We start from the raw sequence: 115,846 nt of genomic DNA on the forward strand, positions 1-115,846 counted from the left end.
AACGAAGCAAATATGTTGATACCGATTTAGGAGCATTCCAATCACTGAAAGCAAAGTTATCCGCGAAAGAGTGTGACTTCCCGACTAATGAGATGAATAAGGGCTCGTCTACCCTAGTATGATCATATAGTAAAATCTCACAACCGAGAAGAAAACCTTATGATTTGTTCTTTCATATATAACAAAACGAATGAAGCTGGATTAAAATCTGATGATTAAAATATTTATGGATTTTTGTTATCTCGACGCTTCTGTCGATTTGACAATAAGTTGACTAATGAGAAAGTTTGTAACGTTCTCGGTCCGTGGAAATTTTATATTTGAAGGTCTAAAATTACATGCATTCCTTTTAACGTTGTAAAACCATTGTTGAAAAACTTTGCAATAAGTTCACTCACAGAAACAAACATTCTTTCATCCACAGGAATCCTACTTCACCTATCTCTTCGGCGTTACTGAACCGGGCTGCTACGGTACCGTGGACGTAGCCTCAGGTAGTGCCACACTGTACGTGCCTCGTCTACCAACGGAATATGCCGTCTGGATGGGCCCACTCCTGACGCCTGAAGATTTTCTGAAAAAGTACGAGGTCAACGCGGTGTACTACACGGATGAGGTAAGTGCCGTTAATTACGCAATCGTAATAGTTTCATTTAATCGTTAAATTTACTGCTCTACCCAAACGCATCGATTATTTTGAAGGAAAATAACTTTAACAGAAACCACAGGGGGCCTTCGGAGAGCGAATGTAAACATGGCAGTAGCCAAAAATTCAGGGTGCCGTTTCATATCAATCAGTGAAAGCGCCGAATGCCTTGCGTATTTTGATCGCAAGTGTGCGAAAATAGAAATGCTCTTCGAGCGCCGCCGCCTCCGTGGGTGAGTAATTTGTAGTGGTTTCAACTAGCGCACAGTGTGTGCATGGGATTTTTTCTTTAGATGAAAATAAAAAGGGAAAAACTATGCATTTGGGGTGGTAGGCAGACAATCGTAAAACAAAAAGGAACGAATAAAAAAATACAAAAACAACAACAGTCGGTGAAAAGTGAGAAAACGCGGCAGCAGGTGAAAATAGCGAACGAACGGAACTTAACGCTTCGCCGAAGTTGAGAAGAGGAGACAAGAATAGTCGAAAAAACTTAAGATGTAAACAAAAACAAATCTTCATTTCTCCTCGCCAGTCACGCACTGGTGGGTCGAGCTGGGTGTTGCAATGTGTGTTTTTTCCCTCGGCCAGCTCGAACTCTATTTTCGTACTATTTTGATGTAATCATTGATTTTTCTTTAACCGCAATGTAGCGGCACTACATATATAGGTATCGCGCAGGGGTGTGCTGTACCGACCGATGCCATGCGTTGGCATGGCGTGTTTCGGTCACGGAGTGTGATTGGACTCAGTTGACCTCCACCGTAGTGCTAAATTGAGTGTGCGGCGAAAAACGAACAACTTGTTGAAATTACTTTCCGTTAGACATTTTCGTGCGCGAAATGTACATACTGTACAGTGGGTAGTGCTAATTATTAGCTGTTCTGGCATAGTTCGCTACAAGTATTTACTTGTGCTTAGAAGTTCTTTATTTCAGAGGGGGTTTGACCTTTGCATCAGCATAATTTCATTTAAGCGACCACCACAGCGGTTAGTGGCATGTGATAACGATGGTAACCGTGAGGAAAAAAAATGTAATTCAGCACTGAACAAGATTCTTTTAGGTTCGTGTAGTTCTCTTGTAGCATACTGAGCTGGCATAAAACTAGCTTAATACACGACACTTATGCTTTTTTTTATTTATTTCATCCCTATAAGCGGCTCCTCTACTATCGAGGCCCGAAATTGAACTGGGCAATAAATTGCAAAGCACCTACTGAAAAGATTTTTAATTATTTTTCATTTTGAAGTTACATATTTTGATTTTTAAAGACCAAACGAATACATTTGCGACCTTGAAACGCTATTGATTACATTGATTTGTGGAATTTATGCAACTATTTATCATTTTATTCAAATTTTTACGTCATTTATTGACATATTAGAAATAAAAAAAACCAAATCCATTTTCTGAAATCACTTATTTTTTCGCCCTTCTTCCTCGCGGAACTAAATCGAGGTATTACTTCGTCAGGGGTTCATTGTGCTTTCATCGCACCTCTTTTTTGCCTTATCTCGAAGCCTCGCTTGGCTCATGAAATGGCTCGGCCTTTGAGTTTCGATTCAACTCTTGATTCTCTTTTTGCTTCTTGTCTCCATCTATTACGTCGTTATTTAGCTCTCGTTTCAGTGGGTCATTTATATGCTGCTTCCATGAGCCAATTAGCTTCCTGTTTCCATTGGCCATCCAGTTCCCAGCCTTATTAGGATCTACTCAGATAGTCCCCGGCGGTAAACTCATCCTACTCCGACTGAGAGTTCCCCGACGGAAGAATTTCTCCCGACACCGATACCCGCTTTCTTAAGCCATTTAGCTCCCAGCTTTATTGAGATCAATCCCGATATTATCAGGCAGTGAACTACTCTACTCCGATTAAGAGTTCCCCGGCAGCGAAATTTCTCTCGATACGGTGTTCGTTTCCTAAGCTAATTAGCTCCCATTTTTGTCACGATATAGTCGGATAGTCCACGGTGATTAATGTACTATACTGTGAATTCCTCGGCGACAGATTTTTCCCAATACCGATGCCCAGCTACAATTTGGCATCAGCCATCCTGGGTCTCGCCGGTTGCCGTCAGGACAACCGCATCTGCAAAGCCGACGATCTAGACTCCCACGGGCAGTTGCAATCTTAACACTCCATTGTACATTATATTTTAGAGCGGTGGGCTGAGTATAGTGCCCTGAGATACTCCTTATGTGACCATAATCGACCTCAGGTTCGTCTCGTAGACCAGTATGCGGTTCTGAAAGTAATTTCTCAGAACTTTGCAAAAATAGTCCGGGAGCCGCAAACTGTGCAGCGTTGGCACACTACCGATCACCCTTATCTTTTGGTTCGATACTTTTTCCGCATTCGCGATGACTGTGCGACTGGCGTCCACCGACAAGATTCCTTTCCGGAACTGTCTCTGCGATAGTTCTTTCTCACTTTCAGCGTAGTTCTTCAGCTTGTTGCGAATGACGTTTCCAGAAGTTTACCAAGTGTATCCAACAGGCATATAGGCCGATACGATGCTAATCTCCTGATGGCTATCCTGGTTTTGGCAGCAACATCAGCTTCTGGATCTTCCATCTGTGTGGGAAGTATCCATCGTCTGTATAACTATCCTGAACATGTCCGGAAACGCAGAATCGCGGTCTTAAGTGCAACGTTGATTTTCACCAGTATTTCCACCGTCTGCATCAACGTAAGTTGTAGGCGGTCATATGGTTGGATCGTGCTTTGGGAAACGACCCTCCACGATAATTTTCAATTTGTTCGCGCACATTCAGCTGGCGTCGTTGGACCGTTGACCACGACACGGTAAGCATTATCCCAGGCATTAGCGTCTACTTCTCTTCACAGCTCCTTGTAGCAGGTGCACTTACTAAGCACTATCTCGCATTTAAAAGCGGCCCTCGCCGCCCGGAATGTCACCTTACCCTCTTCTCTGACTACCTAAGATCTTGCTCTCTGAACGCGTCTTCTGGCTTTCAGGCAAGCAGCACGGAGAATTCAGTTCCTCGGCTCCATTTTCCTCGGCATTGATACGTCAACCACCGTCGCTATTGTTTCCAACACCTCATCGGCATTCGAAGTAGAAGTGCTTCCACAAGAAAGTCCTTGTCGAAGTCCTTCATTTTCCACTTCCGCTCGCCAGTCCTCACTCTACGCGTTACAACGCAATTCCGCCGACCAAGTGAATGTAGTGGATCGCCTGGTGGTCACTATGTGTGTACTGCTCACTAGCTCACCATTTCATGTTATCCAGCATCCGATTGTACTGCTCTGGTGTCGAGGAGCTACATACGAATACGTCGTTGATCCTACCAACCTATTGGACAAGGAAACCGCCCATAACTTGGATTGCCGCTATCCACCACCCAGTTACCGTTATCGAGAGGAACACAAGACGACTGTTGACTGTCGCAGTTGCTGTGTAATATCGTAATGATTGAGATTAAGCTGAGTTCACCATCATCATTGGTCTGGGTTCGCCTTTTTGTACTCTGGACATAGGAAGCCTCCCGTCGTGTTAGAACATCATGCAATATCGATGTCAAGTTTCCAGCAAACGCGCTAGTACACAGAGTGCGCGCCACTCAGAAAAACAAGCGAAAGCGTCTTTGAACACCAGCGCCTGCTCGTTCAGTGAGCCATACGCACGACTTCAAGAGGTTCAGACATACAGCTTTCAACAGGGTATAACTTCTGAACGGGTAATTATGGACAAACGGTTTTGCCTTCGTTTTGTAGGTGAAACCTAGTCCTATTAGAATGATTGATAGTATAAATACAATTTTTGCCGATAGGAAAGTTACACGGGTTCGAAAACAGGTTAAAATAAAATCAAAATCGACCATAAGTTTTTACATAGCATTCACAGCTATTTTGTTTCTTAGAAAAAGTTGTGTGTTTTGTAATGATAAAAAATACCTTCGAACATTGTTAACACGAAAAATCAGAAACAAAAAAATTATAAGTAAAAATAAGAATTGTAGGACTTCACCATAGAAAATATCTTATAACTCAATAACTGTGAGTGACAGAGACAACATGTCTTCTGCAAAATTTATAAAAATACTCTCCTCTACAACTTTGTCGAAGACGGCCAAGCGCTATCTCTTTCGGTTCAAAAGTTAAATTTTTTATAGCCTACTGTGATCATTTTTTTTAAAACAACAATGTTATCAAATGATGGCGCGTTTTACACACACAAACATTTTAGAATATGTAAAATCGCTAATATGAACAGTTTTGACTCCAATGAATTAAGTACCTCAAAACGCTGTTTTGAGCCACTGTGCGTCGCGTGTTCTGCGGCTTCCATCATAGCTTTTTCGACTGATGCAGTTATCATCAAGAGCGCCTTCTGCTCGCTTTCAGCAGCTGTTACGGCCGATTGTATACTCGTCACTAGCTGCTTCACCTTGTTGAGCACATTGTCCTTCATGAACTCATAGAGCTCGTCCACCTTTTCAGTCACCTCCGTCAAGTACGACTTCCCAAGATGTGGGTCATTCTAAGTGGTGTTGCTACCTGATTCGGTAACCCCATCTCATGTTCGTTTCCTCGTGGTTCACTCTGTACCAAGCCGCTGTTGGTACTTGCTGTGGCTACCAGTGACGTAACCGGTGATCTCTGCAGCTTACCGCTCGTTGCAAACGCAATCGCGTCCTCCTCATTTGTTTTATTGAATGTTGTTAGGACCCATCTCCGGGCCGCTATCTCCACTCGTTGCACATAGTCGCCTCTCGTGATCCCATGATTACCTATACATGCTAAAAACCTAAGTATTCATGAGCCAGTCGTCGTATCGTTTGCTCCTACTAGTGTCCATAATATTGACTTTTGCAGTTTTAGCCCGTTTATTTTTCAAAGTTTTGCAGTGACATAAAGTATATTTAACAGGAATTCGAAGTTAGTCGCTCAGTAGGTCGTTTCTCCTATTGTGTTATGTGTTAGTGGGCAAAAATATCCTGAGAATAGTGTTATTTGACGCAGTGATTTTATCGTTACATCCTCATTATTTTGGCATGTATGTGCGTGAGTCAACCCACCAAAAAAAATTATTCTGGAAATGCGAATATATTGCCCATATCCAATTAAAATGTGGATGTATTCGCGCGGGGCTCATTGTATATGAAGGTGGCCTCAGAATGATCATGTATGAACAGGCATTCTTGAAATGGGTCGTTAAAGGTGCAGTAGAGCTTGCACCTTTCATCTACAGGGCTAAAGATGTGGACATCTATGGATAATTCAAAAATGTTTCAATAAATAGATGCAGACAATTTTTTTCTATACAAGCACTGCCGATCAGTGAGAGATGGATTGTATAAACACACACACACACACATCCGCTGGATAGCTGATAACGCAAAATCAGCGAGGATTTGGACGACGGGGAGATATTCATTTCAGGAAATGGGTTATCGTGCGGATGCAGGCTTCGTTATCGCCAAAATCAATGGAGTCTTCTTCTGCAGCTGATACCCACCTCCGCGGTGGACGAACGATCGATTCACAGAATTGCTCGATAAGCTGACAAAAGAGTTTATCGATCAGAGACCTGTCGTTATAGCCGGCAATTTCAACGCTTGGGCAGTAGAATAAGGCAGCCGCTTTACCAACTGAAGGGGGAGTAGTCTACTCGAGGCCTTTACAAAGCTGAACGTAGAAGTTGCAAAGGATGGTACAACCAGCACCTACCGCCGCGAAGGACGACATACAGTTATTGACGTCACCTTCGGCAGGCCCGGGCTCGCTGGAAGTTTAAATTGAAGAGTGTGCGAGAGGTACACAGCGACCACCAAGCGATCCGGTACACTATCGGAAGCAATAGACAGTCGGAAGCGCTTGTGATCCAATCAAACGAGCGAAGGTGGAAAACAACGAAGTTCGACAAGGGAGCCTCGAGGCGTGAGTACAATCACATTGACTTCAGTGCAGACGAAGTGACAACGGCATTAGCGTACGATGCAACCATGCCAAGAGAAAGTAAACCAAGGTACAATCGCCGCCCAGATTTCTGGTGGAATTCGGCGATTGCCGATTGCTACCACCGAGCCCGCAGGAAGATGCAGAGAGCCCGAAATGTCGCGGAAAGAGATGCTCTAAGACCAGCGTACAAGGCGGCAAGAGCCGCATTTAACAAAGAAATCAAGCTCAGTAAGAAAGCCTGCCTAGAAGAGCTTTACCGAAACGCCAATTCAAATCCGTGGGGCGGCGCCTATAGAGTTGCCATAGCGAAGATAAGAGGATCGGCAGTACCACCGTATAGGTGCCCGGAGAGGATGAGACTCATCGTAGAAGCGCTATTTCCACAGCAAAAGCCTTGAGAACCAAGAAGGCCCCGCAACCAGACGGTATCCCCAACGTGGTTCTAAAAACAGCAATCCTATCGAACTTCGATATGCGTTGCAAAAATACATCGAAATGGTGACTTCCCCGACATCTGGAAGCGACAAAAGCTAGTGCTGTTGCCGAAGCCAGGCAAGCCCCTGGAGATCCTTCAGCATACAGGCCGATATGCATGAGAATGGACTATCCAATATGCAGTTCGGTTTCCGGAAAGGTAGATCCACCGTGGATGCCATACGAACGGTCGTGGAAACTATGGAGGCTGCGCAGAAGCGAAAGAGAAGAGGTAACCGCTACGGCGGAGTGGTTGTACTGGACGTAAAAAAACGCCTTCAACAGCGCTAGTTGGGCCGCAATCGCTGATTCTCTGCATAGACTGAGAGTTCCCGACTACTTCTGTAGGATTTTGAGGAGCTACTTCCAGAACCGGCAACTGAGCTACGAAACTGACGCCAGAAAAAGAAGTGTAACCGTAACAGCGGGCGTTCCACAGTGTTCCATACTCGCCCAACTCTTTGGAATCCCTAATAAACATCTTATGATCTCATTCGTTATCGAGCACTCAGTCGAGATAGAAGTCTTTTGTCATCGGTCCGTACACTCTATAGCGACAAATAGTGTTAATCCGCGTTCAAGGTTATTTGCACACTCTACGCCTAGTTGAGGTTTCAGTATTTTTTCCCTTCTTTTGTGTTTCTGTTTCTGTACCGTTAGCCGGTCAGTGAAGTGAAGCAGTGTTATTCTAGTAAGCCGTCTGGATACCGTTACCTACACAAGCTAAGTATTAGTTTTCGTTTCCCCCTTCTTGGTTGTCTTAATAACGTGCACTGGGCAATTGGCCCGTGCAAAAATGACTTCCCCTGACGGCGGTTCGTCTCAAGGTGAGATGGACGTCGAAACAAAATCGGCTCCCCGGCTCAAAGTATATCCGAGCTCGGCCACCGGGCCATTTGTGATCTTCTTTCGGACCAAAGAAAAAAAGTGTTTGAATCTGTTGCAGATTTCTCGCGTTCTGACAGACCGGTATTCGGCCGTGACAGAAATATCGAAAATTCGCCCTGATAAGCTTCGGGTGGTTGTTAACAGTTCAACTCAGGCAAATGATATTGCTGGCTACGAGCCATTTACGAGGGAGTACAGGGTGTATATTCCAGCTAGCAGGGTTGAAGTCAGTGGGGTCGTTTCCGATTCGAGTCTGAATTGCGAGGACCTGCTAAAATATGGGACTGGCTGTTTCAAAGACCCCATGCTTAAGCCAGTGAAGATACTGGAATGCAAACGTTTGCATTCAGCATCAGTCGCAGCTGACGGGAAGAAAACATACGTCAACTCAGACTCTTATCGGGTGACCTTCGCCGGCTCTGCCCTGCCCAATTACCTCCTCTTTGACAAGGTTCGTCTACCTGTTCGCCTCTTTGTGCCGCGGGTCATGAACTGTACTAATTGCAAACAATTGGGACACACAGCCTCCCATTGTAGCAATAAAGCCCGCTGTGGGAAATGCGGTGGGAATCATGCGGATGATTCCTGTGGTAGAGATGTCGAAAAGTGTCTCTACTGTGGGGGAAACCCACATGATCTCCCTTCATGTCCCGCGTACAAACAGCGCGAGGAAAATCTTAAGCGTTCCCTTCAGGGACGCTCTAAGCGATCTTTTGCAGAAATGCTTAAGATAGCTACGCCACCTGTCTCTACGAACATCTTTACCAGCTTGTCTACTGACGAAGGCGACTGTGATGAACCCCAGGAGGGAACATCTTCTGCTGTGCCTAGAAGTAGTAGAAAAAGGAAGAACATTTCCTCTTCCAAGCTTCGTCGTAAAGGCCAGAAGGTGTCTCTTCATGGTCCCCCTAAAATAACTACTCAAGGAAGTACTGTTGTAAAACCGAAGCAAGTCGCTCCCGGTCTCATTAACCTGAGCTCAGAAAAGGAGTTCCCAGCACTTCCAGGAACATCAAAAACCCCAAGTGTTCCCATATTTCAGCCAGAGAAAGAAAACAGTGCTGGCTTAATAAATTTCTCTGACATTGTGGACCGTATTCTTACAGCGTTGAACATTTCTGACCCCCTTAAAAGTATCTTGATAAGCTTTCTCCCCGCAGTAAAAACATTCTTGATGCAGTTCACTGCGAAATGGCCCCTCCTTTCAGCGATTGTATCCTTCGATGGCTAATTCATCGAACGAGGTCAAGGATTTAATCACTGTTCTACAGTGGAATTGCAGAAGTATTATCCCGAAAATCGATTCGTTTAAAATCTTACTAAATAATTTGAAATGCGATGCATTTGCCCTATGCGAGACATGGCTCACTTCAGAAATAACCCTACACTTTCACGATTTTAATATTATTCGCTTGGATCGAGAAGACTCTTACGGAGGAGTACTTTTGGGGATCAAAAAGTGCTATTCTTTCAATCGGATCGACCTCCCCTCGACACCAGGCTTTGAAGTTGTCGCTTGCCAAACCAGAATTAAAGGCAAAGACCTTTGCATTGCTTCCACCTACACCCCCACTAGAGCCTCAGTTAGCCACCGACGGCTTTGCGATATTGCGGAACTCCTCCCCGCACCGAGGCTAGTTTTAGGTGACTTCAACTCCCACGGCACGGCATGGGGTTGCCTTCATGACGATAATCGATCTACCCTACTCCATGAGCTTTGCGACAACTTCAATATGACCATTTTGAATACGGGTGAAATGACACGGATTCCTGCCCCTCCAGCGCGTCCGAGCGCCTTAGACCTGTCCCTCTGCTCGACATCGCTGCGGTTAGATTGCATGTGGAAGGTAGTCTCTGATCCCCACGGCAGCGACCATCTGCCAATCGTAATTAATATTGCTAACGGTTCAGGGCCACCGAATACAATCAATGTTTCGTATGACCTCACACGAAATATTGATTGGAAGAGCTACGCGTCCGCGATATCCGAAAAAGTAGAATCGACACAAGAGCTTCCTCCGGAGGAAGAGTACGGGTTCCTGGCTGGCTTGATTCTCGATACCGCGATTCAAGCTCAGACTAAACGCGTACCAGACGCGAATTCACGCGGGCGTCCTCCTAATCCATGGTGGGACAAAGAGTGCTCAGACGTGTACGCGGAGAAGGCCGCTGCGTATAAGACCTTTCGGGACGACGGGCTGCCAGCTAGCTACCGACAGTACGCGATGGCGGAAACGCACATGAAGAGTTTGATAAAAGCCAAAAAACGTAGCTACTGGCGCCGGTTCGTCGACGGACTAACGAGAGAAACATCGATGAGCACTCTTTGGAGTACGGCCCGGCGCTTACGAAACCGAAACAGTACCAATGAGAGCGTGGAATATTCAAACCGTTGGATATTCGATTTTGCCAAGAAGGTTTGTCCGGATTCCGCCCCGGCACAGAAGATCTACCGCGCCGCGTCCCCTCACAATAACGCGAACGAAACACCGTTTTCGATGGTGGAGTTCTCACTTGCTCTCTTATCATGTAACAATAAAGCCCCAGGGCCAGACAGAATCAAATTTAACTTGTTAAAGAATCTGCCAGACTCTGCCAAGAGACGCTTGTTGAATTTATTTAATAAGTTTCTTGAGGGTAATATTGTCCCTCATGACTGGAGGCAAGTGAAGGTCATCGCCATTCAAAAACCAGGAAAACCAGCCTCCGACCACAACTCGTATCGACCGATTGCAATGCTGTCCTGTATCCGAAAGTTGTTCGAGAAAATGATCTTGTTTCGCCTCGATAATTGGGTTGAAGCAAATGGCTTACTGTCAGATACACAATTTGGTTTCCGCAAAGGCAAAGGGACGAACGATTGTCTTGCGTTGCTCTCAACAGAAATTCAAATGGCTTATGCTAGCAAAGAGCAGATGGCATCAGTTTTCCTAGATATAAAGGGGGCTTTTGATTCAGTTTCTATCAAAATTCTTTCTGAGAAGCTGCACCAGCATGGTCTTTCACCGACTCTAAACAACTTTTTGCTAAACTTGCTGTCTGAAAAACATATGCATTTTTCGCATGGTGATTTATCGACATCACGAATTAGCTACATGGGTCTTCCCCAGGGCTCATGCCTAAGCCCCCTTCTCTATAACTTTTACGTGAATGACATTGACGAATGTCTTGTCAATTCCTGCACGCTAAGGCAGCTTGCAGATGACGGTGTGGTCTCTATTACAGGTCCCAAAGCCGTCGATCTGCAAGGACCATTGCAAGATACCTTGGACAATTTGTGTGCTTGGGCCCTCCAGCTAGGTATCGAGTTCTCCACGGAGAAAACTGAGCTAGTCGTATTTTCAAGGAAGCGTGAACCAGCGCAACTACAGCTTCAATTAATGGGTCAAACTATTGCTCAGGTTTCAACTTTCAAATATCTCGGGGTCTGGTTCGACTCTAAAGGAACCTGGGGATGTCACATTAGGTATCTGAAACAGAATTACCAGCAAAGGATCAACTTTCTCCGTACAATAACCGGAACATGGTGGGGTGCCCACCCAGGAGACCTGATCAGGCTGTACCAAACAACAATATTGTCGGTGATGGAGTACGGGAGTTTCTGTTTCCGCTCCGCTGCGAACATACATTTCATCAAACTAGAGCGAATCCAATATTGTTGTTTGCGTATTGCTTTGGGTTGCATGCACTCGACACATACGATGAGTTTAGAAGTGCTGGCGGGCGTCCTTCCGCTGAAAAATCGATTTTGGGAACTCTCATATCGATTGCTCATCCGATGCGATATCTTGAACCCGTTAGTAATTGCAAATTTCGAAAGGCTTGTCGAGCTCAATTCTCAAACCCGATTTATGTCCTTGTACTTCGATTACATGGCACAAAATATCAATCCTTCTTCATACTATCCTAACCGTGTCAATCTCTTTCATGCTTCTGATTCAACTGTATTCTTCGACACATCCATGAAAGACGAGATTCGTGGAATCCCGGATCACATACATCCGCAAGTGATCCCAAGCATCTTTCATAGTAAATTTCGAGAAGTCGACTGCAACAAGATGTTTTACACCGACGGGTCAAGCCTCGACGGCTCCACTGGCTTCGGTATATTCAATCAAAACCTCACCGCCTCATTCAAACTCAATGATCCTGCTTCAGTTTACGTCGCAGAACTTGCAGCTATTCAGTATACCCTTGGGATCATTGATACTTTGCCCACCGATCATTACTTTATTGTCTCGGATAGCCTCAGCTCAATCGAGGCTCTCCGTTCAATGAAACCTAGAAAGCACATTCCATATTTTCTGGGGAAAATCTGGGAGCGCCTGCGTGCTTTGTCTGTAAGATCGTACAAGATTACCTTAGTTTGGGTTCCCTCGCATTGCTCCATTCCAGGTAATGAAGAAGCGGACTCTTTAGCTAAGGCGGGCGCTTTACAAGGTGACATATATGAAAGACCAATTAGCTTCAGCGAATTTTTCAGTATCACTCATCAGAGAACCCTCGAAAGTTGGCAAACTTCATGGAGCAATGGTGAACTGGGAAGGTGGCTACATTCGATAATCCCTAAGGTATCGACGAAACCTTGGTTCAGAGGGATGGATGTGGGTCGGGATTTCATTCGCGTGATGTCTCGGCTCATGTCTAATCACTACACGCTGGACGCACATCTCCGGCGTATTGGGCTCGTGGATAGCGGTATCTGCGCTTGTGGCAACGGTTATCACGAAATCGAACATGTTGTCTGGGCATGCGCCGAGTACTGTTCTGCCAGATCTCAACTATTCGATTCCCTTCGGGCCCGAGGAAGATCACCCAATGTCCCGGTCCGAGATGTACTAGCAAGCCGCGATATTCTCTACATGTCCCTTATATACACGTTCCTCAAAACCATCAATATCCAAATTTAAATGCCCCTATCTTTTCTCTTATTATTCCCAGAAGTGCCCTCTTCCGCCTACAGTACCCCAACGATGGTTTGATACGACTCCAAAACGAGACAAAACATCTGTCGAATGAACCAACAACACGAGATCTACAGTACAACATCACACACGCAGCGCGGTGTGTTCCCGATCCGTATCTGAGCCGTACTACGAAATCGTCTGGAGGAACCCCTGCCGGCTCGAGGAAAACCGCCCGGCGTCCCAATACTTGATACATCCGTTCGAATTTGTAATCCTGGTCGTTGATTCCTGATGCCGGAAACTGAAAGTTTATATCCCCCCCCCCCCGTTCAGCCTTGTCCACCCTCTCTCCCATGTCTCTGATACACAGATGTATGACTTCACCGCTTCTCCCCTTGAATATCTTCCCAAAACTTATGTGCCCCCCTATCTTCTAGTGTTAGTTGATCAATCCGTTCGAATCTGTAATCCTGGCCGTTAATTCCTGATGCCGGAAACTGAAAGTTTATATCTCACCCCTCCCCCCCCCCCCCCTTCAGCCTTGTCCGCTCTCCCTCCCATGTCTCTGATACACAGATGTATGACTTCACCCCCTTCTCCCCTTGAATATATTCCCAAAACTTAAGTGCTTAGTTTTAGTTGATCAATATTTAATCTCGTTAAGAAATGCCCAACAGTACCACTACTTTAAAATAGCCCTAATTAATTCCCCTTAATCTTGAACCACTCTTTCTAGTTATTTCTAGTTAATAAGCTTGTAAAATGTTCCGCTTAGTTAATAATTAATTTCTCCTACAATCTCCCTTCTAAAAATCATAAAGTGAATTACTATACAAAGAACACACAAAATGACCAGTCCCCCTAATCTTACGAATATTATATTATACCCTCTTTTATATGTATAAGTTAGCTGTAAAGGTTTTTTTTAGTTTCATTATATAAAACAAAATAATATTGAAATGTGTAACCCCCTAGTTTTAAGAAATTCAAAATGTAAAACAATGAAAAAATGGCACCTTTAAGCTAACGCATACGTGCCTTATCAAATAAACAAATTGAAAAAAAAAACATCTTATGATCCAAAAGCCTAACGACCTGTTCAGGATATCATCCAAACAATATGTGGAATTGTTGGACTGTATGGATTAAAGTTCGTGTATAATTTTTTTTATTAAGGATGCTATGTACGACGGAGTGCTGAAGCTGAGCGTCCGCAGGGGCGAGGAGATTGTCGGTTTTGCGGACGACGTGGTGCTCCTAGTGATCGGCGAATCACTAGAGGAAGTAAAAGAACTTGCAAAGGAGGCGATAGATGTTGTTGAAGACTGGATGCGCGTGAAGAAGCTGACGTTAGCTCACCACCAAACCGAGATGGTTTAGATAAGCAACCGAAAATCAGTGCAGCAGGCAAGAATGTCGGTCGGATAGTGTATCATCAACTCAAAACGGGAAGTTAGACAACTGGGAGTGATAATAGACGACCGGCTAAGCTTCAATAGCCACACCGACCACGCATGCGGGAGGGCCGTAAACGTGATCTTAGCACTATCTAGGATCATGCCCAACAATTCGGTGATCAGCAGCAGTAAAAAGCGACTACTGCTGTATCGATTTTGTTGGCTATTTTCGGCAAATTTGAGACTAAGAGAAACGAAAGCAATGAAATTGAAAGACGGATAGGTATTCTAGAGCGAATCAGTTATAAACTTAGAACGGAAAACTAGAACTAGGCAGGCTCATATGGGCATGATCGAAAGGAAATGTGAAGAATTCTTTGCCTTATGCAGAGTAGGAGTTGGGCGTTGCACCCAAGTCTACCGCATGGTCTATGGTAGAACATAACTCATCATCATGTTTTACCGCCGACGCCGGATCCTTTCGATCATGCCCATATGAGCCTGCCTAGTTCTAGTTTTCCGTTCTAAGTTTATAACTGATTCGCTCTAGAATACCTATCCGTCTTTCAATTTCATTGCTTTCGTTTCTCTTAGTCTCAAATTTGCCGAAAATAGCCAACAAAATCGATACAGTAGAACCTTGCGGCAATTAAAACATAGTAACACAAAGCGACTACTGGGCGAGTGTCTCCACATCGGTGCTCAGATACGCAGCACCTGCTTGGGTGACAGCATGGGGCAGATGAAGAGGAACACATCTCGGATGAACCGCAGGCTGATGGCCACGCGGGTGTCTAACGCGTACTGCACTATCTCGTCAGAGGCAGCCTACGTGATAGCTGGAACGATTTCCATAAACCTTCTACTCCAAGAAGATAGCGAGTGTGGTAGGAATTGAGGCACGAGAGGAGTCCGTAAACGAGCCCGAGCTGACACCTTAATTAAGTGGCGCAGCATCAGTGGGATAACGCTGTAAATGGTAGATGGACCCATCGACTAATTCCATGCCTGTCGGTGTGGGTGAACAGAGCGCACGGTGAGGTGAACTTCCACAGTTCCTGTATAGTCATGGCTATTTCAAAAAGTATCTGAACAGGTTCGGCTACACGAGTTCGCCGTTCTGTATCATGTGCGAAGATGCAGAGGACTACGCCGAGTAGAACCGGATGCCACCCTCCAACCGAAATCGCTGGATCGACCACGGCATCCAACTGGTCAACGTAGAGAGGAGGGCATGTAGAATATCATTCCGTGCAGGACTGATATGGCGGTTATGAGACCAGCGAAATCTAGCACGACCACCTAGACCTGGAATCAAGTGAAGTGCATTAGCACGACTCTCCCCCGAAGTAGCAATTTCAAATGGAATCCGGGGGATCAGGCAAATGTCAGACTCCTTGGTGGAGTTTAGAGGAGTAGGCTTCAGAGTTATCTTCTCTGTTCAGAGTCCCTCACTATGGCACACGATGGACGAAATCGATAGTATGGTCTAACTACCGAACGTGTGCTGGGTCGGCGTAAAAGCTACCAAGTAAAAAAACACGCACACACACTAATAAAATACCGCCGAAAAAAATGGCCCGCCATTTGCAACTAAGTTATTCTACAACAAACGTCGCCAGGCACGGATTTCGAATAACGGATTTAAGGCGTAAACAGAAAGTTTTTTGAAATTTATTGGAAAAATATCGTAGCGTTTAATACCAAAATATTGCCGGAATAAGTAAAAATTCTTAATATCTTCATATTTTTATGATTTTTTTGAATATTTTCAATTAATTTCAAAAAAAAAAATCATAAAAAAAATTCATAAATTGTAGCCTGCATTAATTGTAATCAATTCATATATAATTATGTATATGTCATCGATTTGAATTTAAAGTTATAGGCTGAATAAATGTTTACCACACTTGCTTTCCGCGCTTCTATTGCTTATTGCTTGTCAATGCGACAAAAAACTGCAACAGCCATATTCGTCCATGCGGGGTCGCGTCAACGCAAGCTGTTTACGCCTTGAATCCGTTGTTCGAAATCCGTGCGCGGCGTCGTTAGGTGCGGAATTAATTAATTTCAAATGGCGCGTTATTTTTTCTCGGTAGCATGTTGTCCAAAAAGAGGTTCAGAAAAACATTTTATTTCATTTTGTTATAAACAATTGTTTGAAAAATGTACAGAAAATATTTCGGATTGGGTAAATTATGAACAATCTGTATCTTATGATAATTTCATTACTGGTTAGTACAAACCAATCAAATAGATCTCTCGCACTATTTTTAAAAATAAACGGGCTAAAAAAATTTTTCGCAAGGCTGATTTGGATTTTATTCTGCAATGACAAATATTACACAAAATATACGACAAATATTACACATCGAGATTGTAATTTCACCAAATTTTGGTGAATTTTCAGATTCTTTGTCCGCGGTGTTGGAGCATTTTCACGTATGATTCAGTCCGCTTCCACGATTGTCACTTTCGTTCACTTTCTTACAGTCGGTTTGTTTTGACTACATCGTAACCAGTTGTGGAATAGGTCTGAGAACTATTAGTAGACGAAAATAGTCAGAAGATACAAGCTTGCTGTACGTTATAACACTTCAGCAAAGCACCACACAACGACGCCGTAATTATACTGCGGGCAAACGATCTCGCCTTATTCGGAACATGCCGCCGGACATGTTCTTAGAACATGCCGGAATGTAAACGCGAGCGTTGCTCCGTGTCGCCGCAAACACAATCGGTAACGCGTGCACAACAGTTGATGTGTGTGAAGGGAAAGGGGACAGTGTATACAGCGGGCGCCGACTTCCTTAAACTTTGTGAATACACCAAATTGCACCGGCAAGGGACGTGTCTGGTCTATGTTAAGTAGAGAATGGCAATGACATAACACAACATCGCGCCACTGTGAAACTGTCGTCGTAGTTTATGTGAAATTCAGGAAGAGAGAAAATTGTCCGATTATATTTAGAGCTCGAGAATACGCCGACAAACGCGCGGAGGTAACCAACTCCGGACACGGGACAGACGGATATAGTTGGGTGGAAATTTGTCGACGAGAAATTGGCAGCTTGGCGGGGCTAATAAAGTTTCGTAATATTTCAAGGATTAGCATTTGTCATCACCGTACCAGACATCGCTAACATATAAAGGGTGAACACGAAATTATTGCAACATAGTAAATTTTCTATCAAATATCATGTGTTTTGTAGATAAGAACATCACCTATAATAAATTGTACCTTTCGGATCTTATTATCAATAACTTGTCTTTGGGATCTTTCAAAGCCGGCGTTACACTTTTAACACGAGTGGGTAATAAGCATAGGGTGGGGGTAATAGAATAGGGATTTGTCTCATTTTCGCAATATACCCGCTTGCATTACATTTACATTAACCCATTCATGCCCATGTTGTTTGTAAACAACAACGTTTTTAAACAGCTATAACTTTTGATTGTGGCAAGATTTGCTCACAAAAACAAGTAAGGCTAATGAATGTGACTATTGCCTTTCATTTGAGTATTAACAGCTACAATGATCAGCTCTAGAACTGAAGTTATTGCAATTAGTCTGATTGTATTCCGATGGAGCAGTGCTGCCAAAGACAGTTTACGTAGACTACGGAAAATATAACTTTGTTATGTTGCAATATTATTGAAAACTAGTAAAACTTATCAATTTAGACACGTTTTCCACGCAATTGGACTATTGACTATTGTATTCTACGAGAATTGTATTGAGTATTGCAAAGTAAAAATTGAACAGCTTCTAGCACTGCGAGGGAAGCACCTATCTGTATGAAAAAGGTTTTTCGTGTTACTTGATCCCAGTTTTTTCAAGGAAAAATAATTTTGAGACCCTACATGTACTAGAAAAAAGTTGGGCATGAAAGGGTTAAATCACTTGCAGTGTGTTTGTGTAAATGAAGTTGTTATGCATCATACGTGGCAGATTTCAAATTTATGAAAATGTCCAAAATTCCTAGTGGGTAATTACCCACTCAGTTATTTTCGAGTGGGTAGTACTACCCATACTACCCACGCTATCTGCCGGCCCTGGGATCTTTTACTTGTTCTTTAGTCTTTCTGAGTTTTCGCTTTACAATAAAATATCAACAAAGTTGAAAATTCTTGGACGCTCTCGTTTTTTTTTGATTATTCAAATGATTTTACCATCTCACCCAAGGATGGGTGAGAATATATATGCTGCCCTGCAGGGCACGCCGACGTTACCATGATGTGTGGCAACCAATGCCGGCGGGTGGCGCCCTCAGCATCCGCTTAGACCAGTGCTATATGCCACGGTGCATTGCCATTTCATCGGCCTGCAACGGCGGCGTTAAACTATTTTCAAACAACAATGGTCGACCGCGTTGTGTATTGTCAGGAATTTCGGTTTAGCATTTGCCAACTCAACAAAACGAACCATGTTTGCGTTTGTTTATGTGTGGACTGTCTGTAGCGGTCGATGGCAGTGATGAGTCGCTGTTCTCGTTTAGTCTATTTCGGGAAGTGAACTTTGTTCTTGGAATGCCAATTTTCACTCGCCGGGAAGCTAGATTGTATAAACATTTGAGATAGAATTGCTTGAACAAATCGAAGTGTATACGTTTACGATTACGAAATATCCTATTTATATGCATCAAGACTTTCTCGAAGGACTTTCATTGATTGACATTGGCTCAAAGCTAATTCCACCTGTTAGGGATTAAAACTCTCTTTGAAGCTGTTCTATAATCCAGCACGACTTACGATAGCTTCTTGTGTAATCAATGAATATAATTAGAAAAGAAAGGTACGGCACATTTAACCTAGCCTAGTTCCGAACGACATGCACGTCCACAGCCGGTAATAATGTTACGAAACAGGGAATAAATATTATAGAAGCAACAACACTACACCAGACCCATCGTTGTTGTTTTGCTCCGTACCGTAAACATTGGTATCGATTTATGCGGAATGTTTATGTTTTTAGTGAGGCCACCTCACGGCCTGGCGCTTTGCCATACACACAGTGTTTTAGTTGGCCGGTAAGCGTATATAAGTGTAAATATTAGATTTCAACGTGTTTCCTTGCCTTTTCCTACACGGTAGCGGTAATGACGACGTATTGGTGGAAAAATCTGATACCGTAGCGACCGATTATGCGTATTTAGGGTGTGACCTCGCACTGTTTAGAATTTATACCAGTGCGGTGTGAGGTGATGCGTACAAAAAAGCACTCTGAACAAAGCGGTAGTAATTAGAAGAGGCGTAGAAGATTACAATGTAAACACATCATGATAAGCATTTAGATATGTGAATGTATTGACGAAAAATGCTCGAGAAATGAAAAAATGCGAGTTCAAGGTAGTTTTATTCTGCATGGTTGTAAACATTTACCGGGTGTTCGGAAACAAAGTTCTTTTTGATAAGATAAATACACGGTAGCATTGTTTGATTTCTAGACTGATTCATTTGGTCAGTTTTAAAAGATTGATAAATTTTTTACAAAACGTTTATTTGACACGGCATTTGCAAAAGCTTTTTTACATATCATGTTACAAAAGTTCTTAAGACTATCACATTATAATAAAAATTAACTTCCTAATACTAAGAATCATCATTTTAAGCATTTTTATTGATATTAATTATTTAATTCGTACACTGTCAAACCGTGTAAATCTCACATGTACACGAACCATTGTCGGACGAATTGGCATTCAAGGAACGAATGATCGAAACAGACACGCGGCATCCCTATTGTCAACTACCCGCATTTGATTGAGTTACTTAGGTGCATGTGTGTGCAAATTCCAACGTTGCCGAAAATCCTTAGCGTGTACCGCTTATTGTACTGTCTGAACAATACAGCCAACATGTTGCTCGTTTGACATGTTAGCATCGACTGGTATAAAACGAAAACGTGGGAGCAATATAAAAACCTTCCCGTATGTGATGAAACGCTTAGATGCCATCTTTTGTATTTGTATTTGTATTTGTCATATACACCAACAGGTATTTCAAAGCCCCAATGATGTCTTAATGCTAAACTTATTGCCAACAGTCAAATCGTTAAAAATTTTGCTAAAATAATGCTAAAATAAAGTGAAAAAAAACAATGAAGGATTCAACCGAAATTAGCGGGTCCGTTGAAGGTTCTGGAAAAACGTAGACGTAGAGTTGGGCGAGACAAATTAAAGTCGAAAGCTGATGCGACTCGGTTGAAAATCCTTTGTAGCCCAGTAATGGCCCCGTGCATGCTATAATTAGTGCGTCGAAATGGCAATCGGAGCATGAGGTTGTTACGCGTTGTTCGAGGTGCGACATTTATGTTGATTTACTCCAAGATGGCTGGGCAATCCAGATGACCTCGCAAAGTATCAGCAACGAACAAAGCCCTTGCTGTATTCCTACGAACAAGCAGGGGTTCCAAACTAATCAGCTGGCATCGGCTTTCGTAACTTGGCAGACGGACGGGATCTCTCCACGGCAACCTACGAAGCGCAAAACGTAAAAAGCGTCATTGAACGGACTCGATTCTCTCAACACCGTTGTTATAGTTTGGGCTCCAAACTTCGCAGCCGTACTCCAGGATTGACCGCGACAAAGAGTAGAACAGCACTTTGAGACAATAAATGTCCGTGAAATTTTTCGCTATCCTGAAGATGCATCCCAGCATTCGAGATGCTTTGCTAGCTGTCTAGGAGACGTGCTGTTTAAACGCAAGTTGCGAGTCTAGTATCACTCCTAGATCCTTCACCTGACAAACGCGTTCAATTTCAGTATCCAGTAGACGGTAGTTAAAACAAACCGGTTCTTTTTTCGTGAGAACGATATCACCGAGCACTTCTTTGGATTTACACACATACGGTTCGTGTTACACCAGTCAGCGAAGTTTTCAAACTGTCGTTGGAGTAATCTACAATCTTCAGTAGATCAACGTCGTTGAAGTAAAGCAGAAACATCAGCGGTCCGAAGTGACTTCCTTGGGGTACTCCTGACGTAGAAGTAAATGAGGGTGCCTGACAATCTCTTATGACAACCACTATTTCTCGACCTGAAAGGTAGGATCGAAACAACTGCAACAGATTTACCGTTTCCATTTTAGCGATTGTTATGTCATGGTTCCCTTTGTCAAAAGCGGCAGATAGGTCTGTATAGATAACATCGGTTTGAGCGCGACGTTCCATACTCTCTGTTATGTAGGATGTTAGGCAAAGCAGGTTAGTCGTTGTCGAACGCCCAGACGTGAAACCATGTTGATCGTCACTTAGGTACTGCTTGCAGTGAGCCTGAAGAGGTTCCATAATCGCCAGCTCGAACAACTTCGAGACAGCACTCAATGAAGTAATTCCCCGGTAATTATTGACGTCTCGCTTATGAGCTTTTTTATGGACTGGGGACATATTCGCGGACTTCCAGCAGGACGGAAAGATGCCACTGGCAATAGATGCTCTAAAGATGCGAAGAAGTGGAGTCGCTAAAACGTCGATGTGCCTTTTCAAAAGTACTGAAGGGAAGCCATCGGGTCCCGGATTGAAAGACAATTTTAACCGAGAACAAGCTCTGGTAATCATCGTTTCATTGACATCGATAGCGCTTAGAGTGTGGCTCACAACCGGAACTTGACTAACAGCGACTTTAATTTGATCTACTGTTAAGGCCTTATCTGTGAACACACTGCGAATTTCTCCGCAAAAAGTCTGCACATATCTTGGGTTGTGGTAGCTGTGCGGCCGTTGAAAGTCATAGACGACGGCAGTCCGGATTCCTTGCGCTGCTCATTCACATATTTCCAGAAAAGTTTTGGGTGCAACTTGAAATTACGCTGAATGTTTTGCTGATATCGAAAGAAACAATCCTGACTAGCTCGTTTATAAGCATGGTTGAGACTGACGTAATAGTTTCTAAGTGGAATTGTGCGATACTTGGTAAACCTCCGCAGAGTAGTTTCAATGGACTTCAGCCATTGCATCGTGCTCGTTTGTCAAGGAGGGCCGATTTGTTGATGATGAACTATCTTCGGGACGTGCCTGTCAATAACATAACCCAAAACGTTGGAAAATGTTTGAACTGCCGTATCAACATCTTCGGGGTCCAGAATATTTAGCCAATCGAGAGTGGAGAAGAGGTCTGCGATACTGCGATGATCAGCTTTGTGGAAGTCGTATGATACGAGGACTGGAGGAACATTGTAATCGTGCGCCAGGGTGCGATCGATCGTGGCGATCAATGGTGGATGATGTGCTACTGATTTCACTAGAGGAGAGGGAGCCATCACTACTGATATAGCAGAAACCTGATCGCTGACAAAACAAAGATCAAGGTGGCGGTTATTCTCGTTGGCAATAGGATTAATATGTAGTAACGTGGCTGAGCTGTAGCTGTCAAGAAGCCTCACCGCCCCTGAGTGAAGAACGGAGTGATCGGAATCCGGGTAAAGAAATCCATTGCAGGAAGATCTCCACGAAATGCCGGGGAGATTGAAATCTCCTAGTGCGATGAGCTTATCTACCGATTTAGCGTCTTCGAGGATGGTAAATACTGAGCTGCAGTGCGCGTCAACATATTCAATGTCACGGACTCGGTCGGGTGGGACGTACAACGCACACAAGTACGACTTACGGTCGCCAAGCTCGATTATCGTCCAGACCTGTTCGAGGCAATCCTAGCAAGTCTTCTCAACAACTCGTGCCTTCGAGCTGCGATTAACTGCTACTAATACACCACCTCCAGTAGATTTACAGCTTTTTCTAGGGTTCCGGTCGCAACGAAAAACCTCATATCCAGTACCGAACACCTGACTGGAAAGCGTGTCATCGTTTAACTACGTTTCGACGAAGACGATGATGTCAAAACTGTTTTCGGAGACTGCTAAGCGATATTTCTCAATGGTTGAATTGATACCACCAACGTTTTGGTAGTATAGTAGCAGCTTGTCTCGTCGTTGTCCAAGGCTGGAAATCGAAGAGTTTTGAGGCAAAAAAGAGCTCACAGATGCTTCATACTTGCCTGCTGTAGGTTTGCGAAAGACCCCTCGTCCCAACTCCACCACAGGACCGGGACGGCTGCTGGTCGCTGGCTGGGGGGCTCGACTGTGATCGGGGGACTAAGGGCTTCCTCAGGACTGGTGGCAAGTGTGCGTCCCGGTAACCGGGAAAACGGGAAACCGAGGGTTGTACTCGATTCAGTTGGGCTAGGTACCACTCCTGGACGGCTGCGGGTCGTTGGCATGAAAGGTGGCGTCTGATACCGATAGAAACTTTGCGCAATTGGTGGTGAGCTGGAATCGAAGAACATTTCGGTGCTAGAAGGTTTCGAAATAGATGGATACTTGCCGCAGTATGAAGCTTAGGAGACCCTTTTTCCACTCCCGCACACAGAACCGGAATGACTGGTGAACGCTGGCTGCAGTAGCTGGACTGTGGTGAGCGGATCGAGGCCTTGCATAGAACAAGCGGCGGTGCATCCTGGAGTCCGATGTAACTTATTGATGAAATCTATCCTGTCTCTGATGTTCGAAGTTAAATTCGCGAACCATCACTCCAGTTGGCCAAGTAGACGCTCTGAGTACCACGTCCTTCAGTTCACTGGGAAGATCGACTCGGAAGGAAACAAATTTGAGCTTTGTCAGATCAGCATCCTTCTTAACCAACAAGATTGCTTTGGGTGTATTGCTGATTCCCAGGCATTCTTGGATCATGGTCTGGTCTGATTTCCCGCTGAATTTCTCGAGTACCACAGACAGCGGCTACAGTGGCGCGAATTGTAGCGTAATTCTCGCGACTTCTTTTTGTAGTAGATAGATCCCCCGGAAGTCACTTGATAGACAGCCCCCTTTGAGCTACAGAACCAGAGTTAGCCGGAAAATGTATCTCAGCGCGGTTGGAGAGAGTAGACACGACTGCGTTCAGGTTATCTACTGCCTCGCACAATTTTTTAGTGTCCACGATGGAAGCAGCGGAATCGGTTTGCTCCATCCACTTGTTGAAACTGCAAGCACAATTCGTCGCTGTTGTGCTATCTTATGACAAGCGCCATTTAGTACATTTCGAGAAAAAATGATTTTTAAAGTTTGAATATCTTGTAACTTATAAATGGTAGAACTAATTCAGAGAAGACAATTGATGCTTCTATCTATTCTGTATTAATCTCTCAATTATTACGAAGATCGGTGAACTACATTGCAAGTTTTTACTAAAAAATTAAACAAAAATCACATTCGCACGTGTTATAAGTGTGTATTGATGACAAAATTTGTATGGCGTGTCATAATCGTGTATGGAAAATTTTCCATGGAAAAAAGCATCAATAATAAACTTCTATTCATATCTATGGTTTAATTTGGTCTACAAACAATTGGTTAGATGCATTTTGAAGGAAATGAATCAGAGAATCTATAAAAAATAGTAACTTTTGGTTATAGTGTTGCCAAATATGCTATATTTCCAGTTTAAAACTTAAACTGTATCTTTCTCGCAACTCGTGTATTTTTCTTTCGAAAAATTTTATGCTATTGTGTTCCTCAGACATTTTTACATATAAAAACATCTAAAACTTCAATATAACTTGAGCAAATCCCAAGATACAGTGATTTGAAGCAAAAAGCTCATAATTTCTCATCATGTTTCTCGCTATATCTTAGTAACCAAGTAGAATTTCAAAATTCTGAAAACGCCACTTTGTACAGATTTTTTAGACAAGTAATGTGGCATATCTAACTCAGTTTGTTCCCAAAATGGCATTTGTCATAAGATAGCACAACAGCGACGAATTGTCGCACAGCCAGTACAAGTTCTTATTATATCCAGACAACAAGTACAGAGCAGATCGCTGCATACCATGAATGCAAATGCGGTGAAACACCGATCCATAATTGGGTCACTAAATGAGAAAAAAAAATCTTTTTTTATTACATACATCGATAAAGCTGATTTTCGTGATTACAACAATGTCTTTTTCCAACTCAGGAAACGTGAAAATAATATTAAAATTTAAAATAAAGAAATATGTTGACAGTTTGGATTTGACACTATCAGAAGCATTTGACATAACGAATTTCACGACAAATGATGCCCTGTCAAAAAGAATTAATACATGTTTTCCCGGTTTTCCCGCAGGACACATTCCAATGCATATAGTTTTTTTTGCATTTTGGGTGTTGTCTTGATAGGCCAGATGTAAACAACCGCAGTTTTCCTATGTATGGTTGCCAAGTTTAGACAAGATTTATTTTAGAAAACAAAAAAATCGTTTTTGCGTATCACAACAAATTTTTGTTTTTAAATAATATTATATCCATATCAACTTTTGAATAGGGCTAATAAGATTTCTAAACAAACTTTTGTTTTACTGATTTCTCTCATTTTGTTATAATTTCAACACAGAAAACATTTGAAATTGATTCTACCAAGGGTAAATATGTTGATTCAAGTGTATTTTTCATGAAATTCAATTCGGCAGCGGAGTAATGAGCGAAGTTTGTTTACAAAAATCTCATTACCCCTTTTGAAGAATTAATATTGATATTATGTATATTGGACCTAAAATTTATCGAATGGAACGGAAAACTATATAAGGCTTAATGACCCAATTGCCAAGACATGTAATTCTCTCGATTCCATCAACAGGAGAGTCACATGTTTTCACGCAGAATTCATTGCTACTTTCTATCCGCCTTTTGACGTGTGGGAAGCACTTTTCGCTAGTCGCCTGCGTTGGATGTAAAATTTAGTGGGTGAATCCACAGTGATGTAAACAAAATAACGAGATAAACGAAGAATCACTACAGAAAATCTTTTGTTTTTCGCTTCAAATACACGAACCAACACAAAACTATGCAGGGGATTGGCACGGTAAACAAATATTTTCGACCACAACGGTAATTTGATGAGTTATTCACACAAATAAAACACAACGAGAAATCAAAACAGTACAGCACGTCTGCTTCGTACAATGTTAAAAAAGACTCTTTTGACGGCTCTGTCTGAAATAGACTTGCAAATTTCGCAAAAACCACGTCGTTATTTATAGTAGTCGTATACTTTGCGAAAATGAATACAAAACATATGCACGTATTTCCGTTCAGATAATACAAAAATATTTTTGAAACGGGACCCCAGTATTGAAACGTTAGAAGTGTTCCACTTTAAAATCGCGAGTATATTCCATTTTTTACGACCTAAGTAGATATAAGCCACTTCCGAAGCAAAACTTCTGGTACGGGTCAACTCAAATATAAATAAAATAGCACATAATTTATCTGTTGTACTGACAATTGCCCCAACATACAACAGTCTTTTCTACATTCTTACGGGTTGGTTTCATTTAATCTCTATAAGATGTGAAAACAGTTGTTGACTTTAACTATCATTCTTTATATTATTGCAGATCGATGCGAAGATATCTGAACTGAATCCATCCGTGCTGCTAACTTTGGTGAGTAATATTCTTTACAATAGCAATAAACAGTGGTAACCATCATTATCGGTAAACGATTATAATTAACATACACATTTCTGTTAGCAATTTACGTTAAGAATAATCAATTATTTTCGTCGAAAAGGAACGATAAGGCAGCGGTGTTGGTGTTGGTATTGTGTTTTTTAAAGTCGGCAAACATTTTCGAACTTTTTGTTTGGCATGGATCAATTTGAATGTTTCGTGTTCCACTCGTCAGTAACTGACACCAACATGCTGTCAGTTAGACAATATCTAGAGAAAATTTTCAATAGGACGTAAGTAACATTGAGAGCCTCTTTTTGTTTACTTTCTCTTTCGTTTATTACGACGTCATTACAACACTTTGTACTAATTTTCCAGTACATATCGAAAGCCGACGGTTTTTACTACAATATTTTGCAAAGAGTAGAGTAGTAAATGTTGAAATAGCCGAGTAATGAACAGAAGAGAAAGACCTCAAAGAGAATCTCTCATTGTTACTTACGGCCTATTGAAAATTTTCTCTAGATATATCCGAACTGACACCAAAATTGGTGGATAAGCCAGGTGGAGTGTCTTGAACGATACTTGGTACATCTGACCTAGCAATTTGCGATGGTTTTCGTGATGGATTTCGTAGCATGTAGTGGCTTGCAAAATAACGAAGATATAATTAGATCAACATGAGAAAAGGGCGGTAGTCCAAATGAGAGTCTCTCTTTGTTTACTCTCTCTTCGGTCAATAACTCGGCCTTTTCTGCGTTTGCTCCCTAATTCTTAGCATAATATGCTAGACGACACCAGAGTCTTTCAATATTTATTGAAACAATGTTGGAAAGTTTTATGTTGACGCCATAATAATCGAAAGAGAAAGTAAACACAAAGAGATTCTCATTTGGACTTCCGCCCTTTTCACATGTTGGTCTAGATATGAAAATTTCATTTTTCGTCGTCAACTTAAACTGTCCCTGGCAGCAATGCCTTTTAGTATACGACTAAAATTAAAATATGTACATAAATCAATCCGTAGTAATCGCATCATAAAGTGGTATATACATCTCACTTCCTTATCTGATCATTCGCGTTATTTTTATTTTTTTAGTTTTAATAAGTTTGAATTTCGACAACCACCTGAGAAGAGTACACGCGAGTGAGTCGATTAATATTTTCAAAAGAGGGCTGTCCGAACCAGCGACTTCCAAAAATATCAAACACAAACGAAAACTGCAGCTCATTTCCTACATATTCATCAATGTTCTAGTCTTTTTCTTGATTTACTTGGTTTCAACATCACCAAATAGTGTATTTATTTTCCTTTAAATATAATTCTAGTCCTAAACTGATCATACATCTTGTTTATTTACACAATTAAGTGAGTTAATTGCCCTCTCCACTGCACCGTCCTCAGACCAAATGACCAGCCAAGTCCCTAACAACCTTCTATCACTCTGTCAACCGGCTCGAATGACGTCTCGACCTCTCACTAAATATAGCATTATGAATGAAAATTCGAGCTAACCTGCCAGGCGCGGTCAGTTGGGCACGTTTTCTGACCGCTCAAACCACTTGTCCTGTTGTAACGCAAAGCGCAGGCAGATACGGCGCCAGTATAAACGGGGTGGAAAAACAACCACCCGCATTGCGTTGGCTGGTCGGTCCTACCGGCTGAAGCTGAAATCGTTGAGGAATTCGATGCGAACCGACCGTCCGGAATGCCCGTTGCGTCTAAAATTAGTCCACCGACATACATTGTAAATGTTTATACAATTCCTGTTCTATGGCGCGTGTGGATCCATATTTGCAAATTTCAGGTTGGGAAATGTGTTTTCGCCTGGTGAAATTCTCAGAACAAGCTCAGGGTGATCAAATATTTCCTAGAAATGGTATCTTCATGTTTTGATGACCAAATTTTATTAGTTATTAGAAAAGAAGATTTTATGGGTGTTGGTAAAGCGATTCCCTGTTCGTGCGTTCAAAAGCCGCTTTCGGTTAGGAAATGAAGTCAACGAATCGCGACGCTGCTGCTTATCGAATTAATCCGCAAGGTGTGCTTCTGTTTATTTATGCTACATATTTCTACCGGTCCGGCTCGTCGAACCATAGGTTCCACGTAATTCACGATTCACCATACTCGAACAAATGTTTATCATTCATCGGCTGATGTAGCTAGGTAACTACACAACGAACGACGACGGCGACAACGACGAGGAAGAGAGTGTCAACAAAATAGCAACACCGGCAACACCAGCGAACCGATTCTGTTTCGTTTGCTGCCTTGCGCAGTCTTCCACATTAGGACGTAAGTAAATATGAATGCAACGTGCCTTCGCGTGCTGGATATTTATGATGCCGTTGGCCCTTGTTGGCTCGGCCGGAAAGTGTGTCTCGACCCGGGCTCAGAAAAAAACGATATGACCGGGGGGTAAACAGAATGATATTCAATTCTACGTAACAATTTCAGTAACAGTTTTCGTAGAACCTGGGATCCGCGGACGCCTGGGAGGCCGCGAGGTAGTTGCTTTGGTAAGTTCGAGTAATTTCTGTGTTTCGTTATGAAACAATGAAAGTATTTAACATGTGTACTTTCGAATGATGAAAATGCTGATTCTTGTTATGCAGTATTCTAATTTATTTTCCGTCGGTCTCTTTCCGCTTTGAGTGACCATCTGATCCATTGATATCGCATGGATCAGCTTTACATAGACTATTCGCGCACTAAGATTCAACGTAATATCGATTGATTTGAAAAACTGCACGATTCGGCCGTCTGTCAGTGAAGTAGAATATTGGTTGAAAGAAAAATGTTGCCTTTTCCAAAGTTGCAAGTTTCATAATATCAGGAAAATCAAGAGGAAGAGAACCACACCGAACGAAACAATGGGATATTGTAAGTTCCGTGGTCTAAATTCTGAAATATAACAGTTTCTTGGCGTTACCATGTTTAAACCGTAAACCAAACATATATTAAACATATATGTAAATTTCACAAGTGGAATTTTAATGGTAAATTGCTAATTGTCTTTCGTAGATTGTCATAGTATAATGTCAGAACAGTTAAGTCAAATGAATCTTAAACATTGTTGTGGTTGGTATAATGTATATTTCTAGAAAAGTGTGCACCGGTCAAAATTATTGCCTGCATATTTTGGCAGCTACGGTCGATTAAAAAGTGTATACTCAAACCGAATCATCGGGAGAGTAAATGTATCTGTTTTTTCACTCTCGAACTATAAGCAAAAAGCTCCCAAAAGATTCGTTAGTGTTCAAACAACCTCATACTTGCTCAATATAATGTCGATCCTCAAAGCTACACGTTGTTGGTTACACAGTGCAGAGATACTACGTACAACGGAGTACCGAAGCTGGGCCTCTCTAGGGGCATGCAGATTGTCGGTTTTGCGGACGACTGGTGTTAGCTCACGACAAAACCGCGACAGTGATGAAAGACGATCGGCTAAGCACATTGACCACACATGCGGAAAGGTCGTAAAAGTTATCTCGGCACCATTTCGGATCATGCCCAACAGTTCGGCGACCAGCAGGAATAAAAAGCGCGACTACTGACGAGCGTTTCCAAATAAGATACGCACAACCTACATAGGTGACGGCACTGTAGATGATGAGGAACAGGCTAATGACCATGCAGGTGTCTAGCGCGTATCGAACTATCCGTCACAGGAAGCCTGCGTGATAGTTGAAACGATTCCCATAAACTTTCTACTCGAAGAAGACAGCGATACCTAGAGGCAAGAGAGGAGGCAGTAAATGAGCCCGAGGTATCAGTTAAGTAAGTGGTAACATCAGTGAGATAACGCTGTAAACGGTAGATGGACCCATCGATTAGTTCCATGTCTGTAGGTGTTGGTGAACAGAGTGCACAGCGCAATGAACGTCCACATAGCGCAGTTCTTGTCCGGTCACGTATCTGAATGGGTTCAGCCACGCAAGTCTGTCGTTCTGCATCCCGTGTGGTGACTGGTGATGCAGAGGAAACGCCTAAGAACATGTGGTCTTCGAATGCTCTCAATTCGAGCACGAACGAAACTATCGCCGATGTGGACGCCAACATGAACAATATTGTCCAAAGAATGTGTACGGACGTGGTAAACAGAACAGTCGCTAAAATCAAGCCAGCATTGCAACGAAGATGGCGAGAGGAGCAACGAGAAGCAACGTAGCAGTACAGAGCTTCGGGACGTCGAGCACCGATGAACCGGAAGACACACTTCAACCAGAATCGTCGGATCGACATTGGCACTTGACAATTCAGTCTGTTGAAGAGAGATAAAGGAGACCAGCGGGCGCGACCGGAGTAGGATAGATCCACCGTCGGGAACTAAACTGAGCGCACGTATCGTTAACGATAGGTCGTCGGGGCACCTTAGAATTGGACGTCATCCTCCAACCGGTATCCCAGGACTGACCTCGGCACCTAACCGACCGGCATCGAGATTATGGTTTCGAGAAAACTTTCAACGTCGGGAAATTTCTCCGTCGGAGTAGGCTGGGCCCACCGCCGCGGCGGGGACTAGTTCGAGTAGAACGTCAAGTACCACCATCAAATGGTCGTTGGAGTGCTTGTGAACAGGAAGTCACCCTCCAGCCAGAATCGCAGGGCCGACCTCGGTATCTGAAGGTGTAGCATCGGTTTCGGAAGATCTTCCACTGCTGGGGAACTCTTCGTCGGAGTAGCGAAGATCCACTACAAGATATTCCGTGTAGTACGTAGCGAATCGCCGGCTTGAATCGTCGGAGCACCAATGCACCGGACGCAATCCCCCATGTGGAATCGTTGGACAACCTCGACACTCTCCGGACAGCATAGAGGCAAGAATAACGCGTCCGTCAACGGTTTTGGGTGACATTCTTTCACTTTTTTTGCGGTGAACTCTCGACCGAGGTAGACTAGCTCAACCGTCGGGGACTACACCGAGTAACGTGACGTGACCAACCTCCAGTAGAAAGGTCGTTGAGTCATCAGTGAACCGGAATCGCTGGATCGACCACAGCATCCAACTAATCAACAATATCATACCGTGCAGGACTGATATGGCGGTGATGAGACCAGCTATACCTAGAATCAAGCGAAATGCATGAGCACAGACACTCCCCTCCCTCGAAGTAGTTATTTCAAATAGAATCCTGTGGGATCAGGCAAATGTCGGACTCCTTGGTGGAGGTTAGAGGAGTAGGGTTCAGAGTTATCTTCTCTGTTCAGAGTCCCTTACTCTACCGCACAATGGACGAAATCGGCTGTATGGCCTAACTACGGAACGTGTGATGGGTCAGGGTAAAAGCTTTGAAACCAAGTAAAGAATCAGTGCATAGATAACTTGAATAACACATACCAACGTCTTCATGCTATCTCACTTGCTGTCTCCATGCTGTCCCGCTAGCAAAAGCAAGTATCGGACTAATGTCCCTTCCCTTTCCATCCGCGATCTACGTTCGGGCCTGGTCGGCGCCGGTATTGATCAATAAATATTCTAGGATTACCAGGAGTTGCACATTGAAAAACGCTTCGCTAGTCCCAAGTATAATTGAATAGCTGGCGTTAAAAAAGGGCTAACCCACATTTTGCCTTTTTCACAGGAAATAGAAAAATTTCCGCATTACCAAATTAACATTGTTTTTATTGTAAAAATACTCGATTTTATTAGTAGTTCACCAACTCATGCTGTCTAGAAAAAAATAAGATCATTACATGAACTACCTTTCAATTCATGAGCATTTCGTAGTTCGAGAGGGAAACCCCGGAGGTACCTAGCGTCCAACAGGGGCTAACCCACAATTCACACGTCCTTTCCTTATCTTTCGTTTTAGAGTTATGGCGATTTTGGCAAAGTTGTTGCATGGCGCCTAGCGCTTTATTTGATCATATCATACTAGTTCGAAATTCAGTCGTTGGGACGGCGCTGTTATCAACTTTTTAATGGAACATGAAAGAAAGATGCTGTCTACGACAAAATTGTATGTCAGGTAACTATAAGTATATTTTCTGAAGATACTAACTTTGTAGATTCTAATAGTTTTGAAATATGGCACATTTTTGAAAACATAATCTGTGAGTAAAATTTTTAACCAAAGCATGGTCTATCTCGAAACATACAGGACCTGCAAAGTTTGCATCTTCAGAAGATATATTTAAGACCCACAATTTTCTCGAAGACATCATATTTCTATCTATCTTTATTAAAAAGTTGATAACAGTGCCGCCCTAGCGACTGAATTCCAAGCTGGTATGCTTCAACCAAATAAAGCGCTATGTGCCATATTGTTATGAAGACACCATAACTCGATAACGAAAGATGATAATTGATTACGCGTTTTTTACTTTTCCCATCACAATGTACCATTTGTCTTGATCCTTTCGTGCTCGGCCAACTTTCAATGTAGAAACATACACTTTCACTGGAATTTTCGAAAAATTTCTCTCAACAATATACATTCGTGCAAGAAATATACTACATAGATAGAAAATAGCCATACATAGCATGTATGTGAGCGGCACTCACCTTCAGGAACGACAGTTTGGGCCGAAACGTCAACGTACAATGCAATCCAACTAAAACAGTATTACATCGAGTTCACCGATATGTGGACTACAGCATAACATGACATTTATTTATAGTGAATCGATTTGCTACTTTTTCTTAAAATCTCGGAAAACTAACAGGAAACGCGAATAACGTGGTCAACGCATTGCAGCTGAGTTCCAGCAATGTTGTAGTTGAAATTAAGCATGTCCCTTGTACGATGAAAACTGATAACAAAACATTTCGTAACACTAATGATCAACAAGTTTCTTTGACACCAGTTGTAAAATGTATCAATGAGACAACAGTAACTCACGGCAATCGGCTTTATACTTTATGACAAGAAATATTTTCAAGTCATCAGCGATAAACAGTTTCCCTCCACGCATTAGAACGAAGACCGCATTATTCACGAACAATGTAAATAGAAACGGACCTAGTGTACTACCTTGAGGAACTCCGGAATTATAAGAAAATGATTCAAACACGTTGTCACCAATTTGCACGACGACCTCGCGGTGTACAAGGTAGGATAGAAGGCAATGGCAGAATCGCGTGGTACATCCTACTTCAACAAGCTTTGCTAGCAGTAACTGTGTCTAAAGCAGCCTTAAGATTTGTGTAGACCGTGTCCACCTAGAGTTTCTTGGATATTTTTTCTATGCAAAACGATGCTAAGCTAACTAAAGCTAATAAAATTCATCTCAACCGATCGACCAGGGAAGAATCCATGCTGACAAGTGCTTATGTAGTGTTAACTAGCAGAAAACAGCACTTAGTTGATAAACGATTCGAAGATCTTTGACTCGAGTCTCAGCGATGTGATTCCCCGGTAATTGTCGATGTTGCTTTTGTCACTTTTTTGTGTACCGGAAACATGACTGAACACTTCCAATCACTGGGAATTTTTTGCTGCTGAAGCGACACATTGAAAGGGTGCGTCAATGGGATCGCTAAAATATCGAAATATTTTTTCAGAACAACTGAAGGCATAGCATTAGACGATTTCGTTTTCCATATGGCAAAGAGAACCGATTGTCCTGAAATGGTGAATACATCCATATCCACCGAACCAACGGGAACATCACGGACCGCGCTTTCGATCTCGATAGCAGATGGCGCATCAGTCGTGAAGACACTCGAGAACTAGCTAGCAAATAGGAAGTGTTTTGCCGCCTTCGTAGTCGCTACTTCGCCATTGTATCTGGTAATCTGGTGATTTCTAGAGCTATTGTGTGGTCAAAATGAAGTTCGGAACGTTGGTATTCAGCCATACCTTGTTCACTCGTGCTTTGTGGGACGGTGCCGAATCTTGTTGAAATGTTCATATGGTTTTCGACCGAAACGTCCGTCTGCCCACGGCTTCAAAGCGGTCTCCAGAACACTTTTCCGATAATCATTTAATTTTACACCAGGCTCGATGAAACGGTTGGGAGGCACCCATCCGCGGTTACAGCGGCCCAAACCATTATTTCTGGCGGGTGCTGCTCATATAATCTCATATGACTGGTGGGTTCAGTAAACTCTATCGTTTTTCGCTGGACCCTATACCACAGACTAACAGACATAACACTATGAGGGAATTCCTCAAAAAATCTCGTCCGACAATTTCCCTAGAACACTAGCTCCACCTTTTATTCACGGTCCCAAACACTCATTTACTGGTGGGCTACCCCCCAATTTTTATGAACAATTTTTCACTAGTGGTATACTGCCCATAAGTGCATAAGAGTCCCATATGGATTTTTGACGAAAATGAGTTATCTGTTGGATTGTATTCTGTATCACCACTGAATCACAATGAACAAATAAGATTACATGGTTTGTTATGAAAATACCGAAAAAAATACCAAAACATGGTTGTCCCATCCATAAGGCTCAATGAGAATGTAAATCTTCAATAGTGTTTTTCTCGACTTGCTGTTTTTCAATAATGGACTCTTATGCTTTTATGGGCAGTATATCCCCCATATGCTTGTTCATATGCCAGTAGCGCCATAATTTCAAATGTAGTCACAGTCCCAACTACAAATATATTTAAAATGACCGTTAAAGCGGGCGAACCTTTGTTTTTGAGTGTTATGTCTGTTAGTCTGTGCCTATACTTCGTTAGAAGAAGAACAGAAGAAATTTATTTTCGCTGCCTGAAATTTTTTATGAGATCAATATTCGCAGATAAATAAATACATTAGAGTATTATATTCGTTTTAAATTAATCTTAACATTCCAATATTTCCACATTCATCGGAGAACCCCTCGAATCGCAATCTTTGCGTGTAGGGTAGGCTCCGCGACACGGTTGCGATGGAATTTTTCCACTCTTGTGCTTTTTCTGTTATTGTTTATCTTTAAAGCTGAACGAAACCTCGGGACCGGTCGTCTTTTTGTTTCGAAGAAAAGGTATCATGTTGCTTGAGTTATGATAGTCTTCGAAGCTCGCCCGTGAGCGGAGACATACTTGTTTTATTTTATTTTAAATTGTGCAACTGAACTACTGCCAACCGCGCCCCTCGACCGGTTCAATTGTGCGAATGGGCGCTGATTCCGTCCGCTTATTGGCCAATGTGTTGTTGTCGTATGACATGTGAGCCATCAGGTGTTGTTTGATAAGTCGAAATATGACACACTGTGGAATGAGGTGTGTTTTGTGGGACGGTTTGTTTTGTTTTTGCATTGTGTTTTGTATCGAAATACAATGAGTCATTGTACGCTTTACTGCTGACATTTTGCGATTTTTGCCAACAGATGAGTTGTTTATGGGGTTGAAACTCTTCTACTGCTGAAGACGGTAAGCAACTTTCAAAAGAAACAAAATAATCTCTATAGCCGCGCGAAGTAAAAACTCATAAAACGTTGTGGTTCGAATGAATAAGTTGAACGAGTTTTGGATGTCCAATGATGAGAACTGCAAACTTATCTGAACATGCGAATAAATCAACAAATTTGAGATATTTCAACATACAGTTCAGTTTCTCATTCCTAGCTACGCACCGTTCGAGCTTCCTTAATTTTAATGTACACGATTTTCTGAATTTCCGTTGAATGCTAAAGTATTCTAGAATATCAATAACAAATATTTAAATAACAATTACCACGATATCCACATCCGTTGACGTGAGTTGCTTCTGGGAAACACACAGTTTGAGTGACGTTCATCAGATGCCCGTGGCTATTGATGCGACAGGTCCCGCCGAGCGAAAGAATGTTTTAATATACATGCGTCTGATGACTTTGCCGCCTCCACATGCCGTTAGCAGATTGTGTGACATATTTATGATTAATGAATGTATTTTTTTAAGTCCGCTTATTTGCGTTAGTCTAAAGCTGCCAAATTCTTTATTCGGGTCTCTCCTACTACGAGGAATTCCGACTGCGCGGTATCCCTTCACATAGCTTATGAGATTCCGATTAATTGGGGCTGCAGCCGAATATTTCATCCGCGTTAACTTTCTTTGGCAAAGTTGTAATGAAGGGAGAGTAAATAAATCGAACCTCTCGTCGTAAATGCGAACATCATTGGCATGAAATTCATCGAGACTCTGATTATTTTGAAAGGAAATCAAGAGATCCTGGATGATTGAAATAATAACTCTGAATTTTCCCATCAGGTGTCGCTAGTGCGAATGCAAATAATCAGCAAATGTTAAAATTATTCTGAATCTTAATACTAATATTATTTAGAGGGGCCTATATGGCGCAATTGAGCGTGCCAGCTTTCAGCACATTATAGAATACCATATATCTTAACAGTCTAATAACTTAGAAAGATAGTGTTTTCGACAAAGTTCTTAAGGATGTCAAGCGCTACTCAATTAGGAAAAGATCAAATTGGAATAGACCTGCTAGGCTGCGCTAGTGAGCATGTAACATTTTTCAAATTGTGTACCTCAAGATTAGGATAATTTAGAAGGGTGGTGTCGTCGGCAATATTCATCAACCAGTCGAATTCTGACCGAGGGCGAATAGATAATTTCAGAATTTACACACTTGGCGGCGCTAGGGAGAATAAAACTTCCAGTACATGTTAGGAATAAGTTGTTTCTCAAAAATGTAACAATTTGTAAAACTTATGTTTTCTGTAAAGCTGCTTAGAATGACAAGGGCTGTTTGATGATTTAACCGTTGTGTGTCCGACGCGGTACCCGGGTACCTTTTTAAGTTTCAATTAATTAAATTCCTATGTTTTATCCATAGCTGAAAATTGAAACTTTGTGACATCTTCGAACTTCACTAAGTCAAGCTTTTGGGTTAATAATATTGTTGTTATAGTAAGGGTGGGAGTGAGGAGGGGCTCCTGAATTTTTTTACTACGTAACAGGCCGACGTGGGTACCCGGGTACCCACAAAACTAAAATGACCGTAACTAAGGTAATATCCAACCGATTTCGATACTTTTGGCCGTTTTGGATTCAGTAACTCATCCAATTTTGGACTTGGTAAAAGTGCATCGGGTTACTTCATTCGGTTCCCGGGAATCCGGGTTTCCGGAAGCAGGTTCCAGTGCTGGGGTACTATTTGCGAACTTCAATGGAATACTAGCAATATGGGTATCAAAATTCTTGGAATTGCATCAGTAGGCTGTATCTCGTGGTTTTGGAACCATTTGGTGATTTGACCCCGGAACGGACATTCCGGAGCAGATTCCCGTGGGGCCGTGAGTGGCCATTCCATTCCAATTCCATTTTTCAAATTGCCATAGGGTCCCGAAACAATAAAAAACAGACTTCCGAGACAATTTGAAGAGTTTTGATACTCATATTGCTAGTACATTATTAAAATTTACAAGTCATACCCTAGTACTGGAACATTACTCCGGAAAATCCGGATCACCAAAAAACAGATCCAATATTCCGGTTCTATTGTACAGAATCAAAAAGTGGACGAGTTCCTAAATCCAAAATATCTAAAAGTGTCCAAATCGGTTAAAGGAAGCCATAGTTATGAGCATTTCAATTTGTGGGTACCCGGGTACCCTCGTTGGCCTGTTAAAGGTGTTTTTTTTGTTGGACACATAACTGTTAAAAATGAAAGTGGATGTCACCTGCTAGGCGGCGCTAGTGAGCAATCAGTTTTTACCTTCAGTATCTCAAAATTAGGACAAATTAGAAGATTGATGTCTTCAGCAAAGTTGTTCGAGGGGTCAAGGACTGTCCGATGGTGACATATTTGTTTGTAATTCTTCCACTATACGGCGCTTGTGAACCTACCAGCTTTCAGCACACGGTAGGCAATGTTGTTAATGAGATCACCTCCATCGGATTCTAGAAAGAGTGAATCGGAATAGATCCACCAGGTGGCACTAGTGAGCATGTAATATTTTTCAAATTATATATTTCGCGATCCTGATAATTTGGCTTCAGCAATGTTCATCTGCGGGCCGAGTACTGCCCAACGGCGAATAGATTATTGCAGAATTCACTTACTAAGCGGCGCTAGGGAGAACACAAGTTTTAGATAAAGTTCTATCTCAAAATCAGAAAATCTCGGAAACCATGTTTCCCATAAATAAAGTTAAGAACGAGAAGTGGAGTATTGTAGGCTAGGCGCGTATTTACTATTCGACTTGCGTCGTCTAGGCCAGCAAGGAATTCTTTTAGTTACTTTTATTTCTGCGCACCCCTGGTGGTGCAAAGGGCCATTGTGAAAGATCGCCATCCTGGGCGATTGCCCGCCATCGCCTTGACCTGCTGCCAGGTCAAACTTTCGTCGACTTCTTTTATTTCCTTGTTGAGGCTGCGCCGCCATGAGCCTCTGGGTCTGCCTCTACTGCGATGTCCTGCTGGGTTCCAGTCTAACGCTTGCTTGCAGATTTCGTTTTCGCCCCTGCGCAGAGTGTGGCCGACCCACCTCCACTTTTGTTCCCGAATTTCTGTCGCTATCGGATTCTGATGACATGGACGATGGATCTAGTTGTGAGGCCACCATGCACGAATTATGTACCGCAGGCATCTATTGATGAAAACCTGCAACCGTTGCGTGTTCTCCACTGATACGCAACAGGTTTCACTGGTATATAGTAGTACAGATTTCACGTTCGAGTTGAATATTCGGGTTTTGGTGCGTCGACTAATCTGATTGTTTTTCCGGATGTTTCTTAAACTCGCAAAATCAGCCCTCGCCTTCTTGATCCGTGCTCCTATGTCGATATTTGTGCCTCCATCAGACGCCATTTGGCAACCAAGATATTGGAAGCTTTCGACATTCTCCACTGCTTGCCCAGCTACCGTATAGCTGGAAGGGTTGACCGTGTTTATATCCAACAATTTAGTCTTGTTGACGTTGATGTTCAGACCTGCCGCTGAGGAGCGATCGGCAAGATCATCAAGCTTACTCTGCATGTCAGAGCGCCGTTATGCTAGGAGAGCAACGTCATCAGCCCATTCGAAGTCATTCAGATGCTCCATAGTAATAGGTTGCCACAGCAACCCTCGGTTTGGTTTACGGTCAATCGCTCCTACCAGGATCTCGTCGATAACGATGAGGAACAGTAGCGGTGATAGAATACATCCTTGCCTAACTCCTGCCACGACCCGGATGGGGTCAGACAAGACACCATCGTGCAATATTCTGCATGGAAATGCCTCGTACTGTGCTTCAATTAGACCGATTTTCTCAGGGACTCCCTTGCGTCTCAGGGCTCCCCACATATTTTCGTGATTGAGACGGTCGAAAGCTTTTTCGTAGTCGATGAACACTAAGTAGAGAGACTCTTGGAATTCATTGACTTGCTCCAGGATGATACGGAGCGTGACAATATGGTCCGCACAGGATCGGCCGGCACGGAATCCTGCCTGCTGCCGTCAGAGAGTTGCGTCCTGTATCCGGTTCAGGATCACTTTGCAGAGAACTTTGAAAACGATACACACGATGCCCCGCCAATTATCGCATACAGTCAGGTCACCCTTTTTGGGTACCTTCACTAAGACGCCTTTCATCCAGTCGGCCGGAAAAGTCGCGGTGTCCCAGATATTGTAGAATAATTGATGCAACAGTTGCATATGCGATCAACCCCTGGGGCTCTGTTCGATTTCATGCTCCGAATGGCTCCTTCTATCTCTTGCAATGATGGAGCTTCTGTGTTGACGCGGGAAATACGTCGAACCCTTGGCGGATCATGCCGCCAGCGGTCAGCGCGGTCGGTTAACAACTGTCCAGACGTGTCTTTCACGGGTATCGTAGCATTAATCTTTGTCCCACTAAGGCGGCGTGAGATATCGTAGAGGAGACGGATGTCGCCAGTGTTTGCGGCTTTCTCACCTTCGTTGGCTAGGGAGTCTGCCCACGCTCTTTTGTCGCGTCTACATGAGTGTTTCACTTTCTTCTCTAGAGCCGAATAGCGCTGACGGGCTGCGGCTTTGGCTCCTCGTGTTTTAGTTCGCTCAATCGCGGCTTTGGCGTCCCTTCGTTCCTCTATCTTCTTCCAGGTGTCATCTGCGATCCACTGTTTTCTCTGGGTACGTAGCTCACCCAGATCATTCTCGCCGGTGGCGATGAAGATGTTCTTAAAGGCGGTTCATTGATCTTCTACACTTCCACCTTCCGGAATATCTGCAGCATGGTTCTTCAGCTCCTCGACGAAGGACCTTCTTACCGCAGCATCTTCCAGACGACGTGTGTTAAACCGACGCCCGATCTTCTCCTCCTGTCGCTGAAATACGCAGCCGGATTTCGCCGATTAGGAGATGGTGGTCGGACGCTGTATCGGCGCTACGCTTGTTACGCACATCAAGGAGGGTCCTTCTCCATTTTCGGCTGAAGCAGATGTGGTCGATTTAATTCTCCGTGAAGCCTTCGCGGGAAACCCATGTCACTTTGTGTACTGGTCGATGGGGGAAGAGCGATCCCCCGATCACCATGTCATTGTTGCCACAAAACCCTGCAAGCAGCTCTCCGTTTTCGCTCATTTCTCCGAGGCCATGACGTCCCATGGCGTGCTCATAGTCCGAGTTATCGGAACCCACCTTCGCGTTGCAGTCGCCCATGTAGATCTTGATATCACCTTTACGAATCTTATCCACGACAGCATTCCGTTTGACTGTAAAAGTTCTCCTTTTCTTGCATTTCGGCAGCATCAGTTGGCGCGTAACGTTGGATCAGAATTCTTTTACCAATATGTATTTATAAGTAGACATACCATGCAGCTTAGAGAAAATAAAGAGGAGAATATGCTCTTCACTCTTTTCATGCAACGCACTACTCTTCTCTTTTGTTTTATTCCTCTTCACTTCGTTGTGTGTGGCTCCCATATGTGCAGCTTCCACACACAAAATAAAAAAGATGAGGCTCTTTTTGTGCATCATGGTCCTGTTCTTAGAGAAACAAAGGAAGTATAATTAAAAAAAAACTTGTCGAAACGGTTCTTCTGATCCCAATTTATTTGAATTGTACTTTTCTTCGCCATTCTCCTTGCTTGCAACGAGTTGTAGCACGAAATAGTGGCTCTTCAAAGTGACTCTTTGTGTGAAATTGAGCATCTCTTCCAATTTTTTGTTTATCAAGTTTATCTTTGTACAATGATCTGCACATCTGTGGTGTTTTCCCGCTACACAACTTTGCGTCAGTGTGCTTTGCTCTTTGCGCACATTTATGTGAGGAAATAACAAGCATATTAATAAGTTCGTGATTACTTCAAATTGTGCGGTTTTCATAGGTCAAATCGGAGTCTTTAACATCAAAGATATTCTATGTTAGTGATGTCAAACATCAGATTGATAGACAAACAAACTTCCTTCGAACTCTATCAGAGAAGTATCAGTATTTTGGAAACATTAAAATTACTCGAATCTATAAATATAAACGGTACAATTCATTTCACCGCACATCGAATCAGTAAATATTTTCAACTACACACCGAGAAAAAATCGTGAAAATGTACGTCTCCTGACCATGGCATATACGAGCATCAAAAATTACTTAGTTTTAAGTTTTATTTTATTTTACATGTCGTTGAATTTTGCGAGTCACGTAATTTTACTCCACATATGGCGTTTGTTTAAAATGTTGAAGGGTGTAATTTTATGGCACTGCGTATGGAAAGTACCTACACCTTCCATGTAAAATTAAACAGAACACGGTTGTATTTCGTCATTTCGTCAATTACGGTTTGTTAGATTGTGGCTAGTTTGGAATTACGTCAACTATAAAATTCAGATTTTTTGGTGTATACTTTAATACATTTGTAAGCTCTTGTGGAACCGAAATTACAAATGTATTGAAGCAGTATGAAGTTTCATCGGAATCGAAGATGGTCGGTCTCGATTTCAATTAATTTCGGACGTGTCTTCCTCTAATGCGACAGATACGACTTTGTAATATGTGTTTGCGCTCGGATTTCCGATGCATCGTTATGTAAAAGATTTTTTTATTCAACGAATTGTCGTAAGCACCAATCTTCTTCGATCTGTTATCTATTCGCTATTTATACTTTATAGAACAGTTAAATCATGTCATGTCTAACGAGTCAAATTCGAACTTGGAGCAGAACATTGTGATCCCACAATTTATAAGCCAGCAATGATGCTGGCTGTTAGCAGATCTATATTGATGGAATAGGGGTACCATATGGGTTAATATAATGCATTTATTGCTCGATTTCGGTCCATTCTTCATGTCTATTTTTTATCATCAATCCATTAAACGCATTATTGAATAATAAAATCTAGAGGTCGTATGGGACTAACAGACATAACACTCGAAAGTAATACTTCGCCCGGTGCAACGGTCATTTTCAATATATTTTTTTATAGTTGGAATTGTGGTCGCACATACGACGATGGCGCCGCTTACGTATGCCTAACTATACGGGGGATAGATCACTAGTAAAAAATTTCCCGGGTATAAGGAGTAAGCCAAACATACCTGGTGGATCGATATATTTCAGAGGAATTTTCTCATAGTGTATTTGTCTATGGATAATATTCAATGGATATACCTGCGATAGCGCTTCGTTGCAGAATGGTCTACGGATTTTTTTCGTCAGAGTTGGTCAGCTTATATGTACCATAAGCGCCATTTACGCTACAAACTACAGTTCCAATACTAGTCATTATCGTCATTAATCCAAAATAACATAATACATTCAAAGCGAAACGAGATCGTTCCGCATGAATCTTTTATTTCTCTTTTACACGCTGAGTTTTTCCAATAAAGATTTTGTTTTGATTTCTCTCTGTTTTGATTACTTATTTTCTACACATCACGGAACCGCATTGCTTTTCCTGGCTCCGTAAGGCAGCCACCTGCTGCCATTGCAGTTAACCGTCGTTTTCGTTTTTGTGACGGTACTTGGTTCCGTGAAATTTATTTTGCTTCGAGCATTAAATTTAGGCAATAAATATTTTTACGAACCTTCTTTTCCTTGCGTTCGCTGGCAATCACTGCCACTGTCGGTTACGGTATTCTGTTGATTGCACGGTCGGTGGTCGGATCGACGTTTCTCGGTTGATGATGATTGGCAGGTTGCGGTTGTATTTTGCACCATCCGGCGGAATGGTGTGGCGTACGATGTAAGAAGGTATTTTCGATTTGTCCAACATTTCGAGTCTGGGAACTATTATTGTTTGACAGAGCTGTCCACGTTAAAATACCTCGAGGTATCTACGTTCAAGAAATCGATTTTTTTACTCGATTACATACACCTTCAAAAGTATATGCGTAAAATTTGAGGTCAATTTTTTTTTGAATTCTCAAAGTACCCCCTCCCCCCTTCATATTGTGTCATATGTTAAAGCAAGCTCAAATGTCAAAGTTAGCATCATTTGGACAATTTTAGATCCACGCCCACTTCGCTTGAAGTTTTTTAAATTGGTACTATAGGAAAATATTGAGGAAATATATATTAAATGCCATAACTCAGAAAATTACAATCCATACCTCTTTTTAAAGGAAATAATCTTATTATTTGAATGGAGATGTTTCCATTTCTCGAAAAATACGGGAAAGTGGAGTGTTGGGTCGTTTTGTCCCCAAAATACCCTATTTTTTAATAATATTGTTGCTCCGTATTGCAAATCATACATATTCTGCAGTTTTTCTAAATGAAAAAAATTCAGAAATCGAGCGGAACCATTGCGACCTTTGTCCGAATACGAGAAGTTGGGGTTATATGACATTTTGCCATTCATATTAAAATTTATAATTTTCTCGTGCATGTATCTCTATTATCCTTCAATCAATTTTGAAAAATTGTACCTTACGTAGAAAATCAAAATAAAAATAAATTCATTACCGATAAAATTCATATAAATCAGATTTTTTTGACATTAAGTCTCGATTCCACATTTTTATCATCAAATTGCACATATCAACTCCATTTAACAATACATTATTATTTCATTTACTACTTCTAGTGTAAAACATGCTTACGGATCACATGAGAAAACTTTCATCTCTGGAAAATACGGAAAGTTAGGGTATTATGACATTTTATGAAAAAATGTGGTTTGTAGAGCAATTTTCAAAAAAAAATATGTTTCTGAGTTTTGCCGGAGTAACGGATCGATTTTTATTTTGTTCTTAAGAATTTTCCACGTTCAATAAGGTACATTTTATGAAAATTGATTGTTGAATAATAGAACAAAATCCATGTAGACTACATAGAATGGTATTACAATATTTACTTATATACTATTCATTGTTTCTACGGTTATGTTCAAATATAATTTGTTTTCTAGACATGGAAAGGTCAATTATTTCACAATTTTCATTATACTGACGCATCATTTTTGGCATAGTTTGTCCTAAAAGATTGTGCTTGGAATGAATTACGAGTTCTTAATGGACGGCTAATTTACATAAAATTTTATTTGCAAAAGTGATGGTGCGGATTGTACACGTTGAGAAATAATGCCGTTGATAAAGAAAAACATAACAGACTCGCGGCGTTTTTTGAGTGTTTGTATTTTAAAGATCATGCAACGTGCTTTATACGATGGAAGAGGAAATGTTGTCCAGTTCAGTTTACGAAATGCGCACAAAAGAAATTATTTTTGGACATATTCGATGCGTTCTTCGTACAGGACAGGGTATGGGTTCCATACTACGCTTCCAAAATTGGTCTGATGTATGTATTGTTGATTTTATTGTGTAAGGGTCTTCCAAATTATAGCTGAAACGTTTAATAAAGCCCAGCATACTATTTGCTTTATTTATTATTGTATTGTAATGTTTCACAAATGTGAGCTTGGAGTCTAAGACTACGCCTAAATCTCGCACAATTTTGCATTTTCCTACGAGTTGATTGCCTCAGTGTATGTCTATGAGAATATTTGAAGTTTTTCTACTGAATGTTATTGAGTTACATTTCTTTACGTTAAGTTAGAGTAGACTTTTGCTACATCGTGTGGAATAGATTGATTTCGTTTTGGAATACTTCAGCGTCTGTGAAATTTCTTATTTCCATGAAAAGAATCACTTCGTCTGCATATATAAGCACTTTTAGATGTTCGAGTATAAAGGTAATGTCATTTACGTACAAAATAAAAGAAGAGGGTCTAAGTGGGAACCCTGGGGTACGCCAAAGGTAACACGAATTGGTTCAGAGAGTGTATTCTGAAAGCGGACTGTTTGTTCGCGTATATATGATTCGAACTATTTCAAGAGTTTATTTTCTATGTCATATTTTTGCAGTTTGAAGAGTAATAAAAGTATATCAATACGGCCGAATGCTTTACTAAAGTCTGCACAGAGAATTTTCACGTGGTTGCCATTGTCCATTGCATTTAGAGTAAATGTTACAAATTCTAAAAGGTTTGATGTTGTTAAGCGGCCTTTATAAACGCCATGCATGGTGTGTTGCCCAATATCCATGCTATTCAGTTGTCAAAGAAGACCGAAGAGAAGGCGCCGAAGTAAGTCATTCTCTGTTGGCAGGTGAAAACAGAGCAAAGAAAAAACCAACCCGCAGAGCTTCTGTGCTTAAATATCCGAGAAATCACTGATAATACGAAGGGAGGTCTACTCGCATTCACTGGAACAACCTGCAACTAGTTGTGGTTTTATAGTACAAAACAAAAATCAACTACGCTTATCAGAAAATCAGAATCATACGCAATATTCAGCAAAAACAAGATTCACCAATTTAAATTTCAAATGTCCACCCGAAAATCACTAACACTTCTAGTGTCATTTTTGCTTTCCCATATTTAGTATTGGTGTACTTATTTCGTTGACTACGTATAGGCATAATAGGCACACAACAGATCCAATCCAATTACAATATGTATCTCGGGATTTAGGCCATATCAGATTTCTACCGTGCAATCATTCGGCTATCGTTTCTCTTCCAGGGCGACCGTGGAAGATAGCATCAAGGTGAATTTTTGATTGCGGCTCGTCTGTTGTTCGGCAGAGGCGTAAATTGGCATCCAAAACAATAACATGAGCTAAAACGTAAACAACTCGTTATCGTTTCGATCATTTCACTAGGGTAACAAGGTTGTTTACAATAATTGTTTACGTTCGTTTTTGATTCGTTGAAGGAAAACAACACCAACACTGGGGAGGAAAATTTGTTGGACAAACAGCAACAATTCAGTGAAGGTTCCAATGAACCACCTTTATAATTTTTTTTGTGTATTCTTTTCATTCATTCACATGTTCAGAATATATCCAATATATAGTCCCTGGATATATTGCTATATTTAAGCGGAAGAAATACTTTACGGCAATTTATTGCAATACCTGTTTATTACTATTACTTAGTTAAAACAAACGAAGTTTTAAATTAGTAATTGGAGGCGTTTCGAGTTCCTCTCATCAGAATCCGACACTAACTTAGTTAACGGACTAAGCTAGCGCCGGATTAACGCTATCTCCACAAAACGAAAACACGATTTGTGTTTCTGAGCAAACCTCTAGTCCTACGTAATGTCCCGTAGGAATCCGGCGCTAGCTTAGTCCGTTAACTAAGTTAGTGTCGGATTCTGATGAGAGGAACTCGAAACACCTCCAATAACTAATTTAGTTATAGGTTTCGTCTCCTCTATGCGCAAAGTGGTTTAAAACAATTTTCTCCTTAGTGGAGAAAAAATAGTTTTTTACTAAAAAAATTTTCCCACTCAGGAGAAATAAAGCATAGTGAAACGAAATTTTATTTAAAAGAAATTAAATAAACTGTTTTATTAAATATTTAGTTTGCGATATATCATCCGCTCAACAAAATATCACAGAGAACAGACATCCATGATCGAACAAAAATATTTAAAAAATGTGTGTAAACATTTGAATTAATATACGAAAAACACTAGCGCCGCCACATCAACCTATCCCAACTATCCGTGAAATCGATACCGGAACCGGTTCGTAATCCTGGATGGATTCAAATCGGTCCGAATCGGTTCCGGACTAGTTTGACTGGGTAGAGGAATAACCGCTGTCAATTCTGTCGAACTCAGCCACAAAAAAACATGACGACAGTAGCGCACCTGGTTAAGATATCCAACCTACCTTCGAAACCGTTAGAGATTTTACACAAGTTAAATGCTGAAGATGGACGTCTGTTCTCTGTGAAAATATGTTGTCGCAAATCAAAAATGTTTTACACAATTTTATCAAGAAATGCTAAAGCATCGATGAAGAACTCTTTGTACAATTTCGAAGTTTACGATGTAATTGTAATTTATACTATTTGACGATTACACTGTGTTTGAATTCTGTAGAGAAATAGCACAATAAAACGACCAGGAATTGTATGTATCGTGATCACCTGTATGTTCCTTGGCCTGGTGTAAAGTTTAACGTTGTATAATTAATAAATTACTATTACAATTACAAAATGATCGAGTGTTCTTAAATCTTCAAGTATGGCATATTTCCATGTATCTTGGCATATGACATGCAGAGCTGTAGCCGTCAAGGACGCCAACCTTAGGGGGCGCTAAATTTTGACCTGCTTCGTAAAATAAGTGAGGTTAAGTCATAAAATAAATCAGGATTTGTTTGAAAATCGAGCTAAAAAAGAAAGCCAAGGCAAACAGCAAAAAAGCGCATAACTGAGACTACCAAAGGCACCAGAAGACTACGCTACGGTCCTGTTAGTCCAGAATAAACAACGAACAAGACAAAGTCTTCAAATTTCAACTAAAATAGCGAACATTATTGCAAACTTTTTTCGCTCGTTTTCTCAGTTCCACAGGATCAAGGTAAACGGAAATGTGATCATGGACAGTAGAGGAGGCTGCCTGCATAAAGCTGTAGAAAAGATTGTAGAATAAGCTAGATCAATTATCATCGAGATAAACCCATGCCGTAGCATGGAAATTGAAGTCGTCTCCTAGATGCCGATAGGAGTTCCGCAAAATCACAAAGTTACCAGATCCCAACCTATTGAACCAATCCTGCACTAAGTTGAATCTCTGGTTGAAATTTCACACGAGATTTTTGGTGCTTCGTATTCGCGGCAGGGCTTTTATGTTCCTGTATGTTTAGCGACCTTTAAAGAGGGAAAAACAAAGACCCATTTGGTTGTAATTAGTGTAGTACTGCATGCATGACGCGCGGCACAAACAACTGATCATGCAGACGAACCTTATCGAAGAAGACGCAAAGCAGTCTCACTAAAGGTCACACAACACTAGTTGGAAGGGACACCCTATTTTGTCCCGTCCAATGCGATTATTACTCAAAATCTCGTAATTGAAATAGACTATCCCGTTCTTCAGTAGATCCACGCATTCCAAGTTCCAATCGATAACTACACCATCGATCTCAACTTTGTGAGCGGGCATGTAAACGTTTCTGTTCTTCATGAAAGTCTTATCGCCAGTAACGTCATTTGTTTGCTTTAGACAAAAAATCACAATTCTGGGCTTATCTAGGCGAACTTTCGAGATATCTATCACAGCTGAATATTTCTGTGTCTTGCGGAATATTAGACTAGTTCGCGAACTTTGATCCGAAAGAAGATCGGATACGATCGAACCCAGTTCAATGTGTTTGATTTTAAATGGAAGCTCGGCGTCTTTGGCTACGAATCTTGTTCGACATCCATTTTAGGATCATTTGGTCAATTCAGGAGAGTTTATTTATGCACGGACCTAGTGCCATACACAAAGAGAAATCTTAAGAATAGGAAGCAAGAGACAGAAATCATGAGGGATATAATTTGAAAGACAAGGCTGAATTTGACAATAAAGGAATAAAGTGGTCATCTATCTTCACACGATATATGTCTGGATGTAACCTATTTTATTAGAAACTGAAATGAATAATATGTGTAAAACTTAACCAGCAATAGATCCTAAAAGCATCTTTGTTTCATTTGATTGTGCAAAAATGGGTTGGTGCTGTTTGGAATATAACCGGAATGCCGAGACTACGCTTGGACTGGTAATTTAAATCTAATGATATGCACCGGAATCAACAATTCACCAATCAATTCAAAGTTTCTCTCCTCAGTATACTTGATATATGGTAGAATACTAATAGTTATGGTCTTCCTAAAATTTGAAATCGGACACATCTTAAAAGTATTGGTACCTCGAAAAAAGTCCTCATGCCAAAATTAAGTTTGGAAAAGCAGCTTTTATTTTTTGTATGCCAACTGTTTTAAAAATCAATTAAATGTCGAATTCTGGTGTCAATTCGAAAAAAAAAACATTTTTTTGATTTTTATTTGAAAATCGCAGTTTAATAATTGAAAGTGCACTTTGTCAAAACAATTTTTATGATAAGATGCAAGATCCGTTGTTTCATGAATTTCTAAGACATTTGGCATAGAAAATAAATTGAATGCAGCTTTTTCAAACCCCAGTATCAACTAAAATCCAGAATTTTCCAAGTTGTTTAAAGGCTATCTTAAAAAAAATCAGGGTGGCTGATGAACTCGACGTATCATTACATCCTAAGCCGTTTAACATCAAAAAATCGAGTTCGATTTTTGAATATTCTAAGCATCTTTTTGTGTTTTTTCATGGATGAATATTTTTGCACTTTGGTCGTTTTCGCAACTCCTTAATCGTGTCCGTTTGAGCTAAACTTTTGCAAAGAGACTTGCTAATTGGTGTTGAGGTGCGTCTGGTTATTAAATTCGATGATTTACATGCCATTGGCACCCAAAAATGCAGTCTTCTGAATAGATGCTCCTTCTGTCGCATACACACATAGCGTCAAATGATTTCTTAAATGTACAGTATAAGATTTGTGGCTCGAATTTACATGAAATTAACGACAGTCAAACACGAATTAAGTAGGGAGTAGGTGTGCCATTTCCATGTACACAAATTATTATTCGAAGGTCGAAATGAAAAAGAAAGACAAAGTAAACACCAAAGGGGCGCACAACTGAGACTCCGCCAAGGACACCAGAAGACCACGATACTGTTCTTATGACATGCATATCCAAGTGTTTGAGTCTGTTCTGCTTAGCAATATCTTACCATCTTATCATTGTAATCGTCTGGTTTAGGACATATTTGATCACCGTAAATATATCATAAGACCAATATCAAAAATCGATCCGATCGTCATAATAATTATAGTTTCTGTTCAACGCATAAGTTCGATAAAACTTCTAGTCTGTTCGATCATTTATGATATGCAGTTGAAATTGCTTCAAAAGATCGCGTGACAGGTTTTCCATCATTATAAATTTATCATTAAATAACAGAACAGAGAGTCATTTGAGACCGTGTATTACTAACTATGGAGCTGGAAACCATTTTCAATAGCCATGAACCTCTAAGTAAGTTGGACCGTTCTACTGTTTACAAGCAACCTTCGCCACGATACTACCCATGTAGCTTACATTTTCTATCTGTTTACTACAGTGGAAACCCGTTTTTATCAGACCCTTGGTGAATTTTAGGCTGATAAAACGGGGACATTGACAAAATCGGGACATCTATTTTGCTTTCTTTTGAATATACCGAAGCTCTTAAAATATTCTTCTTTAGTCTCTAGATATAGCCTAATAACCCTTTCTAATTATTTAGTTTAAATTTCCCTTAGGGAGTCTGACAGTGTAAAATTCCAAAAAAATCAAAATTTTTATTTTTGCATATTTCGGATCCCTAAGATAAGAAAAATAGCCACATGAAAGGATTTACTCGAATTCAACTTGATTCGTCTGCTAGAGCCCATCAAACTGCCAACTATCAATTTTCATATGAAGCTGACAAAATCGGGTTAAAAAGATGATAAAACCGGGCTAGACAAAATCGGGGGCTGATAAAATCGGGTATTCACTATATTATAAAATACCAAGTATCAAAGTAAAATGGACGCAATTCAAATTGCCGAAACATTATTATTATCAGCACAAATTTCATTGAAGTGATCCATTAAGTGTGTGAAATATTACCAGATCGCTAATATTTGATTAGATGAGTACCTACTATTCAAACAAAAAAACGCTTTTAATCCACCTAACAGTGTGATGAGACATTTCTTATAACTCTTATCACTCTCTTCGGATATTATATCGTTTGAGAACATTTAGAACTTGATGCTTCGCGATGTTTTTGATAACACATACTACTTGGGATAGCGGCAGGACTCAGAGAATCGCTCAAATCAGCATAGGACAACATCAGTGCTAGAAATCTCAAACCAAATCAATGGGAAAGCGAAAAAATGGCCCATAAAATAGACATACCAACGAATTATTGTTAATGCTCTGTTAATAAAATATCTAAATTGTGGTGGGAAAACTGAATTTTCCTAAAGGGGTTATATATTGTACTGAGCCAAAAGAATCGAATTTTTTTTAATCGATTTGAAGTTTATACTTTACTCAAATTTCCAACGCGACTGAGAACTAAGAAATTTTTTTTAATGAAATCGCAGCTCCTGATATCACACTATCTCTGAAGTGCATGCGTGCATAGTTCCAAATTTTACTTCGACATCGACTTTTTCTAAAGGTGACTTCCCAGTAGTATCCTTGATTTGAATTATTATCGCTAATCCTAATACCAAAGAACAAATAAAAACCTCTCGAAAACGAACCATTTGGGAAAATCATCATCATTACTGGAATTTTCATTTTCGCGAATCTTTTCGATAACCTTCCGCCACTTGCGTTAATGCATTAGGTGCACAGTGCTCTGAAAATCTAGCGAAATCGTCTTAGGGCACCAGCGGGTCTAATTCAGCGCTATCTGCGCGGCGAGTTAAATCTGTAAAGAATACTAAAAATTAATTTCTATTCCATAATTTTCAGTTCAGCAATTCGAGAAATCGTGCTCACCGCAAGCCATGAAAAATAGACTACGTTGTGAAGCGATGGTCACTATTTATTAAAAAATCACGGTTAAATAAAAAATTAAACTATTAAAAAATTTCAAATAATTTATAATTTTCACAAACTTATTAGGAAAAATGGTTTAATAAGCTTTCGTAGTATTGTGTAGGAAAAAAGCTGAAAATTTCAGTATTTTCTCTATCTGCAACATATAAACCCTTAAGTATACCAATTAATTGGTATACGAATTGGAATAGGTTCGCCAAATTCTGGAAGAAGTCTATAAAATAACCCCTTGAAAGCTACCTAAAAATTTTTGTAGTTCGATGCAATAAAAAATCCCCGAAAATGAAATGTACCTATTAATGTGAAACACAGTGAATAATACATACAATAAAGACCCATTTTTATCAATCTCATGGTGTATTTTGGGCTGAGAAAATAGGGACATTGACTAAATCGGGCATTTTTTTCTTTACAATAAACTGAAGCTGTTAAAATATTCTTCCCGTCACTTGATGTAGTCTGATAACTATTTCTGATTATGATGAACTTTTTTATTTTGCATATTTCCATCTTCATGATAAGGAAAACATGCTCAAGAAAGGATTTACTCGAATTCAGTCTTGTTCGTCTGCTAGAGCCCATCAAACATATGTTCATATTTGCCTGATAAAATCGGGGTTTCAATGTATTATAATAGATATTCAGCATTCGAAGAAGTTTCTTGTGAACGAGTGTAGAACGACTTTGTTTCTACTTACTTGAAGTCAACGGCGTAGCCAGAAATTCGGTTTGGTGGGGGTTTGGTGAAAATCGATCATACTGTCCAAACGGCATAATTCCGAAACCGTAATTTTTGAAGTCAATTTTTGTCAAACATCTCAATGTTTCATGCATTTTAAAGTCATTTGGTATTAAAAATACAAATTTGGTTTTGAAAATTTTTCATTTCAGTTTATATGGGAATTTGCTGTGTGATTGCACTCTTCAACTCGTAACTCCGGAACCGGAAGTCCAATCAATAAAAAATTCAATAGCAGCCGATGGGAAAGTTGTACCTTTCATTTGAGACTAACTTTGTGCAAATCGGTCCAGCCAGCTCTGAGAAACAGAGGTCACATTTTTTTCCACATACACACATACATACACACACAGACATTTTCCGATCTCGACGAACTCAGTCGATTGGCATATGACACTCGGTCCTCTGGGTCGGGATTAGATTGACGAATTTTAGAGTGAATGAGAAAGGCAAAAACATTTTTAGCAAATGTTGAAAGTTATGCATTTTTTTGGTGAGCAGTTCTATGTTTCATAGACATTAAATCATTTTTAACTTCGCTTCCTATTAAATAAAGACATTCATTACAGTACATCTCTACAAAAACGAGCTCAATTTGAAAATACATCTGAGGATTATGATTGATTACAGAACTCTGGAGTTTTCTATTGGAATGTTTTCAGGCAGGAATTTGATATTGATGCTATTAGACAACTGTGAAATCAAGACCAATAGATCAGTTACATATCAGGACCCCATTCCGACAATTTATCAAATGATGTTTACAACAACAGGTTATCAGTCTACGGATCAGATAATTGTTATTGTAATATTCAATTAAATCAGTCTGCATCAGTAAATTTTCAACTTCAATCCAATATTTGGGGGGGGGGCGGTTGTATGGTGTTAAACCCCAAAACTTTCTCTTGGCTACGCCGTTGCTTGGAATTATTTATTTCGCTTTTCATTTTCCGATATGTTTCAGATCGATCCGATGGTCATAAGTTAGAAAAATTGCAGTCAGAAGTTATCAAGTTCCTTCCAGACAACTTGGAAGTGTTCGGTGATTATTTCTAGCGGTTGTAGATAGAAAAATGAAATACAAAATTCGTTTTATCGTCATAATGTTTGGCTTATTTCAATCGATTATTACTATATTGAACAATAAATAGGCGACAAAGAGTAATCCACAAACAACAAGCCATAACTTTTAAAGTATTAAAAATAGATATTTGAAGTCTTCAGTAAAGTTATTCGCAAAAGTAAGGGCTACAAAATTGCTGAAGGCATCATTTCGATATAATCACTTACAAGAAAATTTGTGAAAATATCTCACTCATAGGGGGATTAATCAGCAAAAGCACAATACCAAAAGAAAGGGCATATTGCCTCCATTAAATTCTCCGAAAACTACAAGGGGCAGCCCTATGGGGTTGCACGAACTGTAGATGTAGGACTACACTCCTTAAAGTAAAATATTTATTTTCTTAGTATATTTATAGTAATAATAAATCAAACATATTTCTTACGTATGGTTTAATCACAAACAATCAACATCGAATATTACATGTTAAACCAAACCTTCTTGGTTATCAGGTCATTTCATTTGTAGTAGGTGATCGAATCCGATTAAACTAATTTAAGAAGATCTGAAGAAAGTACAGAAAACTGTGACCGAACTAATATCTGGAACTAAATCTTTATAGAATAAGATTAGCTTGTAAAACCTTTTCGATTGTGTGTGGTAAAAAATCCGGACCAGTGAAGAAAAATCAAATTTTAGACAATATAATCATTTTTCATGTATAGACCAAGCATTCTAGTTATATTTTGCCATTATTATAACGTTCCTAAAGTACGCATATGAATATAGCGAATGCAGTGGTCTTAATCATATATCGAAACTATAAATATATAAGAATCGAAATTAATTTTAAATATGCACAAGATGCGTTTTTGCAACCGTTTTTCAAGTGGCAGTGTATTCATTCATAAATATGCTTTGTAGTATGTACCTATTAGTAGAATCAAAGTACTATAGGCTGAGTGGAAATGAATCACGTGGGGAAATGAATCAGTGAATTGATCGAACGTAAATAATAAACTTTCGTTGTGCAATTTAGTAACAAATTAGATCTATTTACCTACACATTCGCCTCAAACATTAAACCCAAGCGCACAAAGCAAAATGATTCAACGCTGATGATGAGGGGTAGAGCGAAAGAGACAACTAATACCACGACACTATGTTAACCGTGTTTGCAAATAGAGCTCGCATGTACAAACTATTTTGTGTACGAATAATTATACATAAAAATGTGCTGGAAACGAGCACAACACAAAAGATAGCATACGGACAAGCTCATTCGCATTCACTGGGTAGCGTACCTCCACAGGCAGTGTAACGGACTTCTAACTCAGCTACACTGGCTGCAAAAGCACACAGCGCAGTGATCTGCTTCGCCTGCCGCTCAACAGGGAAGGGGAACTGAGCTGCTTCGGCGAAATCCGTCCGTTTACATAGTCGATGATGACGTCTTTCATAGAAGCGTAGCGCGCTAGGTACACAAATCTGTCGTGCTGGACTAGGGAAACGCTATCTTCTGTGTGTAAATGCGCGATATTTTGACTAGGTTGTTCATTATTTAAATTTTTAATGCCATGATATCAAAAATCTTTGGGTTTATCTATTGGAATCTATTCTTAGAAGTATTTCGGGGCGACATGCGCAAAAAATTTGAAAATTTATCGTGAGATGGCTGAATTATATGCGTTTAAAATTGGACCACTTTTCGTTACATACCATTTTTGTAGAATTTGCAACATGCACCCCTATATCGAAAACAAAGACGTAGTACTACGTCAAAAAACTATTGACCTAAAATAAGCCGTTTTGGCGTTAATAATAGATTACATGTTTTTGGTCATATTTCTGGCAATGGGAAATGATAAAAATCTTTCGTCCGCATTTAATGTTAAATATCTCTTTTGATAATAGTCCGATTCCAACAATCTATAGCATGTTCGAAAGGTATTCGTTAAAACTGTCTAAAAACATATAAGTTGTTAATATATATTGTCAATTTCGGCAGGTGATTCAAAAAACTGCAAAAAACGCCATTTTTACGCATTCAAACATTCATATCTTGGAAACTAAACATCAGAATCAAAAACAAATTAATAACGTTCTTACTGTTTTTTAGTTCTTTCATTTAAAATTGGTTTGGATAAGATCGGTTCAGCCATTGCTGAGAAACACGAATGAGAATTTGTCCGTTACATACACACACAGACACACAGACATTGTCCCAAATCGTCGAGCTGTGTCGATTGGTATATAAGACTCGGCCCTCCGGGCCTCGGAAAAAATCTTGAAAGTTTGAGCGAATTCTATGCATTTCTTTTATAAGAAATGTAAAAATCATGGGAAACCTATATTTTAAAAACTTAACCCTCAAAAAGACAAGCTAAAATTGTGACTTCAAGAACCATCGCTCCTAAGACCCAATGAAATCGTAAGCCTCTTTTTGGTCGTTTTATCAGTGAGAGAATTGAAGGCCCGAAAACGCTCGATCATTTGTATTTCAAATTACAAGTTCATTGAATCTAGAGAACTGTAACTGACCGGGCCTCTGAGACCCCTTGCCTTTTTGAGGGTTAAATGCATATCGAAATTATCAACCTTTAAAGTAACCTAATCTACCATAGCCGAACACTCCTTCGCGAAATATTGCCACTGATCTTGTTTTTATGTGCGTCTACTGCATGACGCATAATGAACCAACTTAACCTTAACGGCTAGACAGTGCGTAGACAAATTAGTAACGAGTGTGACGCTCTCTGACCTTCTGTGTTTTGCTTTGTTCGGTGCGGTCGCCATGAATACGTTACACTATATTTATTTCATAGCAAAGAAATAGTTCGCTGAGTATTGGTTCTCATTTGTATACTGCCCATGATCGCATATCAGTCCCATAAAGATAGGAAATCCCATAGAAAACGGGACAACTATGCGATCATGGGTAGTATAGGTCAGTGGCATTTTCTTACTTCAATCTAGTAGACTGAGTTCAGTTTAGGAAATATTTTCTGATATTTTGTTTGATTTGATTTTTTTATTGTTTTGTTTATTTTATATGTTTTGTCTCAATTGATTTGTTTTGAATTCACCCGGTTTTTTTTCTTATCGGTGAACTAAATGTAATTTTTGAATTTTGTTTTTCAAGACTAGATGTTTGTATTTTTTAAAGGTTAGACAAAAATATCAGAAAAAGCCGCTCGAAAGCAACTCGAAAAGCCGCAATTGATTAAAGTATATTTGGGTAATTAAGCCACATACTACTTTGGACCTTTTCCAATGCAGCCGAACTTTTTCCTCTTTATGATACTTAAACTGATAAACTACTGTATCGATTTTGTTGGCTATTTTCGGCAAATTTAAGCCCAGGAGACAACGAAAGCAATGAAATTGAAAGGTATAGGTATTCTAGAGTGAATCAGTTATAAACTGAAAACTGAAAACTAGGACTAGGCAGGCTCATATGGACATGATCGAAAGGAAATGTGTGCCGGCGTCGGCGGTAAAATATGATGATGAGTTATGTTCTATCAATGACCATGCGGTAGACTTGGGTGCAACGCCCAACTCCTACTTAGCAGAAGGCAAAGGTCTCTTCACATTTCCTTTCGATCATGTCCATATGAGCCTGCCTAGTCCTAGTTTTCCGTTCTAAGTTTATAACTGATTCACCTATCCGTCTTTCAATTTCATTGCTTTCGTTGTCTCTAGTCTTAGTCTTAAATTTGCCGAAAATAGCCAACAAAATCGATACAGTAGAACCTTACGGCAATTGAAACATAACACTCAAACTGATAAATAAACACTATTTTATAAAATTGAATTAATAGGGACAGACCTTCCATTCAAACACCTTAATCCCTTATGCTTTTGCTGGAGCAAAACATTGTCACATTTTCGAAGAAAATCAACCAAGAATAGTTCTAAAGTTTTAAGGGTTTTATATTGTTACAAACGGCAATAAATTGTATGCACGAATGATCAAAACAGCGACCTCAGACCACATGAAATCCTTGGATAGTTATTTTTGAGAAGTAGCTAAGTTGTCGATTAGCCTTAGAAATAATCGAAACGCAGTGACAGTAGAAACAGAGTTTTGGGTCTAGTAGAATACCTATATCCGTAATTTGGTCCACTGCATCATCGAATTCCGTAGAGTCCTTGGATCGAGTAACCTATTTTGTTGAAACTAGGCAACAAACGTATCGAGCAACGCTGCTAACTGCATGCCGTCTTCAACAGATTACACGATAACACAGATCTTTAGAGCAACGGCATATACGAGCTTACATCTACAGCCAAGTAAAACTGTCACGTTGTTGAAAAATATAACAAACCACAGTGGGCATAAGTAGCTTCCTCGCGCTAGATGTGCTAGTCAACGGGGGCGATACGATCGAACCGAGCCTAACACGTAGCATCCTGTTTGTCAAGTATGTTGACAACCACGACAGCAGTCTTCTCGAGGCTCCAGGTTGCAGTAGTTTATTAAGTAGAACTTTTTTATCAATTCTGTCAATAGCCGCTTTCAAATTTGTGTAGATAACGGTACCCTGGTCTTTGGTTTCCATAGCGGTCAGACAGGTAATAGTTAGATCCCACAAGTTAGGGGTTACAGACCTACCAGTAATATTCGACACAGTTTGTGTATTTTCTATTTTTGTTGTCCGTATTTGGTTGCAGTTGCAGTTCGTCTCTGCTGTGCTATCTTATGACAAACGCCATTTTGGGGTAAACTGAGTTAGATATGCCAAATTACTTGTTTAAAAAATCTCTACAAAGTGGCGTTTTCAGAATTTTGCAATTCTGCTGGGTTACTTAGATATAGCGAGAAACAAAATTTTGAGTTTTTTGCTTCAAATCACTGTATCTAGGGATTTGCTCAATTTATATTGAAGTTTTAGACGTTTTTATGTGTGAAAATGTCTGAGGAACACAATGGCATAAACATTTTCAAAAGAAAATTACACGAGTTGTGAGAAAAACACAATTTTAGTTTTAAACTGGAAATAAAGCATATTTGGCAACACTGTAATCAAAAATAATATTTTTTTCTAGATTCCCTAACTCATTTCCTTCAAAATGCATTTCACCGATTGTTTATAGACCATATGAACGCAAAGATATGAATAAAAGTTGAAAATTTATGATTTATTTCTATGGAAAATTTTCCTTGCACGATTATGACACTTCATACAAATTTTGTCATCAATACACGCCTATGACATGTGCGAGTGCGACTTTTGTTTACATTCATAGTAAAAACTCGCAACATAGTCAACCGATCTTCGTAATATTTGAGAGATTAATGCAGAATAGATAGAAGCATCAATTGTCTTCTTTGGATTGTTTATACCATTTATAAGATTCAAGATATTCAATCTCAAACTTTAAAAATCGTTTTTCTCGAAATGTGCTAAATGGCGCTTGTCATAAGATAGCACAACAGCGACGAGTTGTCGTCGTTTGTAACAGCGGCCGAAACCAGAGTGAGCACAGCGAAATCGCAGAGGAAAACCAGGATAATTAGTATAGAAGACAGCCCCCTGGTCACAGAATAAATCTTCGATGCTTGAGCGGTTTCCATACATATTTTAATAGAACTTTAGAACGTAAACCTCTACTCTTAGATTAAATCTATAATCTCAAATGGAAACTATGCTAATGCGTGATGGGCGATAAATCGCCGTCAAATTTATATCAATTTAGCTATTTATCTGGTTTTTATATCTATAGCTATTAGACCATTCCACATTTTGAAAAAGTGTATGGATTTTTATACAGAAAAGAATATCAAAACCAAGGAAAATTAATAGTATTTTTTCTTGGTTTTGATATTCTTTTCTAAATGAAAATCCAGTTAACAAATTTTCTAATGCGATTAGAGCTATTATCACCTGTTAAAACATGTTAAGATATGTCTTTCTAAATGAAAATCCAGTTAACAAATTTTCTAATGCGATTAGAGCTATTATCACCTGTTAAAACATGTTAAGATATGTCTAACAACCTCTGATGATATGTGGGAATGTAGGGCCTATTAAATCAGAGTTTAAGTGATCGTCCTATGGAAACATACCAAAAACACAATTTTTGATTGGAGACACTTCTAAATCATGTCCAAATAACGTCATTTTTGGTGAAAGTTCTTAAATTCACACCTAGAACTAAATTCTGAGCTGACCCACTTATATTTCAAAACTTTTTCAAAATGTGGAGAGGTCTAATAGCTATAGATATAAAAGCCAGATGTACTTTAAACAATGTAAAAAAGTTAAACCAAGTGAAAAGATTGAAAATCCTTCTAAGCTAAGTTTCGAGAAAACACATGAAAAAATATTGTTAATTAGTTTTTAACCGATTCATTCAATGATTCAACTATACGAGAACTTTTTAGAAGCCACGTTGTGTTTTACGGTGAAACAATTGCGAAATTCTATGCAAATGGAAGATAAAATTGCTTTCCCCTGTATAATTCCCCGTCGTATTTAATTACTCGGAGGTTCAACGTCTTATATTGAACCCCGAAAACAACTGTTCATGTCCGCGTAGAGTAGGTTATAAAAATCATACGTTGTACGTTCACTGCGGGTAGGGTATCAGAACTAAAGAATAACAAACGTACATGCTATTATGACCATATAGACAAGGAAAGTTACGAAAAAAAAACACGCTATTCACACAACAAACAAATATTAATCTAAGCTCGCTAACGATGACAGAGCACCTTTATCGCTTATCAAACGCGTGAAACGATCTTCGAACCATGATTTCCTCTTCCCCAACCCAAACACATCCAGCACTCGTCGGCGCGTGTTCGGTTGATAACAAAATCCCGATCCGACAGTCGGTGTAACGTGATGAGTGACGAAATGCTCTACCTTGTGACGGTGACCAGAAGAGGTGTGGTGATGAGATAAAATTTGACGTAAATGCTACAGTACCAGACATGTAAATGTTATAGCAACTGCTGATTTTAAAGAACAATTTTAACTTTTCATTCTCATTGATAATGATAGATGGCTGCCAACAGGATTGTGATAAGGCCTGGAAATCCAAAGGTTGCAAATTCGATTACTGCTATCTTTTCACATAACGTTGAACAATTCGATACTGAATTGAGCAAAGGGTCTATTCGACTCAATGGATCATCAAAATTGAATAAACATTCAGGTGGACGAGAATGTTTATAAACATTTTTAAAAAGCTATAACTTTTGGTTTAGGGAAGATTTCCTTACCAAATAAGGAAGTCTAATAATTGGAATTGTTACCTTTCATTTGAGCACTAATAGCAACAATATTATTAGTAGAACTGAAGCTATTGCAATTAGTCTGGTTGGATTCCATTGGAGCAGTGCTGTCAGGGATAGGGTCCATTAACGACGACAAATAAATTTTTGTAAATGTTCGTTATTTTGTAATATTATTAAAACTTATATAACCTATCGATTTTTTTTGTCTTCGACTACTTTTTTCTATACAATTGGACTATTGTGAAAATTTTAGGAGAATGATACTGAGCGTAGGAAGGAAATAATTTCAGGAACAAATTGAACAGTTTTTAGAACTGCGAGGGAAGCACTTATCTTTATGAAGAAAAGTTATTCGTGTTTCTTGACCCCACCATTATTAGGGCAAATTGTTTTGGAATCCTATAATTATGCACTTGAAAAATGTTGGGCATGAAAGGGTCAATATAATAATGCATTGAAAAGGCAAATGCACCATCACCAGAAACAACTGTGCTATGAAACCGAACCATAAAATTTGGATTGCTTTTCAATATAGTTTTGGGATTTCAAAAATGTTTCGGTCGCAAAAGCAATATGCACATCATTTATGTACCCAGAAAAAAATCCATCAACAGTTATATTAGATACAAAATTTCGACTTTGTCTCATCAGAGTGCGACACTAACTTAGAGCCAGGACTAAGCTAGTACCGAATTAACGCGAGCTCCAAAAAAGGAAACACAATTTATAAAGCCGTATTTTCGTGTTTCGTGTTCTACTAGTCAGTAGCTAAAATATAACTGGGTCGCTAGCTAGAGACTAAATCCGAGGATGACACACAACTTATGTGTACAGTTGAAACGACTAATCGAGACTGTTGTCCCGGCTGGTTCAGATGCTTTGATTTTTACTGACGTGGACCAAATTAAATCGAAACACCAAGGTGGCAAAATGCTGATTCTTCCTTAGAAGTAAAGTGGGGTACCCACTAGATTTACGCATAGGTGCATATAAGGTAACTTAAGTAAAGTAATATTTTCGTGTTTCGGTTTCGATAATATGATTTTACTTAAGTTAGGTTATATGCCAGCGATGTATAAATTCGAAGGTCAACCGCTATTTACTTTTTAGGAAGAATCAGTAATATAATTTTTATTCCTAAGTAAACCTTTAATCAAGCGTGATGTCCCGCAAGAGAATTAGTTCTGATAAGGTGATGAGCACAAGTGAAATCGAAGCTTGATTCGGCTTAGCAAGCCAATGCACGATATGCTATATTTCTCCTTATTGGAGAAAAATTTAGGTGTCAACTAATTTTGTCCACTAAGGAGAAAATTAGGTAAAACCGCGTGCATAGCGTAGTTGATGAATCAATTGTATTGTACGCAGCTCACCTGGGTTCGATTCTCAACCTCACATAGAGGGTTAGAGATTTGTCTAACTTCTTGTCAGTAATACTATTCAGAGCAATGAAATTACTAGAAACGTTGTTTGGATTTGGTAGAACAGGTGTCCGCTCTGAGGGACTACCTAGCACTGAGCGAAAAGTATCTTTACCCATCTATGCCATCAAAAGTAAAATCAGCGGGATCATTCGTACTGAAACCATGGTATGGACTTGCTTCGACACGTACTGCTAGAAGCTCGCTGAAGAAGGCATAATTTCAAAAAAATCTAGGACTATTTAGCTTGAAAAATCAATTCTTTGCATCCGATCTTTTCGGTTCGATGTTTGACAATTTATTGATGCAATAAAATCGATTTTTCTCTCAAAATTCCCATTGAAAAAACGCGATTTTTTCGACAATCGACCTTTTTACCTCGAAAAATCGAATTTTCCCGGCTCGATGTTTGACAACATCGATTTTTTCGAATTAAAAAGATCGATGTAGCAAAATCGGTTTTATTTTAACGCAAATTCTATAACTAATTTAGTTGTAGGATTTGTGCTTTTCACGCGCAAAGAATGTTTTAAACACCCAGCAAACCACTAAGCCCTAAAGTAAGCAACATATTGACTATATATGAGCTGTCCAATGTTTATATGCTTTATATGGGCTTCACAAATGTTTATAAGCAGTATATCAGCTTTACAAATGTTTATATGTTTTATACAAGCTTTGCGAATGTTTATAAGCATTACGAACATTAAGCATTAAAATAGACCATATATGAGTATATGAAGCTATACTTTAGAACCTAAAAACCCTGTAGTTGTAAGCCGTAAGCGGTAGTCAGCGATGCCGTTAATGGTTGACATTTCTATTAATCTAAAACAATGAAGTCTAATTTAAAACAAACATAATATGGCGCACTTTGCAAGCACAAGAAAAAGCTTATCGGCTTCGGAGATTTGTCACAAACAAATTTAAGGGAACCAAATCTTTGAGCCATAAAATGATAGGAAACTGCGATGAATAAATTTTAGTTTTGTGTAGGAAGGGAGGTAATTTGAAAAATAAAATATTCCCAAAACCATGCTTCTGTTCGTCAGTGAGTGAAATCAACTTCCAATCAAAACAAAAATCGTTCGATTTAAGAACGACAAATATCATTCATATAACAAGCGCACTGGAACAACTTAATCCCCATAGCTTCTAGAAGCAGAAGTTCGAGCCTGGATCAAACGCTGTATTGAAAAAAGTCAAACACATGTGGCAGATAGATCATGAAAGATAGAAAGAAAGATTAGTTCTCATCAGCTTAAAATGAGCTTCTTTTCTTGCGGGACATCACGCTTGACTAGAGATTTGCTCAGGAACACAGATCGTGTATCCGTTTTTTTAGAGCTAGCGTCAATCCGGGTCTAGCTTAGTCCGTTAAAAAGTTAGTGTCGGATTCTGATGAGATGAAGTCGAAACGCCAATTCCGTAACTAATTTAATTTATTGATGATCCTTGGGCAGTAACACAATTTTAAAACCAAGTGCTACAACACCATGCTCTCTGCCATATCTTCAAACAAATTAATTATTCCAATTCATCAATTATCTCTTGGCATTAATCGATTACTGCATCACCTGTGTAGCATATTGTTTTATAATTTCGTACAGTTTAGTATTTGTTGCATAATTTAAAACATATTCAACGTTGTGTTATAAATACCTACATATAGCGACACAGATTCTCAGACTGGATAAACTGGGTAAAAAGTTTTAAGATCTGTAACGCTTGAGACATGAATTTTAAATTAAAAAGAACACCCGCTCAAACTGCTGCTGGACAGAATTAGTTCTAGTTTGAAAATGTTCTGTTTTATATTATAGAACTGTCAAAATTGTAAATCTAGAACTGAGCAACCCTAGAATTTGCCCTTGGGTCCTTACTTTATTCGAAATTGTTTACGCCAATCTATCGAATCTGAGTGTGTGTGCTAAATACTCTCTATATATTCAAATAAGTTCTAAACGTGTTTTAAATGAAGTAACAAAGAGTACGACAGCGTTTACCAGTTTTAAAGCGTGAAACAAAACTGTTTGAAATAATAAAACAAAATGCTCTGCTGGAGATGTGATTTTTTCCGTTCCAATTCCACCTATATAAAATCCTTTCCCGCTGAATATGCCCTAAAGAATTTAATTGATATAAAACACTAATGCGTGCAAACCAACGATAATAATAAAATCCAGCAATGCTTTCTCTTGGTCAGATGGTAGTACTTTTGGGTTGACTACCAAGAATCGCAATAGATTAGCTTCGTCACTTTATGAAAACAAACCAAAACTCAAACGGCTCTATGTTAGAATCGGCCAACAAAGATGAAGATGCTGAATCCTTCTGGTATAAAGACTCGCCATTAGGGCATTGCAAAATTTTTTTTTTTTGAATTCTCAAAGGCCCCCCCTCTCATATTGTGACAAATGTCAAAGTAAGCTCAGATGCCAAATTTCACATCATTTGGACAATTTTAGACCCCCGCCCACTTCGCTTGAAATTTTTTGAAATTGGTACTATGGGAAAATATGGAGGAAAATACATTAAATGCTATAACTTTTGAAATAGCAATCAGAAAATTAAAATTTATACCACTTTTGGAAGGAAATAATCTAAGTATTTGAATGGAGATATATTTGTTTCTAGAAAAATATGGGAAAGTGGGGTACTGGATCATTTTGGCCCCAAAATCCCCTATTTTTAATGATTTTTCTGCTCCGTGATGAAAATCACACATATTTTGTAGTTTTTCTAATGTAAAAAAATCTCAGAAATCGAATGGAACCCTTTTGATCTTAGTCCGAATACGAGAAGTAGGGGTTTAATGGCCTTTTGACATTAATATTAACCTTCATCATTTTCTCGTGAATATATCTCTATTATTCTTCATTCAATTTTCATAAACTATACCTTGTTGAACGTGGAAAATCCTTAGGATTAGAACAAAAATAGATTCGTTACCGGTAAAATTCAGGAACATCAAATTATCTGACATATAGTGTCGATTTCACATTTTTATCATAAAATCGCACATATTAACTCCATTACCAACAAAATTCTTATTTAATTTACTACTTTTAGTGTAAAATATGCTTAGGAATCACATGAGAAAAGTTCAATTCCTGGAAAAATAGGGGAAGTTGAGGTATTAGGACAAATAATGAAAAAAATGAAATTTGTAGAGTAAATATCAAAAAGTTTGATGTTTTTGAATTTTACCTTTAACGTTTTTATTTTTGTTTAATTCCTCAGAATTTTACACGTTCAATAAGTTACATTTTATGAAAATTGATTGAAGAATAATAGAGATATATGCATGAGAAAATGATAAAATTTAATATGACTGACAAAAAGCCCTATAACCCCAACTTCTCGTATTCGAACTAAGGTCAAAAGGGTTCCGTTCGATTTCTGAGATTTTTTCACATTAGAAAAACTACAAAATATGTATGTTTTGCATCACGGAGCAGAAAAATCATTAAAAATAGGGGATTTTGGGGTCAAAAAGACCCAGTACCCCACTTTCCCGTATTTTTCAAGAAACAAATATATCTTCATTCAAATACTTAGATTATTTCCTTTCAAAAGAGGTATAAATTGTAATTTTCTGATTGCTACTTCAAAAGTTAGAGCATTTAATGTATTTTTCCTCCATATTTTCCCATAGCACCAATTTCAAAATAATTCAAGCGAAGTGGGCGGGGGTCTAAAATTGTTCAAATGATGTGAAATTTGGCATCTGAGCTTACTTTGACATTTGTCACAATATGAGAGGGGGGGCCTTTGAGAATTCAAAAAAAAGTTTTTTTGCAATGCCCTACTCGCCATCTCTATCGTTTGTTTATCATTTATCTGACAGTATTATTCCAATCGAGCACTAGACCTGTCAAAAGCAGTCAATCCGAAGAAAATCTCTTCGAATCCTTCTCGAACGAGAGCCATTGACAGGTCTCGTGCCTGATTGGAATAACACTGTCAGATAAATGATAAACAAACGATAGAGATGACGAGTCTTTATACCAGCGTTTTGAACTCTTCGCAGACCAAGTTGGGTCGGATACAACCCCATGTTTATTGGTTGTAGGCTAGCGCATATATGGCATGAGAATTCCAACCCAACGCACACACAAGCATAAAAATAACCCGACGCAGGTTAACAAGCAGCGCACACACGTTTCACCCTGCAGTGTTGAACTCAATACGGAACCAACCTGGCCACCCACATTGCACATCGTGTGCACGCGACTCGCACCCGTTGAGTATAGACTCGTTCGTGTATGCAAGGTTTTGGGTCGAACAGCGTGGTGAAGAGCGCACGATGGACTTTGTACACAGCGAGGAGGCGAGTGCAAGTGGTACTGACACCCGAAAGATTCGCACACGGTTTGGCTGTGTGCGAGTCAATGTCACCACTGCCGAAGGTCCATACCGTCTACCGCTTGTTGCTCCATCCGGACGTTATTGTCGTGACGTTGCTTGTTTGGCATGCGAGCAACAAATGATTAAAAGATGCGCGGCACCTCTATTAATAACATCTCGCTTTTGATTGGGTCACTTAGGTGCTTCCTATTAAAGGCTCTGCCTAAAAAAACTGCTTTATGAATTGTAATTTTCCCTTTTTCGTGAACTTTTCAATTTTACCGATTTTCAATAACTACTTTTATTACACAGATATTAAATTATTACCAATATTTGAATTATGCATTAATTAAATTAAATTAAATTAAATTTAAATTATTCAAATCCAGATGGATTAATAATAGTAAAAGCCATAAGCGTGCAAACCTTACATAGTTTCGTTACATAGGAGATTTTTAGTTTTTAGAATGACACCTAGCCCTAGATAATGAAGTGAGACATTTTAAACGCATTACGTATATCCGAAATATAACACGCATATACCAATAGGCTCATTACCTTACGTACCTCCAAACCCCATCTAAAACATTTTGGAATGAGAATTCCAACCCAACGCACACACAAGCATAAAAATAAATTAATTCTCCCAAATCAAATTCACAAGCAGCACATGTCGCATGCTGCAGTGTTCAACTCAATCCAAACCTAAACTACCCACCCAAGTGATACTGGGACCCGAAAAATCGTACAATGTTTAACTTTGTGCAAGCTAATGTAGCCACTGCCAAATATCCATAGCGTCTACTGCTCATTGTACCGTCCGGACATCATAGTCTTGCTGTTGCTCGCTTGGTATACGAGCAACTAATAATTGAAACGAACATGCGGCACCTCCATTCATATCCTCATAGAATTTGATGGAGTCACTTAGTTGCTTCCTATTGACGGCTCCTCCCGAATTAGACTGACTAATGTATGGGAAATTTTACGTTTTCCGAGATCAACTCATTTTTGCTTTGGAATAGGCCATGGCTTTCATTTAGGTCTTCCTTGATTATTTTATATGTATAATTTGATGTGGCACACTGTAAACTCCATTGACGAACCAAACGAGAGGTTCGTAAATCGAATTAATTCGCTAAAAAAGTGTTGATTTTTTGGGATTTAGTTCGTAAAAAAAGTTTGCTTCACATTTTTATTAAAATTCGTTGGTTGAGCAATGTTCACGATAACTAACAATATAGGTATTTTTGGGACGGGCTTGACAAGTAGATGATGAAAATGGACAATTGGAACCTTTTTGAAATCCAAGGTAGCAAATTCCGGTTGAGAAATATTCACGATACCCCTAACAATATGGAAATCTAAACCGGAATTCGCCTTCTCGGGTTTCAAAATAGCTTCAAATATAAATTTTCGTTATGTTCTAGCCAACCCCGTGCCGAAAATATCCATATTGTTGAGGTTTAAGAAAATTTATCGAAACCGGAAGTCGCCATCTTGGATTACAAAATGGCTCAAGACATCGATTTCCGTCATGTTCTCTTCAATCCCATTCTAAAGATACCCATATTGTTGAGGTTATAGGGAATTTATCGAAACCGGAAGTCGCCATCTTGGATTACACAATGCCTCAGACATCGATCCCCGTCATTAACTCGTTAACCCTATTCAGAAAATACCCAACTTTTATTAGTAACAATTAGCTAAGAATATGTAAAATTGTGTACAACTTCTTACTCAAACGTTGTTTACGAACTTGGTTCGTAAAAAAAGAGTTCGTTATTTCGAATTTAGTTTGTAAAAAAAGTTACGTAAATCGAATATTACGTAAAAAGAGATCGTAAATGGAGGTTTCAGTGTAATATGCTCTCTCTTAAATCACCAAGTGAGAGAAAAGCTCTTTAAACCTGTATTCAGGGACTGCAAACAAAGCTAATCAAAAGCTGCTTAGCAGACTATAAACAGATTTCCCATTATGAACATTAAAGTTTGTAAAACTACACAAAAATTAAACTGCTTAGAACGCTACATTTGAACTTCATTCAAGCTTCAAAACCGAAAAATATGTCATAGTATTTTCTTTCTTTATTTACAGTCTGGACCTAACACGGATAGCGGACTTCAAGCCAAACCAGCCTATTTTCAAGGAATTGAAAAGTAAAACTTCCATTTAAAATATATTAGTAAATAATTTAAATGCTTGTTTTTATTGTAGATTCATTGTTGATTCGGATATTTTGTTCCCAGTTATTGCAGAATGGTAAGTATTTTTACTAAGTAGAACATAGTTTTAATAAACGTCGACAATATTATAGATTGTCAAAAAAATGAGGTCTCAACTGTAAGTTGGGGACAATCATGGGAAAAATTGCCTCACGAACCATTCGGTTGCCATTCACAGGAAAGCTTTCTTCAGTTGTGATGCACTTCATAGCAACCTGGTTCTGCGAACACACGCAAGCCAAAGCTATAGTAGCCAATGAAGAGCATAAGCTATCACAACCATTGAAGTGGTTTACATAGAATTGTCATGAAACAGTTTTGTTTCGTTTTCACTTTCGAACAACATAATAAATAGTTGGAGAATAATCTACCGTTCATTAAATAGCTGGTAATGATTTTTGAAATTCACGACAAACATTCACGAGTGAAAATTTGACGCTGCTCATAGAATTTCAAGTTTCGTCGTTCATTCTCAATTTGCGCTACTATGAAGCTTGTTCACCCTTTTTGTTTGGTACGTTATTCATGGCCAATTAGTGAGGACAATGTTTTAACTACTCTGTGATCCACAGTTAACAATAGTCGCGCGAGTGAACGAATTTTCCTATGCCTTCCTTGGAAAGTAAGCTTTGCTCCTTTTTTGAACCTCTCTAGCGATCGTGATAACGAATCGCCGAATCCTTCGCTCCACGCAATGATTCCAGGTTGTCACCGCAATGTGCTTCGCAAGCGAAACATTATCTGCTCTGCTCTCCTCCTGTTTATCAGGGAAGTAAGCAAAGCTTGTCCGGCTTATCCTTCACAGCGACACGCGATGCTTTAGGGTTTTCTTGCGTGAAATTCTACAATTCTATAAATTCTACACCTAACTAAACCGAAAAACCATACACAAAAGCGAAAACGATGTTACTAAACAGATGGCGTTTTATTATTTTCTCTGAGTCTAAAACTTACAATGGGAACTAATCCAAATAGTACAATTTATTAAGCCGGGTTATTTATCGAATGTATCACATTAAGTACACGTTTTACGGGGGAGATCAATAATGCCTATTACTTTAGTGTTATCAATTTTTAACTTAATTCAACGTTTCAATTCTAAGTATAGCACCTCAAATCCGTTCCTATTCACTCGTCCGAATTGCTATTTACTACATCATTTGGTGGTGGTAACGCGTCATAAGCTTGTTTCAATCGCTCCACCAGGTACTTTCGCAGTTCTTTCGGATGAACTTTCATCTTGTACAGCACATCGAACCTGAGCGTAACCACTTTCAGCCCCATCCGCCTAAGGTGTCGAATTCTCATTGCCTGCGGTCCAATCAGATGCTCACCGGTGCTGCTATAATACTCCGGCAGGTGAATCAAAACCGCTACGTTAATGTTACGCTCTTTCGTTGGGTTCAGCGAAAAGATGTTTCCCATGCCGGGCGGATGAAACAAAACATCCACTAGGTACAGTTCATGCACCGGGAGGTGTTGCAGGATAGTAAACTTAGTGATACAGTCCGGTCCGCCGGCCAATTCTTCCAACTCCGGAAGGATGTAGTTTACGATTCGCTTAATACGTCCATCGTGAAACACTGCCTTGGCCGAGTGGTCGCGAGGCAGCAGGGGTCCATCGTAATCTGGACATTCCAACGTTAAGCTTGTGTCGAACACCTTAAGTATACTACGAACGCGATCCAAACGTTCAGGACGAGTTCGAATATGCAATACATCCAGAAAGTATGGATTGAAGATGCGATTGACGAAATTCAATGGATATCGTTCCAAGCTAACATAGCAGAACATAATGTCGATGATTTCCATCGGATGAATTTTGGAGAAATTCAAATCCAAATACATGTCGATAGTTTCCCAAAATTTGTTACTATTTACAGGATGATAGTCCAGGCAACCGAAAGGACAGATTACTGACCGAAGGTACCCTGGGTCTAAGTTCTGATGGTTGACGATAAAAAACTCACTGCAGCCATTAAGAATGTGGGGGTTTCGCAAACGAAAGATCTATAAAAGAAAACATTGAATTGTTTAAAGTATATGTACCAAAATTAAGGAGAATACCTGGCAATGTTTCAGTATCACTACGATCAGACTTTGCGATGTGATTTTGATACCTTTCGCTTTCACGTACCGCTCGATTGCACGTTCAATTTGATTGTCCGAATAGCTAAGGTTGGTGAATGATTCCAGCAACGATTGCAGTTGGTCTTCGCTTACGGCGTGAATGTTTGTATTCAGCCAACGAGCCAAAGTTTGCGTGATTCTAAACGAAGACATCTTACAACTTTCCATTGAATTCAATACATCAATCGTGCTATTGGTGGTCATTTGCCACCAAACTGAAGGAATTCTACGCTCGAGAATATTAAGGACTGCCCTCCTGCTAATCTTCAAGTACGGCAATATGACGAAAACTTTGTGAATGTTTTTTTCAGTTATTTGCTTTTCCTGATCGGCCAATCCACTCCAAAACTTCTCCACCATCTCATATCTTCGGCATTCAGTCAAACTTTCGATTGCCTCACAGCACTGCTCAACTGTCAGCTTATTCTCCGAGCAACGATATACCAATTCATTTCCTAGCATATCTATTGTCCTAGCTAGTTCCAGATAATTTCTTAATCCATCCAAACTACTCAACACCGCCTCGTTATCTCCTTGGAAAATTATGCAGTTGACAATTTGCTCAAAATCTGCTTGACTATCCAGCTTTTTTAGTTCCAACAAACTTTCGATTTTTAAAATCTTCTCCAGTGCCCGTACAGCAAGATTCACAGTCATATTCTCTTCCCCCAAAGCTTGGATCACCGAGCATACGCCCTGTGCAGTGTGACAGCCATCGATGGCAGTGAACGTATGACTCTTCTCGACGCTGTCCTTGCTGGCACTTTGGTCCGCTGATGCAGCATCCGCCTGCGGATTACCGTGCTGATTTTCCAGGACTTTGTTAGAAATAAACGAAACAAATTCATCCTCTGCTACCTTTCGTACTACGACGGGAAGTTCCTGTATATCGCAGCCTTGCTGAACCAAGATCGTGGTATTCCGAACGAAACCTTTTCCAGCTCCGTTTCCTGCATTGCCGCCCGTCGAATCGGTCGAGAACAGACATGCCCGAGCGAAGGAAGGCAGAAAATTTTGCAACCCGTATCCGGTGCGATAGTACCACAGGGGGTTCAGCATGCAGCGGGACATGTTATCGCGTTTATCACTGATAGTAGTATGGTGATATATAGTGTGCACTTTTTTCACTAACTTTATGCTAGTTTTAGCATATTTTAACGTAACGGGTAGCAGTACTTAACTGTATGTTTCCATCCGACAAAATGCGCTACACGCCCTTTACATAATCAGCTGATTGTAGCTTTATGTTGCAATATATAGAAAATCGAAACGAAAACATATGAGAAAATAAACATCACTGAAATTGACACACGGTTAAATAAAACAACCTGCAGAAAAGTTCTTTTAACTTACACGGAAACAAAAAACTACCTAAAATTGAGTTCCTTTGACTCAATCTCGTGGTATCGTGGGGGAACTTAAAATTAGGTAAACCGTGTTGAAGGTAGTTTCCATTTAACCACGGCAAAAATTACAACTCATTGATAGGTTTTTATACTCAAATTTAAGTTGAATTTACCTAATTTTGAGTTCACCCCAAACAACTCAAAACTCAACTCAGTCTCTCGAGATCTTCTCGACTCAGTCGAGATCTTCCGTGGGGGAAGTTACGAGAGTCAAAGGAACTCAATTTTAGGTAGTTTTTTGTTTCCGTGCAGTGATGCTGATCAAGAAGTAATAGGTCTGTTCCAGTACCAGGAGAAACTGGAAGTACTCCGGAGAAAATCGTTCCTGTACTCTCTTCTTCTCTTTTTTCTTCTTCTGGTAGCAAACCGGAGTAAAAAGGAGCAAAGATTTTTTGCTCCTGTTTACTCCGGAGTGACTTCCGTGTACTGGAACAAACCTAATATAAACCAAGTGTGAAGATTGTTGCCGTTTTTGAATGTACAGTTGTAATTTGGTGGTTGGACGCTTTTTAGTTGGGTCATTAATTCAAATCTCAATTCATATATGCTGTTTTTGGTCTGTTTCAACGCAATTAACTTTAAAGACACAGAGTCGGGTTTTTTTTCTTTTTTATACGAAAAATGTTACATAAATATTATTTTACAGAATTGGGGGGGGAAGGGGAGGAGTTGCTTCTCTAATCTTCCGGTCATCACATCGCATGCTTTTGTATACTTAGTATGTATAACAAACATGAAGATGTGACACAAGGTGCCAAGAGCGCACTAAAATCCTGTCAATCCTATTTCTCATTGGATTGTCTGCTCTAAATATATCACCAGGGGATCATTCATAAATGATGTTGGATATTGACAATAGGGAAGAGCGTCACGTAACGAGATAAAAAAACTAAAAATGAATTTTAGACGTATCAGCGGATCAGGGATAAAAAAACGTACAACATTGTTTATGAATGGCCCCCAAACAAAGAATATTCCATAACGAATATCACGTAACATCGGTGACAGAGCATTGGGATCAAGGCCAAGTCCCCCCTGGGTCGTGCGAAATTGAGAAGCAACATCAATTTAGGCACAGATAGCACACTTCCATTTATTTTCATTATGTTTTGTTTTGTCTTTTCATTTCTTTCTCCTGCTACGATGTGTGCGGGAGAGCGGGACGGCCAAGGAAACGGAAAGCCAGTGGCCCAAGCTGATCAGGAACAGGAGGGAGGACTGCGAACAGGGAAATCGACAACAGAGGAGAAATCGTTTATTTATTTATTATAGCTACGATACTAATCACAATTGTTTTGCTTTTCTTGTTTCGTTTCAGCAAACCAAAATCTATACGGACTAGCACATACGAACAGTTAGGCTTTGTAGGTTCTCATCTTGAGAAATGACAATGACACTGTACGAGGTGGCGCTGGGCCTGTGGCCTTCGAGTGGCATGGTCCATTCTCATTGATTCGGAAGTCTTCTTGGCTGGTTGGTAGATATGTGCTCCTACTTGCAAGTTGATCAATTCGCTTGGGTGGGGGACATGTGGATCCTACTAGTTGTCGACTCTTTTGATCGTGAGTATGAGGCTAGTTCAGGAAAGGAGTGCAGGACTGGCACCTAAGAGATAGTTAATTATTCAGGACTTGTTCTTATGATTACTAAACTCGACCAAGCACACCGGCTCTCAGAAATGATAAGCAACCCTTTCGGGTCGGTGTGGTCTATTCGAGTCGAACCAGGCGGACATTCGGTTCGAGCAAACTTTATGGTTAATAGTGGATAAATATTTCTTATGCCTTTATTGGCAGAGATTCTTTTGCGAAATCCTAAAATACCTTCACTGGTATAGCTACTCAGGATAATAATAGAAAAATTAAGGGTTTGCCTGGTCCATAATGTAATGAATATGTATATTGACTAGAACAGGGATAATCGAGTTATGTTATAAGATAGAGAAGAAACAGCACAGTTGAAGGAAAAGTATTCGCGAGTAAGGACTAATACTGCTAGTATGTTTACCGTTTCAATTAATAGTCGATTGATCTGCTTCGGACCTAGCAGACAAAAAGGAGATTAGGAAGAGACAGAAGCGGATTCAATGCGAAATTTGCCAATATGACGTTGACCCCAAGGCGATGGTAGGATGATTTTCCATAGGATGACAGACTAGATGACACGACGTTACACGCTCTGAACTTGCGCCAAATAGTTTGTATTCGATTGATCCGCTTCTGACCTAGGGGACCCATGAGGAGATCAGGAAGAAAATAGAAGCGGAATCAATGCGAAGTTTTAATTGCATCACTGACGACTTAGCACGCGTTGTTAGGAGCAGGATACATTGGACCAGACAAATAGAGAACTTGACGTTACGTTCAGCTGCAGTCCCATCTGCCCGATAAAAAAAAAAAAACTAATCACAATTATTTTGCTTTTCTTGTCTCGTTTCAGCAAACCAAAATCTCTTTACTATCTCTTCATTTTCTGTCTCCAACTATCCTCTATGTAATGTATCTGAAACTTGTGGGACTGGTTAACAGCCGGCGCCTGCTTGTGGAAGAAACTGGTGTGCTATACGGACTAGCACATACGAACAGTTAGGCTTTGTAGGTCCTCATCTTGACAGAGTCTAGATGGGCGGATGAACGTCTGCCAGGGTGTGGGCTGAGAAATGACAATGACAAAAAATGTTACATAAATATTATTTTACAGAATTGAATTAATAGGGCCACAACTTCAATTCAAAAACGCGTTACCCGTGTTTTTTGCTGTGGTCAAAAACCAATGTCAAGTAAGACCTAGAGTAAGACCGATAGTGCAAACAAGGACGTGTTTACAATTTCGTAAAAAAAATAAATAAAAAATTGTTCTGATTTTTATGTATTCTTACATTTAGAAAGTTGTACTAAAAGAGATTATAACTACTAAAGGCAGCAAAGCGCTACTGGCTCCATGTATTCATGACCTGAAACATGAGGTCTCGCTCTCGCATATCCCATTACTTTGTCATGTGTGTACCCGGGGCAATATGTATCATACTAATGGGCCCACCATATGTAAGAGCGAGATAATAAACCATCAGTGTTCACAGCGAATGCGACCTCTAGTAGTTATAATCTCTTTTGTTGAGCTCTTTCGATGTATGAAAAGATAGTCGTTAATTTTTACGACATTTGGTAATTCTATTATAGTTACCTAAATAAAACCAAAGTTTTATAGTAGCTCAGAATATGCATTTATTTCAGCTTATATACGTCGGTAAGGCTTTAGAATAAGTTAAAGTAAAAACGCAACATTTGCGGTTGACGCCCTACATCAGAACCTGTACAGTTGTTTACGGGACTCCTTTCATTCATTTATTTAGTTCAACATCAATTTCATGATAACACTGAATCAACAATTTGCCGCCACAATACTCGATTTGTAGCTGCAACTCTCCAACGTCGGTTACGCTCAATACTCGCCAAATCACGTTCCACCTGGTCCGCCCATCGTGTTCTCTGCGCTCCTCGCCTTCTTGTACCAACCGGATCATTAGCGAACACTATCTTTGCAGGATTGTTGTACGGCATTCGTGCAACATGCCCTGCCCACCGTAGTCCAGCTTTGGCCACCTTTTGGATACTGAGTTCGCCATAGAGTGCAGCGAGCTCGTGGTTCATCCTTCGCCGCCACACACCGTTCTCCTGCACACCACCGAAAATCGTCCTTAGGACCCGGCGCTCGAAAACTCCTAGCGCTTGCAAGTCCTCCTCGAGCATGGTCCAAGTCTCGTGCCCGTAGAGAACCACCGGACTTATAAGCGTTTTGTAAATGGTGCATTTGGTGCGGGGGTGAATCTTTCTTGACCACAGTTTCTTCTGGAGCCCATAGTAGGCCCGACTTCCACTGATGATGCGTCTTCGGATTTCAGGGCTCACGTTATTGTCAGCCGTTTATAAGGATCTTAGGTAGACAAAATCCTCCACTACCTCGAAGGTATCCCGTCGATCGTAACGCTGTTTCCTAGCCGGATCCTGTCGTTTTCGGTTCCACCTACCAGCATATACTTTGTTTTGGACGTATTTACCACCACTCCGACCTTCGCTGCTTCGCGTTTCAGGCGGGTGTACAGGTCTACCACCGTTCCAAATGTTCGGGCGATAATGTCCATGTCGTCCGCGAAGCATTCAAATTGGCCGGATTTCGTGAAGATCGTGCCCTGGCTGTTGAACCGGGCTCGTCGCATCACACCTTCCAGAGCGATGTTGAATAGTAGACACGAGAGTCTACTCGTGTCTCAATCTCCGTCGAGATTCGAATGGACTGGAAAGTTCACCCGAAATCCATACGCTGTTTTGTACACCGTCCATCGTTGCTTTGATCAGTCGAGTCAGCTTCCCGGGAAAGCTGTTTTCGTCCATGATTTTCCATAGCTCTACGCGGTCGATACTGTCGTATGCCGCCTTGAAGTATTCACGGCATTTCTGTAGAATTTGCCGTACGGTGAAGATCTGGTCCGTTGGCCGTTTAGGTGATAGACGACAGAAGATGATCTGGGATAGCACTTTGTAGGCGGCATTCAAAATGGTGATCGCTCGGAAGTTCTCACACTCCAAATGGTCGCCTTTCTTGTGAATTGGGCAGATCACCTCTTCTTTCCACTCCTCCGGTAGCTGTACGGTTTCCCAGATCCTGACTGCTAACCGGTGCAGACAAGTGGCCAACTTTTCCGGACCCAACTTGATGAGTTCTGCTGCGATACTATCTTTGCCAGCTGCTTTGTTGTTCTTGAGCTGTTGGATATCATCCTTAACTTCCCTCAACGTGGGAGTTGGTTCATTCCCGTCCTCAACTGCACTGACGTAATCAAATCCTCCGTTGCCTTGGTCATCTGTACTTACATTCTCCTCGCCGTTCAAGTGCTTGTCGAAGTGCTGCTTCCACCTTTCGATCACCTCACGATTGTACCCGCTTATCCCTACATATTTCGGCTTGTGGCACGAAGCCTTTGCGGGATGCGTTGAGCTTCTGGTAGAATTTCCGTGTAGCTTGAGAACGGCACAGCAGTTCCATTTCCTCGCACTCCGCTTCTTCCAGGCGGCGTTTTTTCTCCCGGAAGAGGCGTGTCTGTTGCCTCCGCTTCTGTTTGTATCGTTACATATTCCAAAGCTGCTCTGCACTCCTCGTCGAACCAATCGTTCCGTCGTCTCCGTTCCTCGTACCCGACAATGTCCTCAGCTACGTTATTGATGGCTGCTTTTACTGTTCTCCAGCAGTCCTCTAGAGGGGCCACGTCGAACTCTCCCTCGTCCGGCAACACTGCCTCGAGGTGCTCCAGATCGTACCGAGGCGGCCGTCGGTACCGTACATAATTAATGACGGATAGTTTTGGGCGCAATTTAACCATCAGGTAGTAGTCAGAGTCGATGTTAGCGCCACGATAGGTCCTGACGTTGATAATGTCGGAGAAGTGCCGTCCATCGATCAGGACGGTGCCGTTGATTGCGAATAGTTTACTATGCTTACCACAAGTGCAGATGGCCTGCCAAATGAGATGCTTCGAAGCGAATTTCGACAGCTCCTTCCGTTTGAAACGGTCATCCACAGTAAACTTGTCCTTGCCTGTGAAATGTTCGTGTCCTGTTAACTGCTTAAGCTAAGTATGCACCTCTTGCGAAATGAAATTTCCTATACAAAACCTATGCATAAAAAACGCCGCGAAATGCTCGCGAAAAAAGTTTTCGTTTCGATTTCGTAAGCGGTACGCAGCTCTCGCGAAAACTGATCGACAAAATTTCAGTTAGTCGAGACACTGCTCGAAAAATGAACAGTTTAATATTTTTAGCGCTAGGTAGCGTCACTTTATATGTGCTGTCATCAAGACAAGCTTTTTCCTTGCGAAATAATGCTCGGTGGTTTTATTCCGCACGGATGCTAACGGAATTTTGACAGCTGGCGATGAAAAACACACTCAAGTCTTGATTTTTCTTTTGTGGTTCGACGGATGATTGGATTTCGAATGGTGAATATTAAATTGAATAAAATGATTGTTGTAATTGTTTAACTTTCATTATACAACAATTAATGAATATGTAATGATCATTTACAGCATGCCCGAAAAAATCCGGATCGACTCACAACGAGGCACTTATACTGCAGGCAAATTGAAGGATGAAAAAATGATGAAAATCGTTTCGTCATCAAATTACCAGAGAAGTGATAGCAGCTGCAGTTATCAATATACCTACCTACCTCATTTCTGTGTCGTTGCGAAAAAGCGCAAAACTTCGCCGACCCGAGTGATTCGGTATGCCTCTCGGAAACTATGTGCCGGATTAGATTGCGAGCTTATAGAAGCCTTCGCCAGGCCACAGACCATGCAGGCTGCTATCAAAGTGTAACACCCGACAGCAGGTGCAACGAGAGCGACATCGATAATGTGGTCTCGTTGGTGAAAGTTTAGGTTGTGTTTCCCGTTGCCTTTTCCATCGACATTGCGATGAGGATTGCGAAGCGAGAGCTTGCCTGGGGAAAGGACTATAACAAGACGTAGTGTATCTTGGTAGCGCACACAGATCGTTCCGGTGAAATTATTAAACATGTCGAATGTGATTCGTGTTTATTTGTTGCTCATTGGGCAACTACAAAAAACCGACAAAGTATTCTCTAGATCTGTCTCGCACAATGGCTTTCCTCAGCGGCTAAGAACCTGTTGCTATGAAGAATGCATTCATCGATGCCGTTTGACCTTAGGCGAAGTATTTAGTTTCTACGGACAGTTTGCATTAGGATGTTAAAATACAACAAAAGTGATTGTCTCCCTTGTTCCGGTTATCACTTCGCATCACTTCGTCTGCCATGCACAACTGTTGAAATTTAGGAAAATTTGAATTACTAAAACTTATTTTCAAGAGCTACCACCAAGGAACTTCTTTATTTGTTGTGGGTGTATGGACAGCAACGTATCTAGTTATGCATAGTAAGCAAATTATGTTAGATGGTGGATCTAAGATAATCTTCGATCATATACGTCTGGTGCAAAATCAGATGTTGCTTTAAGCTATTACCAACTTCGATCCGACCGCTTTAAATAACTACTGGTGATTTCATTCTTTTCGGGCTTCAGATAGCACAATACTGCAAGACTATTTGATAATTTGCCAGAGAATAGTCGAATATAATACTTTCCAGAAATCTTCGAAGTCAAATGTAAACTGGTATAAGAAATCGAATGCTTAACGGCACAGTAGGGAATATCTAAGCTGTTTGTGTATGGTCGCAATTCGCAAACAAAAATTTTAGTGTCTATCTGCATTTGCTGGAAATTAAAAAACTACACGCTGACAATCTAATTCATCTAGACGACTGACTAACTGTTCTGGAGCGTTGGGGTACTCTGCGCCAAGCTGGAGTTGGAATAGGGAAAATACCGATAAAAATCGCTAGTATTAATAGGGTAAATAAGATACCTATACTGCCCATGATCGCTTATTTGTTCCATTTTCTATGGGATTTCCCATCTTTATCAGACTGATTTGCGATCATGGGCAGTATAGCAATGTAGTTGATGGTTCTGGTCGGGTGATTCTTCTTCCAAATTCTGCTTGTTTTACGTCGGTCTATTTCCGCTACGAGGCCAAACACCGACGCCAGAGAGGTGACATTCCCACTAGATGGATTGGATATCGACCAATCAATTCATGGACCGGGGACCAACGGCTTTACTTCCCTTCCGAAGGAAGGTGTGACCTCAGATTTTTCTCACCTCTAAAAATCTCAACGACCTCGACTGGGATTGAACACAGACCAATTCGGGTGGGTGATGGTCACGCTTACCACCCAACCATCGGCGCCGCCGGTCGGGTGATTAACATTCATTTTGATTCGGATATTTTCATGACTGGTTGGAGGATGTTTATTTCTACTTACAAGTGAATAGATTAACTCGCTTGGGTGTCAGGCTTGTTAATCCTGCTACTCTCTATGAGGCTAGAAAGGAAAAAAGGACTAGCACAAGTGTGATACCTAATTGATTGGTGTTTTTTATTGTTTTACTTGACAAATCACTCTGGATCATGAAAATTCGGCGTTTTTTGAAAATGGGGAGTATTTTAAAGATCTACTGGGGGGTAGCATAGTAGTTGGTAAACCGATTGCCTTGTACGCAGCACACCTGGGTTCGAGTCCCGACCCCGCACATAGGGTTAGAAATTTTTCATAAGAGATTTTTCTAACCCGAAGAGGCGAATGATCTTAAGGTTAAAATCTCTATATTCGAAATAAAAAAGCATCCTCTATGGGAAGAAAGTCTTAAACGACTGAAACTTTGGATATTTGCTGGAAAGGGCAACGTTTGTTATTTTATGTTTTATTCAAAACGTATCCAAGCAAAGCTATGTCGGGACTCTCGATTAGTAATCCAGAGCTCATATAGGATTCTTTACATGTGCCAAAAGCAGATGACGATAGATACGATTCGTAGATGTATCGGCGAAGAGTACTGGGTTAAAATAAAACTGATGGCTCGGGACACATACTTAGTGTTACGACGATAGTAATCTTTGGCGAATCGGCTATAAAAAACTCCGGATTTAATGGTGACCATTCCTTGTTTGTATAGACGAAGAGCGAGTGATGAACTGGATCGAGAGTAAAACTTGGAGACAAACTTTAGTACATATTAGCTAATAAGTTGCGGGAATATGCATTGACATCATCAATGGGACTAAATTCATACACAACTTTGTTTTTACATGTTTTAATGGTATTGAAGATGGCACTACTGCAGTGGTTGATAAATTCACTATACGTGTAAGCACAAACACCTTACGTTCAACGAAAGCCCGTTGCGAGGAATTAGACTAATTGAACAGTTGGTTTAAAAAAAACTTGCCAAGTTTTATATATATTTACTTGGTTGCTCAATTCGGTACTTCAGGAACCATTATATGCGGGCACGCATATAACGCTTCATTTTACCACTCAAAGATTTAGACGATTTTACCACTCAAAGGTTTAGACGATTCCGAGAATTCTTATGCCCAAATTTGAACATTTGGGTTCGTACTGAATTTAGGTCACTATTTCATGGTCTTTCCGGTGACCAGTCTTCCCAAACGAACATAGAACACAATATATTTTTATTTTATTTGTATATAAATTTGAATGCGCTAGTTCATACAAAAATATGTGCACATGTTCGCCTGCACAACTGAACAAATGGGTGGGTGTGTGTACACCTAGCGTACACACAGGTTCGTGGCACCAGTTTTCACATTCCCTCTCATCTTCACCAGCCTCGACTCCTTTTGCCTAGTGCGTATCTTTCTCGTGTACGGCTACATAAATGCAATATATCGATATACAAAACATTATTCAATAAATTTTCTTAAAGCCAGTTCTTTTCAATAAAACTTTAGAGACTATCTTGAATAAAATGTGAATTTTATTGCTTATACACAGCAGAAGAGATTTATCAATTACAGTAAGATCAGAATAATTCGTTTTAAAAGTTTCGTTTCACATATGGTCGGTGTTAAGTCAGACCGGACTGAGTCACAAAACCTTGAAAAATGAATCATAGCGCTGGATAACGAATTTCTTCAGCTTCATTCGACTTTTAGCTGATTTGAAATATGTTACAACGAGCAACAATTATAGCAAAAATTAATTTCAAATTATAATGTAAAGGATGTTGCGAATCAAACTTTAAACTCGTTTTTCTCGAAATCAATACAATGTCACTTAGTCCGGTCTGACTTAACACAGACCATATAGTCTAATGTATTTCGATATTCTGAACGCACAGAGTATTTATGTCTTCATCAAACTTAGCTATGGAATGTCTTCAAGTTTTTCTTTTCATTTTAATTATAGGGGCGTTAACCATAGGCTCAGGATAGAAAAAGGTTTCAGGTTTTTCAGGCTAGAAAAATTTCCAACCTTATGTGCGAGGATTGGGAATCGAATCTAGGTGAGATGCGTACAACCCGCATAAATGTGTACCATATGCCAACCATTGCATCAAACGTTTCAAAACCATTTTCAATATGGTTCATTCAACAATAGATTAACCATTGTCTGGTATAATATCGTCATAAAAGTCCTCATGATGTCTAAAACAATACATTCTTAATGTAGTGATCAGACAATCACCTTTATTCTTGTTTGCGACGAATGTGAGATTCGTTCGAAAGTGGTTTGTATTCCCGTTCAAATCGCATTCGTCGTAAACAAGAATAAGGGTGAATATGCTTCAAAAAATTTATTGTACCATATTTAATTAAATTAGCTTTAAGTTTTTTTTTCAATCCAAATATTTTGGTTTGGAGGGGTAACCCCCAACCCCCTGGAAACGCCACTGTGTAGTACACGACGTTTTATGCTATGTAAAAGAATGAACTTGGAAGAAATATAAACTGGCTGTAATTTAATTGGACTTCAATTTTTAGTTTAGGTTTTTCCTCTTTCTGTATATTAGGTATTCAACCATACGTGGTGACTTCACATCCCCATTGTTTAGTGTTTAGTTTATCAACTATGAACGTTGTATTCCTAGTAATTTCATGAAGGCATCTGTTGAAAGAGACATTTGTCTTATTTTCGATGCTCTATTGGCTGCTGCCTTACTCTTTGGGCCGGATTGTGATAGCGAATATTTTAGTTTGTTGTTTAGGAGTTCTTACCACTTTTTAGAAGAAACTTATTGCAAATTTTAAATTACTACATCGTTCAACATTTCGCTTTCAACCATGTCGGCCGTTATGTTCGGACTCGCATTATCAGAAATGTTCTTGATTAGAACATGATAGCCCCTGTTAATCAGCTCAGGGGAATTATTTTTACCATTTACCTATAAGATTTGGTAAGAACAAAATAGGGGATTACAATGCGACAGTGCATCGGTCACATGACTCAGGGTCGACGGAACCAACTTGAAATTTTTTTATAACATTGAGTTAGAAATCGTTCACTTCTATCAGACAGAATGTTTCCCGTTTTACGGTAATCACGTCCGGTAGACACATATAATGCTCGGTGATTCATTTGATTGAATCTTTGGTGTCCGCATCATTCGGTTTGAAATTATATCTGTCAGATTTACAAGAACTATACGTTCAAGATCGATCCATTCACCATAATTGGTATCACATATTTGGTGACGGTTTTTCCATAACGTATGGTGATTAGCAATCCCACATTCCGAGGCAAGTCAGCCAAATCTCTCCAAGGTGAGATCATGACATGTGTACAATGACATTGTGTACAATTCGGAGGCATCTGAAGAGTTTTCCGAAAGAGCAATCTTTACTGGAGCGTTGGTTATCAGCTCTTCACTACCGAGCATGTGTTGATAACTCTCAATACTGAATTTTTACCACTAATTTGATCAACAACGATCACAACTCGTGGCAAATGATCAGCAATGCTGTAATAATTCGTCTAACATTTCCGAATACATATCGTTAAAAGAATTTTTGATGCAGTGCGAAGGTCTTGATGAACCATTTCACTTTTGAAGTACACAAAATTTAAAAGCATTTTTGTATTTGACAGTGTACTCCACTGGTGTAGCCCGTGGTACACTCATTTCAATTTGGGTGTATTCAGTCTATCGGTTTTTTGCACTACACTGGTGTAGCACCATGTAAAAACGAAAAAGTTATCACACAAAAAACCTTGGCGAAATGGACCGTGAGCGGTCTTCCCTAATAAAAAAAAATTATACACGAACTTTAACCCATATAATCCAACGATTCCACATATTGTTTGGATTATACCCTGAACAGGTCGTTAGGCTCTTGGATCATAAGATGTTTATTAGGGTTAGCCGTCCGCAAGTGACACAACAAAGAAAAAATCCTAAAAATGTAAACAAATAACAGCTGATGTGGTGCTTTTTAGTAGAGCACTCTAGTTAGAGTGTGGCCAAGAGGCCATGACGTATCCAAACGAACATGGAATTTGACGTATACACAATAGAAATACGTCAAATTTCATGTTCGTTTGGATACGTCATGGCCTCTTGGCCACACTCTAACTAGAGTGCTCTAATTTTTAGTTATCAAAAGCGACATCTGACAATAAACACGCAAATACTAGGTTGTCAAAATTTCGCGAACGAATGTCAAAATTCCGCGCGGAAAAAGGAAAAATATTTCGCGAGCTCATTTCGCAAGAGGTGCATACTAAGCTTTAACCCTAAAAATGCACGGCTAGTTACAATTCTCTAGTTTCAATGAACTTGTAATTTGAAATACAAATGTTCAAGCGTTTTCGGGTTTTCGATTCTCTCGCCGATAAAACGACAAAAAAGAGACTGTTGATTTCTTAGGTCTTAGAGCGATTCTAGCTTATCTCTTCGAGGGTTTAAAATTTGCATTGATATCCCGGTCAAAAAGGGCAAGTTGCTGGCTAACGGGGGGGCAATTTGCCAACTCGAATGCGCTAAATGCCCTTCAATTTGCAACCCTGGCAATTAGGTGGCTATTTCAAATGCAACATTTGGGCAATTTGCCGCCGTCATTTTTTTGCCGCCCTACCCGCATCTAAATCGCCTCCAAATCGCCCGCGAAACACGCTTTTTAATCGCCCTTTGTTGTCTAATATGAAAATTACAAATAATACTTATTTTCGGATTCACTATCTACTCACAGAAACACCACCAAACTATACGAAGAATCAATGGTGAAAATGATATTGCACACCAAAACTTATTACAATCGGACGTCCATCAAGATTTTAGGTCAGAGATCTTGTTCTACTATACCTACACACGATTACACAATTTCCCACATTCGTTGGCTCAATGATGTGCACGAAACAAACAAAATTCAAGCGAGAACATGCCAATTGTTAAAAAAAACAATTTTAAGCTTAAGCCAAACATGAACCGCCATGTTGGAAAACGCGAAAAAACAAAAGTTCATTTCAGCCGCCAGAAAATTTGTCTAAGTATTGAAATTACCTTTAATTCGCATTCGCAAATTGCATTTGTTCCTAGGGGCAATTAGCACAGGCGAGTTGAGTCAAACGTCAAACCTTTTAAATCGCCTGACTACCCAGTCAAAAAGGGCAAGTTGCTGGCAGACGGGGGGCTATTTGCCAACTCGGAAGCGCTAATTGCCCTTCAATTGGCCAGCAAATTGCTGGAAATTAGGGGGCTATTTCAAATGCAACATTTGGGCGAGTCGCCGCCGTCATTTTTTTGCAGTCCTACCCGCTTTTAAATCGCCCCCACATCGCTCAGGAAACGCGCCATTTAATCGCCCTTAATTGCCTAATATGAAAATTACAAATAATACTTATTTTCGGATTAATTATCTACACACATCATATCCCTTCACTAGGTAATCACCACCAAACGATAGGAAGACTCAATGGTGAAATTGGCATTACACACCAAAACTTACCACAATCTGACTTTTATTAAGATTTTAGGTCAGAGATCTTGTTCCACTATATTTACACACGATTCCACAATTTCCCACATTCGTTGGTTAAATAAAGTGCACTAGACAAACAAAATACAAGCGAGAACATGCCAATTGTTTAAAAAACTATTTTAAGCTTAAGCCAAACATGAACCGCCATGTTTGAAAAACGCAAAAACAACCAAGTCCTTTTCAGCCGCTAGCAAATTTGTCTAAGTGTTGAAATTGCCTTTAAATCACATTTGCAAATTGCATTTGTTCCTAGGGGCAATTAGCACAGGCGAGTTGAGTCAAACGTCAAACTGTTTAAATCGCCTGACCATGTTCGTTCGCATTTTTTGGGACCGTGAGGTCCAGTGAGGCCACATGTTTTTTTGAAATGTCTGTAGAAGAATAATTAAAATGTGTAAAAGTCTGTAGATGGTTGTGTAAATCCTAGTTACACTAGAATATTACTTTAAAAGCAGATTTAAAATAGAATTTTGTTAAGAAGGAATCACTCAAATATTGTATATCAACAATATAGTCCACTCCTGTAAATCCCATACGAATCACAAAGGACATAAATGTTATGCCATCTGTGGATGAAAAAGGTTTTTAATCTCAACAAATAATCATTCTGCGATTAGCGTGCGCCGTAGAATGAAATGTCAAACGCGCCCAAGAAGTATAGAAGAATAAGGTGGGCCAATTGCACGGCTCACAGAAACGAGGCTTGTTACTCCGCGAATTGACAGTTTTCGGTGACGTCAGAGAAATCGTTGAGATAAACAAACGGATGTCACGAAAGTTGTTAATTGACAATATTTGAGCTCTTAGGTTGGAAAAAATAGTGTGCAATGGATTCTTGACGTAAATTACGCCATAATTACACTAGACAGAGTGGATAATCAGTGCATCTATGTGATTATTAGCGGAAATCGGGAATTTAGCTGCATGCCATAGAAAACATATCCCACCGTAATTTTCTGTTCACAGCAAAGGTATTGGACATCGGCATAGCTTCCTTGTGATTTATCAGGTGTCGATCAATCGTTAGCAGCAAACAATATAGGAATTTCATGTAATTGTTTTCGCCGACGATTTCTATGACGCGCGCTCGTCAAATGTTTACACTTTAACGAGCTAGCCTAGTATATGTAAGCCGTGGGCAAATTGTTCATTTCCTAACGTATTGGTATTTGTGTGTCTGAAACCTTGAGTACGCTGTCAGGCCAGCGCAACGTAAGAATCAACAGATGAAAAAAAAGTGCTGCCAGGCCTGCGCAACGTAAGAATCAATAGTTGGAGCTCGGTATAAAATATTTCGTGAGTTTATCGGTGTAACTTGTTTTTGCATCAGCTGCATTTTAGGGATACTGCTTTAAACTACCAGAATCTTCTCCAGCTGTGTTAGAAAAAGTTATCCCGAGTATATGTACTGCCCATAAAAACACAAGAGTCCCATATTGAAAAACAGCAGGCTGAGAAAAACCACTATTGAAGATATTCTCATTGAGCCTTATGGATGGCACTACCATGTTTTGGTATTTTTTCGGTATTTTCATAACAAACCTGGTAATCTTATTTTTTCATTGTGATTTAGTGGTGATACAGAATACAATCCAACAGATAACTCATTTTCGTTAAAAACCCATCTGGGACTCTTATGCTTTTATGGGCAGTGTAAGCAGAGAATGAGATTTCCAGCATTTTCGTCAGCGAAATATTTTTCTGTTTCCTTTTTTCTGTAAACTGTGCCTCTTAATGACCTGTTCAGACTACGCAATGATCGTTATCTTATGTGGGTATTAAAATATGATCATTAGAACGAAATCATGCAGCTTTCTCCTGCTAGAAAGATAATAAATCCAAAAAAGTTTTCTCCACTGAAAAAACTTAACACGTTAACATCGTGTGGAAATCTATTGAATTATTTAAATCCACAAACACATTAAATACACAACCGTTGCCACTTGAATATTCATTCGAGAGTGGGGGATGTGGTTTTCAAAACCGATGCCGAGCTTCTTCAGAGGGATCTGGACAGCTTTAGCACGTGGTGTGATCAAAACAGAATGGTTTTAGACCCGAGCAAATGCTCAATCGTTACTTTCACGCGGAAACGCCAACCGACTCAGTTTAACTACCATTTCTTCGGCTCGAGCATTCCAAGACACTCTCACATCAAAGATCTCGGAGTCATCATGGATTCGGCATTAACATTCAAACCACATACGTCATACATCGTGGATAAGGCATCACGACAGCTTGGGTTCATCTTCCAAATAGCGAAAAACTTCAGGGACGTATATTGTCTTAAATCGCTTTACTGCGCGTTGGTCCGCTCAACGTTAGAATATTGTTCAGCTGTTTGGAATCCGTACTACCAGAATGGGATTGACAGAATCGAGGCTGTCCAACGCAGGTTCATACGCTTCGCCCTTCGTCATCTCCCATGGCGAAACAGATTTCAGCTGCCGAGCTATGAAAACCGTTGCCAGCTTATACACCTCGATACACTCAGCATTCGGAGGGACTGCTCTCGAGCCCTGTTCGTCTCGGACTTACTCTCTGCCAGAGTGGATTGCCCTACAATCCTCGGACGTCTGGATCTTCAAGCCCGCGTTCGAGCTCTACGTAATAACTCCCTTCTGCGAGTTCCGTTCAGGAGAACCAACTATGGTTGCCAGAGCGCTGTAACCGGACTCCAACGAATTTTTAACAGTGTGGCGACGGCCTTTGACTTCAACCGGACGCGGAATGCTATAAAAGCGAAAATGTTGTCAATTTTAAAATGTAATTAGTTTAAGCAACCACCATTGGGGCCAAGGGGCTTGTTGGTGAAGGTAATAAACATAAACATAAAAATGAAATTCATGCGAACATGGTGTGAAAAGCACATCAACATCATAAGAAATACCATTGACTCAAATTTTCAAATGAATTATACATAAATATCACATTATTTTACTTATAGATTTCATTGGCAGAAGAATCGGTAAAATCAATTGTTTTACATGTAGAAATGCACTACATGTTTTTCATGCGAAAGTCATGTGGAAAGTTCAATAGCATGGCAATGATCATTCAATGGATAATTATGCCATATTCACGTGAAATTTGTTTGAATTAAATTTGAAACACCTCATGAAATTCTTTTTAATGGATTTTCATGTGAAATTCAAAGGGAAATCTTCTTTCACTTTTTAACATGAGAACGAACATGAAAGTGATGTTTAATTGCATATGGTTTTATCGTTTTGATTGTTTTCAGTGTCCCTAATCTAAAAATGTTGCCACCTCTACTATAATGTATTGTGTTGAACTGAGAATTGTCATTACGTACTGCAAAATTTACAGTGTACTAGTAACCTTTTGTGCCATGGTGGCGCCAGTGTGGTGTCTTTTAAGAAATGCAGAAGTGAACCATATTGTTATTTTATAATATTTGAATCACTCCTATTCGAATACAGTTATTCTAGTGCGGTTTTGCTAATCCCATTACTCTTTGAAAAGTCTGTAAATCTCTGACTCTGTCTGTAGGAGGCTATCAAAAGTCTGTAAAATACAGACATGTCTGTAAATCTGGCATCGCTGGTGAGGTCTCATCATCAATGGCCATCACCAGTAGGGTTACCACCCGCTCGGACGTGCCTGGCAGAATTCCCCCCAGATAGCCGGCAGCGAAATAAAAAGTCTGCCAGAATTTCTGGGGGTCTGGCTGGCAGAGCGCTGCACAGCCGGCCGGCTCAAATGCAACAACCGTTTCTGGCAGAATTTTTCGCCTTACGGTTATTAACGGTTTTTTCTGCCGGATTTCTGCCAGGCACGCACCGGCAGGACCGGTTTTGTACCGCTTCAGGTTTTGCTTGTATTTTTTCTTATTTTTTTTTTTAATTTTATGTAAATTTATAATAAAAACATGTCTGGAGACATGAAATCCATATTACTTACCATGTTTGAAACCAAAATATTTGTTTCTCTCTATTTTTTCATCTGCCAAAACTATACTTCTTGGAAAAATGTAAATATGGCGAAAATGAAACAACGATAAATAAAACAGTATCGGTGAGGCGAATCTGCCTGCCATAACTGGAAGGAGTATAGCTGAATTCTGGCAGCGCCATTTTGATAATTTTGACAGCTGCCGGAATCCTGACGGATTTTTGCTGGCTGCCCGTTTTTCTTCCAAGCGGGCATATTCACAGATTTTTCTGTAATGTCACAGATTTTTTTCATAATTTTTTATCACAGATTCTTTTTTACAGATGACAGATTTTTGCCATTTTGATGAAAATTTCACAGTTTTTTGGAAATATTGCGATGTTGCACAGATTTTTTGCAAATTTATCACAGATTTCCCCATTTTTTTTGCTTTTTAGTCATCACAGATGGTAAAAAGATTTTTTTGGCCGAAACACTGATTTCAATGTGGCATCCCTGATCACCAGCGGTATTTCGTTAGCAGAATCCTGTAGTGTTTTCGGGTGCGGACTCTGGCAACACTCTGCTGGTGTTCATCCCGATTTGGGAAGCTCTGCACCTTGTACGTTTTAAATCCAAAACGTTTCTTGGCCCATCTACTGCTTAAATCCCGTGTCGAAAAGTTCGCTTAAAATGAGCAATCAGCACTCTGTCGTTTTTTTTGACGCATTGTTCCCGATTTTCGTCCAGCTCCTGACTTGTGATCCACTGTCACTCGTTCCTGGAATCTTTAGAGGAGCTTTGAGATGGTCGAATGATGTATTTTCATCAGTTTTTCCAAAGCGCGATGCGCCAATCCAGGATTTTGTACGTGGGTGAACAAAAACCTTTCGTGACAACCGCAAAACATAGCGGACTTTAGGAATATACTCTAAAGAGAAACTGATCTAACTTTGGTTAATTTCAGTCAACTGTGAATAAAGTTTCATAAGATTGAATGTGTTAAAACGCACTTCTTCATTTAATTACCCAATTTTCTTCTTCATTTAATGACTCGTTAGAACCACTAGAACTTCTCCAGTTGGACCATTATCCAACTAAAAAGCGCCAGAATCTCGAAATATCATGTGCTAATCAATTTGACAAGCAGACTGACAGTAAATAGGTAAATAGATGCATTTACACTAGCAAACATCCTCTTTGGTCAGTTTTTGAATCGTTCCCACAAGCAGAGCTGCCAGTTATACTAATTTACATTTTCACAGATTTCAAATACAGAAATCAGAATGATGCAGTCGAAATTTCTATAAGCTCGCGTAAATTTTCTTAGATATAAAATAAGCAAAAAAGTCCATTTTTGTTGTTTGTTGGATTATTAAAGATATGATACCCCGATAGATAATGTCAAAATTTGAAGATATGACATGGAGTGAAAACACTGAGAACTGCTGCCGTAGAGATTTCGAATTCATATGAAGATTCATATGACTACCAAAATTAGAGTAATCTTCATTAAACCGGCACAAAGTTGAAAAATTTCAGGTTAAATAAGAAATTTAAAATCACTAACTACAATAACTGAAATAACCCGCAGATATGATATCTTATAGATCAGTTAAAATCCAAAATGTTTTACTGTTCTTCAGCCGCGTTATAAAATCCCCATCCGAAATCGAGGTACTGCGCTATGTTGCCCGCGGGTCATCCGATGCGCACAAACAGGTCATGAAGCAGATTCGTCCAGGCTGGTATGAGTATCAGGGAGAGTCGGTATTTTTGCATCACTGCTACTCGGTTGGAGGTTGCCGCCATGTTTCATACACGTGTATCTGTGGCGCCGGTACCAATTCGGCGATCCTGCACTACGGCCACGCTGGAGCCCCGAACGATCATCTCATCCAGGATGGTGAAATGTACCTGTTCGATATGGGCGCCAACTATGGCGGTTACTCGTCGGATATAACGTGCAGCTTTCCAGTTAACGGGAAGTTCAGCGCAGATCAAAAACTGGTCTACAATGCTGTACTTGCCGCGAGGAATGCCGTGTGCGCCAACGCAAAGGATGGTGTTAGCTGGGTCGACATGCACCTATTGGCTAATCGTGAGATGTTAGGTGAACTGAAGCAAGGTGGACTATTACAGGGCGAGGTGGACGATATGATGGCAGCAGGGTTGAATGCTATTTTCCAACCGAATGGGTTGGGACATCTTCTGGGTTTGGACGTTCACGATGTTGGTGGTTATCTGTCCCACTGCCCGGAACGCCCTAGCGAGCCAGGGGTCAACCTATTGCGAATGGCGCGTACACTCAAAGCGGGAATGTATGTCACGATTGAGCCTGCATGTTACTTCATTGAGCCGGTAGGATGGAATTTATGCACGAAGTCTTATAATTACTTGTTTTTTGTTTTTAGCTTTTGAACAAAGCGTTTGCCGATCCAAACTTGAGCAAGTTTCTCGTGAAAGATCAGATTGATCGCTTCCGTAATTTTGGTGGCGTGTGCATCGAGGATGATGTACTGATCACTCAGACCGACATTGATAACTTCACTTTTGTTCCAAGAACGTTAGTTCTGTCTAATTTTAAATAGCGACATTCTAACTAACGTTTCATTTTTAATTGAATTTTAGCGTCCAAGAAATCGAAGCATGGATGGCACAATAATTTTGTTTGTTAGCTGTGTTCAGTTGCTGCCGATATTGATAAATAGCGTAGAAAGCAATGTTATCCCAATATTATATTATATCCTTACAAATTGTGCATAATATGAATATACGTGGAATATTGTCATCTTTGTTACTATCACATTCTAATATTGGTTACGAAACTATGATTTCTTCCGAAACTAGGGTAAACAGACGTCCTGATCTTAGCTAACTGTCCTGACGACCTGATAATTTGTTCTTCTTTTCCTCCTCATGACCTATTTTTCAGCAATGTGCTTTCACCTTTTATCGTTTTCCTAATACTCCCAGGTATCAATTATTCCCGGTAAATCTGTAACCACGAGCTTATTGCATCTAACTACTATCTACCTATCCGCTATGGAAGGCAAAGCGCCTCGACCTATACAGACTTGAAAGCTGCTTGTGATAGAATTGATAATTATTCTGAGCCTCCAGTAGACTGGTGTTGTGGTTGTCATCGTACTTGATTAACAGGATGCTAGATCTTAAATTCGGTTCGCGAGTTAAACCCCAGTTTACTAACAAATATGGCGTCCCGCAGGGAAGCAAGTTAGGTCCACTGCTGTTTGTTATATTTTTCAATGACGTATCAGTATCACTAGGCTTTAAATGTAAGCTCGAATATACCGATGATACGAAGATCTATGTGGAAGTACATTTTTTGGAAGATTGCATTCAATTGCAAGCGTTGTTCGATACGTTTACCAACTAGTGTCAATAGAAAAGGCTAATCCTCATCATCTCTAAATTCACCGAATTATTCATCTCTATTATTTGTAAAGGGTAATTTCGAAGCTTTAAAAACGAGAGGGAGAAACTGAGCGATAAAACCGATGGGTGTGCGACGGTGTGCCCGAGCAAAGTCCAACATCAAAATTACAGCAAATATACAACATATTTTGATATCAAGCATCAAATTGAAATTTTATTTTGATATCAGTTTAAACTTTTTCAGATATGACATCATATTTTGATCTCATTTTGATGTGCTTACATTTTTAGAAAAAAAAAATGTTTGTTTCTATTTCTTTAACAAACATCAAATTGATTACTTATTTTGTTATCAATGAAATATTTCACCATCTCAATTAGTTTTCAATTTGCTTTCACTGATAGCATGAATAGTTTTCTGTTTGATGTCATAGTGCAATTTTTCTGCTTTCGATTTTGATCTTTTAACCGTTAAAACGACCAAAATGATTACAACCGGAGCAATCATTCCCTACTACATCACAACATCAAGTTTAGTTCTCAATTTGATATCAGACTCTGCTCGGGTGGGTTGCAGTTGAGTATACTTACCAGACGAGTATGCCAGATTTGCAGACTTCTAATTTAAGCTGCAGATTTTTTCGATGACGCAGATATTTGCAGATTTTTTAGTTTGGTTGCAGATATTTGCAGATTTTCGAACATAAAGGCTTTTGGTTACACTAGCTTTCCTGACATTTTTTGTTCTTCCCAGACTTTTAAAATTATTATTGCAGACATTTGAAAAAAGTACCTGGCATCTCTGTTACCAGAACCTAAGTGAGCTGTCCCGTGAGTAAGTGTGTGTGGCTGACGGTTTGAAATCTTATGGGAAACGAGAGGGAGAAACAGAGAAAAATAAAGATTGATAGATGCAAGACTGGTGGAGTAGTGGCGCGCTTTATATTAACAACTGAGTGAAAGCTCTGTCGACGTATATGTTTTTAGTTGTGTGAATTAGAATGAGAAGGGAATAGTAAATCCTTCGATTTTGTGAGCAAGTGTTGTTTTAGTTTAGTTTTTTCAAGCAAAGTTGGCGGATTAAGACGCTTTGGCCAGTAGTTAAAGCGAAAAAAAAATTCGCAAGGAATGCGACAACGTCTTCTGTCGAAAAGAAAGCAAAGCCTGAACTATTTTTATTTCATCGTGTATTAAACAAATCTACAAACCTTTCAATTTAAATATGTATGTATATAGCATCAAGCAAAGCTGGAGAGAAGTTAGGGTAATATTTATTCCAAAAACAGATAAAAAGACTTGACACTACCCAAGGCCCTTAGACCTATTAGTTTGACATCAACACTTCTGAAACTCATGGAAAAACTGCTGGATCACTATATTCAAACGGAGCACTTATCGAAAGTTCTGCTAGTACCAGTTTGCATATCAAAAGGGCAAATCTATGGAAACAGCCCTACATACCTTAGTGACACTTATTGAGAAAACCCTCGATTTCAAGGAAATAGCAATTTGCGCTTTCCTTAACGTCGACGGTACTTTTGATAATACGTCCTACATATCAATTCACAAGGCCCTGATAAAAAGAGGAGTGGAAAAATCGATAGGGGACTGGATTCTTGCAATGCTCAGGAGTCGAGAGATCACAGCAGCGTTGGGAGACACGAAAGCAACTATAACAGCCAATAGAGGCTGCCCACAGGGAGGCGTGCTAAAGGATGCAAACAGCGTACCTTTTCTGCGGCTATAATTTTTCTGCCTACATTCTCATATCTCTTTCGACGCTGCTGTCGTTCGCTAGTGCAGGACGCCCAGCGCTGTACGGCAGTCTGTAAGCAAAGCAGTAACATGACAAAAAATACTGCCCCCAGTACAGCCACCAGACGCGAGCGGTACAGCTTCTCTTTCCTTATTTTACACTTTTTAATATTTTTAATCACAAACGACGACAATGAATGCGGTTCGTTTACGCCACGACCGGCATCAACGCTTTCGTGTGCGGACCTCTCCCTTTGACTATGCAGAGAAAAGTGAAAAAGCGAGAGAACAAACTTTACTACGTCACACTCTCACCGAGCAGTCGGAGTACAGCAGCACAACAAAAATGTATTTTCTGCTGTACGGGAAAATGCACTCGGTTTGGCTACCGTTCTGGCAAGAGCTGTAGTGATGCGTATCTGTAGCGGGCTGTACGGCTTGTGCAAATGTAAATATACCGAAAAAAATGTAGTTTACCGGTACCTTTGGCATCCCAGGGCGTGCTATCAGCCCTGCTCTGGTCGCTAGTGGTGGACGACCTTCTCAATAATCTGACTGAAATGGGTTTCGAGATTGTTGGATATGCAGATGACATTGTCCTAATTGTGAGGGGAAAACATGAATCTGTACCATGCGATCGGATTCAATTAGCCCTGAACTTCATCATGACATGGTGTTTCTAAGAGGGACTCAACGTGAACCCTGCAAAAACAGTTATTGTACCGTTTTCCAATAGGAAAAAACTGAAGTTGGTTCCCCCAACTCTCAGTGGAATTACAATCGACTACGCAGAAGAAGCGAAACACCTAGGTGTTATCCTAAACAAAAACTGAATTGTAGCTCGTAGCTGACATACGCCGTTAATAAAGCAACAATAGCACTGTGGGCGTGCAGTAAACTCTTCGGGAAAACTTGTGGTCTCAAACCGAGGCTGGCTTACTGGTCCTACACGACCATTGCCAGACCACGATTAACTTATTCCTCCATTGTGTAGTGGCCCAAAGTTAAGCAAAAGACCGCCTAAGCTAAACTAACTAAAGTTCAGAGACTAGCCTGCCTCTCTATCACTGGCGCTATGAAATCAACACCCACTACAGCTATGGAAGCCATGCTTCATCTACCTTCATTGCACAAACATATTATGAGGGAGGCGAAACTTAGCTCTCTGAGAGTGCTAAAGGGTAAACCACTATATGATGGGTATTTAAATGGTCATCTGAGTATAATAAAGGAACTCAAACTAAACCCTGTCTTGACTACAGTTCAAGATAAAATGGAGGCTAACCCGAACTTCGATATCTCATATGAGGTCCACATAGTGGATCGTCAGATATGGGATGTAGGGGGTCCCATACTATCTCAAGGTACAATATCATTCTATACGGATAGTTCTAAAATGGGTGCTCGGAGGTCTGTAGGAAACGAAACTACAGATATACAAAAATCGCAATCTTCTCGGACAGCCAAGCAGCACTATTGGCATTAAGGTCGTCGAAATGTGAGTCCAAACTGGTTTGGGAGCGCATCACATCTTTACAACAACTGGAAACTCGGAATAAAGTAATGTTGCATACATGAACGAGTATAAAAATGCGACAGGTTCGTGTCACGTACACACGATCTGCAATGAACAGGGTGGTTCTGGATTGAGTTCATCACCGCAGAGTGCAACATGTGCTTGTGCTGCTGGTGAACCTGCGTCGGGTTATTTTTATGCTTGTGTGTGTTGGAATTCTCATGCCAAAATGCAGGGTTGCTACTGTCACGCGATTTTCGCGGGTTTTTGGTTCTCGATTTTACGCATTGCAGCTACATCTTGTCTCAAGAACTCATGTTTCGATCGCTTCCTACGACATGGGAACAGGAGTAAAAAGCAAAGCAAAGTACGACAGATTTTGCAATCGGTTCAGAGTATAGGCCAATTGCAGGGCTAGTGCTACGATCCTACTGATCATTAAGCATTCTGGAAGGGGTTCAAATACGCGATGCATGGGTTATGAGACCAGCGATGTCTCATGGATGAATTACAGCAATTCACAACTTTCTACCTTCAGAACACTCGCAAGCGTTTGATATGCGGTACCGTCCGCTCGCGGCATCGAATGTTAGACTCGATTATCTTGGAATTGTATTCATTTGAAAAGTTTCTTGATGGTTATATGATATCTCAAGAACCAATGATAAATCTTAAATTAAGGTGTTGTTACTAATCATTTTAGTCTTAATTTAACGTTGTTGTTCAATACCCAAAGCTTAAGGTTTTCTGAAAAATCAAAGCAATTGGTTTACAATCAAAGTCTTCCTTGGCTTAAACAATTAAGGCTCAAGTTATCTCAAGGCTTGGTAGTATGCGTAAGAAAAATTGTGTTCAGCTTTGCCACCAGATTATCCATTTAAACCTTTTCAAAACTCTAAAAGAAGAATATCAGTCGATTTATTAGGTCATCACGATTCAATTCATGCAAAATACCTGCTGGAAAAACCATCGGCTTAGCTGGATGGTGCTTTTGAAAAAGTGGCTGTGATTTTTTATCACACTACCACACCGAGCTGGGGTACGCAACACAACTGCGCAATGAAAAAACCACAGCCACTTTTTCAAAAGCACCATTTAGCTAAGCCGATGGTTTTTCCAGCAGGTATTTTGCATGAATTGAATCGTGATGATCTAATAAATCGACTGATATTTTTCTTTTAGAGTTTTAAAAAGGTTTAAATGGATAATCCGGTGGGAAAGCTGAACACAAATTTTGCTACGCACACTACCAAGCGTTCAATTCTAACACATGCTTAAAAAAGGTAACTTGAACCTTAAACACATTCACTTGCAATAAATAACAAGCACAATAGTATCTAACACGTTGCTTTGAAAATATTAAGTTACTCTGAAAACTAGAAATTCAAATTTATATTTTGACGTGCTCTGTAACAACCGTAAAAATATTCTCGATGATTTGTAGGTACGTAGGATAATAATCCTATTGATAGACACGATTAATATTTCGGATATACGTGATGCGTTTTTTATCACTATGGTATCTGTTAACATGCTTCTGTAGGTATTTCTAATGCAAGGGCGGACTGAACTGGATTTGTGCGAAAGGAGGGCATTAGTTGGAGATTTTGGTTAAAGACTCGGAATTTCTCTGGTACAAAGACTCACCTTCTCTATTATTTGTTCAGCATTTATCTATATCAGTATCATTCCAATCGAGCAGGAGACCCACCGTCAGAGTCGAAAAATGTTTTTTTCGTTTACCAAAATCAGGCGAAAATAACGAAAGAGCGATGCTACTCTCTAAAGCATTCAATTTCATTATTTCCTCCGCACACTCGGTTTTCGCTTCGAGATTGAGAGCGACATTAGTCCCTTCGATATTGAACCTAGTGCTGGGCGAACGAAAATACACTATTGACGATATTTGCTTTTCATTGTTCGATTTCGTAGAATAAGGAGCTAGCGATGATATTGGGCGACTGAAGCACTATTGGTGTTTTTCCCCGTGTTTGCCGCGCTCTAGTTGAAGTTTTATGACGCACATTGCCATAATTTCATTTATTGAAAATTAAAAAGAGTATCAAAATTGCTGATTTAAAATTAAAACGAGATTGAATTTTCGTATTGTCATAAGAAAACGAAAGTTGCTACTTCTGCCACTCGCTTTCATAAAATCGAAAGAAGAAGCCGGCTTTGTCCTTTTCATTTGGCTTTGTATGTATATAGTTATGAAATAGGCAGCAAAAAGACGAAGGTGAATCCAGTGGGATTCATCGTTCATTGTGAGTATATGAGAATTTTAAGCCCTGCCCACCGTCTATAGACCCCATGGTTCGAGTCCCGATGACTATAGATGTTATAATTTTAGAATAATTCGGCTTATTTTTTAACTTTGTTCAAGACAATCGACTTACCTACTACACTATGCCCACGCTAGGCTTAGTATCACCTCCAACGTGTCACAAAAAGTAACTTTCTAAATGAGAAAGTTGAAACAAAATGTGATATTCCGCATAAGTGTTAACCTTTGTCGCTAAAATCTAATGTTTTATTGTCTTACAGCCGCGTCATAAAATCTCCAGCCGAAATCGAGGTACTACGCTATGTGGCCCGCGTCTCATCCGACGCCCACAAGCAGGTTATGAAGCAGATTCGTCCAGGCTGGCATGAGTATCAGGGCGAGTCGGTGTTTCTGCATCATTCCTACTCGGTGGGTGGATGCCGCCATATGTCCTATACGTGTATCTGTGGCGCCGGATCCAACTCGGCCATCCTGCACTACGGCCACGCTGGATCCCCGAACGATCGTCTTATCCAGGATGGTGACATGTGTCTGTTTGATATGGGCGCCAACTATGGCGGTTACACGTCGGATATAACGTGCAGCTTTCCAGTTAACGGAAAGTTCAGCGCAGATCAGAAACTAATCTACAATGCTGTGCTTGCCGCGAGAGATGCCGTATGTGCCAACGCAAAGGATGGTGTTAGCTGGGTCGACATGCACCTTTTGGCCAATCGAGAAATGTTAGGTCAACTGAAGCAGGGTGGATTGCTACAGGGCGAGGTGGACGATATGATGGCAGCGGGGTTGAATGCTATTTTCCAACCGCATGGCCTGGGACATCTTCTGGGTTTGGATGTTCATGATGTTGGTGGTTATCTGTCCCACTGCCCGGAACGTCCCAGCGAACCAGGGGTAAACCGATTGCGAATGGCTCGTACGCTGAAAGCGGGGATGTATGTCACGATTGAGCCTGGATGTTACTTCATTGAACCGGTAGGTGGAATGATAGGAGCAAATATTTTGAAAAGTAACTTGTGTTTTTTTTTATTTCCAGTTATTAAACAAAGCGTTTGCCGATCCTAACTTGAGTAAGTTTCTCGTGAAAGATCAGATTGATCGTTTCCGTACTTTTGGTGGCGTGCGCATCGAGGACGATGTACTGATTACTCAAACTGGCATTGATAACTTTACCTTTGTTCCAAGAACGTTAGTTTTGTCTAATTGGGAATAATGTCATTCTTATTAACGTTTCATTTTTATTCTAATTTTAGCGTTGAAGAAATCGAAGCATGGATGGCAAAATAATTTCATTTGCTGATAAGCTGTTTCTGACATGTGTCTTTCGTGGAGAACCCATTTTCTCCCAATACTATATGATACTCTTTACATTTCGAGCATAATTGAAATATACGTAGAACGTTGTCATGTTTATTATTATCGCCTAATGATATTGTTTGCCAGGCTGTAATATTACACCTAATAGAATTATAGAAATGTCGTGTGCGAGTTTTCTCAATCACTCTTTCGAGTTGCAAGAAACCTCAGTTTATCGGATGGGAAATAATTTTCAAAGTGATCTGGTATTGATGGTAAAATGATAGGCTCCAGACAATTTTTATGGTCAACATCCGCGTTATAAAAATCGATATAAGCGAGAAAAAGAGCAGAAAGCGAATTGTATCCAAATTTTGTTCATTATTTTAACTTTGGGTCTGACCGAATCATTTACCACCAATGTCTTTATTATTGTATAGAATCTTCGAAGAATAAAATTAGAATTTTTTCGAAGATATTCCAGATAGGGGTGTGCGCCGCGCCACGCCGATAATTTGTTATTGTTATTTACCAGTGTGCAATCGGGCTGTCTCAACAACCTATGTGCATTAACTGTACACCTATCGTCTCACCGTTGCACTTGATAGTGTGTGCAGTGCTTTATGGTCACACCTACTACCGCGCACCCGGCTTCCCATGAGCGTTTTGGCGGCTCAGAGACTGTCCTTCCATGCTGCTCAGGGATACATTGCTCCTATACACATCCATGCATACAGCATACATATGGGCTTACATTTATACATACATACAAACTATTTGGCAAAAGTATAGAGCGTGTAACGTCGTGTCATCTAGTCTGTCATCCTATCTCTTCCTAATCTTCTTTTTGTCTCCTAGGTCCGAAGCGGATCAATCGACTATCAATTGAAACGGTAAACATACTAGCAGTATTAGTCCTTACTCGCGAATACTTTTCCTACAACTGTGCTGTTCCTTTTCTATCTTATAACATAACTCGATTATCCCTGTTCTAGTCAATATACGTATTCATTACATTATGGACCAGGCAAACCATCAATTTTTTCTATTATTATTATCCTGAGTAGCTAGACCAGTGAAGGTATTTTAGGATTTCTCAAAAAGACTCTCTACCCATAAAGGGCATAAGAAATATTTATCCACTATTCCCCATAAAGGTTGCTCGGACCGAATGTCCGCCTGGTTCGACTCGAGTAGACCACACCGACCCGAAAGGGTTATCATTATCATTTCTGAGAGCCGGTGTGCTTGGTCGAGTTTAATAACCATAAGAACAAGTGCTGAATAATTAACTATCTCTTAGGTGCCAGTCCTGCACTCCTTTCCTGAACTAGCCTCATACCCACGATCAAAAGAGTCGACAACTAGTAGGATCCACATGTCCCCCACCCAAGCGAATTGAGCAACTTGCAAGTACGAGCACATATCTACCAACCAGCCAAGAATACTTCCGAATCAATGAGAATGGAGCATGCCAGTCGAAGGCCACAGGCCCAGCGCCATCTCGTACAGTTCCTGAAATTAAGAATTTTTTTAGTGCTACTTACAGATTTCATTTCAATAGTAGTTTCATTCTCTCATGCTAAACTCGCTTGCCGCTGCTCATTGCTTCCGGCATACCGACGCCGTCGGTCGACCGTCTCATAGAAAGGATCTCTATCAGATCCTCAATTTCCGTCGGAACTCGTATGTCAGACGCTCAAGGAATTCTGCTGGCTCGAATATCAACTATCTGAAGCGAAAAAGACATTATTTACCACATTAGATATAAGTCCCTAATCTTGATTGATTGATTATAACTAAGGCTGGAAAACTGTTTTAATTTCTTTTTGATTTAATTAAATGAAATTAGATTAAATTCAAAAGAACAGCTCATATTAAAAAGAAGAAAAAATACCCTTTAAGATAGTACAATAATGAACATGGCAGAATTTCTAAAAATTTGTTGATCGTTGATTGACCACTCTGTTAAAATATGCATTATCCGCATAGCATATTTTCTGATTAGATCTTTTCGGGTTTTGGCATTTTGTGGTAGGTTGGAACGAGGCACACTAGGACGAATGCACCAAACAGGGTGAAAAAGAAAGTCTTTGGAACTGAAAACGACATTTTAACGATTTCAGCTTTCAATGAAGGACAATCTGATTGGAACCTTTGAAAGAATTTGACTGGAACCATTGAAAGTAATGTTTAACATATTTACGTCATCTTTCATTAGGGGGGTCATTAGACCAAAAGCCGTCAGGCGAAATCACGTGCGCGGAAGCTCTACACATAGCCACAGACAAACAGACGTAACACGAGATGAATTTTCATCGCCCACAGAAAAAACTGTAGGTTTAAATTATGAAAAATGCGCCATTTCACCGAGCGTGGCGCTTCTGAAGCAATTTTGACACATAGCCATCATGTGTTACTTCGTTACAGCAAGCACCCGAAAACCAAGATGGAGGGAAAGAAAGCTGAGAACATTCATCACTTTTAAGTGTATTAGTTTTATACATGTCAAATTGAACAAGGCGTCCGCGACCCATAAAATAAGTAAACATTAAGATCCGAACGAGCGTCCTGATTCTTTAGCGCACGATGAAAAGAGAGAAAAGGCCGAACTTCACCCCGGATCTTCCGATTCGAACACTTAGGGACACTTTTTTTTATCTCGAAACTATCGATGAAAATAATTATGACTAAACTGAATCAAAACTTCTGGCAACAGAAGAGCCCACTACCGTTTGTTTATATTTTTCTTCTCCATATCCGTTTGTTTTATCAGTTTTATCGAAGAAATATGGCAACAGTACTTATACTTGGAACAATATGACATCCTGTACCGTCTAGCCCGAAAACAAAACCGCCATTTTCATTTTATGCAAATCAAAACAAACAAAATGGTCCAGAAATGTGAAATGCATTTCTGTCGAAGTGTCCAAGGCAAGAATTGTTCAAAATCCTTTCGTATTTTCCTGTACGACGCTGATCGGTGAGCAGATACATTTTAGGATCTTGCCAATTTAACTGGTTCGGCCTAAGGGACCATCCATAAATGACGTAGCATTGTATGGGGGAGGGGGGAGTTTTGTATTTTGTGATGATGTGTGACGACAGGGAGTAGGGGGTCATGTCATGCTACGTAGCTTTTTTAAAGGGGAATAGGGGTTGACCTGATGTCACGACAATCTTACCCGTTTCATCTAACTAACATCGTTTTTGATTTTTTTAAAATCTTTTACAGGGACAACGAGGGGGGTGAGGGTTACCGTCAAGCTACGTAATTATCAGGGGGGTATATGTAATTTTGTGACGAAATGATGGGGGAGGGGGGTGTTAAAAATCACTCAAAAATGCTACGTCATTTATGGATCATCCCTAACGAATTTAACCGGATGTATGCAATGGATTCGAATTTGTCGATCCGCGGAACTGACGGAAAAATTCAACTTCGGCATGGTGCAGGAGTTACGAAAACTGAAGATACGCTTAGACCACATTCAATCTAGATATATTTAATGATCCGTCGCAACCCAACAGCATCGCCGAAAGGGTCATTTTCAGGACCAAAAGAATTAAATTATATTTTTCTACGGCGATTGCTCATTACCATCCAGGACGAAGCATCCACTGGACAATTGGAGACCCAGCCAATTTTCAAGCGATTGAGCTTTCTACCAACCGGAACGTTCCCCAAGTTGTAACAAAATTAAATTCTCCCATAGCCTACATAATGAGTTTTCACTTACAGAAAACGTTAAAAATGAAATCGTTGATGCGAATTGACCCTGATATTGGCAAGGAAATTTTAGGGAATGTGTCTCCGTGATCTTGATCCAATGATGACCTCGATAGCACAGCCGACTTTTTAAAAATAGGCTACATAGCCTTGTTCTTATAGTAAAAGTAAACGCCAGCCTGGAAAATAAAATAAAGAGTACAATATGTCTCCGGTATTTCAAATGAGCGACGGCAAAGAAGAGTAAAAAGAGACAAAAATCAATCATACGACCAATTGACGACAAAAATTGTTTTCTTCGCACGAAAAGAAAAACAATTTTGTTGTTGCTTAATTTCCCATAGCAATAAATGGTTGTGTTGGGTTTTAAAAATGCAGTCGTAGCTCTGCATTCTTTAAATTTGTCAATTGCAATAATTATGCCATGGAAAATTGAAGTACGTGACATAGGCGATTTTTCTATTTCGCTCTTCAAATATAGCAACTGCAACAATGCTCCTACCTTTCATCTACTATTTTGCAATTGGCATTGTTGCCAGTACTTCCATTGAAAAAAAAATGGTTACCAGAATCACATTTTGTGCAATGTGTTCAACAGATGTCGCTAGTATACCATGGGCGATGATTTTAGAATTTTCTTCGAGCTGTTACGTCTGTTTACCTGTGACTTAGCTGTTGACGAAACCGCATTGTCTCGTCATGGATGACGAGACGTATGTAAAGGTAGCTTTCCTGCAGTTTCCTGGGTTCATTTACTTCAATGCTCGTCATAAGTTCGACGTTCATGAGAAGGTTGAAAAGCAGAATATCCCAAGTAACCAATAAGCATTATAACGTAGCCTAATATCTGCTTTAGATCCACATATAAAGCTGTCCTAAAAAGCCGTGATGCCCTAAATACTTATATAATGCTGATATTATGCCAGAAAAGGCGAAATATAGTGCTATTACTGTGCAGAGATTGACAGCTCGTTTCTGCAGTACTAATGCTATTATATAGCAAAAGTCTACAAATGTCAAATTTGAAAGCCTTATATTGGCACTACTAATGCTATAAAAAGCTTCAGTTGGCTGTCATTGTCCGCCATGGTTTTAAAACTATTTATTATGTTTCCTTTCGGTATGATGATCAAAAAGGAAAAATTTTAAAATATAATATTCTGTTTAAAACCGTAATTGACTCTGTTCTAATGCATTGTAATGAATATCTTTAATGGGTTTTCGTTCTCACATGATATGCATGTTTTTGAAAACTACCTTTAGTAAGTCTCGAACTGAGGTACCTTGCCTCGTCTATCACGGTAAGTGTGCTGCGTTTGCTTCCTGGATTATATTGCATATGTTCGATTGAAATGAAATATGCCGAATATAATCTTCAAGAAGAGTTTCATAACAAATAAACCCACAGCATTGCAATAGCATTATATCAGCTTTTTATTTGCTCTATAATGGCATTGTATGCACTTGTAAAGCTTACATACTTTAAAGATCCTTGAAGCATGTACGCGTTATATCAGCTTTATATACGCATATAGAGCAAGCGATAATGCTATATGTCGGCTGTGCAGTTATGCATTCTTGATGCTAATATAGAGCTTTATTGCGTTGTTAATGCTGTAATGGAGTTTCAATGCAACATTAGTGCAAATGTATAGCCAATATAGTGCAATGGCTTAATGCTTATGGTTACTTGGGTATGTCTAAGTTTGCCAGAAAGATAAATGATTTGGCAGACCAATTGTTCATGTGGAAAGCGGAGCAACTCGTTTGTGAGAACCGGAAGGTTAAAGTTTATAGTCGTTGTTTTCTGTATCCTTCGGCTTAGTTTTATTCTGTCTACTTACTACTCGCAGCCTCTCATTTAACTACTGTCATAGAAGGTCCCAGTACACGCCGGTTTATGGATGATACAAGATTAGTAGCGCAGTAAGAAAATTTTTCGAGGGGGGATATGAATATTTTATGTACATGTACAATATAAGTATATATGAATATGTTTTTAGAGAGCAGAAAAAATGTATATGTTTTTAGAGAGCATAAATTAGAAGCACGATGAGCAGGAAAAACATGTACAAAAACCAAGGAACGGGTTTGGACAGCCCCCTGACCCGCTAATACAATTAGTCTTGCACGGAACCTGATTCCTCCCCGACACTACCTTACGACATTACTTTGGGAAGACACAGCGCACACCTAACTACTCGCTCTAGTCCCAGACGATGGGCCTAGCCTACTCCGAGGGAGAATTCCCCGGTGGGAGAAGTTCTTCCAAAACCGAGCAAACCAGCCAGGTGCCGAGGTCAGTTCGTCGATACCGGTGGAGCAGGGGGTCCGGTTCGCTCGTGCCCCGACGACCCGCGACTGTTGGTGTCTCGTCGCGATCTACTCAGTCTAGTCCCCGGCGATGAATCTAGCTTACGATGACGGAGAGTTCCCCGGCGAAAGAAGTTCTCCCGATACCGATTCTTTTTTTGGTTTACGCTGTTTCTATCAGACCTACCGGTAGGGTGCCGTGGTCGGTCCGGCGATTCCAGATGGAGCGTGGCGTCCGGTTTGCTAGCGTCCCGACGACCCATACTCGGTGCTCTGCAGGGATGCCACATTGAAATCTGTTTCGGTCAAAAAAATCTTTACCATCTGTGATGGCTAAAAAAAGAAATAAATCTGTGGAAATCTGTGATAGATTTCCAAAAAATCTGTGAAAAATCACAATATTTCCAAAAATCTGAAATTTTTATCAATATACCAAAAATCTGTCATGTCATCTGTGATCAAAAATTATGAAAAAAAAATCTGTGAATATGGTAACCCTGGTGCTCTGTCGCAGTCTACGCAGTCCTCTGCGGTGAATCTAACCTACTCCTGCGGACAGTTCCCTGGCGGTGATTGCTCTCCCGAAACCGTTACTTGCTATTCATCACGCCATTTCCGCTGTTAGACGGTCATGATCTGCATCATCACTCTGTTAACCGCGTTCCACGTGTTTACGTCGTACTGTATGCTACATTATCCGGGTTGATGTCCGGTCCTACCCTTTTAAGTAGCTCCCTGTAGGTCGCTTCGAACCTCGGATATTCGGAGACCACAAGCTCCGGTATCTCCTCAACGTTCTCACACTCCGGGCACAATGGTGACGTTGCATGCCCGAACCGATGAAGATACTCCCTGAAGCAGCCGTGGCCCGACAGGAACTGCGTCAGGTGGAAGTTCACCTTCGTGCTTCCTATTGACCCACATCGACAGGTTTGGGATGAGCCGGTAGGTCCAATTTCCTTTTTCTGTAATGTAATGATTCTCACCAGCTTTCTTGCGTTTCTGGTGTTTCTTCGATTGTAGCATTCGATATCCTCCGCCAGGATGATGCAAATAGGAATCGTCCAGGCTATAACGCATACTGCCTCCGACAATATTGTTCTATACGTGCTCGCGACTCGTACGGCCATAAGCCGAAACGACCTGTTCAGCTTTTCGCGATTCGACTTGGTTTTCAACTCCGCACCCCAGGCAGGAGCCCCATATCGCAGTATTGATGACAAAACCTAGATAGCAGACGTCTCGTGTTGCTACTCGGGCCGCCGGCGTTTGGCATGATCTTTGCTAATGCGTTCGTTGCCTTCGCAGACATAGTCGATGTAGTTGTTGAAGCTCAACCTGTCTTCGGTTATCACTCCCAATAGCTTCATCGGACGCTTCGGTGCAATCACGTGCCCTCCGATGGTGATCTGCATCCGCTGAACCGCTTTGCAGTTGCTAACCAACAACATCTCCGTATTGTGACGAGCTATCTGCAGCTTAATGTAGTTCTCGATCGCGTCTATTATCTCCGTCACCGACACCTTCACTAGGTTCTTATCCATCACCGTTAGTGACACATCGTCCGCCAACCCCACGATTTCCTGGGCAGCCGCGGTATCAAGAACCATCGTACATCCCGTTCCAAAGAGTTGGACCGAGAATGGAGTCCTGAGGAACGCCCGCTGTGACTCTCATTGACTTCTGCCTTTCGTTCGTCACGTACATCAGCTACATACTCTGGAAGTAGCTCTTTAGGATCTGGCATGTTCATTCTGTGTAGCGCTGCGTCGATGGCTTCCCAGCTGTCGCTGTTAAACGGATTCTTCACATCTATCGTAACTACAGTGCCGTATCGATCTCCTACTCACTTCTGTTTAGATGCCTTCTCAGCACTCCCGAGCATTGTCCGAATTACCTCCAATTTTGCGAAATCCGAACTGCATCTTGGACAGTCCACGCTCACCCTCCGTACGTTTCGTTAGCCTGTTAAGGATATTTCTTCCCAGGAATTTTCCGAGTGTACCCAGCAGACATAATAGGCCTATGCAAGTCTAGATGGCCTGGTGACTTCCCTGGCTCTGGTAGAAACACCAGCTTCTGTTCCTTCTACCCGCCAGGATCGCAGCTGCACCATGTTTGATATTGGGGGCTTTCTTTGATTTTAGTGACATCAACGCTTCTTTGAGCTCGTCGTTAGTTACTTGCCACTCGTCTGAGTTTGCTCCTTCTTCTTCGCCGTACGGTGTTGATGACCAGGTAGTTGGATCGTACTTCGGGAAGAGATCAATGATTATCTTTATCTTACCCGGGCACATTTCAGCTGGCGTAAACGGGCCCTCATCTTCGCCATCAGAGCATGCGCGTCCCCTGGTGATCGCCGTCTACTTCTCTGCACTGCTCCTTATGGCAAACTGGCTTGCTAAGCTTGATCTCCGTGCAGTAGCAGGGTTCCGTTGACCGATGCAGTAACGAATCGCCTGGTGGTCGTTATGGGGATACTTCTCGCACACTCTCCAGTCCGTGTTCGCCATGTTCAGTGAAGAACTACAGAATGTGGGGGCCTCCACATGAAACATCATTGCAGCTGATTGAGCCATAAATTACCCAGTCGAAGTACACTGCCCATACTCGCATATTAGTCCCATATGATTTTCCATCATTTTTGAGTTATCGTCACAAACAATAATTATTACTATACTTTCGGAAATCAAAAGAAAAATGAGTTTGATCGATGAAATACGAAAAGAAATATCAAACCATGTGTGTCCCATATAAAAAGTACTCGTATATCCGTCCCATATGTTATTTCCACAGAAAAAAGTTTTTTTCGTTATAATAATAAAGTATTTTTGTATTACGGCGTTTATGTAGGGTTACCAAATGGGCTAAGAGCAAAATAAGGACACACTGAATGTCGACCGCCCCAATCTACCCTCCTCCTTTCAGTATCAGTAGATTAGCTCCTAACGAAAATGAATGAACAAACGAGTAGTTATTTTTGAGAAACAATCGATTTATTATCGCCTTTAACTATGATTTAATATAATAAAAGAATCAATGTTCGTTTTCTTGCACATATTTTTCAGTACCTACTGCTAATTTTCTCCACAAGACCTACATTATGTGTTTGAAACAACGCGTTACTTCCTAAACCCTGCATATTTGTTCACATTGATCGATTGGAATCGTTGGTTTGGGCTCGATTAGAACTTTTAGTTTCAGTCTTCGCGCATCTCAATATGTTTGTTATCTTTGGCCTAGACAAAGTTTCAATAGTTTATCGCTCGTCGGCGTCTATTCAAATCATCCTAGTTGCCTTTACGTTTACTGGGTATATACGCCTCTCCAGTAAATCCAGCCCATCCAGCCAGAATACGTGCCAGAGTTCTGGCTGGCTTCTGTCGGAATTTTGGTTTATCCGCCGCAGTGAAAAACACTAACTCAAACATGAGTAAAATTTATTAAATTGGTCAATATCAACATTGTAAAAGTAGCCATATTCATTGACAAAAAAACTCGTTGGAAAGAAGTGAAGAATGAAAATGATTGAATAGTTTAATTCTTTCGTAATAAATTTGATCTGAAAGATTTCAAATATGTCTACCACGGCTTGAGACTAAAATTTGAAGTAAAATAAGGACGCTTTTCAAAGTCGTCGAAAATAAGGACATGTCCTTTAAAATAAGGACGGTTGGTAACCCTACGTTTATGTATTAATACAGTTATTGTACTGTAATTTAACAGCAATTTATATTTGGAAAATCAGGCTTTTTGTTAATTATGCTTAACAGGCAAGTTTCTCCAGAAGAATTTCTGCTCCTCTCTTATAAGTGGTAAAATTACACCATTCAGCGCATCTTTTCGAGTATTCTCCAGACCAACAGTCTTATCCACGATGACGTCATCAGTTTTAACTTTGACAGTAGCTGCGGGTGGAACTGTGTTCGATGTTTTTCTTCTTCTTGTGTTGTATTTATTTTTGTTTGAAAATTGACAATCACTGTTTGTTTACCAAACTGTATTTGGATAGTTGTTGTGATTTTTATTTAAAATGACTCATGATTGTGTAGTAGGTAACTGTAAGTCGACTGAAAAGACGTTGAAAGTTCGTTTGTGTTAATTCCTGCTGTAGGTAAAGCAGCGGAACTGTGATACTCATCGATTGGGTACTCTCACATAAGCTGTTTAGATTCTGAGAGCAACAATGTCCCTGAAAACATGAAAATGTACAATCTTCGTGTAGAAGATTGTAGTGATAGAAAAAAGCGGATTTCATGATAATGCAATACATGCCAGCTCTAAGAGCAGTACACATTATTATTCTGCTAGGGGCTTTTCCGAAGATCTAAAAAAAATCATCGAACTAGAAAAAAGGTACATCGCTATGCATGAAAATCGCAACTCTCCACCAAATTATCAAAAAATTAGTTCAGACAGATTCCCGACGCGGTCAGCTGCATCCGGGCGCTTTTCTTCTTCATGTAAATAGTTGAACCTGTATGAAAATTTCTAGTATATCCTTACAGTGGAAATATGAAAAGTAACTTTAGATTTAGTGCCGATTTCTTCACCCACACTGAACTTTTAAAAATAATGCGTGGGTAAAGAAATCGGACCTTAGTTTATTTAGTCACTATTTTTGAGTAATTATTCTCTGGCAAGAATCTGAGTATGTTTAATAAGATTTGTTTACATTTCAGATGAAACACCAAATGTAGAGAATTCAAAACGGATCATTCCGAGTCCATTCCGATGAAAATCGCGAGTGTCGATTATTAAAACAACGATATCGTTTGCAATTGGCACGGTTGCAACAACGTGTTGAATTTCTAGAAACGATACTACGATAATTAAAACGACGGTTTGATTGGCTGAAAATGACTGGCATTAGGAAATGTTCAACGTATTTACAATTTTGTAGAAAGTAGCCAAACCTTACTGTGTAATGACAAAGACTGAAGTCTTCGTAATGATATTGCAAAATCTTCTAAGTAACGTTTCATTTGATGAATATTACTCAGTGTGTGCTACAACAATTTCGAAGTATTTTTACCGAACAGTATTCGCAATGTACGAGTGCTTAAAGTATGCAATCGAAATCGTATCAAAAGATACAATCGATAAGCAAACGCCTCGATCGTTCAAATAACAGTATGGAGATAGAAAGATATTTATTATTGGCAGTTTCGAAATTAGTACAGAGAGACGGTAGAATCCTAAAGCTAGATCATCAAAGCGATTACAAACTTATGCAAACTACAAAACAGAAGAACTACAGAATGTGGGGGCCTCCACATGAAACATCATTGCAGCTGATTGAGCCATAAATTACCCAGTCGAAGTACACTGCCCATACTCGCATATTAGTCCCATATGATTTTCCATCATTTTTGAGTTATCGTCACAAACAATAATTATTACTATACTTTCGGAAATCAAAAGAAAAATGATGAGTTTGATCGATGAAATACGAAAAGAAATATCAAACCATGTGTGTCCCATATAAAAAGTACTCGTATATCCGTCCCATATGTTATTTCCACAGAAAAAAGTTTTTTTCGTTATAATAATAAAGTATTTTTGTATTACGGCGTTTATGTAGGGTTACCAAATGGGCTAAGAGCAAAATAAGGACACACTGAATGTCGACCGCCCCAATCTACCCTCCTCCTTTCAGTATCAGTAGATTAGCTCCTAACGAAAATGAATGAACAAACGAGTAGTTATTTTTGAGAAACAATCGATTTATTATCGCCTTTAACTATGATTTAATATAATAAAAGAATCAATGTTCGTTTTCTTGCACATATTTTTCAGTACCTACTGCTAATTTTCTCCACAAGACCTACATTATGTGTTTGAAACAACGCGTTACTTCCTAAACCCTGCATATTTGTTCACATTGATCGATTGGAATCGTTGGTTTGGGCTCGATTAGAACTTTTAGTTTCAGTCTTCGCGCATCTCAATATGTTTGTTATCTTTGGCCTAGACAAAGTTTCAATAGTTTATCGCTCGTCGGCGTCTATTCAAATCATCCTAGTTGCCTTTACGTTTACTGGGTATATACGCCTCTCCAGTAAATCCAGCCCATCCAGCCAGAATACGTGCCAGAGTTCTGGCTGGCTTCTGTCGGAATTTTGGTTTATCCGCCGCAGTGAAAAACACTAACTCAAACATGAGTAAAATTTATTAAATTGGTCAATATCAACATTGTAAAAGTAGCCATATTCATTGACAAAAAAACTCGTTGGAAAGAAGTGAAGAATGAAAATGATTGAATAGTTTAATTCTTTCGTAATAAATTTGATCTGAAAGATTTCAAATATGTCTACCACGGCTTGAGACTAAAATTTGAAGTAAAATAAGGACGCTTTTCAAAGTCGTCGAAAATAAGGACATGTCCTTTAAAATAAGGACGGTTGGTAACCCTACGTTTATGTATTAATACAGTTATTGTACTGTAATTTAACAGCAATTTATATTTGGAAAATCAGGCTTTTTGTTAATTATGCTTAACAGGCAAGTTTCTCCAGAAGAATTTCTGCTCCTCTCTTATAAGTGGTAAAATTACACCATTCAGCGCATCTTTTCGAGTATTCTCCAGACCAACAGTCTTATCCACGATGACGTCATCAGTTTTAACTTTGACAGTAGCTGCGGGTGGAACTGTGTTCGATGTTTTTCTTCTTCTTGTGTTGTATTTATTTTTGTTTGAAAATTGACAATCACTGTTTGTTTACCAAACTGTATTTGGATAGTTGTTGTGATTTTTATTTAAAATGACTCATGATTGTGTAGTAGGTAACTGTAAGTCGACTGAAAAGACGTTGAAAGTTCGTTTGTGTTAATTCCTGCTGTAGGTAAAGCAGCGGAACTGTGATACTCATCGATTGGGTACTCTCACATAAGCTGTTTAGATTCTGAGAGCAACAATGTCCCTGAAAACATGAAAATGTACAATCTTCGTGTAGAAGATTGTAGTGATAGAAAAAAGCGGATTTCATGATAATGCAATACATGCCAGCTCTAAGAGCAGTACACATTATTATTCTGCTAGGGGCTTTTCCGAAGATCTAAAAAAAATCATCGAACTAGAAAAAAGGTACATCGCTATGCATGAAAATCGCAACTCTCCACCAAATTATCAAAAAATTAGTTCAGACAGATTCCCGACGCGGTCAGCTGCATCCGGGCGCTTTTCTTCTTCATGTAAATAGTTGAACCTGTATGAAAATTTCTAGTATATCCTTACAGTGGAAATATGAAAAGTAACTTTAGATTTAGTGCCGATTTCTTCACCCACACTGAACTTTTAAAAATAATGCGTGGGTAAAGAAATCGGACCTTAGTTTATTTAGTCACTATTTTTGAGTAATTATTCTCTGGCAAGAATCTGAGTATGTTTAATAAGATTTGTTTACATTTCAGATGAAACACCAAATGTAGAGAATTCAAAACGGATCATTCCGAGTCCATTCCGATGAAAATCGCGAGTGTCGATTATTAAAACAACGATATCGTTTGCAATTGGCACGGTTGCAACAACGTGTTGAATTTCTAGAAACGATACTACGATAATTAAAACGACGGTTTGATTGGCTGAAAATGACTGGCATTAGGAAATGTTCAACGTATTTACAATTTTGTAGAAAGTAGCCAAACCTTACTGTGTAATGACAAAGACTGAAGTCTTCGTAATGATATTGCAAAATCTTCTAAGTAACGTTTCATTTGATGAATATTACTCAGTGTGTGCTACAACAATTTCGAAGTATTTTTACCGAACAGTATTCGCAATGTACGAGTGCTTAAAGTATGCAATCGAAATCGTATCAAAAGATACAATCGATAAGCAAACGCCTCGATCGTTCAAATAACAGTATGGAGATAGAAAGATATTTATTATTGGCAGTTTCGAAATTAGTACAGAGAGACGGTAGAATCCTAAAGCTAGATCATCAAAGCGATTACAAACTTATGCAAACTACAAAATTTCTAATCGGCCCGGTAGCAAATGGAACGCTTGTGTTCATCTGTTGCCGAATTTCTCGATATTCTCGAATGCAGCTGATATAGTTCTTGCTGACAAAGGATTTTATATCCCCAATATAATCACATCAAAAGAAACTACTTCCTTAATAAAGGGACTAAATTAAATCCGTTAAATATTGATAGAGGTGAACGAATCACGTCGCTTAGAGATCACGTGAATAATTGGAGTTCTGAAATTCAAATTTACTTCTCGGAACAATTCAAGTCGACTCTTGGAGATGGAATTAATGCCGTTGATTTGATTGTATGTTTGGCTTGTATTTTAGGTATTTTTTATTCCTTGAACATTACCATCGCAATAAAGCGTCGAAGACTTCTAATGAGATTTTTGATTGATGTGCACCGCTGTAGTGGAGTGCACTGGTTTTGCACTTTCTAGCAGAAGTGTCAATGGAACATACCTAGTTTTCTACATTTCTGCTAGAAAGTGCAAAAATGGTGCAAAACCAGTGCACTCTATTACATCAGTGTCAATCAATCGAAAATCCCATAAGTGTAGCAAGTACGTTTCGATAACAACCCAGTAAAGTTTAGCCGGAATCTTACCTGTTTCTAACTCGCACTCCGGCCCCAGTATCCCTGGTGCCGGAATACTATTTAGAACCAGGTTCGTTTTTCGGTGTAAACTACTGGGAAATACTATGAAGCTCCAGATCAAACCATTCAGCATTTTATTCGGAATCCTAAATGGATTCAGTATGGCATCCAACTCAAATGCAACAATCAACTCCAAAACTGGGATAAATCCTCAAGAAAATACATGAAATGTTTGTTGCCAGCTGGTAGGGCAATTCATAGGTTCTTTTTTCACTATCCAGAAAACCTTGACTTACTGGACACAACTTTCCGGAGACACTATCTTCCAAAATGTTCAGTCTCGCATCAAATCAAACCATTTTAACCCGTAAGGTTTAGATTATTGCAATGTAGCTGAAAACCATACAGGACCCATTCAGGATTCCGATCACCGGGTGCCATTGAAATTTGAACCCATTGAACGATAAGTGACATTTATAACTAATTTTTTTCAAATCCGTCTGTCCATCGACTGTGCATGCAAATTTGCCAAGGAGCAGATTATAGCATTCAAATGGGAGCAAGCAACACCATGGCAGTTTGAGGTCGGGATATTTTCTCGTTCATCCGCATTGAATAGATCGCTTGAACAAAGAATTTTCG

The 115,846-nt window shown here is 40.1% G+C and overlaps 2 protein-coding genes across 2 annotated transcripts; one reads left to right on the top strand and one right to left on the bottom strand.

Annotated features, from left to right (window-relative positions):
• Positions 1-19,359: 19,359 nt before the first annotated feature.
• On the top strand, positions 19,360-100,704 carry LOC131692490 (xaa-Pro dipeptidase). The gene is made up of 7 exons (XM_058979573.1): positions 19,360-19,588; positions 26,612-26,659; positions 69,365-69,426; positions 69,485-69,529; positions 99,552-100,266; positions 100,328-100,479; positions 100,545-100,704. Exons 1-7 carry the CDS (start codon positions 19,568-19,570, stop codon positions 100,576-100,578), a joined length of 1,077 nt encoding a protein of 358 aa, XP_058835556.1. The 5' UTR covers positions 19,360-19,567; the 3' UTR covers positions 100,579-100,704.
• Positions 70,399-72,907, bottom strand: LOC131692489 (FAST kinase domain-containing protein 3, mitochondrial-like). The gene is made up of 2 exons (XM_058979572.1): positions 71,560-72,907; positions 70,399-71,502 (listed from the first exon to the last, which is right to left on the bottom strand). Exons 1-2 carry the CDS (start codon positions 72,691-72,693, stop codon positions 70,621-70,623), a joined length of 2,016 nt encoding a protein of 671 aa, XP_058835555.1. The 5' UTR covers positions 72,694-72,907; the 3' UTR covers positions 70,399-70,620.
• Positions 100,705-115,846: the final 15,142 nt, after the last annotated feature.

Source organism: Topomyia yanbarensis, chromosome 3 (assembly GCF_030247195.1).
Source record: "Topomyia yanbarensis strain Yona2022 chromosome 3, ASM3024719v1, whole genome shotgun sequence".
Classification (NCBI taxonomy): domain Eukaryota; kingdom Metazoa; phylum Arthropoda; class Insecta; order Diptera; family Culicidae; genus Topomyia; species Topomyia yanbarensis.

What these genes read in the sequence shown, in the direction of transcription:
- LOC131692489 (XM_058979572.1), bottom strand. Translation starts at nt 72,693, where the DNA reads ATGTCCCGCTGCATGCTGAACCCCCTGTGGTACTATCGCACCGGATAC. An exon ending in TGATACTGAAACATTGCCAG is followed by an intron (nt 71,503 to 71,559) that starts GTATTCTCCTTA and finishes TTTCTTTTATAG; the next exon opens with ATCTTTCGTTTGCGAAACCC.
- LOC131692490 (XM_058979573.1), top strand. Translation starts at nt 19,568, where the DNA reads ATGAAAAAATGCGAGTTCAAG. An exon ending in TGAAAAAATGCGAGTTCAAG is followed by an intron (nt 19,589 to 26,611) that starts GTAGTTTTATTC and finishes ATATTATTGCAG; the next exon opens with ATCGATGCGAAGATATCTGA. An exon ending in TATTTTCAAGGAATTGAAAA is followed by an intron (nt 69,427 to 69,484) that starts GTAAAACTTCCA and finishes TTTTTATTGTAG; the next exon opens with ATTCATTGTTGATTCGGATA.